Raw genomic sequence first — 121,896 nt, forward strand, 5'->3', positions numbered from 1 at the left:
GAGATGAATAATAGCTCTTCAATACCCTCCAAGTTCTTTAAGGTACTTAGCCAAGAATGAGCCAAGTCCTGAAAACTATCCCTTCAGAGAGCTTCCCTAAACTGTAAATTATCCCTGCAAATATACCCATTTCCCTCATTGCAAAGAGCCCGGAAGTGCTCACATTTGGAGAAATGACCAAGGCAAGAGAAAAGCTTGAACTACAGATCTAGAAGGAAACCTGATGAACTGGCTGACTCTAATTTGTTCTGCTTTCTCCAAGCTAGATCCCAGTCAGGCAACCAAAAAATGTCTGCGATGTTCTGTGTGCTATGTTTTGAGCTAATTATCATAATAGCTCTTATTTATTCAGAGTGTACTATGTCCCTGGGCTGGGCTGAGTATTTTATGGGAATAATACACAAATTAATCTTCAGAGCAATCTTATAAAATAGGTACCATTATCATCCCCATATTATGGATGAGAAATTGAAGGCAGGGTGCCTAAATGAGTTCCTTGTTGTCAGTGGAGAACCAGGATTAGAACCCAGAGCTATAGACTGCAGAGCATTTATTTATTTTTTATTTTATTATTTTATTACTTTTTTTTGCAGTACGTGGGCCTCTCACTGTTGTGGCCTCTCCCATTGCAGAGCACAGGCTCCGGACGCACAGGCTCAGCGGCCATGGCTCACGGGCCCAGCCGCTCCGCGGCACGTGGGATCCTCCCGGACCGGGGCACGAACCCGTGTCCCCTGCATCGGCAGGCGGACTCTCAACCACTGCGCCACCAGGGAAGCCCAGACTACAGAGCATTTAACTGTTGTCATATACTGCTGATCTTGGTTTTCATAGAGCTTTCAACATGTTGGAAGGATGGCTTAGAAGCCTGAAACTAACCATACAGGGAAGTGGGGCTCTAGTCTATTTGAAAAGTCTCTAGAAAGATTCTATCCTACTCTCTCTCCCTAACTGTGCTTTTTTCCTTGCCCAAACCCCTGGGGCCTTTGTGATTAAGCAAAATGATTCCAAAGCAATAAACTGTATGCCTCACCAAATTCCTGATTTATAGAGGAGACATGAATGAGATGCCATAATTTTATAAAGAGTGTTTGGAGAAGGAAGCAAGAATATGGCATTCATGCATTCAGTCATTCATTGGACATCATTTAAACATTATAGGGCAGTTACTCAGCCAAGTTGTTGTATTGGTACGCAGGATACGTAAGACAAACATGGATCCTATTCTCAATGTCTAAATGTTCTAATGATTATTGTCTTCTATCACACTTTCCCTGTTGTTGGCCAAATACCACCTCCCATTCATCACAGCCCGACACAGCCAGCCCTGCCCCTGGGTGACCCTCTGAACGCTACTTCCCTGATGGGTGTAGGAAAGTAGGGATCCCTGTGGATCTGGCCAATCAGTCAAGAAAGAACAGTCTCCCCTTCCCTGTTCTCCCCCACCCCTCTCAGTGAGTTGTAAAGAAATGGAGAAATAATGGACTGGGATTAGCTCCAGGGCCCCTTAATAAACTGCTCCTACACACCCCTCTTGCATTTTAAATGGAAAGAAAATGGGCGGGGTAGATCTCTTGCACAATTTCAAAATGGAACTGAGTTTAATTCTGTACAATAGATTCTTAGTTACATCATAAATAATGGTATGGGAACACAGAAATTTGAGCCAGAGAGACAAACTGTTCCTGAAAGTGAAAAATCCTGATGTGCAAACAAACATTAACAAATGAGCAGTTCAATCTCCAGATGCCGCGAGGCTAGATTTCCCTGAAGAGGAAGAAGTCCTGGAAAGAGAAGGCTTGGCCAGAGGCTCAGGCTGATGTGAGTCATCTGCGCAAAGTCTGGCACATAGTAGGTACGCTCTATATGTGGTTTGCAGCTGTCCTAGTTGATGACATATGATAGTTACACAGGGTACACAGTACTCCAGCATTCAGCACAGTGCCTGGCTTAGAGTAAGCATTCAGATTTTTATTTTTTTGGTAGATAAACAAGGTACATTGTGGGGACCCTTGCTCCATATAAATGGAGCAGTCCTATGTGATCATTTAAAAGGCACCACATGACCCTGCCTGGTAAACAAACAAACAAACAAAGCAAAGCAAAACTCTCCCACCAGCCACAGATGGTTCTGCTAAAGTTTACAAATGCATTGAACATTTACTGCATTTAGAGCACTATGTTATGGTGAGGACAACAGTGAGTATGGGATGGTACCTGCCTTCTAGAAGCTATATTTTAGTATGTGTATGTGTGTGTACTGAGGGAGAGAGGACAGATACAAATGCAATAACTATGATGAAAGAATACAGGGAATCATAGAGGAAGAAAATTCATATTCCTTTGAGAATCTAGAAAGGCTTCTTGAAAGAAAAGGGATTGAGCTGAGCTTGAAGGAGGGGGTGGGGTACATATTCCAAGAAAAAGGACTCTCTGAACAAAAGTAGAAATTTAGGGGAGTAGAGGGCATATTTAGGAAAGGGCCAGAAAATCCTGTAAGAGACCAGTGAGCTGTCTGAACTGTGAGGCTGTGGGTACCTCCGTGGCCTGGAAAGCAGAACAGGTTTTAAGAACTTCACAAGCCCTAAGTATGGAAATTTTATTACAATGCTCTCCAGGTGCTATGTGAAATTTTAAAAATACTAAATTACAAAATAAGGCTAAGGAAGCCCAACAAAGTTCTGACTGCCCATTTAGAATAGTTTAATCTTAAAAAAAAAAAAAAAACTCATGTCAAATTCTTAAAATAAAATTCCATTATTGTAATAAATGCATAGCATCAGTCACTTGTAAATAAACAGCAATGTTCTTGAATAGTAAAAAAAAATTTTTTAATTCCAGAATCTCTGATTTGGAGATTCTGGCATTAGACTAGGAGAAGCTCTGCTGCAGGAAACATGAACTCTGGAGACTCAGGGGATTTTAGCCCTCCTGCGTTTGGTTGAGGCAGCCCCCTTGGGCAACACTTCCAAATGGTGACTTCAGATTGAAGGCTCCTTGCAAACAGTGGCTCTGCCGTCCACTAGAGCCTCCTTGGAATACTCTACTGACCTTCTGCATTTGGCTGCCCAACTGGGCAGAGAGAGAGATTATGGCGCATTGCTTAGTTAGGGTGCAAATCACATCCACCCCCATTCCAAGAGCCAGAGCTAGTCTCACAGCCCCACTTATGCTCTCTCTGTAGAGAGACTGGAAAATGTAGAGAAGCACATGTGCATTCATTTCCTATGGCTGCTGTAAAAAAAATTACCACAAACCTAGTGGCTTAAAACAACACAAATTTATTATCTTACAGTTCCATAGGTTAGAAATCTGATATGGGTCTCACTGGGCTAAGGTCAAGGTGTCACCAGGCCTGCATTCCTTCCAGAGGCTCTAAGGGAGAATCTGTTTCCTTGCCTTTTCTAGCTTCTAAATGCTGCCCACGTTCCTTGGCTTGTGGCTGCCTCCTTCCATCTTGAAAGCCAACAACAGTGCATCTCTTATAAATGTTGACACCTAACTTAATATTATTTTAATTGTCAAAGGTTATGTTTTTGTAGTTGTATTATATCTTCATATTTTTACTTTTTTTCTTTTTCGCAATTCCAAAGTTAGACTACATGTGGTGCTTGGTTGAATTTTACTTGATGTAGTTCTCTAAATTTGCTTAAAATTTCACCAAAATATTTCCGCACATTTCAGCCTTAAAATGAAAAAGTTCCTAGTGCATAAGTTCAGACAGACACACCTAGGAAAAGTGAATCAAAGTTTGTCAAAAGAGGAGTGAACACCCTTCACATTTTTTGGTAAAGCAACAACCAAGTGTCCTTTAGACCTCAGCAGGGTTTTATTTTGTTGTTGAGACACACACAATGAAATTAGAGGCAGCAAACATCCAGGTGGAATAACTTGATGTAACTGACTAATCCATCACAAAGGACTCAGACTCCAAACATGGATCTGGCAAAATCTCCTGGCTGATTTTCAAGAGGAACTAACTGCTTAACAATCCTCAATACATAATTTAAGAAGAAAACAAAATATCTGCTTAAGCCAATAAGAAATGTAGACCAAACCCAGGTATTCTTTAATATGTCTCAATTTCAAGGTCAATATTAAGTCTGCAAAAGCAGTAAAGCTCCCCAGAATAGCAGCTCCTCACTACAATGCTCTGCATAGCTGCCCATGGCCAAAAGTAAATAAGAAGAACCTTTAAGTACTGAATGTGCTCTAGTTGGTAAATAAAATAAATTCTGTGTAGGTTTAATGTTTCTTTTTTTCCCCCAAAGCTTTTTTTGAATCAATGAAGTGATTTAAGGAAATACAGTATTTGTAGCAATTCACTTGTGACACCTCTGTCAGAAATGATTGTAATACACTGTGAACAAGAAACATTTGTCCATGGACTTTGAGGTCCCTTGCATGTGGGATGTTTCATTGTCCTATGAGCCCTCAATCAGTGGTGTGCTGGAGCCAGGTTGCACTGGCTCTTAAGAGTCATTGTGTGTGTTTTTTCTCCAACTCTGTGTTCAGTAATATCTCATTGTTAATTTGAAAGGGCCACAGTGAGAGTACTTATACCACAAAAAGTGGCAGATACTACAAATGAGGGCTTTATTTTTTGTTATTTATTTCTGAGAGCCAATTGTTAAGCATTTACCAGCACACAACTGGCTCACATTAATCCTAAAACTGTCTTCAGGATCTATCTGGGGCAATCATCATTCTAACATACTGTTGGATTCTATTATTTTAGTGAGACTTCAGGATCAAGAGCTATGATGTCCTATGGCTTTTAGTAGTTGATGGCAACAAAAAACCAATTAGATTCTTTCATGTTACTTAAGAGGGAGTGCTTTTGCACTATTCACAATAGCCAAGACATGGAAGCAACCTAAATATCCATCGACAGATGAATGGATAAAGACGATGTGCTACATATATACAATGGAATACTACTCAGCCATAAAAAGGAACAAAATAATTCCATTTGCAGCAACATGGATGCAACTAGAGATTATCATACTAAGTGAAGTAAGTCAGAAAGAGAAAGACAAATACCATATGATATCACTTATATGTGGAATCTAAAATATGACACAAATGAACCTATCTATGAAACAGAAACAGACTCAGGGACATAGATAACAGACTTGTGGTTGCCAAGGGAGAGGTGGTTGGGGGAGGGATGGAGTGGGAGGTTGGGATTAGCAGATGCAAACTATTATATATAGGATGGATAAACAACAAGGTCCTACTGTATAGCACTGGGAACTATATTCAATATCCTGTGATACACCATAATGGAAAAGAATATGAAAAAGAATGTATATATGTATAACTGAATCACTTTGCTGTACAGCAGAAATTAACACAACATTGTAAATCAACTGTACTTCAATTAAAAAATTAGAAATAAAAAAATTAAAAAGAGGAAGTGTTTTTATTGGTCATTGCCTGTTTTCTTTGCTAGAATATAAGGACAGGAACCTTCTTCCCTTTTGTTAATTGATGTATCCCAAGAACCTAACAACACATGATAAGTGCTCCATAAATATTTGCTGAGTGAATGAATATTTGTCTGAATCAAGGTCACTGTCTTCCTGGTAGGTGATTCCACCAGGTTTTCTCTGTCATTAGTATTGCAAATTTTCTGTGGGAAGAGAGTTAAACTCCTGTCAATAACTCCTTCTTCTGCATTCTCATAGCAATTTAGAAAATACTTATATGGGGCTTCCCTGGTGGTGCAGTGGTTGAGAGTCCGCCTGCCGATGCAGGGGACATGGGTTCGTGACCCGGTCCGGGAAGATCCCACATGCCGCGGAGCGGCTGGGCCCGTGAGCCATGGCCGCTGAGCCTGCGCGTCCGGAGCCTGTGCTCCGCAATGGGAGAGGCCATAACAGTGAGAGGCCCGCGTACTGCAAAAAAAAAAAAAAAAAAGAAAATACTTATATGGGTGGCAATTCTGTACATTATAATCATCTCTTTTATTATATACATGTGTGACTCTTCCATTATAATAGCAGCTCCAAAAATCCAAGTCAATGTTTCTGTTTTGCTTTAATGTTTATTTCCTTTTTAAAAGTAGTATTTCATTTATTTTTTATTATTTATTATCATGAATGTGTCACATGGAAAGTATTTGTCTTTGGCTATGTCCCTTAGCCCAGTGCAAGCCCATTTGCAACAGGTGTGATGGCCAAATCTACATTCTAGGTCTCATTTTCCCTTGTGTCCTAGGCCCTGGCAAGAGTTCAGACTCAATACATGCTTATGAAAGGAACAGTGCTGACTTTGCCTTTGAAAACTCTGGAGAGATTTCAGCAAAGCTCAAAGGAAGAGAAGCTGAATTTCTTCCTAAAATTTTGCATGGTCTCTGCTCCCCACACACATACAGTAGCTTATAATCTTGGTCTTTGCACTAGTCACCTGTCAAAGCAAATCTTTCTTAAAGGGGCTTAAGCAGGAGGCCAGCGCAAGACTTGACTTTGACAAGCTGCGTGTCTGAGTGAGGCTGACCATGTTCTTGGCTTTGGCTGTCCCGTCTTGTGACTCAGAAATAACCTGAAACCCTCTGATGTCACAAGCTTTGAGCAGTTCTGCTAAAGTGATTGACAAATCTTTTCCAGGACAGCCTGAGACACCCCGACACCGTTTAACTGGCACATTGGCAATGATGATCAAATTAAATAGCTTTCCTTAAGTTTCACTGTCACCAAGGCAGAAGTAATCCTGAAAACACGGGCCTTGAGAAAAATATGCTTGGAACATACTTTGGCTTCTTAATAGGGCATTATATTTCTAGCTTGCTAAAAGGCTTCAGGCTGCTGGCATAAACACAAGTGCCACTATATTGCAACCACTAAGAAATTAACAGAAAGCTACAACAAGGCCGGCACATCCTGAACTGATTTTCTGTGGAAACTCCCTAGGGGTCCAAGGTTGCATAAAACTCAACAGGGGGCTTCCCTGGTGGCGCAGTGGTTGAGAGACCACCTGCCGATACAGGGGACAAGGGTTCATGCCCTGGTCCGGGAAGATCCCACATGCCGCGGAGCAGCTGGGCCCGTGAGCCATGGCCGCTGAGCCTGTGCGTCCGGAGCCTGTGCTCCACAACGGGACAGGCCACGCCAGTGAGAGGCCTGCGTACCGCAAAAAAAAAAAAAAAAAAAAACTCAACAGGAGAGGACTGCCAACCCCATTTAAACCCTCTTTACCCAATATAGGATTCTGTAATGTTTGAGTTTGCCAGTTGTTGCTTGCAGAATTAATGTACCATTCAGATGCTTCATAGAAAGTAGTTTTCATTGGGGCAGCTCCTTCAGGGATAGTTGGAGGTCAGAGTGTTTTTCTAGAACCCTCTGTCTTGAGCGTTGGGGCCAAATGGCCAAAACACCAAGCAACATTTTTCCAGTCAATCAAGGTCAAAGCTTCAGGTGAAACATATATTTTTTGTGTGTATTATGTATGTATGTTTGTACTATGTATTATGGGATAGAGAATCTTTGTCCCAGAGGGCAAAGGGAAATTATGCTGCCTCCTAGTGGCGGAGAGGGTGGAAAATTGAGAGAAACAGCCATTTAGAACAGGCTGGAGTAATTGGAGAGGATCTCAGGCTCCAAATAAACGTACAAACTCTACCCCTCCCTGTCTTTGAAAATCTGACTCTATGCAATGCAAGGTATCCCTTTCTAAAAATCTATGCAGCCTCACTTGGTAGCCCATTCGAATCCACTGACCAACATATTTTGTACTCCTTCCTATGTGCTTGAACATGTATGTAGAATCATAGAGGAAATATTAGGCAGGACTTCTGCCCTCAGGAAATGTATGTATAATTCAGTAGGAGGGAGCAGCTTGTACCTTAGAGCAATTAGAATAAGCAAGTTTTCATCTGTGTGGCTCAGTTTATAGGTCAACAGTCTAATTTTCCTTTGGCCCCTCCGTCTACTTTCAAAGATTTTCATAATCTGGTTTCCCACTCATATTCCACCAAACCAAATTTCTTGCCACTTCTCTCTTATATTTTATGTTCCAGCCACTCTTGGAGCTGTCTTAAGGGTGGCTAGTCCCCTCAGGGAGCCAATCTATAAGGCTTTCTAACACATCACTAGAAATCTAGCAAGGTGTAGAGGATAGAATTGTCAGAACAACTCAAGGAGCAGACATTTTGTGAGGTCCTGTGATAAACTGCTAAGGAGAGGGAGTGATACCCCCCAGGGACCTGTGTAAGTAACAGTAGAAGATTTCTAAATTTCTGCACAATTTTGTTGAACTGAGTCAGAGGCCAAGGAATAGACTTGCTTGGGACAATTGAGATGAGGAATTGCATGTTGCCATCAAAGAGCCCTCCTAGTTTCCTTTAAAAAAATTTAAAGGAAACTGGTTAAAAGTGAGCTGAAACCTAAATGTCCATCGACAGATGAATGGATAAAGAAGATATGGTACATATTGTACAATGGAATATTACTCAGCCATTAAAAAGAATGAAATAATGCCATTTGCAGCAATGTGGATGGACCTGGAGGTTATCAGGCTAAGTGAAGTAAGTCAGAAAGAGAAAGACAAATATCATATGATATCACTTATATGCAGAATCTAAAAAATGAGCTTATTTACAAAACAGAAACAGACTCACAAACTTAGAGAATGAACTTATGGTTACCAGTGGGGAAGGGTTGAGGGGAGGGATAAATTGGGAGCTTGGGATTGACATGTATACACTGTTATATTTAAAATAGATAACCAAAAAGGACCTACCATAAAAAATAAAAAATAGAAATAAAAATAAAATAAAAGTGAGCTAAGAGGGTCTGGTTATGGGTTACTGAACTACCTGTAGTTCTCTGGATTTCCCATGCCATCTCATGCCTCTGTGCTTTAGACAGATTTGCCTGTAACCACCCCGTTGATAGTCTATACCAAGTTAATCTCAAAACTCAACAAAACCTATTGCCTCCTCCAGAAAATCATCCCTGACTCCATACTGTACTCTGTATTAGATGCCCAACCTTTGTCTTCCATAGCTGTCTATGCACATCTCTTATCACAGCACTGTGTTATAATAAGCTATTGCTGCATCTGACCCCCTCACTAGGCTGCAAGTTTCCTTATAGGTATGTATTGTGTCTCATTTTTTCTATATACACCCAGCATCTCTCCTAGCTCCTGGCTATTTCTGGTATTGGTGCCCTTTTATAAGACTAGGAAATAGAGAGATCACTAAGAATGCCTGAGTAGTTGGATTCACAGAAAAACACTTGGGTTAGATTTTGGTCAATAGGTAAGTACGATTTGAAAGCTCAGGGGATGTCCTTCCTGCCAGTAGAGTGATCCAGAGCATGAGTATGTGAAACAAACAGTAAAGGACACAAGCTCAACTGTGAGAAGCAAACGTTTTTTCCATATATCTAACGAAGATCTAACAAAGTCCATTTCCTTTTTCTCAGTCCTTCCCAGAAGGTCGGAGAAATAAAAATATGGTATAAATGTGCAATTGGAATTGTAAGCAGACAGAACCTTGGTTGCCATTCCAGCTATGAAATCAAGTCTTCTCAGGAGCTGTATGAATTCAGAGGACAAGATCCTTCTTAAGACATCCCCTTCCCCTGATTCCCCATGAAAGTCCCTAAACAGAGAGGTCTTGTTCATGTGGTATCACAGCTCAAAGTTGAAATAGCTAGAGGTTGACCAGAATAGCGGCTCCTTGACCTCTCACCCTTTCCCACCCATAGGCCTCAGCTTACTATTGGTGGTCTGTCTGTTCCTCAAGCCCTGGATTATTTTGCAGACAATGTAGGATTTACTTTATTTTATTTTTATTTTTACTTTTTATGCTATACAAAATACCATCAATTTTATTCCAGATTACATCATCTTAATGATAATAAAAAGCTTTTGTATGCACATACTGCCAATACATTTAAAAAGGCCCAAATTTTAACAAACAGAATAGACAAATCCATCAAATAGACAATCCATCTAGACAAACAGACAAATCCAGTCGAGAGATCAAAAATTACTTTGGCCAAAAAAAATCTTTAAAAAAAATCTGGCTCAACATTCTGCTTGCAGGTTTCTACATATACTGTATATGCAGTGAGTGTGTGTGTGCGTGTGTGTAGCTTTTTTTTAAGGGAATGGAGTAATGTCTAGCCCACTTTTCCATGGTTATGTAGGAACTACAATGTTCTTTGCTAGCAAAACAATAAGTGCAAGGTCTGCATTTCCACCAACTCGATGCAACGCCCCAAGAGTTTCCTGCAAAGTAAAGCCAGCACGGAGAATCTGGTCAATGTCTGCAGCAGGAAAAATTAATTGTGTAAGAAAAGAGGGACTTGATGATGGATGGCTGGTAGGTGATTCAAATTCTAGAAGTGGCCCTGCAGCTGCAGAACATTTTCTCTGGTCTCAGGCCTGTCTGTCACTGGATTCTGTGTGCCCTGACTTGAATCTTTAACCAATGTGATACTGGATGACAAGGACTCAGTTTGCTCAGAAGTCTGATTGAGCGCATCCTCCTCACTTGCTAAAAGTCTAGGTGAAATTTCTACACCTAAGGTGCAGTGTAGTTAATTAGACATTTTAGCTGAGGCTAGAGTGACAGAACTGCTCTCATTTATTGATTCCCTAGATTTGGGGACACCTTCCTTATCAGTTAACAGGCTATCACACGGACCCCTGAAGTTAATATTTTCTACATCTTCTACTCCAGCATCAGCTGAAGTGTCTGTTAATTCTTCTGTCTTCACTGATACAGATATGACCTGATGAAAGGAGACTTGTGAACACTGTTCACTCTGGGTAGCTGTAAGATGCTCATTTGGGGACCATCTTTCAGAAAGGTCCTTAATATCTGTTTGGCCCTTAGTTACTATCTCTGATTGACAGATAACTTCTTCAGATGTGTTTTCTCAAGCTGGTTTACTATTAATGACCAAAAGTTCATGAAGTTCCTTCAAGGCTGCTGTTATAGATGAGCAAGATTCCTCTGTTGACTCTGCAGAGGGCTGACAACTGCACAGAGACTTAAAGATGAGGGCAATTCCCATATTCTTTATTTGTTCCAGACATTTCAACATCACTTTCTAGAAGCTGTAAATCCTGAGTGGAAATGGAATTACTCAATATTTCAGGGGAAAGGTTACATTCTGATGTTTCTACTTCCATCAAGGGATTATCTAAGGTGAGATCAGATGCACCGATGTTCTTGACATTGGTATTTTGACTGCCTGCTGAAATAAGCACAGCAACTAGGGACTGTTCTACTGTATCTACTTCCACAAGTGTTTCTGAATTTGAGCAGCCAAAGCATCCTGAAGGTAGAATATTTTTCTCTGTACCTGGAAGGTCCCCATTCTGCTGTAAACTGTCTCCTTTCATTGTAGCTTCCAAATCAACTCTTCTTTGTTGTTTTTCTCCAAGAAGTTCAAGGTCCCCTCTGTTATAAAGATGTTCTTGGTTATGTGGAGCATTTTGTTGTTTAACCTCATACTGTTCATTCCTCGATTCTTCATGCTGCTGAAGGCCATTTACCTGAATCAGGTACTGATATTCTGGAGGCCAACCATTTTCACTGATAAGCCTCTGTGGTTCTTGCATCCTAGTAAGCTGTGACAAATAACCTAGCTTCCTGTCTTGTGTGGAGATGAGATTTGAGGCCCTGGGTGCTTCTTTCAGCAGATTTCTCTAGATTTCTGCAACAATGACTTCTTCAAGTGAATTCTGCAAAGGCGTAGCTGGACTCTGGTTTGCTGGAGCATTGTCTGTTGAGGAAGCACAATCAGAAAGATCCTGTAGAGGAAGATGCTCTTTCTTTTCAGAGCTTATCTGGAATTCAGCTGAAGACTTCAAAGCCTTCACAGCTTTAGGTTCAATGCTGTCTGGGTCACTGGGCTTGATGGGGTAGACTGAAGCAGAGACAGAGTGAGCGAGACTTGTAGGATTACCAAACTCAGGACTCTGTCCTGAAGGATGGGCTTGATGGTTAAATCCACCTGACGTTGGTAATGATGACATTCCCAGTAAGGCAGTTTCTTTACCTCCTTTCTCTCTTCTGGGGCCCACTCCAGCTGCAGTACACACACACGACATGCATCATGGCTTCTGACGCTCTGCATCCTCTACAGATTTCTGAAGGGCTTCTGCTAATTCTTGTTTCTGCAACCTCCTTTGGCCGTATTTCTTCTTGCCTGGCCACATATGCCAACTGGACACACTCTGGTAACTCCCTCTCTGGAAGAAAGGTGGTCTGTGAGCCTGTGGTGCTGATCACGAGTACATTTTTCTTGAGGTCAGTGGAACACTGATGTCATTTCAGCATGTCCAGTGCCAGAACCATGTCCATGGGCTCTTCCTCAAGTATAGAGAAGGAACACGCCAGAAAATTGCCTTCAATTTTTACCTGAATTAGAGGTACCCTTCCAGTAATCTTCTGGGTGTCCACCAATGGTCCACCAGCCTCATTATTTTGGGCTGGCCAAAAGGTTCGTTCGGTTTTTTCTGTAAGATGGCTCTAGTAGTACTTAGTTGTCTTTAACGTCATTCTAAACAATTTTGTTAGATTGTATGTGACAGCTGTCATATCAGCACACATTTTTAAAAAGACTTATCAAAATTGATGAATTTTTGTGTACCCAGTTCAATATTGAAGATTAATTTTTGGCATATTATGCTTGATTACTTCAAGAAAGGCAAAAACGCAACTGAAACGCAAAAAAAAATGATTTGTGCAGTGTATGGAGAAGGTGCTGTGACTGATAAATATGTCAAAAGTGGTTTGTGAAGTTTTGTGCTGGAAATTTCTCGCTGGAGTATGCTCCACAGTTGGGTAGACCAGTTGAAGTTGATAGCGATCAAATCAAGACATTAACTGAGAACAGTCAACATTATACCACGCAGGAGATAGCCGACATACTCAAAATATCCAAATCAAGCATTGAAAATCATTACACCAACTTGGTTATGTTAATCACTTTGATGTCTGGGTTCCACATAAGTTAAGTGAAAAAAATCTTCTTGACTGTATTTCCGCATGCAATTCTCTATTGAAACGTAATGAAAATGTTCTGTTTTTAAAACAAATTGTGACGGGCGATGAAAAGTGGATACTGTACAATAACGTGGAACAGAAGAAATCGTGGAGCAAGTGAAATGAACCACCACCAACCACATCAAAGGCCGGTCGTCTTCCAAAGAAGGTGATGTTGTGCATATGGTGGGACTGGAAGGGAGTCCTCTATTATGAGCTCCTTCTGGAAAACCAAACGATTAATTCCAAAAAGTACTGCTCTCAATTAGACCAACTGAAAGCAGCACTCGACGAAAAGCATCCAGAATTAGTCAACAGAAAATGCATAATCTTCCATGAGGATAACGCAAGACCACATGTTTCTTTGATGACCAGACAAAAACTGTTACAGCTTGGCTGGGAAGTTCCAATTCATCCGCCGTATTCACCAGACATTGCACCTTCAGATTTCCATTTATTTAGGTCTTTACAAAATTCTCTTAATGGAAAAAAATTCAATTCCCTGGAAGACTGTAAAAGGCACCCGGAACAATTCTTTGCTCAAAAAGATAAAAAGTTTTGGGAAGATGGAATTATGAAGTTGCCTGAAAAATGGCAAAAGGTAGTGGAACAAAAGGGTGAATACATTGTTCAATAAAGTCCTTGGTGAAAATGAAAAAATGTGTCTTTTAGTTTTACTTAAAAACCAAAGGCACTTTTTGTCCAATCCAATATTACACCTTTCTGCACAAACTTGGCTCATACTGGTCATCTGGGCACCTGAATCAACAAAGGCTTTCAAAGGATGCCGATTCACTTTGCAGTTAATATAAAGCACCACTACTCAGCAAAAACTTTCCAGACCCTCTTCCATAGCTATTGTCATGTTTTCCTCAATGTTCTGTTGCCTTATATCTTCTTCTATCTTTGCCTGAGCTCCAAGATCAAAAGGATCCGCAGAAAAGAGATGAATCCTTTCTTGCTCTCTCCAGGCTCGGTCCTGTTGCTGCTCCACCAGGATCCTAGAAGATTTCTCAAGATCTCCTCTGAGCAGAGCATCTGCCAGGGTGGATTGCATTCCTCCAGCAAGGACAGCTCATGGAGGAGTTGGCCAGCAAAAGGTATCAGAACAAGGCTGGATTGTCCAAGCCCTGATGAAGCTATTTTTCCAGGAGATGAGTGGGACTGCTGGGTTCCTGGTGGCTGGCACTTCCCAGAATTGTTTTTTTTGTTTGTTTGTCTTTTGTTTCTTTTTTTCTTATGAATGTTGATTTTTATTAGGAGGTGGGTTTTTTATACACATGAGTAAAATAGGCTATAAAAAGAAGTACCTCATTCTCAAGATTGCTTTGGCTATTCGGGGTCTTTTGTGTTTCCATACAAATAAACCCACACACATATGGTCACCTTATCTTTGATAAAGGAGGCAGGAATGTACAGTGGAGAAAGGACAGCCTCTTCAATAAGTGGTGCTGGGAGAACTGGACAGGTACATGTAAAAGTATGAGATTAGATCACTCCCTAACACCATACACAAAAATAAGCTCAAAATGGATTAAAGACCTAAATGTAAGGCCAGAAACTATCAAACTCTTAGAGGAAAACATAGGCAGAACACTCTATGACATAAATCACAGCAAGATCCTTTTTGACCCACCTCCTAGAGAAATGGAAATAAAAACAAAAATAAACAAATGGGACCTAATGAAACTTCAAAGCTTTTGCACAGCAAAGGAAACCATAAACAAGACCAAAAGACAACCCTCAGAATGGGAGAAAATATTTGCAAATGAAGCAACTGACAAAGGATTAATCTCCAAAATTCATAAGCAGCTCATGCAGCTCAATAACCATAAAACAAACAACACAATCCAAAAATGGGCAGAAGACCTAAACAGACATTTCTCCAAAGAAGATATAGAGTGCCAACAAACACATGAAAGAATGCTCAACATCACTAATCATTAGAGAAATGCAAATCAAAACTACAATGAGATATCATCTCACACCAGTCAGAATGGCCATCATCAAAAAATCTGGAAACAATAAATGCTGGAGAGGGTGTGGAGAAAAGGGAACACTCTTGCACTGCTGGTGGGGATGTGAATTGGTACAGCCACTATGGAGAACAGTATGGCGGTTCCTTAAAAAACTACAAATAGAACTACCATATGACCCAGCAATCCCACTACTGGGCATATGCCCTGAGAAAACCATAATTCAAAAAGAGTCATGTACCAAAATGTTCATTGCAGCTCTATTTACAATAGCCCGGAGATGGAAACAACCTAAGTGTCCATCATCGGATGAATGGATAAAGAAGATGTGGCACATATATACAATGGAATATTACTCAGCCATAAAAAGAAACGAAATTGAGCTATTTGTAATGAGGTGGATAGACCCAGAGTCTGTCATACAGAGTGAAGTAAGTCAGAAAGACAAATACCGTATGCTAACACATATATATGGAATTTAAGAAAAAAAAATGTCATGAAGAACCTAGGGGTAAGACAGGAATAAAGACACAGACCTACTAGAGAACGGACTTGAGGATATGGGGAGGGGGAAGGGTAAGCTGTGACAAAGCGAGAGAGAGGCATGGACATATATATATACACTACCAAATGTAAGGTAGATAGCTAGTGGGAAGCAGCCACATAGCACAGGGAGATCAGCTCAGTGCTTTGTAACTGCCTGGAGGGGTGGGATAGGGAGGGTGGGAGGGAGGAAGACACAAGAGGGAAGACATATGGGAACATATGTTTATGTATGACTGATTCACTTTGTTATAAAGCAGAAACTAACACCATTGTAAAGCAATTATACTCCAATAAAGATGTAAAAAAAAGAAGTACCTCAAAATAAAATGGCTCTTAGCATATCTCCCCTCTCCTTTCACACTTCTCACTTTGGGAAGTACTGCTGACTGAAAATATCCGATTATATTCCTTTGAAGAAAGTCTTTTGATAAACTACGCAAGTCTATTCGGGGTAAGTTTGGGAACTGCACGGAAAGTCAAGGGTCTGCATTCTCCTTTCGTTAAAATCCCAACGTGGCCATCTTTTAAGACTTAAGCAGCTAGTAATCCCTGGTGGTCTATGGGGGGCCTCTCACTGGAGACGATGTGGCCCTCGGCGGCTGGGATGCCGACTCGAGCTCGCACAGCGCGGAAGTTGCGCAGCTCCAAGTCAGCGTCGACCTGGAGGGGAAAGGTCACCTGGAGGGGAAAGGTCACCTGGAGGGGAAAGGTCACCTCGAGGAGGTCCATCCGCACACAGTACACGGTGAGCGGCACGGCCCGGACCCGACCCAGCTCGGCTCAGCGTGGCCTCGGCGCGGGGCGGCAGGGCGGCGCGGGGCCTGACTGGTGCTTCAAGCGGAGGGCGCCGGCCGCCCGCTCGCCCGCTCGCCCGCCCGCTCGCCCCTTCCCTCGCTCGCACACGCTCAGGTACGCCCTCCGTCCCGCCCTCCGTCCCGCCCTCAGCGGCAAGCGCGGTAGCCACCACCCGCCTGCGAAGGCCTCTCAGGGTTTACTTGAAAGAGTGCTGCTCGGGGCTGTTATCTATCTGGTTAACTAGATGAAGCGTGGAAAGACTCTATGCTAACACATATATATGGAATCTAAAAAAAAAAAAATTGTTCTGGAGAACCTAGGGGCAGGACAGGAATAAAGACGCAGACGCAGAGAATGGATTTGAGGACACAGGGAGGGGGAAGGGTAAGCTGGGACGAAGTGAGAGAGTGGCATGTACATATATACACTACCAAATGTAAAATAGTTAGCTAGTGGGAAGCAGCCACATAGCCCAGGGAGATCAGCTCAGTGCTTTGTGACCACCTAGAGGGGTGGGATAGGGAGGGTGGGAGGGAGACGCAAGAGGGAAGAGATATGGGGATATATGTATATGTATAGCAGATTCACTTTGTTATACAGCAGAAACTAGCACACCATTGTAAAGCAATTATACTCCAAATAAGATGTTAAAAAAAAAAGTATTGATTAATACTTCCTTTTCTACTTGTGACATTGTTATTCTGAAACAGAAAGAGAAACTAGAGTTTTCGGTTTCTGGAGACTGTAGAAGAGAGGGGAAGAAAAGGAGGGACACACCCCTACTTCTGAGAAAGAGTGAAACGATAAATTTGACATTGCCATGAGACTCTTTTCTGGAAAAACAACTTTTAGACCATGTTCTAAGACAGGAAGCATTATATCCATACTCTTAAACTGCTTCACCTGCCTCTTCAGTGCCGAGCAGATGAAGATCTGTTTAGAGAGCTGACCCTAAGCTCTACACAAATCTTAATAATCAAAAATGGATTAAATGGATCATAGTCCTAGATGTAAAAGCTAATACTATAAGACTTCTAGAAGAAAACATAGGTGAAAATTTTTGTGACCTTAGGTAAGGCCAAAACTTCTTAGATTTAACACACAAAAAATAAACCATAAAAGGGGAATTCTCTGGTGGTCCAGTGGTTAGGGCTCCACACTCTCACTTCTGAGGGCGAGGGCCTAGGGTTCGATCCCTGGTCAGGGAACTAAGACCCCACAAGCTGCGTGGCCAAAAAAATAAATAAATAAAACTTAAAAAAATATATTTTTAAAAAAGTCAACTGTTTAAAATAAATAAATAAATCATAAAAGGAAAAATTGATGAATTGGATTTCATCAAAATTAAACATTTTAATTTCATAAAAATTAATCATTTGCTCTTGGACAAAAATGTCAATTGCATTGATTAATTCATTTAAAATAGTTATTAAATGTCTATTATGTGCCAGCACCCTTCTAGGTGTTGAATTATGGCAATGAATTGGATTCCCTCTATTATACTGGACTGTCACAGGAAAATGAACATTTTAAAAATGTTTTCAACAAAGGAAAAACACAAAGCAGAGAAAGTTTATTAACACAAACATCCTTGCCATATGTTTTAGGTTTTTTGCTTAAGTACATGGAGAGGATGCAGTACCAGGAAATAATGGGAAAATACTGAGAAATAAGTATGTGTATTATCATTTGGTATTTGTTGAATCTTGTATCATTTGAGCAAGAATCCTGGGGATGTGGATGCAGGATAAAGAATATTAGAGCTTTGGAGGATGGTCTGAGGCCACATTTCACTCCATATTATTTATTGTACTGTGGGAGTTGAACATCAAGCAACCACAGATTAGATGATTAGTTCCTTCCATGAGCTGTGGGATCGCAGACTGTGATGAAAATACCTATCTTGTAGAGTTGTAAGGATTAATGCGGTAATAAATGTGCAGTGCACAGCTATACCTCAATAAATGGAAACTCACTGGATGATGATGATGATGGTAATAAAATCCAATCAGGTTCCAAAAGCTGACCAGGACTGAGAAGCTCACCTGTTATTTTTGAGAAATGTGCCTCTTCCACTAGGGTCTATGGGAGGAATGGGGCACGTCCTTTACTCTCCCCATCCTGTGCCCGTGACAGGTATCACTAACCAACCCACCACAGCACTGTTCAGTTAGCCTGGATCAGACTTCAAAGTTCTCTCCAGGCAGACAAATCTGATCTGTTTACAGTTAGCACTGGAGATAAATGTATCTACCGTTTCTGATTTAGGGTTTAGTAGACAACTGAAGAAAGACTATAAATTTATTTTTCCTACAAAGTTAAAGGCCCAAGTTAGGCCTAAGGAGGGATGACTAGAGGTTCTAGAAGGTGTTTGGTCACAATGTAGTACAAGTTTATTTCCTAAATAATCAGTCACTGGTTGATTTGTTTTTTAATTTAGTTAAACTATGTTTTTCTGTTTGTTCTAAATGTGGAAGTAAACGATTAATCATTTACCCATCTCTTGGGATTTCTTGAAAGTAGGTCTTTGACTTTTCAGAGCCTAGAGCCACATACCCGCTGTCCCACTTTATAATTAGAGAGGTTGATCCTTAGGTTAGGAGGCCCTTGGGCTCTATCTGACAGGAAATAGCTCCATGAGGCAGAAAGAAAGCCTGTCAGGTCAATGTTCTGGTGATCTGACTCAGCTAAGGCAACGATGCTCAAAAGAGCAGAACCTCCCTTATGGCATGGTTCTCAGCCTTGGCTACTATACAGAATCAACTGAGCAGTTTTTAAAAACCCTTATGACCAGGCATTGGCCCTGACCAACTATATCAGAGGCTCTGCAGATGCTGCCCTAGTGTCAGTATCTGAGTTAAAGCCAAGGTTGAGGACTATTTTCCTAAGGTGTTTGGAAATTTACAAGGAGTCTCTCTGGTGGCCCAATAATTGGGGCAGAGATATTACTGGCATTTCTCTTGGCAGCGATATGGGTTAGATGTCATAATGTCATAATGTCTTATAATGCCTAGAACAATTCCCTCCCAATAAAAACATTGTCCCACCCTTTGAATATCCTACCAGATATTGACACAGTTGAAAAATTTATATGATCTGGAACTTAACTCCACCTTACATATAAACACAAAGTATTATTTGCATGTTTTTAATTAATACACACTGAATTTTCCCAGAATATAATCAACATATAAATCAAGGTAAAATTGTACTTTATTTATTTAGAAATTTACTAGGAGTTTCTTATCTTGCCAGATAAACATATGACCAATATCAGTACTACTTGTGGTATTTGAATTGTCAGCATTTGTAGCTGTGGTTTCCATGGTGATTCTATACATAGGTGCCAGCATCTGATGATTTCATCATGCTTGAATGTTTACATATTGCAATGTATACTACTTTATTATAATATACACTCATTTAATGTCTCTTTATGACTAAATATTGATTTTCAAATATAGTGTGTTAGGTGGGTTATATAATCTGAATTTCATTTCAGGATAGTAAATGTGGTATTATAAAAGATTTCTTATAAAAAGGGGCCCTAGTGTTGAGATAGGGTTCAGAACTTCTGATCTAGGGATTCCCTTTGTGATCTATAATAAGGCACGTTCAGTTTGCCTCTCTGTTTATTGAGCATGGAAGTCCCAGCAAGCCCAGGACAGGGGTGTGTGTAACTTTGAGCAAGTTACTTAATGTCTCTAAGCTTCTGTTTCCTCATTCATGAAGACGGCATAATAATACTACTTACCTCATAGAGCTTTCAGGAGAATTAAATGAGATCAATCAGGGAAAGCAAAGTTCCTGGCATGTAGGAAGCACTGTGTTGACGATGACAATGATGATGGTGATGATGATAAATTAAGTAGTACAATTCAGAAAGAGACGAAAGACTCTTCAATCCCTTTTTCAGCCAAGCACACCACTTTGTTTCTTTTCTCAAGATTGAACACTGCCTAGAGCAGATATCCAGAACACTCAGTCTTGCATGGAAACACCTTGCTTCTTCTCTGCTTCTTCATTCTTGTGGTTGTTTTGAGTAGTAGCCATGGCTGGAAACTCAGGATCTTTTTTTTTAACACCTAAGGAACAGTTAGAGGTTTTATCATGTTGTCAGTGTTCTGGGAGCTCAGAAACTTTGCACCTGGAGATATGCTACTTTGACTGTATGCTTTTAGGGTCTTTCAAAGTGGAGCCAGGCAGCACCTTTTTCTGTTTGTTTGTTTTTTCCACTGTCTTTTCATCTTACTATTACCCTTTTATCTCATCCTTGCCTCCATGTAAGCTTGTGAGAGCTATGCCTCGTCTTTGGGAAAATCTAAACCAGATGTTCTGTGCTCTTATGAACAGAAGGACTAAAACACTTCTTTCAGGGCTCATCCATAAATCGTAAAAGCCAGAACCATAGCATTCCCTTCCCATTACCATCCAACCCTGACTTTACTCACCTGGAGTACTATATTTCCTAGTGAAGAGACTCTATTTCCCTCACTCAGTAAGGACACTGTCTTCTGTTGCTGTCAGAGTCCATCCAGTCTATGCCATATAAACTGTCAAGTTTTGTAACCATAACAAACCAGGGTCTTTGTCCAGGAGCAATCCTCTATGTAATCCAGTTTTTCACTGTGAGGACTTTAAGTATCACAGTACGAAGTGGTGGGGAGGGGTCCATAGCCAGCTGTGGATTTCCAGCTGAGGAAGCACTGAAAAGGTAACATATTCACCCCATATTTTGAGTAGGATGATACACAAACCATTCCAGGTAGAGGAAAATCCATCTAAAATGTTAAGGACCCTCCAAAATGAAGGTTCCACAATGAGTATCTAATACCATCTAGTAATACAATTTCTTCTTACTTAAGGAGAGTTATATTTATTGAGTACTTATTAATAGCTGGGAATAATATTCAGGCTTTTACAGTCATTGTCTTAACTAATTCTTGCAAAAGCACTTTGAGTTAGGAACCAAGACAATTCAGTTTACAGGTGAGAAAACTGGAATTCAGAGAGGTTAAGTTACTTGACTGAGTAAGTGGCAGAATCTAGACAACCCTAGTATGTCTAGCTCCAAGGTTCAGGAGATCAGTTGCCATGCTTTAGACTACATTGCCTTACCTAACATGCTGTACATGTTATAGTTTATACATGCTCCCTTGTATTTGCTCCTGGCCTATCCACTAGTCTTACTTAAAATCCTGGGTTCGGACTTCCCTGGTGGCTCAGTGGTTAAGAATCTGCCTGCCAATGCAGGAGACATGGGTTTGATCCCTGGTCCAGGAAGATCCCACATGCTGTGGAGCAACTAAGCCCATGTGCCACAACTACCGATCCTGCGCTCTAGAGCCCGTGAGCTGCAACTACTGAGCCCATGTGCCACAACTACTGAGCCCACATGCTGCAACTACTGAAGCCCATGCGGCTCTAGGGCCCATGCTCCACAACAAGAGAAGCCACCACAATGAAAAGCCTGTGCACCACAACAAAGAGTAGCCCCCACTCACTGCAACTAGAGAAAGCTTGCACGGAGCAACAAAGACCCAACGCAGCCAAAAAAAAAAAAAAAAAAAAAAAATCCTGGGTTTGACCAGAGCCCCCAGCTAACTAGACCAGCACTGCCCCATGGAAATAAAATGTGAGTCACAAATATGAGCCACATTTATAATTTTAATTTTTCCAATAGCCACATTTTAAAAGGTAAAAATAAATAGATGAAATTAATGTTAATATATTTTATGTAACCCAATACATCCAATTTACAATTTCAACATGTAATCGATACTAAAAAAATGTATGAAATAATTTACACTTTTTTTTTACTATACCTTTGCAATATGATGTGTATTTAAGCTTTCAGCATGTCTCAATTCAGACTACCCACAATTCAATTGCTCAATGGCCACATGTAGCTAGAAGCTACTGAGCTGGATGTCACCAGTCTAGACTCATAGATCCCAATCCTCTTAATAATCTTAGGGGCTCTTCTGGAGAATAGAAAGGAAAGAATTGGCAAAATGAAGAGCATGTTTCTAGTTAGTGCTTGATTTAATACAAGAAAAAAATAAAAGTAGTAAACTCTACAATTTCCATCTATAACTAGTGGTTGGCTTAGTTGCCTGAGAGCAGATGAGAAACTGAGTGATGGTTTACATGACACGCTCTTAGAGGGGTGCTGGACACAAGAAGGTCAGGAAGCTCCAGACCCCGTCCAAAGGGTTGGCCCATGAAGCCAGCTCACTGAGGGCATCCAATAGTGTGACCACCACCTCTCAGTGCTTCTCCTCACATTCACTCTCACACCTGCCCCTGCCTGAGAAGCAAGGTGCATGAGCCAGCCCTCAGGAGCATGGCACAGGCTCTATTCTCCTCACACTGATTCTGACATCTGGAGAGCAGAGGGAAACCTCAAACCTCCCCTGCCCCCAATCCCATGGAGAATCCTCTACCCTAGCGGTTCACAAACTTTTGCACACATCAGTGTCACATGGAGGGCTTGTGAAAACTCAGATTACTGGGCTTTAGCTCAAGCGTTTCTGATTCAGCAGGTCTGGTCTAGGGCCTGTGAATGTGCATTTCCAACAAGTTCCCAGGTGAGGCTGCTGCTACAGGTCAGGGAACCACACTTGGGGAGCCAGCGCTCAATCCTGAAGAATCAAGGGACTTCCCTAGTGGCGCAGTGGTTAAGAATCCGCCTGCCAATGCAGCGGGACACGGGTTCGATCCCTGGTCTGGGAAGATCCCACATGCCACGGAGCAACTAAGCCCGTGAGCCACAACTACTGAGCCTGTCCTCTAGAGCCCACGTGCCACAAGTACTGAGCCCACGTGCTGCAACTACTGAAGCCTGTGCACCTAGAGCCCGTGCTCTGCAACAAGAGAAGCCACCACAATGAGAAGCCTGTGCACTGCAATGAAGAGTAGCCCCTGCTCGCTGCAACTAGAGAAAGCCCGCGCACAGCAACCAAGACCCAGCACAGCCAAAAATAAATTAAATTTTAAAAAATTCCTAAAAATCAATATATAATTCAAGAGCAAGAACAAATCCAAAAGGCATAGGTCCCATTTTCACCCTTAATGAGACAAATATGATTTTTACATAATTGATGTGTTTGGCTATTTCTCCTGTCCCCCATTATTTCCTCTAGTCCAGTAAGGGATAAAGCGATCATAATGAGGAGAGAAAACACTGCAGGGAAGAAATTAAGGAGGCAGGAAGTTTGGAGGGAAATAAGGAGGAGGTCTGGGATAGATAACTGGGAGTTCAGGGTGGTAAAGAATCACATGAAACCTGTACTCAGGAGGAAAAAAGGCAGCAAAGCTGCCCCCAATTCCCCTCAGCTAGGACAGATGCACAGACTAGAGGCAAGTTTGCTGGGTCACAAAGCCATCTCAACAGAGATGATTTTCCTCTTTGCTTTTTAGGGGGGACACTGTCTGAAGCCTGTGTGACAGCAGGCAGTAGCTAACACATCAGGAGTCTGGGACACCCCTTGGTGCAGGTTTCTTCTAACCTTTTAGGGCACCTGGATTTTAAAAGGAGGGGCAGTGAGACTTGCTGAGTTGCAGGCAGCTGGGAATTTGGAATGCATCTCTGGAGATACATACTGACCCTGGCTCAGAACTTCCAAGAAAACTCACTGGGAGGGGAGGAAAAACAGTGCAATGACACGACGCCTGGTAGGGCCTGCCTTGGCCTTGCTGAATTGCCCAGAGATTGCATTCCAACTGCACTGCAGTGACCCAATGTTCCAGTAAACAAGGAGGGGATGGAATGGACAGACCTCAGATCAGGCTATGCTGGGGCTTTTAAAATAGAACACAGGGGGCCAGCTGGGTGTGGCCGGAATGGGGGGGGGTTGCCTTTGTGCACTTCCTGGATCAGGGCGGTACACGCACACCACCCACCAGACACACGCATACACATCCTCACTTCCAGTGGAACTTGGACAAATACCAAATCCTCAGACAGTCAAGTCTGCAAGGGTCAGAAACTGGTGAGCTCCTTTAGGACACTTCCAAGGAACCCTAGGACAAGAGAGTGTTCAAAGAGGCCACTGAGTCAGGCCAAGCCAAGCTGCTGACTAATGGTCTCCACTCCCTAAGCAATACTTCTGCCTTCCAGAAAGACAAACAGAGCTGCCACAGACAAGCACAGTCATTCAATCCATTTCCCCATTTGATTTCATAGTGTAAAACAACTGACGATCCTATGATCTCTTGGGCTTTTTCTCCCCTCTGCCTCATCCCACACTCTCTTATTTTCTCCACTTCATTTCACCAGCCAGCAAATGGGCTTAAGTAAAAAATCAGAGGTACTTAGTAAAAATATGAGGAAGAGTGCTTGGGCTTAGAGAGCAAGGTTCTGGAAGTTCCTTCTCTAAGTGTCCACCTGCCTGGGGATTTGTAGCCCAAATAGCATGTATAGTTTCCCCCTCCCATCACATAAATGTGTGAGTGATATTCTAGATTCCACGTGACTACTAGGTGACCAAAGAATTTATCGTTCACACTGGACATCTCTGAGAATTAAAGGGGTCACTATTGAAAATTCTGGGACAAAGCCCTTACCTGCATGACTGGTGGGTCCATTTCTTATCCTACATGGTCACCATTCTGCCCCATTTCACAGGTGACTTTCTTTTTTACTATGACTGATTTGTCCTTTCCCTTTTCTGGTTTTGACCTATTATTCCTTTATTCTCTTGGATAATAGTGATCTTCAGGCAATAATTAGATCTCTAGTTTGAAGTGGGGAAAAGGCAGGTTTTAAAAATTCCCCATGTGAAAAGCTGTATGACTCCTCCACTGAAGCTCTGAGTGGTGTCTTCCAGCAGTCTCAAGAAGCTGGTTTTTTATTCCAGAGACTTACTTCATTCTGAATTTTAGTGCCCAGTAAGTATTGTCAGCTTTCACTCACCAAATGGTCACGCCCCCATTTTTGGACAAGCAAAACAGCATGAAAAATGGTGATGACTGCTTGAGTACTCATGGCAGGAAAAAAGCCTTTCTCATACTGTTTCCTTCAGAGTAAGGATAACAGGCACTGCCTCCTTTCTGTTTCTCCAGTGTGCTTAAAGTACTGTGGGGATTATTTCTAATGTTTATAGCCACACTGTGAAGTTCTAGTCATCCTCATTTTATTGACTGGGGCTGTACATTGGAGCCAGAAAAGGGAAGTAGCCAAGTAGTATCCTAATCTAGGTTTACCTGGTCCCAAAGTCCGTGCCTGTGCTCCACCAGGCCATCCATGCACCGGCCTTTGTAAATCTGAATTGGCCTCCTTCTCCAGGGGCTGTGGGACTTTTATGCCCACAGATGGCAGCCTTCATACCACGCCCAGGCCCTCCCTCATAACTGGCCAGTCCTTCTCAGTCAGCTGACCAGCTTAGAATAACCCTTGATGGACCCTTGCTTATTCTTCAGAGACCCATTTTTCTTTCTTTTCCATTATAACTGTGATGATTTCATATTCCCGGAAGCTCTACTTATTGCATACCGAGACTCAGGCAGCCCCAGAAAAGTACTGGCCATGGTAAGGCTTGGGCTGGGGGTCTGACAGTTTTGGCTGAAGTTCAGAGAGGTCAGAAAATCTTGGACCCAGTAATAAGATGAGATTAAAAACAACAACAGTGAGATGAAAGTTTTAGTGACTTTGGGTCTAAGTGTCCTCTGGGAGCAAGACTCAGTACCAAGCAAAGCTCTCCCAGGCCAAGTGCCTGCCAGGGCAACATTCTGTGCATGGAAGCAAGGAACACATCTGCCTAGAGCTGGGAGCAAAGTGGCAGAGACTAGGACAGGGATTTAATTACCTGGATATCTGAACACCCTTCCTCATCCCAACTGAGTTACGTCTGATCATTCTGCCAGGTGTATACATTTCTGTATCACTAAATGACCATTTCTCACAATGCCTGCCCTCCTTATGTCCCCTGCCTCTCCCAAAACATAGCATAGTGGGCCCATGAGCATGGGCTTGGAAATCAGATACCCCTGGGTTTGCTTCTATTGGCCGTGTGATTTTGGGCATGTTTCTAACTTCTGTCATCCTCATCTATAAAATAGGGATGATATGTAGAATGTACTAGAAGGATTAAAATAAGTAAAGTTATAATTCACCTCATATAGGGTAGGCACTCAATAAATGGTTAGTGTTGATATTACTGCTGTTGCTGTGGCTTAAGTTTGGTATAAGTTCTTCCTCCAGAATCAGCTAGCCCGAGTGCAGTAGGAACGCAGAGCATGTAAGAGATAAAAGGACCCTAGCATCCATTTAGTCCAACTTCTTCATTTGGGAAGGAACCTGATGTTCAGAGGAGGTTAATTGGCTTGTCCAAGGTTATTTGCCTGAATAGTTCCAACCTTCAAATAAGGAAGTTGATTAGCTGAAGCAGTAGAAAAAGCTTTGGCTTTGGAGTCAGACATATGTGAATTTGTTTTCCACTCGCCAGCTTGGAGGTCTTAGACAGGTGACTTGACCTAATTCTGCCTCATTTCCTTATCTTTGGCATTGAGATAGTAGAGCCAGTCTCCCAGGATTGTGTAGAGGACTTAACGGGCTAGTATAGATCAGGTACCCAGTGGGCACGAATTGCTTGGTTCCCCTCACATCACTAGAACATCCCAGGGCTGGTTAGAACAGGACAGACCAGTAGAAGGAACTGAGTGCTAAATGGAGCTTAAAAACACAATGGGTTTTGCCTAAAAGTTGAAATTGGGACATTGAGAAATAACTTTTGCTTATTAATCTGCAAATTCCCACTTTACAGCGAAGTTTGACACATTAATCAGACAGGAATTCTTTCTGGTGAAGCTGACAGCAAAGATTAAGCTGATCTGTGGTCTGACCTAGGACTCTTAATGAGGGAGAATGAAGAGAGCTGGGGGCTGGAGTGGAGGAGAGTAGTCAGGGAAGATAATCCTGACAGTTTTAAACTGACCTTCTAGAATACCTTCCAAAGCAATTTTGAAAGCACCCTGGTTTCCAGACACAATTTATGTTTTGAACTGGTAACACAAAGTAGATGGTGGCTTTGAGATGGGTGGCCATTTTTCAGATGCAATGGTTTTGGAATAAGAAGCACAGGCAAATTTTGCAATGAAAAGTGAGTTCTGGTGTGGGTTTGTTCCAAGATGAATATGGAGAAGGACACAGACACTCCACAGCAGCTCAGCCCCTGAGTGATCTAATTACAGGTTTTGAAATGGACCTAGAGGTAGAATTTGGAAACCTAAAATGGAAAGGCAGAGGAGAAGCAATTTGTCAACTAGAAAATGACTGACTGTAAAAGTCCTCTGGGGAGAAGAGGGTTTGGAAGAATGCTGTGTAAGCCATTTCTAAATGCCCCAGGGGAATTACAATGCACTTTTCTAGGAATAATTAGGGTGAGGTTGATTGAGTCTGAGAGAGGACTATAGCACTGTGCCTGTAATTCACCCAGATGCTGGGTGACCTGTGGAATGGAGAGTAGTGATTAGTACCATTAGCAGAAGCAAAGTATATGGTCCTGTTTAACAAACAAACAAACAAACAAACACAGAAGAGAAGTTTGTTCTGAATTATAAACTTCTTAAATACTGGGCCTAAGTTTTTGTCACCTTGTAGTCCTAGTGCCTGCCTAGGGAATGCATTCAATAAATATTTAATTAATGAACTAATGGCCTGGCTGCCTTATAAGATAATGAGTCTCCCAGCATACAAGGTATTCAAGCAGTAATCCCTCAGCAGGAACTGTATAGATGGTTTCAGGATCTTTTGGAAGTAACTGATAATCATTAGGATTCTTAACAACCCTAAGATCCTGGGCCTCTAGCAGAGTACAGTAATTCTCTATGACAGTCAGATCTGATTCGAACATTGGGGTCCCAAGTAATGATCATAAAGATTTTCAGGGAACTCTGGAAAAAAATGGATGAACATAGGAAAATACAACAATCCAAAATCTATGGGATGCAGTGAAAGCAGTTCTAAGAGGGAAGTTTTTAGCAATACAAGCCTACCTCAAGAAATAAGAAAAATCTCAAATAAACAATCTAACCTTACACCTAAAGGAACTAGAGAAAGAAGAGCAAACAAAACCCAAAGTTAGTAGAAGGAAAGAAATCATAAAGATCAGAGCAGAAGTAAATGAAATAGAAACAAACAAAACAATAGCAAAGATCAATAAAACTAAAAGCTGGTTCTTTGAGAAGAGAAACAAAATTGATAAACCATTAGCCAGACTTATCAAGAAAAAGAGGGAGAGGACTCAAATCAATAAAATTAGAAATGAAAAAGGAGAAGTTACAACTGACACTGCAGAAATACAAAGGATCATGAGAGGTTACTACAAGCAGCTCTATGCCAATAAAATGGACAACCTGGAAGAAATGGACAAATTCTTAGAAAGGTACACCTTCCAAGACTGAACCAGGAATTTGAGTATTTTGAATATTCAGATGGCAAAAACCTGGCCAAGTGAAGCCAGAGGAGTCAGAGAGAAAGGGCCCAGGAACCAAACTGGTAAAGATGACAAAAGAGGAAGCAACTCCTTAGAAGACTCCTAAACGGTTCCCAAGAACTTGGAGTGTGAGTGTTGTTTTTTTGCTTCAGCAAATTAAGCTTCCTAAGACCTTGTACGCTGTGTTGCTAGATGCTATTAGGACTTTCAACCTCTGCCTCAACCACAAACTAAATAGTGCAATTCCAACCTTCATGGTAGCTCTGCCCCGTGTAGAGACTGCTTCTATTTCCTGGAGGTAGAACCCCCAGTGCCGATGGAATATCGGCAGCACCTCCCTTTTGTCCTTTCTAGGCGCCATGCACTCTCTTGCCATTTCAGCCAGGAGTGTGGGGCTTGATTATTTCTAGCATAAGGTCAGGCTTCTGCTTTTGTGGAAACCAAGGAAGTCCAACTGAGCTGCAAGAAATGGAGTTAACCCAATTTCCCTGGCATCTGGATCGCAGCTGAATTACAAAACATTCTCCAATCGCAGCAGCATCTTATCCAGGAGGAGGTAGGTAAGTTGAAGAAGGTCCCTTTGATCAGACTCAGAATGCCACTCATAATCTGCCTTTTGGGATACAAAGCTTTACTTTTTTGTACTTTGAATATATCCCACTAAAGATGTATAGCTAGAGTAACTGTGTTCCAAAGTTACATGAAATAATTCTTTGTGTGGTTTTATTATCAATTTCATTGGTAGTTAATGGTTTCTGATGATATTCAATTTTGGGGTTTGTTTTTCTACACTCTTTTTGATTGTATTTTATTCTTTTATTATATAAAACATTTGCAAGTTTCAAAGGCCAAAGCTTAAAAAGGTATGCTTCTAGTTGTCTTCTTGCCATCCCAACCCCTTCCATCTTGTAGCCACACATACCCTAAAGGAAATCACTTTCATTAGTTTCTGGTTTACCCATTGTGAATTTCTTTTTTGCAAAAATAAGTTTTTAAAAATTCATACATATATGCATAAATGATACTAGATTTCCCAGGGCTTCCTTAACAAACTACCACAAAACTGGGTAGCTTAAAATAACAGAAATGTATTGTCTCGTTTCTGGGGGTTAGAAGTCCAAAATCAAGGTGTTGGCAGAGCTGTGCTCCTTCTGAAACCTGTAGGAGAGGATCCTTGCCTTGTCTAGCTCCTGGAGTTTGCCTGCAATCCTTGGTGTTCCTTAGTTTGTAGATGCATCACTCCAATCTTTGCCTCTGATGTCACATGGTTATCTTTTCCATGTGTCTCTGCTTCCTCTTGTATAAGGACACAGCCATATTGGATTAAGGGCCCACCCTACTCCAGTATGACATCATTTAACCTAATTACATCTACAAGGACCCTATTGTCAACTAAGGTCACATTCAGAGGTATTGGGGATTAGGACAGATCTTTTTGAAAGACATAATTCAATTTATAACACTAGATATATTCTCTTTTTTAAAGTTTTCTGAACGTAATTTCTTTTTTTATTGAAGTGTAGTTCATGTACAATATTATATATGTTACAGGTGTACAGTATAGTGATTCACAATTTTTAAAGTTTATACTCCATTTATAGTTATTACAAAATATTGGCTGTATTCCCTGTGTTGTACAATATATCCTTGTAGTTTATTTTATACATAATAGTTTGTACTTCCTAAACCCCTACCCCTGTATTGCCCCTTCTCCCTTCCCTCCCCCCACTGGTAACCACTAGTTTTTTCTCTATATCTGTGAGTCTGTTTCTTTTTTGCTATATTCACTAGTTTGTTGTATTTTTTACATTCTACCTATAAGTGATACCATACAGTATTTGTCTTTCTATGTCTGATATTTCACTTAGCATAATACCCTCCAAGTCCATCCATGTTGCTGCAAATGGCAAAATTTCATTCTTTTTATTGCTGAGTAGTATTCCATTTTGTGTGTGTGTGTGTGTGTGTGTGTGTGTGTGTGTGTGTGTATCATATACATGTATACTTTTTTTTATCCATTCATCTGTTGTTGGACATTTAGGTTTCTTCCGTATCTTGGCAATTGTATATAATGCTGCTGTGAACATTGGGGTGCATATATCTTTTCAAATTAGTGTTTTCATTTTCTTCAGATATACACCCAGGAGTGGAATTGCTGGATTATATGGTAGTTCTATTTTTAGCTATTTGCGGAAACTCCATATTGTTTTCCTCAATGGAAATTAACAATATTAAGACTTCCGATTCATGGTCACAGAATAGCTTAACTTTAGGTGTGGGTTTTATGTTTTATTATGTTGAAGTTCTATCAATTTCTATGTTATTTGGAGTTTTCATCAGGAATGGGTGTTGAATTTTGTCAAAAGTCTTTTTAATAATCTACAGAGATGCTAAAATAATATTTAGCTTATAACAAATAGTATAATGAATTATATTAATGGATTTCGTAATATTGAACCATCCTTGCATTTATCCTATCATTTTTATATTTCTGAAAAAAACTCCACCTGATACATATGTATTGTTTTCTTAATGTGCTAAAAGATTCTGTTCACTAATACTTTATTTCAGGATTTTTGCATTAGTTCAGGTATAGGTATATAGAATTTGGACTTTTTTTCTCTACGCTGGCATTTAAGTAGCACTGAGAGTTCCTGGTCTTTTGGTTTTTTGTTTTCCTCCCTTGTTTTCTTTGGGTTTCACTAAGAACTTCTTAAATTAAGTCTTCATCTTACAGCTCTCTCAGTTGTACTCCACTATTATATTGGAGCCCTGTTAATGTTTTGGAGAGGATAAGTGTTCTATAATCTTATGATTAACAGGCCTGAGTCCCTGGGCTCTGCCCTTCAGAAATGTGTCTCATCGTTTTTTTTCTTTTCCTCAGACAGAAAGGGTAGAGAGTGCTGGAGCTTACCCTCTCTCCCAGTAAGATAAGGTTCTGGGAAAGTAGTTTCCCCTGGAGGGCAGAACTTTGGTTTGGAGAATATTTCAAAATGTTTTCTTTGAAATATTTCAAAATGTTTTCTTTCACTCTGGGCACATTTTTATTTATTTTTTATTATTATTTTTAATAAATTTATTTTATTTATTTATTTTTGGCTGTGTTGGTTCTTCGTTGTGGTAGGGGGGGCTTCTCACTGCAGTGGCTTCTCGTTGCAGAGCATGGGCTGTAAGTGTGCGGGCTTCAGTAGTTGTGGCTCGTGGGCTGTAGAGCGCAGGCTCAGTAGTTGTGGTGCACAGGCTTGGTTGCTCTGTGGCATGTGGGATCTTCCCAGACCAGGGCTCAAACCCGTGTCCCCTGCATTGGCAGTTGGATTCTTTTTTTTTTTTTTTTTTTGCGGTACGCGGACCTCTCACTATTGTGGCCTGGCCTCTCCCGTTGCGGAGAACAGGTTCTGGACGTGCAGTGTCAGCGGCCGTGGCTCACGGGCCGAACCGCTCCTCGGCATGTGGGATCTTCCCGGACCGGGGCAGGAACCCCTGTCCCCTGCATTGGCAGGCGGACTCTCAACCACTGCGCCACCAGGGAAGCCTGGCAGTTGGATTCTTAACCATTGCGCCACCAGGGAAGCCCTGGGCACATCTTTAAATGGTTATTTTTCCCTTCCCCCTGCTAGAAACCAAAGGATATTTTTCTTCAGTCTTCAATGTGAGAACCTGGAGGTATAAATCCCTCAAAAGTGTGGAATCCTCCCTAAGCCTGGGCCCCTAGGAATGTTTAACTCTCGAGCTAGTCTATGCTCAGCCCCCAGCAATTAGTCAAAATTACCATTAAATGTTTCTACCAGTTAATGGCTTGAATGACTTTGATCTTGGCTGTGATATCTGTACTTGCATGTCTCTCCAAATTACAGGGTGGATGTTTGCCCTATGACTTCAATTCTTTGATGGATCTAAGAAAATCCATTGATTTTTAGTTTGTACATTCAGCATTTTTCTTGTTGTAAAGAGGGGAGTAACAGCTCTTTACATGTTGGAGCTAAACTAGAAATAAAGTGTTGGTAAAAATTCTCCTGTGAAATAATCCGGGTCTTGTGCTTTTTTTGTAGGGTAATGTCTTGATCACTTTATTTCTTTCTCCTATGGAAATGTGTCTGCTTAAGGTTTCTCTCTTTATGCAGGTCAATTTGGGAAAGAGTATTTTCCTAAGAAATTATCTGTGTTATCCGGATTTCCAAATTTATTTACACAGACTTTTTCAAGTTAATGCCATTTTTAAAAACGTTTCCTGTTTAATTTTTTATAGTATGCTTTCTCATTTTTATTGGATCAGCTAATGGTTTACCTATTTCATTTACTTTTTTAAGAACCAGCATTATTAATTTATTAGTTTTACTTATTTTCTATTTTTGACTCATTAATTTTTGCTTTTATCTTTACTATTTTATTCCATCTGCTTTCTTTCAGCTAATGTTGTTGATTTTTTCTTGAGGTAAGCTTTATTTATATATGTTAGAATTAAATCTTATATGAATGTCCGTGTCCAAACCCACAGAATGTACAACATCAAGAATGAATCCTAATGTAACCGGTGGACTTTGGGTGATAATGATTTGTTCGTGTAGGTTCATCAATTGTACCAAATGTAGTACTCTGGGATGTTGATAATGCAAAAGGCTACACATGAGTGGGGACAGAGGTATATGGAAAATCTCTGTACCTTCCCCTTATTTTTGCTGTGAACCTAAAACTTCTCTAAAAAATTGTCTTTAAATATGAAAAAAAAGTGTGGGGAGGGACGTACGTTGTCAACATCTGGCATCTACTTTCTTTTAAACATCAAGTTTCTAAAATTAATTCATATTATTGTGTGGAGTGGAAGTTTTTATTTTTCATGCAGTATAGTAGTCCAAGGTATGACTACACTACAATATATTTATTCATTTTCCTGCCATAAGACATTTTGGCTATTACAGACAATACTGATATGAATGTTCTTGTAACATGGCCCCTGGTACGCAAGTGCGTAAGGGTTTCTGGGGCATATAGTTAGGAATGGATTGCTGAGTCATAAGGTGTGGGAAACTGTTCCCAAAGTGGTTGTATCAATTTAAACTGTCACCAGCAGTGTCTAAACTTTTCCTTTGTTCTACATTCCCATCAACACTTTACATTAACATATATCTTAATTTTTGCCAATCTAGTAGGTGTATATGGTATTTCATTGTTTTCTTAATTAGCATTTATTTATTTGCTAGTGTTGTTGAACATGTTGTCAGATGTTTATATGATATTTGCATTTTTTTAATGGAAATGCCTGTTCATGTCTGATGCCCATTTTTCTGTTGGGTTATATTTTTTATATTGCTTTATCTTATGTTCTCTGGATTCTAATATTTTGTCAATTAGATGAGTTACAAATATCTTCACTCAGATTATAACTTGTCTTTTCCTTTATGATGTTATTTGATAACAGGTTTTTTAAATTTTAAGGTAATTAAATTTAGAAATCCTTTCTTTTCTGGTTAGCAAGTTTTGTATTTTATTTAGGAAATGTTTCCTTCCACTGAGTTCACAAAGATTCTTCTATATTCTAAAAATTTTGCGATTCTCTCTTTCACATTAAAATTTTGTGTATCCATATTTAAGTATTTAATCTACTAAGAATTGATTTTTTGGTGTGTAGAGTGTGAGATAATGCTCCAACTTTGTTATTTTTCCATATGAATAGCTAATCATCCCAATTTGTTTACTGAATAATCCATCATCTCCCCTATGATAAGCCATGCCTATTCTCTCATAAATAAGGATTCTATATATTCGTTGCTGTTTTTTGGATTTCTATTTTATTACTTTGATCAATTTGTCTATTTTCATAAAGAAAAAACTGTTTTATCTATATACTCTAATTTATAATAAGTATTGATATCTCATAGTCCATCTACATTATAGTACTTTTCACAAATGTTTTGGCTATTCTCCCTCTACTTTTCCATATAGATTTTCAAACAGCCTACCAAGTGTCAAATAGATAAAAATCCTCTTGGTATTTTGACTTGAATTTCACTAATGCCCCAAATAATACTTACTGAAACAAGATAGATATTTGTTTCTTGGACAGTGTAAAAGGAATCTAAAGTAGGTAGCCTAGGGATAACTTTCTGTTCTAACATCCAAGCAAGTGACTTCCATCCTCAAGGTCAATTTAAAGTTCATGATGGCTATGACAACCCCAACCACCATGCCTATGGCTGCCCTCCCATAAGTCCCACAACACACTTCTGCTTACATGTCATTGGCCAGAACTCAGTAACATGGACTACTAGCTGCAAGGAAGACATAGAAATATAGTCCTTTGGCTCAGTAAACTGCTGCCTAGAACAAAATTACGTTTTTTCACTAAAGAAAAAGGGTGAGAATGGCAAATGCCAAGTCTAAATGATGAACTAGAATAGAACCATTTAAAAAGTTGATCTCAAAGAAGTTTCTTAGTGGGTAAAACAAAATAAAGCTTTAAGACCATCTCATGTTCTCCTAAGACCCAATAGGAAGAAGTCCTTGTCTAGGAGAGCCATTAAGGATTAGGGTTAGGGCTAAGTTAGGGTGAGGTTAGGTTCTTCTTTACTGAAGGCAGAGAAATGGGGTGACTTTGTTCTGAGAGCCTGCAGGGCACCAAGAAAACAGGAAAAAAACACTTTCCCTCTAATATTAATCAGAATACCAAACTCTATGTACAGTATTATTTACATAGTAATGTACGTATAAATACATTGCATACAAATACTGTGTGTATAAATACTATGTAGAGTATTGCTTATATAACATGTACAGTAGCATGTTTCAGTTATGTATAAACACACATCCAGTTTTAAAAAACTGGAAAAAATATTCAGTGTTAACAACGGTTATCAATGTTTACCTCTGGGTGGTAAGATTATGTTTAACTTTATTTTTACCATTTATGATTTTCCTTTTTTTCCTAATTTTTACTTCCAAACTTTAGTATTATTTTTATATTTTAAAGAATCTTATTTTAGAAGGAAAAAAAAAAAGTAAAGGAATGAAAACAGGAAAGAAGGTAGGTGGTGGATTTGAACTATAATTTGCCATTGAATCCTGAGTGTCATTTAGCAGATATTGACTGAACATCTGTATGTATCAAGGGCTGTTGTAAGTTTCCAGGATGTATAAATCTCTGTTCCATGGAGCTTATATTCCAGTAGGAAGGGGAGGCAGAGGGGGTATCAGGCAAGCACAGTAACTATAATAAATTTGTCAATTGTCTCATATATTAGGAGGTGATATGTACTGTGGAAAAAAATGGAGCTGTGTAAGGAAGATAGGGAATGTAACATAGAGGTAGCAGAGCAGCGCAGTCTGTGATTTTAAATAAGGTGGTCAGGGTAGGCCTTATTGAAACATAGGGCAGAGGGACATAGACAAAGGAGGTGAGGCAGTGAGTCTTGCAGATGTCTGGGAGATATCTGGTGCAAAGACCCCAGGGCAGAACCACACCCAGTGTATTTAAGAACCAGCAAGGAGGCCAGTGTGGCTGAAATGGAGTTGTGCAAGGAGATCCCAATAGGAAACTCTGGAGGTTTGTTGTTTTTTGACACGGGCACCTGAAACGTAAGAGAGCCTGCCAAGGGCCGCCAAGCCTGTTGACCACTGCCTGCTCCCACCAATCTTCATGGAAAGAAAATACAGCACAAAGACATTTGCTGGTGCATCTCAGATGGCTGCAAAATCATGAATAGGAAATGGGCATTTGAAGGGCAATGAAGATCATTTAAGCTCATATTTCAGTTGAAAGTAATAACCTTGGAAGAGAAAAGGAGATATTGGAAGGGAACTGCTAGCTTCATAAACGAGTTGAAAAACAGGTTTGATTTTCCTGGACCATGGCTTATAATAATAGAGCGATGGACTCTTGGCAAGAGACAGAACAGGAAGGGAGAGTTTGGCAGGTAGTTCATAAACTGAACAAGAGTGTTTTCCATTAACATTTGATGAGGAGGGAGAAAAAGATTCAGATAAAACTGAAGACTCAGGTGTTAAATGAAAAGAACAGTGGTGAAGATTCCCAGCTGATCTCAGGAGAAAACAAGAGGAGAAAGATGTGGCAGCAAAACATACGATCTCAGATATGAGCTAAGCATAGATAATAAAAGCGAATGTGATAATTCATATCAAACGGAAATCATGCTTTTAAAAGGAAGTATTTGGCTTTTTAAAAAGTGACTCTAGGCTAGAATATATTCCCTGCCATGTTAAGGCATGCATCATGTGATAACATCCACCACCCAAAAGAAGGACAACTAATTGAAGGGTGGAAAAATTGCAACATATAATAGAATTATTTACATTTAGGGACATTTGTAAAGCAGAAAAGACACTTTTAGTTGAGGATTAAAGAATAGAGAAATGGAATGATCAAACTGTGGAAGCATTTAAGGATGTGGAGGACATTTTGCAAATCAGATTAGAAAACTAACATAATAAGAGACAATAGCAATGGAGAAGGAAATCTATCTGAACACCGGGAAGACTTATACTCCAAAAGCAAGGATCTGGTAAATTCTTTCCTTCCTGAAGAAGGCAGAAGTAACATTTTGAGGACATGACACTCCAGATGCAATCCTAATGTACAAGGATAATACAAATAACAATAGCTTACATTTGTTGAGCCCTTAACATCATTTATTGGGTGTTCACTATGTGTCAAGCATTACTTCCTTTAATGTTCTCACAAGCTATGAAACTATCCCCATTTCACACATGAGGAAACTGAGCGTTAAAGAAGTTAATGAGTGCAAGGTTACTTAGCTAGCAATAAAGTACCTGAGAATCCAACCCAGATCTACCTGACTCCGAAGCCCATATTGTTAACCAGGCCTCTTAAGATTGGTGAAAAGTAACCATGCCATTTTAAAGACCATATAGTTAAGAAAGAGAAGTCTAGGAAGAATCAGCCTTGCACATTAAGGCTTAGGAAAGTGGGTATGATAAAATAAACAGAGAAGAGAGGATGATCCTGTGGCTAATGACTCCAGAAGACGGAACATGTCAAGGGACTTGGAAGGTTATTTAAAAATAACATTTTTATTAATACAGTCATAAGTCATTCAAGCTGCTGTTCATCTGTGCATGAACATGCCAAAAATAATACATGGAAGTTAACAATTTGGCTGCTCAGGGCACTCAGATGTTATAAACATGAGCACAAAAGATGGAACATAAGGCCTCCAAAGACCAATGTCAGAAGCAGCCGAGATTTCAAGAAGCTTAAGGACAGCAAAGATTTTTGTTTCAGTCGTGTTCAGAGCAGGAAGAACCAGAAAAAGTCTAGGCTAACTGCTTGAGGCAGATGGTGTAATATTACAAACAGGACTGAAAAGCTGGAAACCAACATGGGATCATTGAGAACAAGTCTCATCAAACTGTCATTTGCTTTATTAATGGGATTACCAAACAGGTAATGTACCGTAGCTTGATCTGAGCAAAATATCTTATCGAAGCTCTCATGGGTAATACTTTCATGGGCAAGATGGGGAAGCCTAAGATGACTTCCTAACTCACTGAGCAACTAAGCCCATACAGTATAAGTGGACTATGCCGGTCTGAAGGCCAAGCGTGCCTCGATGTTCTGTACTCTTAACACCTGAAGATGAAATTTGATCTAAGAGTGCACGTTATCACATTCACAGATAACCTGATGCCTGGTAGATGCCTGATTTGTTCAAAACAGACTCAAGTGGCAGAAATATCTGGCAGGCTGAGGCTAACAAGTTTGATGTATATCTACGTAAATAGCTTGGAACTAGTTAGTACAGGATGTGAGGGGTTTGACTTTACAGTATTTGCTTGGAAAGGACCTGGGAATATTAATTCACAGAACAAGAAATGGACAAGAACAGAACCTTCCAAAAGCCTGCAGTCTTTGGCTGTATTCATAAAAATATGATGTTGAAATTAAAGAAGAAAGTATTTTCACTGCATCTATAGTGCCCCATTCCCTATTTGGGGAAATATTTTTTAATTCAAAAAACCAAATTATAAAATGATCTTTAATGGATAAAAGGAATTGTTGATAGCAAAAGTCAACTCTGGGATCTTAGGATCAGAAAACATATTACAGAAAAAAATATAAATAATTAGCTTTGAAAAAAAGTAGGAATTCTAATACTGAAAAAGCTGAGTTCCTTGGAGACTCTATCACGTTGCCCTGGGTGTAGGCTCTGTTGTATTTATCACCATCTGAAATCATCCTGCTTCTTTATTGTCTATTTCCCCTTCATATTTTTCTTTTTTTTTGGCCTCACCATGTGGCATATGGAATCTTAGTTCCCTGACCAGGGATCAAACCCACATCCCCTGCATTGGAAGCATGGAGTCTTAACTGCTGGACTGCCAGGGAAATCCCAGTGGTTCACTATTTTATCTACAGCACCTAGAACAGTGCCTGACACATAGTAGACACCAAGGGAAAGAATGGGATTGACTCTACACAAGTCACAGACAGCCTCCCTTGGGTCCGGTGGATGGGGACAAACTGGTATCTGGGGCCTACCTTTCCCCAGCAGGGGATATGGGGAGGGGCAGTTCTTTAGAAGAGGCTCTGGGGATAAAACCCCTAAACATCTCACTATATGCAGAGGGACATGTAGCTTGAGCTGACAGTTTTTGCTGACCCCTCTGAGGCTTCAGGCATGTCTGGACATGTCCAGGGAAACGGTGGGACATGCTGGGTAGAAGTCAAATTTGCACAGAGTCTAAAGAGCCCTCTGGGAGAAACAAACAAACAAATAAACAATCTCAGGCTGTGCCCCCTTGGTGACTTTCAACCTGTCTGGGAGGGTCTGGTGATTTGGTGGGGTAGTCAGTTAAAAGTTTACTTTCTGATGAAGATGTGGTGAAACTGGATTCCTCCCACATTGCTAGTGGTGACAGACAATGGTCCCACAACTCTAGAAAACTATGTGGCAACTTCTTACAACACGAAACCTGCAACTACCCTACAACCTAGCAATGGCACTGCTGGGCATTTGTCCCAGAGAAATGAAATTTTATATTCACATAAAAACCTATAAAGAGCAGTTTTATTCATAATAATCAAAACCTGGAAACAACTCAGATGTCCTTCAGTAGGTGACTAGATAAACAAACTATGGCACATCTGCACCATGGAATACTGCTCAGCCATAAAAAGGAATGAACTATTGATAAAAGAACTTCAGTGAATCTCCAGATAATTAGGGACTTACACTGAGTTAAGAAAAGTCAATTCCAAAAAGGCAAATGCTGTATGATTCCATTTATATAATATTCTCAAAATGACAAAATTACAGGAATGGAGAACAGATTGCCAGAGATCAGGGATGAGGGAAGGAGGTGGGGTTGGCTATGCCAGAGTGATATGAGGGATTCTTGTGGTGGATGTGGAAATTTTCTGTGTCTGGCTGTGTTGATGTCAATTCTGACTGTGATATTGTACCATCGTTTTACAAGATGGGGGAAACGAAGTAGATGGTACACAGGATCTCTCCATATTATTTATTACAACTGCAAATGAATCTACAATCATCTCAGAATAAAAATTTAATTAAAACAATGTTTACTTGCAAGTTGGGAAGGTGAGATGGTAGGGAGGTGTGTAGGAGGGGAGTGAACAATCCAGATAAGTCTCCCAGGAAAGAACTCATCCTAGATAAACAAAGAACTTGGTGCTATGACCTTGACCTTCCAGAGGGTAAGATCCAATAGAGTAGGAATTGCGTCCACCTTATATGTCACTGGATCACTTGTGCCTACAACTACAAGCCTGACATATCAGAGGGCTTATGACCAGCGTTCCCATCTATCCAAATAAGAGCACTTAGGTATTGAAGAATGATGGGCTACCCAAATCTGCTTGAGTCTTTAGTTTTGAACAACAAAGGTTTAACTGAAAATGTACTTCACTCCATTTGGTTCCTAAGTTCAGACTGACTGATAGACAGCCCTGTTGTGGAGACACCCAGTAGAATCCAGTAGAGCTCTGTGGCTGTTAAATGCACCTGTCCCAAGGTCACCCCCGGATACATAAAAACTGACATAGCTGCTCAGTTAACCCCTGTATCACACTGCAGTCATAACAACACTGCTTTGGGAGTCTCTGACAAAGCATGATTCCACAAAGAGGGAGGTCCCCTACACTGCCACAGAGCACCAGATATCCTTGACAGCCTGAGGACTTGAAACGAGTACTAGCAGAAACCGGTGGGTCTGATGAAGTTGCAGGAAAGAGCACAGCTCCAGAGAGGCAATGACAGTGCTGGGGTGGGTCCTGATCAGTGGCCTAGGGTGCTGTGACCTTCGTGGGGTCCAGCCAGAACTGGAACAGTCACCGGCAGCAAAACTTCTGTGAGTGGTCTTCTTGCTGAACGCATGTGAGAAACCTCTTAGGGACTCCCAGAACTTAGGGACTCCCAGAACTAATCAAGGGGGAATTTGCAGGAGAGTAAACTGCTGCATACACAGGTAAGAGGCAGAAGCATGTAACTTGGACTATAGACTTTTTAAAAAATTGAAATAATCTTATATCATATTGGTCCTGATTTTCATGAGGGAGCTGGATTTGGGATCAGAAGACCTCAACCCCAAGCTTCAGATTTAATTTCTTAAACTGGTATCCTAATGTCTGCTCTGCCGCTTGATAAGGCTATTATTCTGAGAATTATATGAAATGATATATATGAGAAAGCTTATAACATTGTCAAGCACTGTATGCATGCAATATTTGGTATCATTATTTTAAGAGTGCTTTGTCACCTCCACTGTAACTTTCTGTCATCTCATCTTCTAGAAGCTGCATAATTTCTTAGCCCCCTTTTTGTGCCCCCTATAAAATACCATGGTATATCAGGTCCTTGTGACCTAAGACTATTTGAAGTGTGTGTCTGTGGTGGTCTTTGTCTGACATCATTTAAAAGTTGTTCTGGGACCAGAATCTCCTGCAGTTCCCTGCACCCCTACCCAGGGCTCTGCTGAAGGTGTGGTCGTGGGTGTTGGCTGAATGTGAAGGCAGAGGATCCAATTACCCAAAGGCTAGGAATTTGAAAATGTGTTCCAGGATTAGGCTTCTAATTGTCTAATTCATAACATTTTGCAAGACCCAAAGCCTGAAAATTAAGGGATGATAGTGAATCCTGGAAACGAGGGAGGCGAGAGCCAGGAAGTCAGACTCCCTGTGCCTGGCCCCCACCCACTCAGTGGAACCCACAGCTCTGGGAAAGATTTAGTTCCAAGGAAAAGTGGAAAATGCACTGATTCAGAGTCATGGATTGACTCAGCCACTTAAAGCTGTGTGACTCTGGCTTCAAAAGCTACTTTTTTGAAATAGGGATAATACCTGCTCTGCATATCTTGATCAATGGGAGGTTTTGTTTTTTTAATAAAAAAACCTGTTGTGAATTGTAAAGCATGCAAATGCAAAGATTTATATAGCCCCGGGTCCCCAGACTCCCAAAAAGAAAAGGTCAGCTATAACTGGCTACTGGGATGAACCTTCCACTTAGAGATAGAAACTCTCATCCGTCCTTCGGCTGAAAAAAGGTCTTGTTTGTTTCTGGATCAAGAGACCTTTCAGACACACATTGGAAGCCATAAGCTTTTGTTTTTTCACATAAGCTTCAAAACTGAGTGAAGGAAAATTATTACAACCCATGAAGATATAGATCATTTCATGGAATTAAAAGAAGCATCAAGGGCTTCCCTGGTGGCACAGTGGTTGAGAGTCCACCTGCTGATGCAGAGGACACGGGTTCGTGCCCCGGTCCGGGAAGATCCCACATGCCGCAGAGCGGCTGGGCCCGTGAGCCATGGCCGCTGAGCCTGCGCGTCCGGAGCCTGTGCTCCGCAACGGAAGAGGCCACAACAGTGAGAGGCCCGCGTACCGCAAAAAAAAAAAAAAAAAAAAAAAAGCAGCATCAATTAAAGACAAACCCCAGTGTTTCAGATGCTGGGAAGAGGATGAGAGTAGTGCAGTCCATGCAAGGCCAGGCATGTGAGTGAACCGTGGCAACCAGAAGCAGGGGCAGAAAAGAGCTGAGAATAGAATGCAAAGAATCCAGCTCTCCAGGTAGCCCGGCTTAGCTGCAGGCTGGGGTTTCTTCATTCATTTATTCATGTGTTCATTCTCCGAGGATCTGCAATATGCTTGATGTGAGAGGTACAGACCTCAATAAGGCAAGGTCTCTGAAATTGAGGCATTCCCAGCAAGAAGGTGTTGCTGCAGAGAAGTCTTGTGAGAAACAGGGAGAGAGCTGCCCAGAAGGTGAGTGTACACATCTGCCCCAGGCTGGCCGAACACTCTGCTTATGTGCTTCTCCAGCTGCCAGCTAGAATGTGTCCCACAAAGGAGTCTGAATGTCCCAGGGCCTGCAATGACTCACCTGGATGCAAGAGCAGACAGTTACCTTTGCAAGCAAGCAGATTTGGGGTTCTTAAGTCATTATTACTTGAGAAACAGGCCACTGGATCTTTGAGGCAGGGTCCCCCAACATATTAAGGAATCTAGAGGTCGTGACCCCTTGCCAAGGTGGAAAGCAGACACCATCGTGGACTTCTAAGGCCCAGGCAGAATTAGATATTTTCTCTTCTGGGCTCTCACAGCCCTGGGCCCACAGCTCTTTTCAGCATTTCTTACAGTGCATGGTAGCCATCCTGACTGCACCAAGAGCTCCACCAGAGAAGGTGCAGTAGGGTGCAGTGGTTAGGCATCTGATCTAGGTGGCAGAAAGATCTAGGTTCACACCCTGATTGGGTCCCTTAAAGACTGTGTGCTTTTGCTGGGACAGTGCAATTAGATGACATCTGTAAACGTTTGGACCTATAGTATAACCAATATTTGGTAGCTATTATTATTTTAATATTATTTAATATATACAAATACTATATTAATGTGCATAATATATAATGATATATTATATATTATTTATGACAAGATAATATTATAGTAATATATTAATATTAATAACACATACAAATAATAATAGTTGTATCCATCAGAATTCAGGGCATGAAATAGACATTGCTTTATTTGTATTAAATAGGATTTAATTTAATGATTGGAAATGGAGTTTATAAAGGAATAATGTGCTTGCAAAGTTAGTAGAAGGGTTGAAGGAGCCGATTCTAGGCCGGGGCTCCAGAAACAGCTTCTAAAACAACACAGAAATGACCAGTCAGGGGAGTTACCACCTCTGGGGCACCTCGGGAGCTGTGCTAGAATCCTGAAGCTACCTCTGCTACAGTCCCTGCCTCTCAATGCCCAAGAAGCTGGAAAATGGACTCCAGAGCACCACTGCAGAAAACCCTCACATTTCCACAACTTTGGTTGCCAGCAAAAACGGCTAAAAGAGGGTCAACCTAAATAAATCTCAGAGACAATAATCAAGCAAAAAGCTTGATTATTTAGGATCAAGGAATTGCAATTCGGGCACACAGATTTCGGTAACAACCCAGTGTCCCTAGTAGGGACACTGAGTAAAGTTCAGGGGCTTTTAAAGGCAAAGAAGGGCAGAAGATCTAAATAGACATTTCTCCAAAGAAGACATACAGGTGGCCAAAAGGCACATGAAAAGATGCTCAACATCGCTAATTATTAGTAATGCAAATCAAAACTACAGTGAGGTATCACCTCACTCCAGTGAGAATGGCCATCATCAAAAAGTCTACAAATAATAAATGCTGGAGAGGGTGTGGTGAAAAAGGAACCCTCCTACACTGTTGGTGGGAATATAAATTGGTATAGCCACTATGGAGAACAGTATGGAGAACAGAATAGAATAGAATAGAACAGAACAGCCAAGACATAGAAGCAATCTAAATGTCCATTGACAGATGAAAGGATAAAGAAGATGTGTGGGGTGTGTGTGTGTGTGTGTGTGTGTGTGTGTGTGTACACATATATATGCAATGGATTATTATTCAGCCATAAAAAAAGAATGAAATAATGCCATTTGCAGCAACATGGAATGACCTAGAGATTATCATACTAAGTGAAGTAAGCCAGACAAAGACAGATATCACATGATATTGCTTATATGTGGAATCTAAAAAAAAAAGATACAAATGAACTTATATATGAAACAGAACTAGAACAACAGACATAGAAAACAAACTTATGGTTACCAAAGGGGAAAGGGAGAGGGGTGATAAATTAGGAGTTTGGGATTAACATATACACATTAAAATAGATAACCAACAAGGGCCTTCTGTATAGCACCAGGAACTATACTCAGTATTTTATAATAATCTATAAGGGAAAAGAATGTAAAAAAGATATATATTTATATATGTATTTATATATATATATATATATATATAACAGAATCACTGTGTGTACACTTGAAACTAACACAATATTGTAAATCAACTATACTTCAATAAAAAAATTTTTTTAAAGAAACAAGTATTAGAAGCTGGATATTCATTCAAAGCAAAAAATAAATAAAAACAAAGGCAAAGTTGGGAGGTCTGTATTACAAAGTCTTAATTGGAGTTGGAGGTGGAAGCTAGTCTTGGCTAATCATGATTTCATGCTAAGGCTATCACTAGAGGAAGGTAGAAGTTTGTTACTATGACAGTTTTCAGGTGTTCTTATAGAGTCCTTGGAATTTTCGTGGTTTCAGTTCAAACCTTCATGGTTCCACCCAGTGAGGACATCCGTAAGGTTCACCTCCTTAATAACCTCCCAGCTCCATTTTAAGACCCCTTGACATAAGTGACTCCATTTTATTTCACATATCACAAAAGGGAGCAGATTATGCCTTGCACTTCTTATGCTGAGTGCGTCTACATGATGGAAGGCAGTTTGCATCTAGAACTCTGACTGCAAAGACATCCAGAAAACATGGTGCTTGGCTTCCCAACATCTCCCTCTACCTGGGAGGCTGGAATGAAGGTCTGTGAGCCAGTCCACACAAGAGCTAACGTGTGGACTATTGCATTCCAGGCACTCTTCTATGTACTTCATGCCAGGTTAACCTCACAGCCATCCAGTGAGGTATGTACTTATTTCACAAATAAGGCAGCAGAGCCTTAAGGAAGTTGCTTTGTCAAAGGTCACAGATTAAGAGGTGAGGATGGGAGGTAAACAGGTTCTATATTATTCTGGAGCCCTCGCTCTTAACTACCATATTATTCTATCCATCACTGTATCTTGCATGCCTAACCCAGCATGTGGCCACACCTACTCAATGAACATTAGAGGAATTAATTATCAGGGATTTAAACAGAGAATTAAACCTAGATACTGTGGCCTCAGTCGTCTTCACCTTCTGGGTCTGATCCAGGTCAGGAAGGCAGAAGGCCGACAATGATGAGAGAGACACAAAAGAGGTGCCCATGTGGTGGAGGGAGTTGGAGCTGTGTGTGCAAGTCCCACAGAGAACTGAAACCAGAATATAGGGGAAAAGCCATTTGGTGGATTTGAGTGCTTCTAGGATCAGAGGATGTCGAGATGGAAGGGCCTAATAACAATGACTGACTGATTCACCCAAGAGATTTTTATTTTTGCCTTTTTTTTTTCTTTTAATAGAGAATGAAAGTATGATCTTAGAGGAAAAACAGACCCCCAGGAATTCAAGCATCCTGGTGCCTGTGGTAATTGCTTCCTGAGGGTCCTGACTCTGCTGATAACTGCAGACTCCTGTCCTCTGCAGAAGCAGTTGGCATATCACACACCCAGGCACACGTCTGTGCAGGCTTATAAACACCTGCAGTAGGACATGCTTTCTCCACTCTGTCCGGACACAAACCGCAGTCCATGTGAGTACCAGGAAGTCTCTGTATCTGTATTCTGGCACAGATGCTGAGGTCTGAGAGAAGGGCCCAGGACCAAGACCTGTGGGACTGAAGTCCCCGTATAGGAGTGATCACACACACAGGCACAGAAACACAAACATACACACACGGAGGGACACAAACATACACACCACATATCACACACAGAAACATACGCACCACAAATATACACACAGATGTACACACAGATGTACAAAACACAGACATACATACCACACACACCTCCACACACAGGGATTCACCACATACACACACAGACACATACACACTACAAACCACACATACAAACACACAGAGACACACATACACACCACACCCATCACAAAACCCTCCACACACTTCACCACACACAAACACAGAGACGTTCAGATACATACACACACCATGTACACACACACAGACACAAACACATATGCCACAAACATATACACACAAATACACATACCATACCACACACACGAACATATACCACATATACATACCGAGACACACACACACACAGCAGACACATACTATCACATATAATACATACATCCCAAACATACACACCCACAAACATACACAGTGAACACTTAATACCACATACATATACACAGGCATAAATTTTCTTCTCAATAAGTGCCTCACTATGGTTTAGCCATATTACAGAAGGTTTAAGGTAATATTTATGTGGACTGTGAGTGTGGGAGGTATGTATACAAAACAGTACCAGAAATAAGAAAAACAGCAAAAAAGGTAAATACACAAAGATGAAATCCAGTGATATGCATGCATGATATTTATAGGAACAGGAAGGCAACGTAAGCAATGCAAATAATTGATGTTTATTTAGTAACCTTTGGATCATTTTCTGCAAATGGATTTAGTTGAACAGTAAAATTTTTCCAGTAACTACTCTTTAGCCTGATACATTCACTATGTGGCCCCTGACTTCTTTCCACGGGGCAGGGTCTGCTCCACCTCTAGCTCACCTCCTTCCATTCTGAATGTGCCTGTTGTTAGGGGGACAGCCGCACAGAGCCCCTGCAATGTGTGGTTGACGACAGAGCTTACCACCCACTCCCTCTTGTCCTTCCTAGCTCCCTCCCTGCCCCAGTGTTCTTGCCTCAGAGTACATACAGGGAAGTGCAAGGGTTTGGTGCTGACCGTAGTGAGACACCGTCTTCTCCCAGAGCTACAATTTTTCTCTGTGTGCCTAGGGGGCGCTCAGGCCCAGGAATTGAAAATGTCAGACGTTCCCTTTAGCATTTCTAAGACCCAGTAGGGAAGGGCTGGAAATCAAGTTAAGGGACAGCTGATGAGAATGATGGCTGAGGGTTGTGGAGGAGGAAAGGGTGAGCTAGTTGTAAATAAACCTCCAAGACCCATTGTCTCATTGAAGTTCAAATCTAAAAGGAATCTTACAGACCATCAGGTCTAATCCCTACATTTCTCCAATGCAGAATCCAAGGCCAGAAGAGTGAGTGGCATGTTCAAAGTTAAACCTAATTAGAAGCAACTCTGTAATAACAAATGTAGAATTCCTCTCTGTTGGAGCAAATGGTTACCATTTTTTATCTTCCTGTTCCACAGTATTGTTTCATTATTCAGTGTATGAGCCAAGATATTATTCTGGATATGAGATTTTATTAGAGAAGCTAATTGATTAAATATACTTTATTTAAGACTTTGCATTTTATTAGATGAATGTCGAAGAATATTGTATAAAATGCACAAATCAGCTGCTTAATGCAAACATGTCCTGCTTTAATAGAGTTCAAAATACAAAAATCCAAAAGTAAGGTATGATTGCTTCATTACAAAATATATAATTTAGTGGGGTTTTTATTTTTTTTGATAGAAGTTTCCACTACATATTTTGACACTGAAGCTTTCCAGGGAAAAAGGGATGTAACTCAAGAAAAATGATGATGAATTTTTGTGTAGTTTTGGCATTCTATCCTGATAATTCTCAACTGTGTGTTTTTATTACATTTAACAAAACAAGAAGAAATGGGGAAGATGTATGGATTAGCAATGGGAACCAGAGGTCTAATCCTACACTGGCCTCTAATCCCAAGGCCTTACATGAGTCTCTGAACCTTTGTGAGCTCCAGGTCCCCTTACAAAAGAACAGGCTGGGACCAGACAAGCTCTATGGGTTCTAATTAGGTTGCAAAGAAGAGTGGGAGTATGGTCAGAAGTAAGAGTTAGACCACCTGGAGCTGGTTTATCTCCAGCCTTAACTCTCTGAGCAAGTGACTTACCTTATCCAGACTGCAGTTCTCTTTAGAGTATAAAATGTGTGCTATCCACCATGGAGGTCTATTTGAATGTTAAATGAGAATATACACACGAAGGGCTTAGACATTACCTGCCACATCATGGATGCCCAGTAATTTTAGTTTTATCCCCACCTCCAACTTTGCCATTCTGTCATTTGATAACCATATTAATTTTACAAAGAATTCATGGCATCTATCTGCCTTAGGGTAACATCTTAGGGATGCAGTAGTGGAGGACTTGACCTTGTGCTTCCACAAAATGCCTTTTGCTATCAGTGTGGGAGAGACGGAAGCCAGATGGATGGAGGAGGCCCTGCACCCACTCCCCTGCCGCCACTGCAGCTTTTTGGAGCAGATATTTGCCCCACTGTGGTTTGGCTTTATTTGTTTTGCCTTCTCTTCATTGAGTTTTGCTCATTTGCTTTTTACAGATGACTATTTTTTTGAGATTCATTTTTTCACCTGACCATTTTTTCACCTTCATTCGTGCTATTATTTCCTGATTAGGTCATTTCCCCAAACTCCCCTCTCTTTCATCTGGCTAATCCTCCAGGGCTCAGCTTTCCTCATGGAAATTTTTTTGAACCATCGCCACCCTGTTATTTGCTTTCATAGCACCCTGTGCCTCTGCTTCCTAACACTTACCACAATTACAGTTACATAATTTGTGTCGTATTAGTCTGTCTCCCTTACCAGGCAAAAGCTCCAAGAAAGCAGCAATCTTTCCTATTTTATTCACTGATCTGCCCCCAACAATATAATGCTTAGCACACAGTAAACGGTTCTGTGAATATGTGTTGAGTGACTGGGTGGATAAATGAATGAAAAATGAACGAATGAATGAATCCCCAAAGCCATTTGTAATGACTAGCTTATTAGTACAGTTCTGTCCCTTTTCTCCTTCCATATTTCATCTTCACTCTTTGCAGGATTCTTCACAGCTTCTCCTGCACTCTTAAGAAAGGAATTGATTTACAGCTGCCACAAAAAAATTCAACCAGAAGTGCTGACAGATCAAGACTTTAGAGAAACTTTATCTTGCTCACAATGAGCCTCACACATCCACAATAATCCCCTGTGTCCTTTAGTTGGGCACTTAAATCTACTTTGGGGTATCCATGGGATTATCTAAAGAAGCAGAAGGGCTAAAGGATTTTATTGATGACAGATCCCATTTTAGATTCCACCTTGACAATTTTTCTAGCCCAACAATTCGCTTCTAAAGATTCTATACACTCCACCTTGGGCCCTGGTTTTGTCTCTGGGATTTTCTACTCTCATCAGGTCCCCAGGTAATCAAATGAGCAGGTGAGCAGGTAGGAGCTCCACAAAAGGAAGAAAGGCATGTAAGTCAAATCAATATTTTCTCCTAATGACAACAGCCCTTAGAGCTAAGAGAACACTTGAGTCTTGGAAAGTGATGTCGAAGAGGGAGCAGAAAGGGAAGACAGAACAATGGGAATGGCTCACACCACTCTTCTTATTTATGTCTTTATGTTTCTCTCCTTAATGGAATAGCAACACACAGGAGTAGTTTTCCTCTCCAGGTCCAGTCTCACTGAAGATTAGGTTGAACAACCGCAGGCAGCTATGGAGGAAACATTTTCAACAATAATTTTCTGGAGCACTGCTATGTTTGTGTCAGCCCTCAAGCTTCCTGACAATATAGCTTTGTTCTCATTTCCTCCCCGATACCTGATCCAGCAGAGTGCCCCGCTCTCAACCTCCCAGAGGTAAATTGTCATTATGAGGGAAACAATAGGCCAAGCTGCGCTGTGGAGGGTATATATTCAAGGATGTCATGTTTAATTTCCCTGCTTCCATGAATAGTCTTCAAGATGAATAGCTTCAAGATTCCTGGGATTTCGTTTCTTTTTTGTTTGTTTCTTTAAATAGCATACAGGGTCCCCCACTGCAGCCTAAATGGTGCCCATCTCAGGGATTCAGACCTGCCTGTGTGTGTGTCACAGAAAGGTTGGCAAGAGTCACTTTGGAACGGATTTATGTGGCAGGAGTGGGAATGGGTATCTCAGACATTAGCCAATCTCGCCCTTGGCCCCAGGGAAAGAGAAGCTACAAGCTGAAGCTACAACAGCCAGTTTTCAACATTGGAGGAGATATAAAAAGCAGGATTCTGATGCTAGGGTAACTGAAAGTGGAAAGGAAGAGCATTCTGTTTGCTTCTGTGCTGAGGCTGCGGTGTTTTAGACATACTGAGGACTGAGGTCTTCTGAGACTGTAACAGCTCCTTGGTCTACACAGCTTTGGGGACACGGGGTAAGGGCCGGGGGTGGGGGCGGGCAGACAGCAACACCTGCACAGGTATCAGTACTGTCATGGAGGGCACTGGCAGCTGTGGTGCTGAAGGGTCCTCAAGTGGCTTCTCAGGCATTGAACCTGAAGAGTCCATGGGAGAAGAGGAAGCGCACGGCAGATAGGATGTGGGAGCACATGAGCACGTATGCCTGAGCAGTCTGCTGCAAGAGGCCTTATTGACCGTGGAGGAGACAGACTCTTTGAGCCATCGTTTCATTATGCAGTGAGCCAGCGGGGCTTCAGGGTAGAATGAACTTTCACCAGGTTTCTGGTCAAGCTCCATCCCCCACCCAGTGCAGTCCATGATGTCCTGGGATCCAGTCATACACAAAGCGTTCTCTTGGGCCTGTCTATTTACATTCTTAGACTCCTGCCTAATCTCCCTAGAAGAAGAGTCAGTCTGAAGAATATCTACTTCTAGCGCCCAAAACTCTCATGAGAAAGTCTGCTCTAAAAGAAGGGCCAGACACTAATGGCTAGAACACACAGGGTGAGATGAAACCAACAACATGAAACTCAGTAGAGTTTGGGAAAGTCTCCAGAGATTAAAAAAAAAATCTCTGATAAAAGCATCATTGAGGGATTAAGGGTCAAGTGTTGTGATGAAGGCAGATGGGGTGTTATCTACCCAGTGGTCCCACAGCAAGTTGTAAGAGTTCTCACAACCACCCCATGTCTTTCTAAAGAGAGGGATTGTCAGCAGCAGGGCATAGTTATGTCACTGATCAAGTTCCACAAGGCTGGGATGACCTGATGGTCATGCGCCCATGGCCATTCACTGCTCTGAGCTAATCCAAGGAGACAGCTCATGGCTTGGGAGAGGTACAGACTTATGGATCTTTTACCTCTGACCTCCAGCCCTGATCCTGAACAACTGAGATCTTGTCCTCTATGCAGTTCTTTTGGTCAAAGATACCTTGAGCAGTAGCAGGCAGATAGAATGGCTTTCTGGAGGAAAAAGTCCCCAACAGTTAGAGAAAGAAATTTTCAACTGCCAGACTAAGGGATCCAAAAGATGTGGGAGAAGCCCCAGAACAAGGATAATGATACTTTTCTTCTCCTGTTTGGGGGAAAAAAAGTGAACCTCTGGATGGTTAACAAATCCCTCACATTTATTTAGTTTTCAATCCAGTTTTTTAAATTTGTCCCCACTCCTATTCCTCTATGAAGTCTTTTATCTTCCAATTTTTTAAATTAATTAATTAATTTTTATGGCTGCGCGGCGTGCGGGATCTTAGTTCCCCAACCAGGGGTGGAACCCGCACCCCCTGCAGTGGAAACCCAGAGTTCTAACCACTGGACCGCCAGGGAAGTCCTTTCATCTTCCAATTAAAATGGAATTGTAGCAGCCTGCTCTGAGCACTGGGGGTACTTATGTGTACTTTTATAATGCTTTACTATGTCTATCTTCTCCACCAAAGTGGAAGCTTCTGTGTTACTGTCTCAAAGAGTTTAGCCATTAGAAAAAGAGCAGTCAGTGGGTTGTAAGGACAAGTAATTCATGAAACTTTCCTGGGGATGAGTAGACAAGTCTTCCTCACTGTCCTGCCCCTTCCTTTCTACCCTCTGCCCTTTGGCCAATGTTGACACCCATCCTATGGTCCAGAGAGTGGTACTCACTGAGATTGTGCAGGAGGAGGGACTTTGCTGAACAAGAGATATGCATGACAAAGCCTCAAGTGAACTATCTAGAAAGAAGCATGCAGGGGAAGAAAACCCAATGAATACTACCAGGAAGTTGTTTGGCATTTCTCAGATTTGAAAGGGATGGGATAGCGTTTTAGAACTATAAGACTTTATAACCAGCCAGCTCTATGTTTCACTCTACGTGACTTAGCCTTTTTCCAGAGGCTGCCCTGTCTCCTTTAGTACATCTACTACTCGAGCGGGGACCAGCAGTTCATGTCCTTACCTATTTATTCAAGGTTAACAAATTGGTCTGTATCACTGTCATTAACACCATCTTCTCCATAACCACCACTGTCATCACCATCACCCACACGTGTCTAGTGCCTCATAGTTTACAAAGTGTCTTCATATTCACTCTCATTCCATGCTAATAACAACCCTCTAAGGACATTCTGCAGTTGGGATCATGAGTACTGAAGTCACTGGCTTTTCCTTAGGCCTTGAAGCGGGGATTTTCATGGTATAAGAGTGTAGACAGTGTAATAAAACGTACTGTTGTATAACGTGGGAAGGAAGGATCCTTTAGATAACTGTATCGTTGAGGCCATTTCGCTGGGGTCACCTATTTGGCACTTCTTCTGGTTTTTTGCTACAGAAATAATGATGCCAACCAAAATAAAAATAAGGCCGTTGGTCATGAAGATTATAATAAAAAGAGTAATTTCCCAAACAAGACTAAGACCCACTGGGTCAAGTTACATGTGGAGTGATAATAATGTAATAATAAAATAACAACTACCTTTCAAGTTATTAAAATAATCATTATTATCTCCATTTTACAGATGAAAAAGGATCTCAGGTAAATAGCTCGCTAAGTCGGTATCAAAAACAGACAAAGATCCAAGTCACCTAGCTCCTGGACTAACGCTCATCCCTCTACTGGGCTGCCAACATGTAGTTCTGCACTGGCGGGGTGGGCTTTCTCAAAAGCCCTCTGGGAGGGCTTTCTGAGGGCCCTCTGGGAGCCCTCTGGGAGACTTCTTTTTCTGATTGGCACATCCAGTAGGAATTTGCTTGCCCATTTACAGAACCCAAATCGAAGACATTGTAAAACAATAACCTTACTTTTTATTGTCTAATTATTAGCAAACAAATTGGTATTAATACATGAAATGTGGATTTAATATCATGGTGTGTTTCAAAAGGTTCACAGGATCTTTGTGGAATATAGAGGCTCATGAGTTGTCATTTTAAAATCGGCTTCGGTTTACTGGTTTCTGTAGATCTCTTTTCAATGGTTCTTTTAGGCCTCCCTCTCTCCACCCCACCCCCTGCCAAAGGTATATTCTTCTGTGGGGATAGAAATCACCTGGTGCTAGGTTAGGTCAAGGCCTTCTTTGGTGTTTACCTACCAGGCTGCCCCCTCCTCAGAGCAATTGCATCTCTGAGCCTCAGGGAATAGAGCCCACGTGTCTTTTAAAGGCACCACCCCACCAAGTATTTCTCATCTAAAGTAAAGGTTAAAGATAACAGTTTTACTTTATTTTAAATGTTATCACTATGTTCTCATCGTTATTCTTGCAGGTTGACAAGCCAGTTTAATTTTGTAAGAATGTGTGGCAACAAGGGCCTTCTCCTCTGGGTCCCTCGGTCCTTTTTGACTAGGTTTTCCTGGACTTGGGGGTATTTTGTGGTAGCTACAGAACCAGAAGTGGACAAGGGGCAAGGCTTCTGTAGGCCAGTCTTTCTTTCCACGATAAAAAATGGCAATTGTTGGTTAAATAAGTTTCTTGGAAAATCTCTGCCCAGTTTTTCATTCTCCTCTATCTGCTTGTGGACGAACTGCAATCTGAAATATTTAAGTTATATCACCAATCAAGTGTCTAATTGAAAAAAAATATCCTCCTTCCCCTGCCCAAAGCTTGACCAGGCTGCTATAAGTGCAAATTTAAGCATACTTCCTACATATCCCTAAGTATGTTTACATTAGATCTGTATTAGTCTTAGCTAATCCTGGTACAGAAAATCACACAACCCTGTTCAGGCTTCTGAGAAGTCTGTGCCAGGAGGGGCCCTAACCCAAAGCTGGGGATAGAGTTTCAGGAGCTATTTGTTTTTGACGTGTTCTCTATGTGTGCTATGTACTCTCTGCCATGCGGGACCAGCAACACCTTAAAAGGAGAGAGTGGGCCTCCTAAACCTCTGAGGGATCCTCTGAGTTTGAGGAGGGCCCCAAAGAGGAGCCAGGTCAGTCTTGGGACAAAGGGAGGCTCCCTCCAAAAGAATGGAGCTTATCTTTGGAAAATAACATTCCAACCTCTCTCTTATGAGGCTGGGTGAGACATCGGGGATCATTCCTGCTAGAATTATACTCCAGTACATTAGTCCATGTATATTCTAACCTCAGACCCCTTCTCTTGCCACAAAGTGAATGACCATGGGCACTGCTTAGAGCTCTGTTCATTGGGAGGACTTTCTCTTGCCCCTGCCTTTTTCAAGGCCAAGCCTGAGTGAGACTGTCCTGCAGCTGTCATCAACATTCAACCATTCAACTTTCACAGAAATACCAAGCCAATCCATTCATATGCAAGCTTGCGCTTTTTGATCCTCCTTCAGTTAGTTGTTAAGAATCACCCCGGGGCTTTCCTGGTGGCGCAGTGGCTGAGAGTCCGCCTGCAGATGCAGGGGACACGGGTTTGTGCCCCGGTCCGGGAAGATCCCACATGCCGCGGAGCAGCTGGGCCCGTGAGCCATGGCCGCTGAGCCTGCGCGTCCGGAGCCTGTGCTCCGCAACGGGAGAGGCCACAACAGTGAGAGGCCCACGTACCGAAAAAAAAAAAAAAAAAAAAAAATCACCCTTCACACCCCTGGGTGTGAGCTGAGGGAGAGGCGTGGATGCAACAGTGATGGGTGTGCGGTGCGGAGGAGCTCTGTTATGTAGCCTGCGTGTGCTCAATCCCAGATGAACCACTTCTCTTTTATGATGAATTATTCGGGGGCCCACTTGGCCTTATGACTCCATGGATATAACAGGATTCAGCTCAAGATGAATAGTCCTAGACTCATGGTCACTTGGTCTCACATGGTCAAGCATTTCTTCCAGGGCCCAGTACCACACCTGGAGTTGTTTTTTAGAAAGGCATATAATCATCTACTGCAAATTGCATGGCCTTGATCCATGTGACTCTCCTTCTAGGGCTTTCCACACATTCCAAATGGCACCTTTCCTTACCAAGGATGCCTCTAACACCACTGGGTCTGCTGGATCATATGGTCCAAGTGGCAGAAATGCTTGTATTGCTGCCTGGACCTGCCACTGGGCCTTTGTCTGCTCTGAGCCTCACTCAAATCTGGCATCCTTTCATGTCCTCCATTCCTAGGAGTGGAATATGCTGCCTCCGGAACCCCAAAAGGCCCCCTGGGTGTTGTGCTTCCTTTTTTATAGTAGGAGGTATGTGATGCAATAATTTATATTTTATTTTGAAAGGGATTTCCCAGCACACTCCTAACTACTAGACCTCCAAAAATTGTACAGAAGTGACAGGCACCTGAATCTACATAGGGTTTATTTTCTACTCTCTAAGTGCACGTGTGCTAGCCATCTGTTGCTCCTCCAGCCTGATTAACATAATATCATCAATATAATGGATCGATACTATAGAATGTCCAGACAGTAGAGCTGTCTTTGGACTTTGTTAGGACAGAAGTCAGGAGAGTTAACATAGCCCTGGAGCAACATGAAAACTGCTTCCGATCCTCTTTTTTAAATGGGATTAAAAAGAATGCATTTACCAAATCAATGACGATATACCATGAACCTGAGGCTATATTAGCCTGTTCTAGCAAAAATACCTAATCTGGAACAGCAGCTGTACTGTAATCAGGCTACTCCTTATTTGAGTTTGTAATAATCTGCAGTCATCCTCCAGGATTCATCTAGTTTTTGCAGTGGCCAGACTGCTGACTCACATGGAGATATTCTAGGAACCACTGCTCCTGAATCCTTTGGACACTTAAGGATGACACTTATCTCTGCCATCCCCCCTGGGATGCAATAGTGGTTTTTAAAATTTTATTTACTATCTCGGGAAGAGGCAGTTTCATATACTTCCACTTGGCCTTCTCCACTATAATAACTCTTACCCCATAAGCTAAGGACCCAATGTGGGAGTTGGACCAAGTATGTCAATCCTAATTTTACACTTAAGGGTTAAGGAAGTGACAACAGGTGGGTCTGCACACTCAGGGGGCCTACTCTAAGCAGAACTTTGGCTAGGACTGTATTGAATATCTGACCTCAGGTGCCCTCCAGAAGGGCCACAATTATACTGCAGGTCTCTGCATAGCAATGTCAATTCAGACCCTGTGCCCAGGACACAGTTACTCAAATAAATAGCTATAGATCCTTTTGGAAAAGGACTAGAGAAATACCCTGTTCACTTGTCATGGTGTTGCAGGGTCCTCCAGATTGTTGCCTGGAGACCCAGCCACCTCATCAGACAGTGTGTTCCAGGTCTGAAAACTGGATCCTATCTAGGGGCTGTGCATGGAGTGGTGACTTAGTATTGGGATGACCACCCTCCTCTCATACACAATCTGCCAATCACCCATGCTAGATTTTTTCTGCTAATACCGTCTGAGTAATATCCTTGTCAACTTCCCATCTCTTTTCTCCTAGGAACCCCATGTTCTGTTAACTGTTGCCATAACTCTCTGTGGATCAGGCCTCCTTGGCTGCCACTCTGACCTCATCAGTCTTTTTAATAATTACAAACTTTTAACTTTGGCAGTTAAATGCTGTCTCCTGACCTTTATTATTTCAATGTCCCATCAACCCTACTGCTATGAGCAAGCCAAGGTCTGTAACAGTTTCTGCTACCATCAGCCCCTGGCCTTCAGAGGAGGGCCACTGTTTAACTTTCCCCTAGCACATCCCAATGGCCTTGTGGAATGGTGTGTCCTTTGGGCATTCCTCTGGAATATAAGCATTCAGTGGATCATCCAGCCATACCTACTATACTCACTGTCACATGACCAGCCCCATAGCCTTTTTTTAAAAATATTTATTTATTTGTTTATATATTTTGGCTGTGCCAGGTCTTAGTTGGCACAGGGATGAGGGATCTTCACTGAGGCATGCAGGATCTTTTTTTTAGTTGCAGCATGTGGGCTTCTCAGTTGTGGCATGCATGCGGGATCTAGTTCCCTACCAGGGATTGAACCTGGGCCCCTTACATTGAGAGTGCGGAGCTAAACCCACTGGACCACCAGGGAAGTCCCCCCACCACCATAGCGTTTTGATCCCTTCCTCTACTATCTGCCACTACAATTCTAGCATTTCAGTTTCTCTCAATGTGTACCATCACTTTTTCTTTATGCTTCTAGGAGCCATCCGAGTAGCAAGTTCACACTATCTCCTGGGTTCCTTGCCAGGGTGTTCAGTCTTGTATCTCAGGAGGCTTCCCTCAATCCTATAAACCCTTCCCTATCTGTATGTTTCAGCTCCCTTGATCAAACACCCACAGAACTTAATTATACGTATGGTCCTTTGGCTTCTACCAGTATCTTCTGTTCAGTTTTTCCAATTCCTTTGAGGCATAGGCTATCTCCTTCCTCATCAGGCCTGGTACATTTCCAGCTGTGCTATCCTGTGACTCAAACCTAGAGGCCATGAGGGAGGTAGGGATGGGTCCTGTGGAGGGACGATCCACCATGTCCCCACATGCACTGTGCTAGGGTCTCAGGTTTTTCCAACCAGTGCCCTGAACTTGGCATAGCAGATCTGCCTCGGTTGGGCATTTAACTGTCTTTGAAGTTCAGGCACTCTTAAGTCATGGGCTTGGTCCTTGTCTTTCTCCATTCTTCCTCTGCAGGGCAACCAAAGAGGCCCTCTGGCTTCCACACCTGGCTTTCAACTGCCTGTGACTCTTTGTCCGATCTTCATCTTCATGCAGAGCACCAGTGGCACTTAGTAATAACCATCCGACAACATCATCCTTCCCTCCACACACTGCAAACACCTGGAGTATCTACACAGGTTAGTGCATCCCCTGCCACCAATACACCTTCCCAATTCACAGAAGTTAAAGTTTGAACAAGTGAATAACCACCTCATGCAGGGGGGCTGTCTGTGTTTCACTCACCACCAGTGACAAGTTTGCCAACCAGGCAGTGAAGGTCCAGCCAGTGAAATCTCATTTCACACCCTTGCCTTTTTGGCATCCATACTCAAAGGTTGGGTTCTTTGGACGTTGTTAAGATGGAGTTTAGGGTGCAGATATTTTGGGGGGTTCAACACCTGTGAGAGGATGGGAGGAAGAAGCAGAGCTGGGCGGAGGAAGCAGTCAACCTGCAACGTAGATCTGACAGAACCTGGGCTGACCTGGGCAGGGAGATCTGGGGTGAGCGTTGCCCACTGTGGTCATCGTGCAGGGGACTGAAGTGCTGGGCTTTTCTACCCCTCCTCACTCAGTCACCCCTGAGAAGGGCGTGCCTCAGGTGAGGTGGATCTTGGCCGCTGAGGCCACTCTGAAGGAGCTGACAGTGAGAGGCTGTCTGCTGGTCAGTCACGTGCCCCTTGGCTGTGTCCTTCCTTGGCTGGAGAGATGTGCTCCAACATCCACTGCTCCTCCTCACTGTAAAGTGGGGATGGTAGAGCTGGGCCAATTTACTCATGTGATCATAAGGACCAGATAAGGCAGGTGAAAGTATTACACAATGCCAACATTTTTATGGGAATATTGTTACTTTGGATGTTACTTAGAAATATATTGGCCATAGGTAGGGACTTGAAATTTTATTTGGACCTTTTTTTAAAAAATTTTATTTTATATTAGAGTATAGTTGATTAACAATGTTGTGTCAGTTTCAGGTGTACAGCAAAGTGATTCAGTTATACATATACATGTATCTATTCTTTTTCAAAATTTTTTCCCATTTAGGTTATTACAGAGTATTGAGCAGCTTCCCTGTGCTATACAGTAGGTCCTTGTTGGTTATGTATTTTAAACATAGCAGGGCGTACATGTCAATTCCAAACTCTCTCACTTATTCTGACCTTTTTATGATGATGGTGTTACTTATAAGAAGATTTTACCTTAAAACACCAAAAAAAGCAACTTTTAATTATAATCCTAGGGATATGGGGGGTGAGGGGATGAGATGAATTGGGAGGTTGGGATTGACATATATACACTAATATGTATAAAATAGATAACTAATAAGAACCTGCTGTATAGCACAGGGAACTCTCCTTCACTTTGCTGTACAGTAGAAACTAACACAACATTGTAAAACAACTATACTCCAATTTAAAAAAAATAAATAACCCTAGGGCTAATAGATGCTAATTAGAAAATATCTGGTCTGGGACTTCCCTGGTGACACAGTAGTCAAGAATCCACCTGGCCAGTGCAGGAGACATGTGTTCTATCCCTGATCTGGGAAGATCCCACATGCCGCGGAGCAACTAAGCCCGTGCGCCACAACTACTGAGCCTGCGCTCTAGAGCCTGCGAGCCACAACTACTGAAGCCCACACGCCTAGAGCCCGTGCTCCGCAACAAGAGAAGCCACAGCAAGGAGAAGGCTGCACACCACAACGAAGAGTAGACCCTGCTCGCCATAACTGGAGAAAGCCCGCCTGCAGTAGTGAAGACCTAACACAGACAAAAATAAATAAAATTCAAAAAGACAAAAGAAAATATCTGGTCAGCCTGGGAAAAAATCTACGTGGCCAAAGTTTCTTGTGTGTTTTTATGTTCTGGGTGGTGTTGATGGCGGTAGGGAGAGTTGCTACTTAGTATTTTCCCCAGGAGAGGTAGTGATAAAATCCCTGCATTCCCACCCCTGCCCAGCTGAAGTTGAGCAGCCCCTCTCATCTTAAATAAATTTTCCAGGCTTTGGAAAAAGGTCTTTTGAATACACCTTTAATTTTATTGACTGTGTTATACATCTGTTAAAGAAATGCTCACCTTTAGAACTTGATTGTAAATTTAAAAAGAGTGGTCAGAATAGCTCAATCACCAAGTCAGCTATGGGCAGTGGGGAGCTGGGAGGAGAGCATCCATTTAAAAAAACCATATCTGAACTTAGAAAGACATATTAAGTGTTTTGAGCTTACGTAGCATCAATTGCATTTTATAAATCAGTTATGTGATACCTTCCATCCAGATTAGGAGCAGAGTAGGAACCCTCTCACCCCGGCCACAACCAGGCTGGGGGGCCTTATCAACATGGCCAGATGATAATCTTCACCTGATCATAATGCTGGGACCCCAGTCCTGGTCTCCTGACTGGCAGGCCCTGTTCCAGGCTGTAATCCACCCAGCCTCTGACAATACCCAGCTCTGCTCTTCATGTTTTCAGCCTAGGGAGGAGTTCCTCTCCAGGCAAGAGAAGTAGCAGAGGGGGGTTTTAGCTAGGTTGGTGATGGTTGGTCCAGGGCCCATCTCTGATCCCTGGCCATATTTTGGCCTGCTTCTCTTTCTTCCTCCAAATTAGGTTGACCTGCCAACTTGCTTGAAGAAGTCATCCACTGGGTTCATTAGATGCTATCTCTAAGGAAGCCACTGTGCCTGGCCTGGTGGTTTTGGTGTATGTAAGACAGAGGCAAACCATCCTAGAATTTCCAGTGTCCCAAGGTGTGCACCAGAGGATCAGATGTGACCGAAAACAAGACAGGGTGTGGTAGTTGGGCATGTGCCTGGGTGGATTTGGATGGGTCAGAGCATTCAGCCTGGGGCCGGTCTTTCTGTGCTGGCTTTAACACAGTGCTTTCAGCAAACCCTGGTAGTGAAGCCTGGCCATTTCTAAGAATGGACCTTGCTGTATCAGGAGACAACACTTGCCAGAGATGTGGCAGAGAAAGCTTCTTTCTTTCTTTTCTTTCTTTCTTTTCTTTCTTTCTCTCTCTGTCTGTCTGTCTTGTTCTCGCTCGCTCTCTCTCTTTCTCCCTTTTTCTTAATAACAAGTGATGTAACTTTTAGAAGTCTGGGGCTTGAGGCCAGTGTCTTCATCCCAGAGCTCACAATTGTGTGTGATCAGTTAGCTAAATCATCCAGAAAAGCACAAGAGCCGTCACAGGGCCCCATCCCGAGTCTTCCACAGAAGTCAGCTCTGATCTATGACTCAGCCTGCTTGCCCTTCCTCTTGGAAGCAGCTCTCTTTTTCCTCAAGAAAACAGACCACTATGCCTCCCCTCTCACGTGACCGCCCCAGGACTCCATAGCAGCATCTTACCATGAGCCAGCACATTATAGTGCTTGCAGACAAAGCCTTGCTTTATGACTTTCACTGCTAGTTATAACTGCTGGGCTCCCTGGGTGCTTAGAACCGTTAGAATCAAAAGTATCTCAACATACAGCACCATGGCCGCAGGCTTGGCTGGAGTCTAACGGTCGTGCCCTGCGGTTATTTTGCCAGTTATGGGTGAACCTCAAACAGTTAAGAACTGCGACTCCGTTTCAGTTACCTCCCCAGTAACTCGGATGCTTCTCTTTACCTCATGAGTCTGCAGAAGAAGACGGGCAAGTGTTCAAGAACAGACTGTCTCATGAGATTTCCTGTACTTCCTGCTGCTGCTGCCCAGGCCACACATCCCCCAGAAAGTCTTTCTCATGATAGGTCAGCGCTTCTGCTGCCAGTTGTGGTAGAGGCCAGTTGTAAGGAGGGGCATGAAAAGGCAAAATAATGAGGAAGAAATGTACCCTCTACCTTTTTTCGGAGGGGGAGGGTACAGGGGAAGGAGGTGACGACTTGAAAAATTTACATGTAAGCTCATGTAAAGTTTGCAAGGAGGGCGTAGAGTGGGTTGGAAGAGGCCCAAGCCACTGTGGAATTAGCCACATGGGCGTGCAGCTCTCTCGATCAGACATCTTCGTGGTAGAGTATTGCAAGAACTAATACCCAGATTCTTTCCCTGCTTTCACCCAGCTCCTCCTTCATGAGCTCCTTGTACAGCTCATTGAGTACAATTATTCAAGAGGGAATCAGCAAGTTCAGGGCGACAGGGAACATTGACAGGATTGTGGTCATCACAGGCAGAAGGCCCCGATCACCTTGGAGGGAGAAGATGCTTGTAATGTCAGTGGTGTATCCCCATGCCCAGAACAGTGCCTGGCACCTAATCAGCGCTCAAGAAATATTTATGGAGGAAGTGAATGGAGGCAAATTTGACTCAGGTTAGCATTAGTTTTAGAGAAAGATAGTTATTTTAAAGCAAAACAGATATGCTACTTTATTGCCTGTAGAATGATCTCAGGCCTTTGTCTTTGTCCCCTATCCTGGAGAGAATCTGTAAGTGACTCTTCCCTGCCCCACCCCCCATCATACACCCACTCTGAGTGCTTACCTTTTTTTTTTAGATGATCGTTTAACAGGGAAGAACATGGTAGTTACCACAACGTGACGAGATCCCTGGCCTGCGTATCTTCTCAAAACCTCAAGTCTGGTTTAGCCAAGAGCTAGAGATGACCAGGGGACAGTGGTCAGCCTGGGATGGCTCTGCCACACCTGGAATCACCGCTGAGTGAAGGGCCTGTGGAGACCACAACACTCTGAGAAGTCCACAGCAATTCCAGGTAACTTTTGAGGGAAATTCCTGACATTCCCAGTTCTTTTTGTCCCTTTACTCCACAGAGTTCATGGAATTAATATACACTTTCTTGGAACTGACTGCTGTGGCCTCTTAGGTATCTGGGATCTGAAATACATTTCCTATTTTCATCGGGACCCATCTTATATCTCTTGAGGTGGCCTCAGGTAAAAATTCCTGGTGGCATCCCTCCCTCTCTTTCTTCTTTCCTTCTTAGAGAGGTGGCTAACAAATAGTAGTCCCTTCCAAACCCATAGCCTCACGCTAAAATCCAAGGAGCAGAAAGTCAAAGACAGGGGCGACAGCCTCTAAGTTCAGCTGGATAGATAAAAATCCATCCCGTTCTGAAGACTCCGTGAAGGAGATGTTGCTACCCCCTCCCTCCACCATTGTTTTTGTGTGTATGCACTGTCCGCCCATCTTCATCCAAAACAAGACAGGAAGTGACTCACCCACAACATATCATAAACCAGAACTAGCTACAATAAGAAGTATTAGAAAGAAAAAGGACACACAAGAGTTGGGCACGAGATGGTGCCGTGAATGAAGTTAATACGCAACTCAGGCTCCGAGGCACTCACCAAAGGTCACAAATCTGGCCCAAAGCTGTTGAACAGGAGATGAGAACAGGAAGTGGGTTAAGATATCCGTTCATGGGACCCAGAGATACACACGGCAGAGCAGCCCAGGTGTGTTTCTCAGCTCCGGCAACTTCCTCTTCACCTAGGAAGCCCAATGCCCAGGTCCTTCTGGGCCTTCAATCTCAGCAGCTCCCAACCCCCTGCTTCCTCACCACACGTCAGCCACCCCGGTCTCCTTTTTGTTCCTTGAACACACCAAGGTCATTCCTGACTCGAGAACTTTGCACCTGTTTTTCCTCTTTCCTCAGATCTTCACACATCTGACTTGTTCTCGTCATTTAGGCCTCAGCCTAAAGTCCCATCCTCGGAGAAATGATTTCTAACTGCCCGCTTGAAAGCGGCTCCTCTTCCCCTAAGCCCAATGTGAGATTGCTTCACCCTGCTTGTTTTTTTCTCATAGCCCCTAATCACTACATGAAAAATTTTAACTCACTTATTTGATAATATGTTTACTGTGTGTCTCTCCCATTACAGAAAATCATGAGCACAAGACCTGGCCTGTACCTCTTAGGACAGAGTCTGGCACTTAGGAGGAGCCTCAGTGAATATTGGTTGAATAATTGAGCTTATACTAAAACTAGGAAAAGCTTTTTCTGAAGGATCCTCATAAAAGGGACACTGAGCAATATGATGGGCATATCCTTAGCAACATCCTTACAGCAGTCACTGCAAGGAGTCTCCACAGACTCTTATTTAGTGTCAGGTCAGCTTGGGGCAGGGGACACGGGGAACTTACCATGAATAGTTTTATCTGCACTTGCGTCCAGTTCCCCTTTCTGTCTGACAGCATTCTTGCTTGCTGCAACCAAAGGCCATTATGCCATCCTCAATAGATTCAGATAAAAATTTGCCATACAAAAATTCCACTGCCTCAGAAAAAAAGAAAATCATTTTTATAGATGTGAAAAATTCCACTGGGCTTCCCTGGTGGCGCAGTTGTTGAGAGTCCGCATGCCGATGCAGGGGACACGGGTTCGTGCCCCGGGTCCGGGAGGATCCCACATGCTGCAGAGCGGCTGGGCCCATGAGCCATGGCCGCTGAGCCTGTGCATCTGGAGCCTGTGCTCTGCAACGGGAGAGGCCACAACAGTGAGAGGCCCCCGTACCACAAAAAAAAAAAAAAAAAATCCCACCAATTTGCATTATTTGGAAGGAAACTCTGTGAATTAATAAAAAGGTGGTATTTTGGAATATATTTGGTTTTGTTGCTGCTGGGTTTTTTTTGTTTGTTTGTTTGTTTTTTGCCACACCATGGCATGCAGGATCTTAGTTCCCCAACCATGATCGAGCCCATGCCCCCTGCAGTGGAAGCACGGAGTCTTAACCACTGGACCGCCAGGGAAGTCCCTGGAATATATTTGAAATAAATTATTTATTATGATTGAATAGACACATTGGCACAGTTGCTAATACAAAGGGCTAGACACCTTTACGAGCTCCATTTTACAGAAAGTTATAAAAAGCAAAGCTTGAATTTGCCACGAGCTGGCAACTATTTACACAGAATTTACGTTGTACTAGGTATCATAAATACCCTGGTGATGATTTAAAGTATACAGGAGGACGTGCATAGACTATATGCAAATACTACCCCGTGTTATGTAAGGGACTTGAGCATCCTTGGATATTGCTATGAGTGGGGTCCTGGAACCAATACTCTGCGGATAATGAGGGATGACTGTAATAGAGTTCAGTAATAATACCAGAGTTTAAATAACAAAATAAACTGGAAATTTTCATATAAGAATGTAACACAATCTTGGACTTCCCTGGTGACGCAGTGATTAAGAACCTGCCTGCCAGTGCAGGGGACACGGGTTTGAGCCCCGGTCTGGGAAGATCCCACATGCCGCAGAGCAACTAAGCCTGTGTACCACAACTACTGAGCCTGCGTGCTACAACTACTGAAGCTCGTGCACGCCTAGAGCCCGTGCTCTGCAACAAGAGAAGCCACTGCAATGAGAAGCCCGCGCACCTCAACGAAGAGTAGCCCCCGCTCGCCGCAACTAGAGAAAGCCCATGCACAACAACAAAGACCCAGTGCAGCCAAAAATAAATTAATTAATAAATTAATTAAAAGAATGTAATGCAGTCTTAAGGATTTTCTAGAGACTTAGTGGACAGTGTCTGGTAACTGCAACATGGCCATGGAAGGGTATGCTTTTGTAGATTTCCTGGACCTAGCAGATACAGCAAGTCTCGAGTATGCATGAAGTCAAAGATGAAAGCCCAAAGGGGACCATCTGGGAAATGTAAAGACAAGGATAACCAGTAGTAGCAACATGGCTGGACTGAGAATTATGCTATTCTAACACAGCATAGAAAATACAGACGTGATGAGGAATTATTTTCAGTTATCTGGAAATCTACTGTAAGCCTCATTCTTTTTCTTAAAACAGAACTTCTCTGAACTCTTGCACATGAGGAAGCAATAAAGGAACGCTATTCTAGACTTAATTTTGATCAACAAGTAAAAAGTCATCAGGATTGCAGAGATGAGGGAAAATTTAGGGGGAAATAACCATGAAGAGGCAAACAAGTAAATGGTGAGTTGCACATTCCCAACTTCTAGAGAGCAAATTAAAGTTCAGAGAAAAAAGAACACTGGTCCCATGTCAGAAATTGATTTAACAAAATGGACTGAACACATACAAAATTGACTGATAGTTACTAGGCACTCTATGGCTAGAATACAGCATTGGATAAAGCAAAGTTCCTGTCCTCATGGAACTTGCGGTATAGTCAGGGGAGAGAGGAATAAAATACAAATATATAAATAAGTATATAATTTAAAAGTAGTTTGAGCAAGCTCTTTGGAGAAATGGCTGATTCTAGAACTAGGGCAAGAAATATACAAAATAAGCTTGAAACATCTTATAGTGTCAGGAAGTAAGGAAGTGCTCAAAAACAAAAAACAAAAACCCCACACTAATGGGGGTATGTCAAAGGGACACAGAAGCAAACTGAAAGCATTCCCAATGGCCAGAACTGGAATAAATTGAGCAACAAAACAAAGCAGTACTGAATTATAACCCAAGGTGTAAAATGAATATCTCTGAGTTCACACTGACGTAAATAAATGATTCAACAAACAAATAAATGGAGAAGCGGTGACTCTTCCATGAAGAAGAATTCCAAATAATTTATGTAAATAATCCTTCCTCAAGGAGGTGGACCATAACTCCCACCCCATAAGTGTGGGCTCCACATCGTGTCTTCCTCCAAAGGCACAAGGCGGAATAGCAGAGTGTGCCCTCTCCAGCCGGCCTGCCCATGTCTCATCCTGGCTCTTCCACATAATAGCTGTGTGCCCTTGGGGAAGTCACTTAACTTCTCTGTATCAGAAATTCCTCATCTATACGATGTAGATCATACTAGAACCTGCCTCAGAGGGTTGTTGTGAGGATTAAATGAGTTAGTACATTTAAAGCACTAACAGGGCTTCCCTGGTGGTGCAGTGGTTGAGAGTCCGCCTGCCAATGCAGGGGACACGGGTTTGTGCCCTGGTCCGGGAAGATCCCACATGCCGCGGAGCGGCTGGGCCCGTGAGCCATGGCCGCTGAGCCTGCGCATCCAGAGCCTGTGCTCCGCGCAACGGGGGAGGCCACAGCAGTGAGAGGCCCGCGAACCGCAAAAAAAAAAAAAAAGCACTAACATTCTTGGCATACAATAAGTGATGTATATGTAAATAAGTATTTGGCCACTGGAGGTGTTGAGCAGAGTAGTGTTAATGGCTCAGTTTAGTTCTTTAAGGGATCTCTCTTGTGTTTTCTGTGGAGAATAGACTCTAGGGTGGCAAGTGTGGGACTGAGAGGTCAGTTAGGAGGCCACAGTGGTGGCCAGAGTGATGGCAGCTTAGACCAAGGTGGTCATAGTGCGTGTGAAAAGAAACAGCTTCAAGATAAATTTTTAAAGTAAAATTGATAGGATTTGCTAATGAATTGGATATAGGGTATAAGTGAAGGAGAGGAGCAACAATGTCTCCAAGAATTTTAGTTTGAGTAATTGAGTGAGTGGTGGTACCATTTTACTGATATAGGATGCTGAGAGAGGAGGGTTGGTTTTCTGTTTTGTTTTTGTTTTTGTTTTGTTTTTGTTGGTTGGTTGGTTGGTTTTTTGTCAGGGGAGGTATTAAGAAATGTTAAGAGAGGAAAGTGAAGTGAGAAGTTCTAAAAAATTCAACTCTGACAATATAAATTATTCCAATACAGGAGAAAGAGGACGGCATCTGAAGAAACTTATGTAGTTACAGTGTTTGTTATTTGATGAACTTAGATTTTTTAGGTCAAAAAAATAGCTAGAACAGCAAAGAACTATGCCCACACGTTGCACCAATATCAGTTTCCTGGTTTTGTTATTATAGTTAAGTAAGTAGGAACCATTGGGTGAAGCTGGAGGAATGGTACTTGGGATCTCTTTGTACTATCTTTGCAATTTCCTGAGAATCTATCATTATTTCAAAATAAAAATTTTAAAAATTACTCTTGTTTAAGAGAAAGAAATAACAGCAGATATTTTAGAGGTTTTAGTTGACTACAAGATATTATGAATCAATACTGTGATGTGGTTGACAAACTAATGTTGATGTGGCTAGGATTAATAGAAGTTAAAAAAATTCCAAAGACGGACTGTAGAAGTACCACTTTATTTTGTCCAGGTCAATCCACATGCGAAGTGGTAAATTCAATTCTTGGTGCCACACTCGCAGATTAACAGGCACGTTGAATGACAACTAGACACAATACCCAGAATAGGGCAGCCCTGTCATATAAGAAATAGCTGGAAGGAAGCTAAGATATTTACCCAAGAAAATTGCAGACTTCCATGAAAAAGTCTTCAAATACTTGACAGACTGTCATTTGATAATCAAATTTAGAAGAGCCTTTGACATCCCTTTAGCTAAAATAAACTTACACTTTCTCTTCACAAAATGCCAGAAGTATTTTTAAAGAACACTTAGAGAAACTGTTTTAGCTGTGTTAAAATTTCTGATTTTTTTGAAAACAACTGAAGCTGAATAAACCTGGAAGATCAAAATGTTCTCCCAACTGAATCTAAACTGTTATTTCATTTGGTTTGAAGCTGTTACTAATTTTAAGGAATCTCTACTTTATTACCACCACCTTCAACCATTTCTTCCTGCAACTGTCTCAAGAGCTATTAAGATATAAGACCTATGACTCAGAGGTCTGTCAGCTTTTCAGATGGAACCAAGAAGTTTTATATTAAATATTTGCTTTGACTAGCAGAGATGGGAGTACAGCACTTTTCCTATTTCTCCTGATCTATGGATGGAAAGGAAGATGGATTTAATACTGTAAAGTTAATATTGCTACCTCTTAATATTATTTTATATTATACACTGCAATGAAGTTTAGACAGAAATTTAAAAAGAAAGAAATCACTTGGCAGTTTGCTGTAATAAAAGGCTATAAAAAATATGATAATAAAACCCAATGAAAAGAATCTTACAGATACTGATCTTCATATCCTGATTATGATGGAGGCATTAATTGAGCAGTCTCACTATTGTGTGCCTATTCCGTGTGCTGATGAATTTTTCTAATTCTGAGCCAGCAGAGAGCATGAGATGAATATACTGCCTTGGTCAAAAAAAGTCAAACAAAAATGCTGAACATCACTATGAACCAGAAACAAAACAAAGAACATTATTCTTCCTTGGAACAAAATTAAACTCTTGTTGCACCTAGAATGGAGAGTATTTGTAGTTCTGGTTGGTGACTGTCTTAGACTCTTGTACCATTTGCATCATCACTGGGAAGAGGCAATGAGCAAAATAAATAAGTGAAGATATAACCTGTTAGATGAGATCAGTGTTATAGAGAAAAATAAACTAAGAAAGGAGGTTAGAAGATGCTGAGATAAAGACCTAAAAATGAGAGAGTAAGATAAGCAAAACTCAGAGAGAAGAGCAGTTCAGGAAAAGTCCTGGGACTGTGCCTGGTACATTCTGAAGCAGAGTTAACAGCATGAGAAGTCACAGAGAACCTCGCAGGCCACTGTAAGAATTTTGGCTTCTACTCTGAGTGAGAAGGGGATCTGTTGGGGGGTCTGAGTGGAAGCTTTTGGGGGGTCTGATCTAAACTACAATTTTATGGGAGGGCTCTGACTGCTGTGTTGAGAATAGACTGGATGGGCTGGGAAAGGAGGTCATAGGTGGAAGCAGAGCAGTCTGGAGGCTGTTATCATGATCTAGATAAGAACTAATGATGGCTTGGAGTGGGGTGACAGTGGTTGAAGTGGGGAGAAGTGATTGGGTTCTGGGTTCCATTTTGAAGGTCAGGTCAACAGGATTTGCCAACTGTTTTGTTGTGGGATGTGAGAGGAAGAGGAGAGTCAAGGAAGGATGAAGTTGCCATTAACTGAGAAGAGGAAGACTGTGGAAGAGCAAGTTTGGGAGATGGAGGACGTCAGAATCTCATTTGGGGGATGCTTGGCTGGGTATACTTTTAGATATCTGACTGGAGATAATAAGCAGGCAGTTGGATATATGAGGCTGGAAAACAGGGGATATGTTGGTGCTAGAGGTATAAATTGGGAATGGTCAGTATTTAGATGAGATGTATAATCAGTAGACTAGATGAAAACCCTGAGGGCAACTGTAGAGAGAAGGGAGACGAGGCCCACTGCCTGAGTTGTGGAGCATGGCAGCATTCAGCATCAGAGAATGAGAAGGAACAGGAGGAAGGGAGGAGGGAAACCTGGAGGATGTGGGTCATTCGTTGTCCTTGCTGCTCTCCCTCCAACTCTCATTCTCCTTCTTTGCTCTCCACCTCTCAGCCTCACCTCCCTCAGCCTCACTCTTAGGTAAACAAAGACATTTTCTGTCAAAGTGCATGAGCCAAAACAGATATTTCCCAGGTAAACACTATCCTTTTAATTGGGTGATTTTTTAAAAGGCACATAGATCGCTCTTAGGTACATTAGTTACAGCATGTGGATCAGCCAGAACATCAAGTTACCCAGCTCTGTGGGTTCCATGGACCCGCCTGCCAAGTGGTATGGAAGATATTCTCATTAGTGTTGCTGTTGGTATTGTTCAGGGAGGCTTTGGCCCTTGCCACACCCCTCCCTCCTTCCTTCTCCCACTCCACCCCCTGATCCAGAGGCCAATGAATGCTCACATCATTTCACTTTGGTCCAGCTGCCAGGCTGGGGAACAGATGTTGTATTGTTAACACCAAGTAAAAAACAAACAGCCCCATTCCTCTGTGTTCTCCCGCCTCCCCCTCCATCCCCATTTTAGTCCCCTGGTGAAAATGGGCAAACAATGTTGGGGAGAGGAGTGGATGGGGCTCCAGTGAGTAATGCCATCCTCCCCAGCCAAGGCTGAGCCTTGGCCGGAGGCGAGTGTTCTCCCAGGCCCTGTTTACAGCAAACACGAGTTCTATCAGCTGAGTGGCTGGCTCGTGGCTGGTGATGTGAAGATGCTCACACTGAGCAGGGCATTGAGAGAAAGAAGACAATGACCCTCTTCTGCATGTGGCCCCAGTAATGCATCTAATTGCATTTGATGAGCAAGAGCTATGACCACAAGACAATCCCAAGGGAAGAAGGAAATGATTTCTTGGCTGAGGTCTTTCTCTATGTTTGCTCATTTCTTCTTTAGAAACGTTTAAGAGATGGAGGGGGCTGGGATGTTCATTTCTTTTCTGGAGACCAGAGGTTTAGATTCTTCTGATTTTTTTTTTTTTTTTCACTTCTCATGCAGACCCTTTCCTCAGGTTCAGGGACATGGAGGGGTGCAGGGGGTGGAATAACCATGGACAATCCAGGGCCAAGGCTAGAAGTGAAGTAGCGCATGGAGTTGAGGAGGCCAAATGAGGGGAAGCAGGGTGTGCAGGGCCATGGCAAGTAGTTGGAACTTCCCTTGAAGGTACTAAGTGGCAATGAAAAGATTTTACACAGGAGAGTGACATACAGGAAGCAGATATTTCCTCTGTGAAGAAGATACATCGTCTGTGAAGGACAGATGGGAAGGAAGAGCCAGTTAAGAGGCTGCTGTAGCAAGCCGGGTACCAGACAGCAAAAGCCCCAACATTCCATTAGAGTTGGCTCAATTGTTGTTAATGAGACAAAATCAACAGGGCTTAGGAACAAATTGGGTGTGGAGAGGGGTTGGGTGAGCATGATCAGGGTTGTAGTAAGAACTTACGTACTGGTTCTCAGCCCTGAAAAATTTATGCCCAATCAGGCTCCTGTGTATACATCATTCAAAATAAAATAGGTGTATGGAATTCCAAAAATTTTCTGTTTTATTTTAGAATGGCTACTTTGATACTGTTTGAAAGCACTAAACTCTTCCCAAATAATTCTTTGGCATCCTGGTTTTGTTTTCTTGGTGTTTCACGCACGTGCCTTTTCATGCTTATTGGAAAAGCCAGGACTGGGAGGGAGTTGTGAAATTCATGTGTGAGCCACTAGGTGGATGGCATGCCTTTCACCAAGAACAGGGATGCAGGAAGAGGATATGCAGGCGTAGAGTAGAGATGAGCTCAGCCTTGGACGTGTGAGTTTGAAGTATCAACAGAGACAGACACTGCCAGAAGGCAGCTGATTAGATGAATCTGGAGCGGAGATGGTAGAACTGGGCGTCATCAGCACTCATGGTGGGGGAGAGTCATAGGAGAGGATAAGGTCATTTGGGGTGAATGTGGAGGGAGAAGGGAGAGGGCCTGGAATAAAACCTGCAGAAAACTGGCATTTTGGGAATTGGGCAGGAAAGGAGTCTGATGAGGAGTATCTAGAAGATGCAAGAAAATTCAGGAGGCAGTAGAGCCCCCAAAGTGTAAGGAACAAAGGAATTTTGAGAAGTAGAAAATAATCAACAGCATCAAATGCTATAGCCTGATTCAAGGCAGATTAGAGGATGAGAAGCACTGATTACCATCACCGCATGTAATATCAAAGAGGTCACTTATTATTGAGAGTGATTCCTAAGGAGTGTGGAAGGATACGAATGAAATGATAAAAAAAGAGGTAGTGAGTTTACACTATTAGTGGTAGCAATAGAAGAATGGAAAGATGAGGTTGAGAGAGGGTTTTATGTAAAGATGGCAGAGAACACATTAATACCTTATTTAAACCTGCCAGACAAATACATCAAGACTCACCAGATTCAGGGGGCAGGGTGGAGAGCTTTAATACATAAACGAGTTTTAGGGGAAGATTTTTCTTTGCACCACCTATAGGCTACAGAGAGTCAGCTGAGGCAAAAATTTTGCTTGGCTTCAACGTGGTATTCTGCAAAGTTGGACAGTCATTTGTCAGGCACCTATTATGCATGCTGGCTAATGCATGAGCTGCTGTGGGGAGACTCAGAAACAATGAGCTCAAGAAGCTCATCACCCCCTGAAGAGAGAAAAACTTATGTCAGAGGAAACAAACCTACAGCATGAAACACCCACTGTGTTTGTCCTACACTGTGTTTTTGTAAAATTGAACCATTATTTTAAAAGATCACACGAAAAGCTGGATATCTGGCTCCTCTTGAAAAACTGGAAGGTATATGACTTCTAACCTGCATTACTGCCAGGCAGCAATTGACTGGAGTGAAGGTGTGACTGCCCATTACTGAGAGCGCCCATTCTCCAGTTCACTCCGGTCCCCAGAATTCCCTATTAGCTGACTCATTGAGAAGACGTCATTTACATTACCTGCTAGCCCTTGGGAGTCATTTGTGCTCGTGACCGCTCCTGAGGACAATCTAAGTCATGAATTACAATCTAAGTCATGAATGCTAGAATGCATGAGGCTGATAGCTATGTTGCAGGTATTCAGGGAAAGGAGAAATCTGTAGAATTAAACAGTTAAGCAAAGCTTCTCAAACTTGGTCTCAACAAGTAGATAGGATAAGGATAGGTGGTTGGATGGATAAATAATTAGATAGATGAAAGAGAGGAAAGCATTTCCCTTGGGTACCAGGATGGACTTGATGCCTTTTCATGGCATGCCATGGCTGGAATTGAGGGAGTACAGATCTGGCACTTTTCCTTTAAAATACGAAAACTTGTTTTCAGAGCAGGGAGAAGAAATTTCAACATATATAAAGACAGTGGTATCTGTAATTTCTCCATCCCCATATGACTATCCTATTGTAGACAGCTTCCTAGTCAACAGCAGTGATCCTGTAGTGATATTGCAATAAGCTGCTCCCTTGAAAGTCAAACAGAAAGATCATATAACATTAGGATTTTATATCTATATAGTCTCACTCTTGCTTGCCACAGTTGCATCAATCCCAATTCCCTGGATAGTCATAATATCCAAGTAATCTTTCTTTTCATCTTTTCCAGCTGATTGTTTGTGCCCACCCCCCCAAAGAGGGTGCTTTTCAGGCTCAATGAGCTGCAGTTCCAACCTTGAATCTAGTTCCAAGATTTGGACAGCATTTGAAATGACCTCAAAGGGATAATAACTTATTAATCCCTTTGATGATTTCTAAAGTTCAAGAATGAAACAGTCACCCTAAATGAGAGGGAAAAGCACTGAACTTTTACCATACTAATTCATTGACCCCTGTTTCAATTCCACCCCTGTGGCCTTTGCACTGCATTTTCTGTCTTCCGAATATGACCAGCTCTGTGTGAAAAAGCCCACTTGTCACCTGATGACTGTAAAATGTAGCCTACCAGTTGACAGACCTCACTCTTAAATAAGAGCAGACAACCAGGAAACTTCAGATGCTTAAGGAAACCCTCCAACATGAAAGATGAAAATAATAACAAACAGTAATAAAGCAACTTCGAGGAAGCAGAGGCAATTCCAAAAACAGAAAACTACCGTGAGTACATGATTAGTATCTTCAGAGAGGTAAGGGAAAGTTTATATCCATGCAACAAGCAGAAGATGCAAAACAACAGCAAAAGGAACCATGAAAATAAGAAAAAGTGCTTGAGAACTAAAGATGCAATAAACTCAGTGGAAGATGTAAAAAATAAAATTGAAGGACTCTTCCAAAAGGTAAGAGAAAATGTGTACAGTGATGGATAAAAAGATCTTTTAAAAATAAGAGAATCCAGGGAGTTATTTTTCTCACTAGTGATAGTTCCAGAAAGAAAAAGAAAAGAAGAAATAAATAATAGAGAAGAAATTATCAAAGATATAATACAAGAAACTGAAGAATCCGAGGTCCCAGACTGAAAGGGCCCATCAAGTGCACAACATAATGAATTTAAAAGGACTCACACTAATGTATAAAATCATAGAATTTCAACATACTAGGGATAAACAAAAGCTTCTACAGAGAAAAGTAAGTTACAGACAAAGAAATGAGATATAAGAATAGTAGTAAACTTCTCAACATCAGCACTAGACTAAGCTAGTAGACAAAAAAATTTTTGAAGGAAAATTATTTTCAACTATTCCCAACTAAAAGTCTTAATTAAATGTGAGCATATAATAGACATTTTCATATACGCATGATTTCAAAACATTGCCGATGTACGCTTTCTCAGGAATTCTTAGTGAGTGTGCCCCACCAAAATGAAGATGTAAACTGAGAAGAAGGCATGGGATCCAGGAAATGGGAGATGCAACAGAAGAGAAAGGTAAAGGAAATCCTTGGGATGACTATGAAGGGAATTTCCATGTGGTCAGGTTCTCAGTGAGCCTGGAGAGCAAGCCCAAAGAGGAGTTGGAGGACAGAGCGTCCTGGAGGAAGAGCTACAGAAAAAAAATGAAGCTGGACACATAACAAGCTTCAAGACAAATGCAAAATTATCTCCATCCTCCACTGACACCTGGTTTGACCACATGGAAATGTATATAGAGTGGATGGTGACTGGTGTAGGGGAATTTAGCCATAGATACCAAGGTAATTGGTAGAAGAAGAGGAAGAGGAAGTGGAGGAGAAGGAGGAGGATGAGTACAAGGAGGAGGAGGAGGAGGAGAAGGGAGTAGGTTACCGTGAATTACCTGAAAAAGCAAAAGGTTGAAATCATAGTCCTTAGGCTTGGCATGCACAATCTATCAGTGATCATAATAATGTAAACCCTGAATATTGTTTTTAATTCTCTGTTGGACGAATAGGAATTGGAAGCATTAGAGAAAAAAAGAGGGTATGAGAAATCTAATACCTCATTCACAGTAAAAATTTAAAAATAATGTCAAATCATTAATCAAGTGACAGCAGGATGAGTATATTATTTAAAAATATGGGCTTTCCTGGTGGCGCAGTGGTTGAGAATCCACCTGCCGATGCAGGGGATGCGGGTTCGTGCCCCGGTCTGGGAAGATCCCACATGCCGTGGAGCGGCTGGGCCCGTGAGCCATGGCCGCTAAGCCTGCCCGTCCGGAGACTGCTCCGCAACGGGAGAGGCCACAACAGTGATAGGCCCGCGTACCGGGAAAAAAAAAAAAAAAAGGAAGTACATATCACAAGAAAGAGCTGGAAGATGAATGTAATTGCCTCTAGGGAGCAGGATGTGGGGGAAGGTGGTCAGGAGGCCACTGGGCTGCTGGGTTGATACATATCTTTAGCACATTTGACTTGTTCCAACTCAGGGCCTATGTCGCTTCGATTAAATTTTAAATTAATTTACTCTCCGAAATATATAGTAGCCCCCAGACAGTTTTAGAATAACTATGCACCTACCAAGGTGAATGCTGGAAAAATAACAACTCACTTAGATGCATCGTTTGTACATCTGGCATCTTATCAAGCAGTTACCAACCTGGAGTTACAGCTCCTTACCACAGTCACCCGTTCAGACAAACCCCCGCCCGGTATGCTCAGGCAACAGCTGCTTCTGCCAGTCCTCATTTCGGGAAGAGGGAAAGGGATGAGTTAGACAAAAATAGGTGTCTGTGTGGAAAGAGATATTTTTACCTTGATCTTTAAGCCAGCTACATGTACATCTACTATGATAGAAGCCTGAATGTTGAACAGTGTTGAAGCCAACAGCTAGTTCTCAGCCTCATTCAGAGAGATCTACACAAAGCTATAGAAAAACAGAATGAAATTTGCCAACTTGCTGAGATTTATAATATCCCCTTCCAGCAAAAACTATCAGCTAATTAGTCAGAAAAAAACCCATCCTATCCAGAGGTGATAGAATGCTTTACACTGAAAGGTAAGTGTTAGAAAGGACCTTAGAAATCATCCAGTTCAACTGTCCCTGGAGAACCAGAGAGGCAAAGAGATTGTCCAAAGCTACGCAGCTTACCCATATCAGAACTGGATCTAGAACCCTGGATGGGACTCCATACTGCCAACCTCAGAGTTTGAACTGTAGCCCTCAGATAGATAAATAGATATAGATTTTAGAACAAGATCAGGATCTGGACACAGTTGTAGTTCTAAGACTTGTGATCCTTCCACCACTCCAGACTGCCTCACAAAGCAACAACAGTAAAAGGGGAGATATAAAATCCAACAAGTCAGAGGCTTACCTCTCCCTGAGCTGCCAACCTTTAGGGTTTAGATGGTCCATGAATTCAACATTGACTTATTGAGCACCCACTATGTCCTGAGGGATTTCCAGATAGAGGTGTCTAGTGGACAGGTGGATGTTGGGGTCTGAGGTGAGAGATTTCAGAGTCATCGACAAGTTAGGTGGTGATCACTGTCACACTAAAGAATGAGATTGCCTCAGGAGAATGAATACACTGAAAAGAGAAGATGCCCAAGACAAGATCCTAAGGAACACCAGCCTTAGGACAGGAAGAGTAAAGGAGAAGACAAGCAGTGCCTGGAACCTATACCTGTCTCTGAGTAACCATCTTATGCGTCTTAAACTCATTGCTTGTTTTTCTCCTGAGTGTTAAACGTGTGTCATAAGTATCTTTAGCCAGTGCTTGAAGTTATAGAAGGAAGGAAGTGGGAGGATTTAAGGGTGAGCAAAGGCATTCAAACTTCTCCAGGTTCATCCTGGAGAAGTTGATGGAACAAGTTTTGGACTTCCTGTGGAAAAGTAAGCTGCTGCCTACTCTGCCCCCATCGTAGCACTGTTGCCACTAGCAAGGGCCCCAGGGAAACCTGGGGAGGACAGGTGTTTCCTGGAAGTGTCAGTGGAAGGCCATCTACCCTTCTGCCAAATGAACCTGGTCCAGATCAGAGCATGTGCTGCTCAGAGCCATGTGGTATAAAGGTTGGGTAAACATGCACTTGCTCTGTGATGAGGAGAACGGCCAAGGAGACTGGACATGACCAAAAAGGTTATCATATGCTTAAAGCAAAGGGAAAAAGGCAATGACATGCACCTTTCACCTAGTTAAGTGTATTTCTCAGGGAAATGTCATTTTAGAAAAACTAGAAATTCTAAGTAGGAAAGTGTTGAGTTGGCCTGGAAGGGGTTGTTGGTTGATTGTTAGTTTTTGATTGATCCAAGATCCAGTAGGTTTTATGAGCAAGGAGTTCCAGATCTCCTCCCCCATGTCCTAATTACACTAGGCCCTCCCTGGAGGCTCTCCCTGGCTGGGATTTCATACCCAAAGGGAGTAGAGAGAGCTGGAAAGCACTGTAGTGGAGAAGAAAGAGCCCAGGCTTTGGAGCTACGCAGCCTAAGGTTGAACCCTGACTTTAACAATTAATCAGTGTGACCTTGTGAGAGTTATGTAAACCCCATGAGTCTTGCTTTCTTCATCTTTAAAATGGGGAAGATGCTTACCTCAAAGGATCGGATGAGATAGTATTTACGAAAAGGTACCAGTGGGTACTCAACAAGTGCTCCCTCACCTCCTACTTCCTTCTGCTCATCTTCCCCTTGAAAGCCACCCTTGAGTGGGCAAGATAACACTTAATAATCTTGGCTTTCCTCCAACTCCTTGCAAATTAGACACATTGCCCAAGCTGACAATGATCTCAGCATTTTCTCTGTGGACCATTAGTAGGGATTCTACCATCACGTCACCAAGATATTGCACCCTGAGCATTGCATGCGTCAATCATTGGGTATGAGCTGACATGCTTTTGTAACTCTCAGCTGTTCACCCAGTTCTTTGAGAAAACATTGCATTTCTATCTGTCATTAGAGGTAGTGGAAGCTTGATGAGGTTCCTGGTCTTCTGTCATCTTTAAATCCTCGGGAAGGCTCAAGTGTGTCAGTTAAAGACAACCCCTCCCACCCCCCACCCCAACCTCGTCCCCCACATACTGTGATATATACTGGTCAGCATTGATGAGACTTCCCTCTTTTGCTGCTGTGATTCACCAGCCATGGGTACCATCTTTTCTGTTCTCTCTCCCTGGCATATAAGTGTTTCCTCATTTGTATTTCTTTCCCTGAAGTTCATGCCCTCAATCATCTCCAGCAACCTGGGTAAATTTAGCTCTTCTCAGGGACTTTTGCTGACTTGGTTCCATGACTGTTGAATGTTTGGCTGCTCCCCAGAAAGAGTTTGGGGCTGGCTCCCCTCACTTGGAGGTCTCATCTTGTTCTGGTGACTGCTGTGTCACTTGCGTAATTGGTTATTTGAGTCACCTCAGGCCAACCAGTTTGAGAACCAACAAGTTTGTGTTCTTGGAACCTGAAGTCCTTCATTCCCGCTTCTGACCCTCTGACCCCTTAGTACCCCTTCCTTGTTTTTATTCTTGCCCTGAACAGCCTGTGGCTACTGCTCTTATCTATCATGGTCACTTCCCATTAGGGCTAAGAAGGCAACTAATAAAGGCTTCTCGACTCTCTTCTCCAGGAGCAGGGCCTCAGGTCTCACTACCAGGATCCAGCAGAGTGAAGTGTACTTAACAGATGCTCATTTAATGTTTACTAATTTGACTTGTTCAAACTAAACATCAGAGAGGTTAAAGTCAGACTCCCTTGGTCAGCAACTAAATGAAAGAGAAATGCACGCAAAGGCCATTATGTTTTTAGACACCCTCATTTTCAAGGATCCAAAATAAGGCTCATGGGTCATGTTGAGGAGCTTTGTGTCGGACTTTGAAGGACGGGAAAGATTTGAATAGATACAGAGGAAAGGGAAGGACTTATTAGGAGAAAAGAACAGCACAATCATAGAAGACATAGACCAGAGGGGGAACTGGCACAAGATGCATGTATGTAATGTGACTTGGGGGTGTCTGTAAAGAGCTAGTCTTATTCCAGTGAAAATACATATAAGAGGAAGGAAAAAATGATAGCCACCTTTGCTGGGCCTTGAGAGCTTGGCTGTGACCTAATCAACCAACCAGCTACAGACTCCCCCTACCTCTCAATGTCCTTGTTCCTTATAGGAACAACTAGGTATGGCCTCTTTCCAGTCCCATATTCACCCACACCCCAGTTTAGCTGCTGTTGTTTCATGGAAAACCAAGTTAAAAAGTGTCTATAGAGCCAAAGTAATTTACTCCAGAGACCACTCATGTGCATGCCCCATAGTGAGGGGTGTCTAGCAGTGTCTGGGGCGGCAAACACTCATCTGAGGACTCTAGCACTTGGTGGTGATCAGGGCTACCAAAGGCTACAGCTTCAGGAGGCAGTGAGAGGAAGGAACAGCTGTGCCCTGCATAAAGAACCCACGCACTCCTGATTGGCCATTGTTCTGGCATGTGAGTGGGACCAGTGACCCAGATGTCACTGCTGCCATCCTGGCTGATCCACAAAGAAGTGAATCAGGTCTATTTTAGGAATCTGTTCAACTGGTCACATGGAGAAATTGCTATTAAAAAACAGCTATTTACCAGGAAAGCAAAGCTCCTGCAAAACAAAAGGTTAGTATACTCTCCCCAGTAACTCTTTAAACCAAAGCAAACACTGGTGCAGGCCAGGTTTGCTCTGTAGTTCTGCTGTCCACCCTTGGTCATCTGATTCCCAAGATTCCTGGTTGATCTCCTCCTCAGGAATAAGCTGAGAAAGGCAGCTGGGAATACCAAAGGATAGGGATTTCTAGAGGGTAAGAGGGTTAGGGTCACATAGCAGTTCTCTTGTTAAATGATTGGTTGATTTTTCCAGGAAAGTCAAGGGGCTTGACCAGGCAAAGCTCAAAAGAATCTGGAAGGTCTAAGACCCTTTATCATAAAAGTGTCCCCTCCACTTGTATTTGAGGATTCTGTATTAATGGATGGGAAGTACATCAAATATAGTCCATAGAGATATTGCTCTAACTAGAGGACCAAACCATGAAGGCAACACCAAGAGCATTAAGATCAACATTGAAGAGACGACAAATGCGCTGATTATGGTGCCCATGCAGTGGCTGGGACTTCCTACAAGCCATCACCACCGTATGACCTCAGCTTCTCGATGGGTATCCCTAAGCCTTCCTTTCCTCTCAGCTTCTAAGGTGTGCTACCACTCTGAGTCATGTCAAGTTAGGAAATCCTTATGTGACCTGTCCTACGAAACTTACAATCTTGCTTTGTGCACAGTGTGACACATATATCCAACAGAGAAAATAAGATAAGGCAATATATAAATACTAGAGAATAAGTGGCATAAAAAATACAAGTTGTGGCTGGGGACAGATCATTTGCATCTGGTGGGCAGATCAGATAGTGTGGCCTAGAACACACAATGAAAAAGACATTGTCTATAAAGGAAATTGAAGTCCCTAGCCTGACTTCCAGTGCTTTCCATAATCTGACCTCCACCCCCATCTCAGCCTTACCTCCCAGGGCTCCTCCTACAATCCAACCAGACTGCACCCTAAGTTCACCTTGCTCCACGGGTGGTTTTTTACCATGTAGCACAATTCTTCCTTTCCTCTGCTTCACCAAATGCTAACCGTGTTTGAGGTCTGGCTCACATTTCTTCTGCTCCTTGACACAATTCCAGCCACCCAATCCCCCAGCCCTCAGTGACCTCACACTGCCCTTTGTCCACCTGTACTTCACTCACAGTGTTCACTGTCTGGACGCTCATTCATTCATCAATCACAGACAGCTTAGGATGGCTCTCAGCTAGTTATCTCAGACTATTACCTAACTTTGACTCTTTGTATATCATCCCCCCAGCTGTATTATTCTCTCCTTGAGAGCTTGCATCTTGGATATCCTGCATCACCTAGCACAGGACCTAACACATAGTAGGTGGTCGATAATTTGTAAAATGAATGACAGTACAGACAACCTTTTGATGCACAACTACATTTTCTAATTTATTCCACCTGAGGGGGTAAACAAAGGGGCTACATTTAATGAAGATCTATCATGTGCACTTGTTTGGCATTTTCTGAACATCATATCATTTAAACTTCACATCAGTCTGAGAGGTAAGAATAACATCTTCAGTTTATACATTATGAAAATAAGGATCAAAGATGTGAGATAATTTGTTCAATGTCAGTCAGCGACAGTGACCTAGAGTCGAGAGGCAAACTCTGGTGTGCCTGACTTAGAATACCACACTCTTCCAATGGTCCTGCACTGCCTTCCATCTGAACATCCATGGGAAGGTTGCTGAGTTTCTTCCTGTGGGTCTCATGCCCTACCCATGACTTTTACTTCATCACTCTATGCATTCCCTCTCCCTTCAAGCTACCTCCCAAGAGTTGCTTCTCCTGGAACCCATTGCATGCTTTCATATTTCCATATAACTCCCTTAGCCTGGAAAATGTCCTTCCATCTTTTCTACCTGTGAAATCTTACTTATCCTTGAAGGTCCACCTGAAATGAATATCGTCTCCATGAAATTTTCTGTAATCCTGCATGAAAATTAAATTAAATGCCCTTACGTCTGAGTCCCCACAACCCACTGCCCCTTCCACAGTTCAGAACTCACTTTATTCTGCTTCAAATTCCAATCATTTGTTTACCTTCCTGCTTTTTCTCCTAGGCTGTAACGCAAGGGCAGGGAATGCATCCTCTTCATCTCTGTAACTCAAGCCTTACATGACAGCAGCCTGGTCTCCCAAGAGCCTTTGATGGTAAAGGCAGCTGATGGTGCGGAGCATGGATTCAGCAGCATCACACACACCTTCCGTGATTCTGCCCAGGTAATGAGCCATTGGATACCAATCAGAGCCAAGAATAAGAAGCTCTAAGCAGATTTCCCACATCTGTCCCCAACGCTCAACCTTGAGGGGTTTCACCTTGAGGCTATATAGTCCCCAGTGTTCAGTGATTCAAGAATGGTTCTACCTCCCTTCTTAATCTGGTCTAAGGTCTAACTTGTTACTAAGATCATTAATGCCACAGGGAGAGGCTGTCATAACAGCTTTTCCTGTGTTTTAAAGTGCTACAGAGGGATTTCCCTGGTGGTCCAGTGGTTAAGACTCCATTTTTCCACTGCAGGGGGCACGGGTTCGATGCCTAGTCAAGGAACTAAGATCGCACATGCTGTGAGGCAAAAATAAAATAAAATAAAGTGCTATGGAAAAGAAATGGCTGGATATATTCTTTTTAACCTCACCTTTAGCAATAAGGTGTGATCTCTAAGTTTGAAAAATGAACAAATGAATAAATAAATGGTGAACGTGCCAGACTCTGTTTAAATGAAGATATTTGACATTTCTTTGGTCTTCCTTATAGAGTTGCAGCCCCTCCCCATGGCTCTAGAACACATTCCATCTAAAGATGGAGATTGGGTTTCCTCCTGAAGAACAGGCAGCCATAAAAGGATGTCAGTTCAGGAGCCAACCCAGTGAATACGACCAGCATGGTATCTGGAGCCCAGAAATCTGTACACAGCCTCTGACTCCATATGACTCACCCAAACAACAAAGATCTCTAGACGCAATCACTAGGGCAGGGCTTAGGGAACACATAGCTTAGGGTGCGCTATCCCTTGAAGGCATAGCTTGAAAATTTTAATTCTATGTTCCTAGCTTCTAGCACAAAGCCTACACCATAATTAACACTTAATACATATTTGTAAACGGATTCTATCCTTGCTTTTTGTTCTCTCCTTTTATCTTCCAACTTCCTCTTTTTCCTCCTTTCCCATCTCCTTTCTGTCCATTAGGACTTGTTGAGGTCCTAATAACTGGAAATAATTAAGGTCTTAATCACCTTCCCCTTGTCCACCTTACCCTAACCTCCAGGCAATACATGAATGTTCTTTATGAAATATTAAATATTGGGTCCCCTTGTTTTTGGATACCTGAGCATGATAGTTGGCTTCTTGGTGATCAAGCCCTGCTCCTATTCCTTCACCTTTACTCTCATTTTTCCTCTCGCTTCTTTCCAACCTCCAGTGGTGTCGAAAGCTGCATAAACGAGCTGCTGACCCTCCAAGCTGAGAAACTTGGCCCTCAGAACCATTCCTTGGGAACTCTCACTTGCTGCTTGTGTCAGGTTTCTTGCAGATGGGTTCACAGTTGCCGTTGGCCATAATTCCCACCTATACCCCCATTCTCCTACCCTCTGCTCGCCCCACCAAATCCAAAATATTACCAAGAACTGTGCCCTAGGGGACTGGACACATAGGCTGTGCTGGTGGCCTTTAGGGATGTGCTGGCCACCATCTCCACAGAAAGGATGCTTCTGTTCTGGAGTGTGTGACAGAATTAAGGGCAGCCCAGGGAAGCAGGAAAATAAACCACGATGTGGAGAATGTCAGCACTCTCAGGAAAACAGATAAAACTCCCTGTCTGATCCATTTTTATTTGGGCAGAGTTCATGTTGAATCATTTTGCTTGCTTGAACATCAAAACATATACCCACATAGTTTTGAGCCCTGGTCCCAGCACAGTCCATCCCAGATGAAGTTCTCTGCTTAAGGAGTGGGGCCTTCAAGAGGGGGAATGAGCAGCTATAAACAATCCCTGTGTGCTTGCCTCCCACCCCCGGGCTTCCACCCCACCCCAAGCCTACAAATCCCATCTGGAGAGTCTGCCCCTCATAGTGAGGAGTATTTGATCCACCTGACTTCCTGATAAACTTTCAGACAGAAGTGTGTGTGTGTAGTGTTGAGTGGGGATGTTAATGTCGTCAATAATAATTCAAAATGAATTCCTGCATATGAACATTGTCTAGTCTTGGAAGGCAAATATCTCTTCATTAAATGTCAATCATTGCTTTAGAAGAATTTTTAATGGGGAAATACTCAAAAAAAAAAGCCAATAGGAAAAAAAAAAAGCAGGCTTTCAAATGGTAGTTACCATATATTATAGGTAGACATAGAGACAAAGATATTCATTGAGCAAAGAGTAGAAGGAAATACATCAAAATGCCTGGAGAAATTTTCCCAGCGTTGTGAATTATGGGTGATTTTGCTTCCTATTTGTCTTTATGTTTCTGTGCTGTCCGAGTTTTTTTACTATGAACAAATGTGACTCTAGTAATGGTGGATGGGATGAATTTTTAAATTTGTTTTTAATGTAGATCGCCTTGCCTTGACCTGATCCCATCAAGAAGCCTCACTGAAAGCTGAGTGACCTGAGTACAAAGGCTTCAGATCTTCCTACCTCACGGCCGGCCCAGCCCTCCTTCCTGTTGTCCAGCACAGCATCCGGCAAAGGCCATTACCCTTATTTAAGGGCAGATGGTGAGTTGAAAACCACACAACAGAGGTAGTTCAGGCACATAGGTCTGTAGGAACCAAGTTCAGACGTAAGCTAAGAGGTCACCAATGGCTCCACAGCTGTGCCCCTACCCCCAGCGCACGCCGAGAGCTTGCTCCCAAAAGATTCATTAGCAAAATGGGAAAGGGAGGAGATCAAGAGTAGGAGGGGAATGAGGCAAAGGAGCAAAGAAGGGGGTTTCTAATACAGAATTGAAACTGCCCTGTTCAGGGGCTGGCAGATTTCCAAGGACCTCCAAGGATGCAGAGAAGGCCTGGGAGAAAACCAGGGACAGGAGGCAAGGTTCACTTCAGCTCAGACACACTCCACCTCCTCCTCTGGCTCCAACCCCCTCTACTCATGGCCAGACGTCTTAAATTCCCCTTTTTTTTTTTTTTTCCCTTTTTTGCGGTACGCGGGCCTCTCACTGTTGTGGCCTCTCCCGTTGCAAACACAGGCTTCGGACGCGCAGGTTCAGAGGCCATGGCTCACGGGCCCAGCCACTCCGCAGCATGTAGGATCTTCCCGGACCGGGGCACGAACCCGTGTCCCCTGCATTGGCAGGCGGACTCTCAACCACTGCGCCACCAGGGAAGCCCCTTAAGTTCCCTTTTGTGTTCCTTTTATCTTCCTCACCCAAACTCTAGCTCCCACACCCACCCCCAACTTAATTCCATCACCCCCTGACAATCTGAGCTTGTTTCTCCAGGGCTTGCAGCTCCTGCTGTGAGGGTGACAGCCACACCCGGTTCTTGCAGAGGGAAGTAGCTTGTGAGGTCAGGGAGGAAGTGGGGGAGGTGGGGCTGGGTGGGGAGGAGGGAAAAAGCTTGGAGTAGACTTTTCAGAAGTGTAGAGAGGGCAGCTGAGGGCACCCAGCTCCCCACCACCCCCATTACACTGTTAGTGCGGCCCACCCTTGAGCTGCCCTCAGTATTGGGTTCCAAGTGGATGGGTGTCCAAGGAAGAGAAACTATGGAAGCAGAAGGCAGGAAAGTGCAGGCACTGCTGGGCGATGCCCACCTTTGCACTCACCTGGCAGGGCCCACTGGAAGCAGTGACAATAGGTTGACATCTGTTCTTTAGATACTAATGCCAAATAGATTGCTTGACAGTAGTTTAACATGCACGCCTAAGATGGTGTGTGTGGGTGTGCGTGTGTGTGTGGAGGGGGGGTTAGTGGAGGGTAGTGGGAAGCAATGAGGGGAGGGTCCCTGTGGAGACTGAGATGATTTGTGCATTCCTCCAAATTTCTGGGGGAAAGAACTAGATAATAAGTTCAGAAAAGTCATTAAGTCTTGGGGGATTCGGAGCCAATCTTCGCATGGTCATCTTTGTCCCCCATTTTTTCTTTTGGAAACCCGACCTCTTTTTGATAAAATATATCTGTGTTCTTGAAAAACATAAGCCTTCACATGGTTTCCACAGCACTGACACTTTGCCACAGGAGGCAGTCTGATGCAGTGGTCAGAACACATACCTCGGAACCAGACAGACCTTCAAAAGCCTGACTCTGACAGTTAATGGGCTGGGTGACCAGTTTGAGTCCCTGTAAAGTAGGGATGATCCTAGTTCCTTGCTCCTGGGATTTTTGTAAGAAATAAATGAGAGAGCATGTGAAGCGCAGAGCCCAGCTCTTGGTGAGGCTACTATGGTCCTATGATAGAGTCAGCACTCTCCATGTGGCTTTGGTCCCAATAAAGCTACTCCAGGTAGTGTAGTAGTGGACTAAGCACCAGAGCAGTAGTAGTAAACTGTGGCCTGTGGACCACATCCTGCCTGATGCCTACTTTTGTATGGCCTGAGAGCTAAGAATGGTTTTTCCATGTTTAAATGGTTGGGAAAAAAATCAAAAGAAGAAGACTATTTTACAACACATGAATGGTGTATGAAATTCACATTACAGTGTTCATGAGTAAAGTTTTTCGGGAACACAGTCACGATCATAGGCTTTTGCAAAGGACCCACAAAGCCTAAAATACAAAAAAGTTGGTCAGCCGTGCATTAGAAGATCAGTAGCCCAATTCCAGCCGTGCTTCCCACCTCCCAACTAAAGGTAATACCTTCCCCTCTGTCACCACAAAAATGCCCACCAGGGTACATACACACCATTTGGCTCATTCACCGTGTTGTTGTTAACACCAGCTGGCCTACATGCTGGAAAGTGTAAGACAGGACCTGGCAATAAAGCATTACTGTTATTTTCTGAGCAAGCATTGGGGGTGGTGCAATCCCAGTTACCCCTACTGAAAAGACTCAATGTGTTCTTTGTTCTCCTAGCCCTTGATCTTTCACTCTTATTACTATTTCTCATGCCTTCTGTGTCCATTAGCACTGGGTCAGCTGGGAAAATATGGGTTGGGCTTTGTCTATACCTTTAATCAGTTTACTGGAAAGAGGTCAGAAACAAAAACGGGAAGAAGCATTAAAACATATACATTGTTGAGTGCTTACTATAGGCCAGGCACTTGGGGATTATAGTGGTGAATAAGGAAAGATTCCTGAGAGAGGAAGAGAGAAACAGTAAGGCAAATAGTTATGAAACAATGCAATAGCTGCTATAATAGAGGCATGTAGAAAGTACCGAGGGAGCAAAGAAAATGATTTCATCTATTGGGATATTGAAGAGAAACATCAGGAAAAGTCACAGGGAGGTGACAGCTTTGAAGAGTGGAGAAGAGTTTGTTAGGTGTGAAGAAAGGGGAGAGTACAGGGGAACAGCAAGGGCAAAAGCAGGGGCAGGGCACCAAGGGCATGTTCAACAGAGGGGGTGACCCATGGGAAACACCAAGGGCATGTTCAACAGAGGGGGTGACCCATGGGAAATAAGCTGACACTAGAGTGTGGATGACCCTGTGTACCATAGTCGGGGGTAACACTTTATTCTAGATGGATAGCCTTCAGAGACTTCATAGACTTAAAAGAAGGGAGGGAGATCATTAGATGTGCTCTTTAAAAGTGATTATTGGTAGCAACAGGGAGGGATGCACTAGTATAGAGAGATCCTGGGTTAAGAACAAGTCATGAGTTGTTAATCAACTATACTCCAATATAAAATAAAAAGTTTAAAAACAAAACAAAACAAGTCATGATTGTTGGAGAAGTGTGGCAGGAAGAAAGATCTTGGATGTAGTGGTAACAGGAATTCATGACATATTGAGCTCTTAGGTGAGGTAGAGAAAGGAGTTGAAGAACAAATCCCGGGATTCTGGAGTGAATCCAGAATCTGCCCAAGACAGATATTAATGCTATTAACTGAAACAGAAAATGCTGGAGTTCTACTTGGGATGTGGGTGATCCTTGGGCATAGCTAACTTGTGGAAGATGGCACAATTTTAGTTTATCCAGGTGAAGAAATCCAGTAGGTGATCATTGACACTCTAAGTCGAGAGCCCGGAAGATGTAGGGGCTATAAATATACGTTTAAGAATCATCAGTCAGGACTTCCCTGGTGGCGCAGTGGTTAAGAACCCGCCTGCCAATACAGGGGACACGGGTTCGAGCCGTGGTCTGGGAAGATCCCACATGCCATGGAGCAACTAAGCCCGTGCACCACAACTACTGAGCCTCCACTCTAGAGCCTGCGAGCCACAGCTACTGCGCCCACGTGCCACAGCTACTGAAGCCTGCGCACCTAGAGCCCGTGCTCCACAACAAGTGAAGCCACCACAATGAGAAACCCTCGCACCGCATCGAAGAGTAGCCCCGCTCACCGCAGCTAGAGAAAGCCCATGTGCAGCAACGAAGACCCAACGCAGCCTGAAAGAAAGAAAGAATCATCAGTCAATGATGTTTGAAATCGAGGACATTATTCAGCAAATATGAAAGGGAAAAAAATTACAATTAGAACCCTGAAGATGTAGGAGCTAGAAATATAAATTTAAGAATCATCAGTCAATGATGTATGAAAGTAGAGGACATTATTCAGCAAATATGAAAGGAAAAAGAAAATTACAGTTAGAACCCTGGGGAGTACTAGCATTTAATGGGGTGCAAAGCTAGAGACACCAATCAGAGATGGGAAACTAAAAGGAGAACCTGGAATGAGGAGCATCACCAAAGCCATGGAGAAGAGAACTGTGAAAGTTTCTCCTGCACAGAAGAGGAAGGTCAACAGAATGAAAATGCAAAGAGCAAAAACTCCTCAAATAATGGGTTCCCATAGCCCCACTTGGAATCCTGTGAAACACTAAGTGTCACTACAGAGAGTTATAAAAATCAATCTGTCTGTTTCCAGAACTCAGTGCACAGGATTTGAAAAGCAGAGGTATTTTTCAGGACAGATTATTGGTTTTGCATAAGCACCAAAAAGAAGCTGCTGGGTTTGCAAAAAATGGTAGTCATTGATGAGCTGGACAGGAGCAGTTTCCATAGAGCAGTAGGAACAGAAAGCAAATTCCTGTGGGTGCAATTGTCCGTGGATCTGAAGAAGTAAGGACGAGGAGCATAGAGTGGACCTTCAAGAAGTGATATTTCTGTAACTCTTCTTTTTTTTCCTCTCAAAAAGCAATTGTCTGTCCTGGAAAATCCCTCTGCTTTCCAGTTTACTAACCCTGGGCACTGTGTTCTGGATATAGACCAAGTGACTTTTACAACTCTCCTAGGTGACATTTATCCTTTCACAGAATTCCAAGTGGGCCTTATGGAAACACTATTTGAGGGATTTTTGCTTTTACCTCAAAAGTATTTCTAGATAAAATCAATGAAAAGGATTAAAAAGTCTTGCTGTGTGTGAACCTACAAGGCTAGGTTCTTCTGTAAAGGGTTCTGCCACGAGTCCACGCAAGAAGTCAGCCCTCCTTTCTCTCCAGCTTATGGCATGGTATTGATACAAATAAAGAAGGAAAAGGGGGCCAGCTGTGTTCTTAAGCTTCACTTCTAACCCAAGGTTCCTTTTTCACTTTAGTCTGAGACCAACAGAGAGCAGAGAATAGAGGATGGTAAGAGACCAGGCCTCTGGAGAGCTGCTATCTAGTTCCAGCTGTACTTCTTATCCACAGAACCTACCAAAAGGACAGTGTTGTCCCTTTTCTAGTCTGATTTTCCTAAAATATAAATATTAAATTTATAAATATAAGTTTGATTAAAACCTGGAGTGGCTTCACCCTGTCCCAGGATTAAGTCCCACATTTTAAACAGGGCAAACAGGGCCCTCCACATCTAATGGCTCCCAGATAACTCCTCAAATTCTCCTTTCCAACCCACTGGGCTTTTTTTTCTTCCAAAGCATGCTGCTCTGTATTCTTGTAACTTTGGAATATGCTAACCCTCTGCCCAAACTACCTCCATTTTCCCACTTTATCTAGCAAGCTTAAACTCATCTCAGGTTATGTGTCAGGTGCCTCACAAAACTCTTTGCAATCCCTGAGGCTAGGTTGGACCTCCTAGATCAGACGATATGTCCCTTTCCTAGCACTTCCATGCCTATGCTTGCTTAAGGTCAGTCTCTCCTCCTAGAAGATTAGGCACCCATCAGGGCAGAGAACGGGTCTGACTTTTCTCTACTATGATCCTAGCACTAAGCACAAAAAAGTGAATGGTGTACTCTTTTGTTCATTTATTCATTCATTTATTCACTGAACATGTAAGTAGCAAATCACATAATACATGGAAAACTTTTTGAAAAGTATAATGCAAGAACCAAGTATTTGGGATGTTCTATGCAGAAAATTGCAAAGTCAATTTCAATTCAGTCAACACTTCTGAAAAAAACTCAAAATATTCTCCATAGTATAGCCTTTATAATCAAAGGACAATGCTATTATTGTTATACATACTTCAAACAAGTCTTTATATCTTCTTGCTTTTATAATCAAAGGCTAATATTATTACTATATGGGATCTCAGACAATTCATTATACCTTACTTCCAGAGGGATGTTAGATGTCCTCCAACTCTACTCCTTGTATTTTCTGGTGCTATATCAAATTTAAATATCCCAGCCCTCATAGAGTCCTGCCAGCAATATCCGAATGAATCCATCCGTAAATATTACGACTGAGTAATCTTTATTCTTCGACACACAAATGTAATCAAAGTAATATTCTTTCAACTTCTGTTGTCAATGAATGGTAAAAATCACAACTCAAATATTTTATTAAATAACATTTTTTCTTAACTTTTTAAGTTAATTAACTAATTAATTATTTTTGGCTGTGTTGGGTCTTCGTTGCTGCGCGCGGGCTTTCTCTCTAGTTGTGGCGAGTGGGGGCTACCCTTCTTTGCAGTGTGTGAACTTCTCATTGCGGTGGCTTCTCTTTGTTGTGGAGCACAGGCTCTAGGCATGCGGGCTTCAGTAGTTGTGGCTCACGGACTCAGTAGTTGTGGCTTGCAGGCTCTAGAACACAGGCTCAGTAGTTGTGGCGCACGGGCTTAGTTGCTCCGCAGCATGTGGGGTCTTCCCGGACCAGGGCACGAACCCATGTCCGCTGCATTGGCAGGCAGATTCTTAACCACTGCATCACCAGGGAAGTCCCTTAACTTTTTATATTGAAGTAAAATGCCCAAATCTCTGAGTGACACTGGATCAATTTTTACAAACATATACAACCTTAAAGCTGCCACACAGATCAAGCAAGAGCATATTATCTACGCCCAGAGGCCTCCCTCTGCCCCTTTCTAATCAACCCCTGCTCCCACCCCCACCAAAGATAACCAATATCCTGACTTCTTTCACCACAGATTAAGTTTTCTTGTTCTTGAACTTCATATAAATGCAATCATACAGTATGTCCTCTTTTATGTCTGGATATGTTTGCTCAGTATTATGTGGCTGAGAATTATATATGTTTTTGCATGCAATAATAGTTTGCTGGGGTTTTTTTTTCATTTCTGTATAATGTTCCATTGACTATATATGCTACATGCATTTGTCCATTCTACAGTACTATTGACAGACATGTGGATCGTTTCCAATATGAGGCTTTGATGAACAAAACTGCTGTGAGCACTTTTCGGTTTGGATGCACGTATGTCTGAGTTTCCATTGGGTCCAAACCTAGGTGTGAAATTGTTAAACCATAGGGTAAGCTTATGTTCAACTTCAGTAAAAGTTTTCCAGTGTGATTGTGCTAATTTACTGTGTAAGTTTACCCACCCACCAGTAGAGCATGAACGTTCCAGTTGCTCACATCCTCTCTAACACTTGGTATTGTACTTTTTCATTTTATATATATATATATATATATATATATATATATATATATATACACCATTCTGGTATAGATATACCTCTTTACAGTTTTCATTTGTATTTCCCTGGTGAATAATGATGTCAAGCATCTTTTCACGAGCTTGTTAGCCATCTGAACATTCTCTAATATAGCTTCTAGAAGAAGACATATAATATTGCCATGACCTTGGGGCAGTCAAAGACTTCTCAAACAGAACACAAAAAAAGACTATCCATAAAGGAAAAGAGTGATAATGTAGACTCCCTTAAAATTTAAATATTCTGTTCATAAAAGGACACCATTAAAAGAATGAAAAAGCAAGCCACTGAATGAGAAAAGATATTTGCAATCATAGCCAGAATTCTTAAAGAACTCTTGGAAATCAGTAAGAATGAAAACAGACAACTCAATGCAAAAGTGAGCAAAAGACTTGAATTAAGTCTTCATTGTTGTGAAATGTTACAAACATTAAAATATTTTTGACTGTACTTTTTTCTTTTGTGTAATTATGGTCCTTAATAAAGACCGTTCATTCAAGGCAATTTCATTATTTTATATCTTCTCATGATCTTTACATAAATAAAATCACAAATCAGAATTTAAACAATTCTTTTATGCTATAGTTTGTCCTATATTGGTTTTGAAAATTTGGTTATAATGATTACTTCATCTAGTGCAGCTCCCCACCCACCCTGAGTCCTTATCTGATGAATGAGCTCTCTATTTTTAGGACTTCCAAATGCTCAACAAAAACATGGAAAAGAATGATTGCCCCTCTGCCTTACAAGATCAGGTTCAGATAACGCTCTCCAAGCCTCCAGGCCCTTAGGGAAAGTGTACAACCTCATCTTTTTTCATCTCTCTTGGGACTGCCTCAGAAAGTTGGATTTCCCCCCCCAAGCTACCTACAAACTCCCCTTCTCCCCATACACCACCACTACCACCACATTCTTTGAAAATCTTCAAAGCGCCAGGAATGGACAGAGAAGGCAGTATAAGTAGGAAAGGATCTCTGCAGGGAAGGAGGTGGAACAGTGGGAAAGACTAGGGTAGGCGCCAAAGCTCTCTTATCTACAGAAATAACATCTCCCTGCAGTCCCTTGGGGGCTGGACCACAGCCCAGGGTTAAGAAATCTCTATAAGTAAATGCAAATATCCCCTCCCCCTTTTCTTCTCATCTTACTCAATTTTTAAAAAGAAAAAAATATATATTGAATTGAGAACCTGAAGTGGCAAAGCCAACATTGAAAACAGGAGAAGGATATAAAACCCAAATGTCTACTGAACACCTCCCAGATGCCAGGCAGTATACTAGATATTAAATAAATCATTGCCTTCAAGCCACTTAGAGTCTAGTATGGATGAGCAATTGTAACAGGTAGAATAACAGTGACATTTTTTTAGTGCTTACACTATACAAAGAATTTTAATATATGTTTTGATATATAATATATTTAACATAAAATACTATATTCTGATATATAATATATTTAACATATGTTGTAATACACTTATTTTAATAAACTTATTTATTTATTTATATTTTTGGCTGTCTTGGGTCTCTGTTGCTGTGCGTGGGCTTTCTCTAATTGCGGTGAGCGGGGGCTACTCTTCATTGCGGTGCATGGGCTTCTCATTGCAGTGGCTTATCTTGTTGTGGAGCACAGGCTCTAGGCACGTGGGCTCAGTAGTTGTGACTCGTGGGCTCTAGGGCGTAGACTCAGTAGTTGTGGCGCACAGGCTTAGTTGCTCCGTGGCATGTGGGATCTTCCCAGACCAGGGCTTGAACCCGTGTCCCCTGCATTGGCAGGCAGACTCTTAACCACTGTGCCACCAGGGAAGCCCCATGTAATACATTTTAATGTTTTAAATATCTTGAATCTTCAGAGCACATTTATGAGAAATGACATTTTCACCCCCTTTTATAGATGAGTAAATTGAGGAATCAAGAGTTTGAATAACCTGCATAAGGTCAAGTGGTTAGGAAGAAGCCAGACTAAGAGTTGAATCTAACACAATTAGAAGGCAATAGAAACAAGTGCATAGATAGTAAAGAATATATAAATTATGCTGGGGGCACCAAAGAGGGGCTTTTAGACCAGCCAGGGGAAGTCAGGGAAGGCTTCCTGGAGGAGGTGATATGTACACCATCCTGAAGGTTTGGTGTGGGATTAGGAAGTCAGGTAAGGGGAAAGCATTCCAGGCACAATTATAGCACCTGGGAAGATACAGAAGGGTGGGATAGCAGACCATGCAGTGTGACTGAGTCACAGGTGGAAGACAGAGCTAAAGGGGGTGGGCAGAACCCTCACCAGGAAGGGTTTGTGTATCAGCAAAGCCAATGAGAATCCAGAGGAGGATTTTAAGTAGGAATGGATGAGGTCAAATTTGGATGGTGTTGAAGATGATTGCTGAGGGTGGGAGAGTGGTGGTAAGGAAGCAGGTGAGGAGGGCATGGGAAGCCAAGGGAAAGAACTATTATAGAATTAAGAATATTTTGACTTTCTTCAGAACTGTACACCACCCAGAGGTGTGGACTTCCTAGAGCAAGCAAGACCCAGCCCACCACCAGCTGTGGCTAAGCCAGCTTCATCCTAGTTCCTGACCCTGCAAACAGGCACAGAAGCCATCTCCCATCCTTGCCTCAACCCACCATATCCTTCACCCTGCACTATGTTACAAGCTCCATGAGGTAAGGACATTTTAGCATCATGCACATGCAGCAAGATGTATGACCAAGGGCCTAGGCTTTGGAGTCAAAGAATCCTGGGTGTGAATTTCAGCTAAACCATACCAGATATGTAGCCTCTTGGCTTCCTTGCTGTAGTGTGTGAATAATAACATAGAGCCGATTAAGCACTAGTGGTCTTGTAGGTAAAGTCTGCTTTGTTAATTGTAGCCTTTATTGTTCTTATTATTATACAGATCCCTTATGATTTGGTCCCTACCTACTACTCCAAGTTCACCTCCTACCAAATATCCCTTTGCCATGTACTTTACATTCCCATCAATATCACACTGCTCATGTGTTATCAGATATGCTATTTGGTTTCACGTACTCATGCCTTTTACATACTATTCTCAATGCCTAAAAATACCATAACTCCCTTGCTTGTCATGCAAACTACATTTCCATTTGTCTTTCAAAACCCATCTCAGGCATCATCTCCTCAAGGAAGCACTTCCTCATATTCCATCTCCCAGTTAGTCCCTCTACTGTGCTTTCTCTGTGTCTGGCATCTTTTTTTTTTTTTTTTTTTTTTAATTTTTTGGCCACATCAAGTGGCATGCAGGATCTTAGTTCCCCAACAAGGAATTGAACCCATGCCCCTTGCAGTGGAAGCTCGGAGTCTTAACAACCAGACCGCCAGGGAAGTCCCTGTGTCTTGCATCTTAAATGTGTTTCTATTTTTTCACTTCCCTCTGATGATGTCTTACAGTATACTTCTCTGATTGTTTACCTGTCTCCAAGTGCCCAGTCCCTTGTGGGCAGGGGTTGTATCTTATTTATCTCTGTACCCTTTAGCACAGGGCCCAGTGTCTAGGATCTAGTAAGGAAGGGATCAATCTATTGAATGAATGATATGACAGGGAGCATAAGTCTAAACAGACACAGGTTTTTGGTAGTGTCAGTCCTCATATAAGGATAACAGGAGAATAACTGGCTTAGGGGTTAAGTTCATCCAATGAAGGTCTAGCAGGCAGTTTATCACATGTGACTAAAAGTGTGGTGAGCGATAAGGGCCTGATGCAGTTTTGAGAGCCCAATCCATGTCTTTATGGTAGATGAAGCTGTTATTTTGGTTATTGATGCCCAGGAACTATGAATAGAGTGAGAAAAGGGGAAAGCCAAGGACTCCTGAGGACTCCTTTTCATTTCAAAAGTCAGCCAAAGGAGGTGAAAGAGATTAAAAGATGAGCAGCTTTAAATGAAGGAGGAGAACCAATGAAAAGGAAAAAACCAGAGGAAGACAGAATTTCAAGAGATGTCAATACTCCACAGGTGGGGGCTTCCCTGGTGTCACAGTGGTTAAGAATTTTCCTACCAATGCAGGGGACATGGGTTCAAGCCCTGGTCCGCGGAGCAACTAAGCGCATGCACCACAACTACTGAGCCTGCGCTCTAGAGCCTGCGAGCCACAGCTACTGAGCCCGTGTGCCACAACTACTGAAGCCCATGCGCCTAGAGCTCTTGCTCCGCAACAAGAGAAACCACCACAATGAGAAGCCCGTGCACCGCAACAAAGAGTAGCCCCTGCTCACCACAACTAGAGAAAGCCCGAGCACAACAACGAAGACCCAACGCAGCCAAAAATAAATATAAATAAATAAATTTATATTAAAAAAATACTCCACAGATGCAAGTGGATATGGTTTTGGCAAAATGGAGGTCATTGGGAAATTTAGTGGAAACAACTTCAGCAAATAGCAGAGGAATGGAGTGGTTGGGATTGCAGATTACTAGGGAGAAGGGATAAAAGGAGGAAGTAGAAGATCCACCTGCCTGCTCATTCAGTTGAAGCACTTTCTTACCGACTTAAGGATTTTAAGGCAATATTTGTGGTTTCTCAAAGGACAGTCAACAACTCTAGAAGTCCAACTCATAGTGCTAGCAAAGGCCTAACACACTGTAGGCACTCAGTATTTGTGGAATGAATGAATTAATGAGTGGAACTGAAAGAAATTAAGGGCAAAGTCTTACTCCAACTCCACTTGGCCTGGGGGCTCTTTCAGCTTTTTTTGTTCCCAGAACAAGGCAGTTCCTAGCTCTGTCTCATTCCTTCCCATCCTCTCCCACCCGTTACCCTGTCAGGGTAGGGCGTCTGGCTTCAAAATGTTTTTAAATTTCCATACTTTGGTAAATTTTGTTGCATTGAATTATGACCCAGACTCCCCAGGATTAATCAGATAAACCCACCTAATCAGTTAACTATGAGTTTTTACTTCTCCCTAACTTGAAGTTTTAATCCCCTTTTGTCTCCAGAAGCCCTTAAAAGGAAAGCTGGAAAAAAATCAGTAGGGCTTTTCCTATCCCCACAGTTATTTCCCTTCCCCCACTCCACTTTGACTCTCCAAACTCTGCAACTCCTCCCACAATACAAGCAGGAAGATGTGCTTTTGAGGCGGGCTGATGAATGAGGAGACTTCTCTGCCAGCCCCTTTGCTTACATGTTAGGGGAGAGCTGCACCAGGACTGGCTGAGACCAGGTTCAGTGAGTGACCTTCTGCCTTGTTAACTTGTTTTATTGCTTGTGTCAAGATGATCCTGGGAAAATTGCTTGTGTCACCTCCTAGGCCTAAGGGAAGATCTCTGGCTGCTGAAACTGCTCACCCCATCCAGCCACCATCCCAGGTTACCCTTTTGTTCCCTAATCCCAGTTTGCCTTCCTTGGCTTGCTGCTAGGAGCTAAATGGCTCAGGGGATTTCTTCCGTTGATGGTGTTGTTGTTGGTTTTGAGCTTTGTTTTGTCTTTCTCCTAATTTGGAACAGATGGAAGGAGGAAATGAGAAACATTTGACTGCTCTTTGGTAAATTTCAAAGAGAGAGTGGAAGCAAATAACCATTCAGTAAACAAGTATTTAATGCACATTGAGGAGCGTTTTGGTGATCCAGATTAGTCCTGGCCAATAGAAGTATAATGTGAGTCATGAATGCTATTAAAATGTTTTAGTAGACACATTATAAAGTTAAAAAAAAAGATAAAAAATAGCAATGTTAATTTTTATAACAGGGACTTCCCTGGTGGAGCAGTGGTTAAGACTCCACGCTCCCAATGCAGGGGGCCCGGGTTCGATCCCTGGTCAGGGAACTAGATACCACATGCATGCCACAACTAAGAGTTCACATGCCACAACTAAGGAGCCCTCGAGCCACAACTAAAAAGGGGCCCTTGAGCTGCAACTAAGGAGCCCGCCTGCTGCAACTAAGACCCGGTGCAACCAAATAAATAAATATTAAAAAAAATGTTTAAAAAAATTTTTAAATATAATTTATTTAAACTGGTATTTCCAGAATATTATCATTTCAACATGTAATCAGTATAAACTTATCAATATGATATTTTCATACTAAATCTTCAAATTCTGACGTGTATTTTATACTTTAAGCACATCTCAATTCAGACTAGCCACATCTCAAGTTCCCAGTAGCCACACGTGGGTCTAGTGGTTACCATACCAGACAACACAGATCTAGATAGAAATCTCTCTTGCCGTCATACAAGTGGGAAAGTTAGAAAATAAATATGTAAAGAGATTAATAAAGAAGATGATTTTAGATTATGAGAAATGCTAGAAGTGAAATAATGGTGATGAGATAGCCACTGAGGGGTAGGGATGGGGAGTATTGCTACTTTAGATGAAGTCATCGTGGGCCTCTCACAGGAAGCATTGCAGTGGGTACCTGCAAGGTAAAAATGGACCAGCCAGGTGAAGAAGTGAGCAGAGCATGCCAGGCAGAGAGCGCTGTCAGAGCAAAGGCCCCTAGGCGTCAAATGCTTGGCAGGTAATGTTTTCGGTGTGGCTAGAGGGCAGTGTCAGTGGGGGAGAGTGGAGTGAGAGAACTTTGAAGAGGTGAGCAAACCCCAGAGCACATGGGGCTTGTAGGCCTTGGAGGAGAGCTGGATGTAATTCTAGCTGAGATGGGATTTAAGCAGGGAAGTAATATGATCTAATTTGCACTTATAAATGATTTCTCTATCATCTGCATGGAGAATTAATTAGAAATTAGCAAGAGAGATGCACAAAAACTAGTTGGAGGAGGTAATCTGGTTGACTAGATGAGAGATGGCAGAAGCTTGGCGAGGGTGATGGCAGTGAAGGTAAACAGATAGAAGGGACTTCAGGACAAGCTTTGAAGGTGGGACTGCCAGACTTGCTAATAGACTGGTTATGAGGGGTGAGAAGGAGAGAAAAATCAAGAATGTCACCTATGACTTTGTCTTGAGCACATGGCTTCCTTCCCCCTCTCATCCCTAGCCCTGGCCTCTGTTAACCCACATCCCCAGAATTTCCCATCTCCCTAAGACTTTAGCCAGAAAACTAGCTTTCCTGGGCTTTGAACAGGAATTTGTCTCCAGAATTTCAAGCCAGCATATGCATCACTCCTCTCTGTTGGCTTGTGCTCATGCACTCCTGAAATCTTTAAGGAATTCCTGAGCTCCCATGCCAGGACTACATTCCTTCCTCTTTTTTTTTTTTTTTTTTTCTGGCCGTGCCTCAGGGCTTGCAGGATCTTAGTTCCTCGAGCAGGGATGGAACCCCGGGCTCCCCCAGGCAGTGAAAGATCGGCGTCCTAACCATTGGACCACCAGGGAATTCCCAGGACTACATTCCTGAGTGGAGTGTGTCTATGCACTGTGGCCAGTGAAGTGCAGAGAAGACGGCCCCATTCAAATCACTCAGTATTGAGCAGGTGAACCAGCCTAAACTGGCACGTGAATTTGTCCTAACGATTGGAAAAAGGGTAGAAATTTCTTCTAGGTGTGAGTGTCAGCCAACAATGCATTCAAAATAAGGGGTCAGAGGGAATTCCCTGGCGGTCCAGTGGTTAGGACTCGGCGCTTTCACTGCCAGGGGTCTGGGTTCAATGCCTGGTCTGGGAACTAAGATTCCTCAAGCCGAGCACTGTGGCCAAAAGAAAGAAAACAAACAAACAAAAAGGGTCAGAAAGGCAAGCCTATGTGCACGGCACTGAAGAGCAGCTGTAATAACAAAAGGTGCTGGTCTTGTTTAAGACATAAATAAGATCCTAAGGAATGAATTTCCTAACAGCACTTCCTTATTTACTCCAAGCAAATGTTAAGCCTTAGTACACCTGATATGGAATTCACAGAAGCATTTAAATCATGTCATGGCTTGAAAACTAAGGGAGGGTTTGGCTGCGTATATGCGGGTCAAGGAAATGAGGGGTGTTTACAGAAAGCTGGGTTAATAGGCACAACCTAAAAAAGAGGGAGAACTGGATGGTGGCAAATGCCTGAGCCCTACCCTTGTTCCCTGACGCCTGGGACGAGGCTGGTGGGAGGCATGCCACATAGCAGCTACACCAAAATCGAACTAATGGCATTTTTGCTGCCCAGAAATAAGTACCCCCAACAGATAGCATTTCCCAGGAGAACTGAATAGGAGGCATAATGGGCCTGCGTTTAAATCCTGGAATTGACTGAGTCACAATAGCAATGAAAAAAGAGTCCCTGTTCAGTTTATCTTTCAGGCTCTCTCCCCGGCCCCTCAACACACACACACACACACACACACACACACACACACACACACACACACACACACACACCCCTAGTCCAGGAACCAATGCTGCACGGACTTACAAGATGGGAGGACACTGTGCCTAATTATTTCAGTCTGTGCCATGACACTTTCTCAGCAATGGGCATAAATCCTGGGCCTGGCTATCCAGAAATAACCAATAGCTTCCTGGGATGGAAGTCTGACTTTCTCTCCAGTTCAGGCACATTTCCTTTTCTGACTCGTTTTTGTTTGTTTGTTTTTTTAATATTTATTTATTTATTTGGCTGCATTGGTTTTTTTAAAAAATTAATTTATTTACTTTATTTATTTTTATTTTTGGCTGCGTTGGGTCTTCGTTGCTGTGCGCGGGCTTTCTCTGGTTGCGGCGAGCAGGGACTACTCTTTGTTGCGGTGCACAGGCTTCTCATTGCAGTGGCTTCTCTTGTTGCGGAGCACGGGCTCTAGGCACGCGGGCTTCAGTAGTTGTGGCATGCAGGCTCTAGAGCGCAGGCTCAGTAGTTTTGGCGCACAGGCTTAGTTGCTTCGCGGCATGTGGGATCTTCCCAGGCCAGGGCTCGAACCCATGTCCCCTGCATAGGCAGGCGGACTCTTAACCACTGTGCCACCAGGGAAGCCCTGCATTGGGTCTTAGTTGCGGCACACAGGATCTCCATTGCGGCATGCGGGCGTCTCTCTAGTTGCGGCACGCAGGCTCTAGAGCGCACAGGCTTAGTTGCCCCGTGGAATGTGGGATCTTAGTTCCCCGACCAGGGATGGAACCCAAGTCCCCTGCGTTGGAAGGTGGATTCTTAAGCACTGGACCACCAGGGAAGTCCCTCCTTTTCTGACTCTTTCCCATGCTTTTGCTGGGGGATTGAGGAGGATGATATTGTCTAAGGGAGACCCCCCCAAAGCTAACTCATTTCTAAGGCTAATAATACCATGACCTGAAGTCCATCCTCAGAGAGACTCTCAGGAAAAGGGAATGTCACGTCCCCACCAGATCCAAGATATGAACGGATGGGAGGGAGACATGGAGTAGAGGATGGCGGTATGAAGAAAGGAACAGAGAAGCCATCAACGAGTTCAAACCAATTCAGACTCCCTTTGGACCACCGATAGCACTTTAGGTACTGACCTGGTAACCTTAATTGTACATCATCATTAACCTTTCATTTACACCCTCCAGATGATATCCATAACCTTCCCCAACTTCTTTTTTTTTTTTAATTTCCTATACTTGTGTTTTCAAAGTGTAATGACCATGCACTCCAGTTTCATTGACAGAGTCTGTTTTTCTTTTAATCAGAATTGGCCTTTCAGTTGGCGGTGTGACACTTTCCCTAGAATTAGTAAGGACTGAACATTCTAATCCACTGACCCCCCCCCAACAGCATTCTGATAATATTGTGTGCACATGCATGTGTAATCTGAGCCAGGCCCTTGGATCTAATCTAGTGCCTGGAGAACAGGGACCCAGAAATCAGGTGTCCTAGAGTCGGATTGCCGCTTTGCCATTGAGTTGTAACACTTTCAGCAGGTCACTCCTTTCTACTACCAACCCCCAAAGCTGAATTTAGGAAAACACCAATTCAAAAATAGCAACAATTCTATGAGTTTGTTCAGGATTGGAAATGAGGGCAGGGGGGTTAACTCACTTGTATATATATATTTTTTTCTTTTTGGCTGTACCACATGGCATGAGGAACTTCCCAAACCAGGGATCAAACCTGTGCCCCCCTGCAGTGGCAGGGCAGAGTCTTAACCACTGGACCACCAGGGAAGTCCAACTCACTTGCATTTTTAAACAATAGAGGTGCACACGTGAAAATCCACTCAGTGGTGCACAAAAACCTGATCTGAGATAAAATTGTGAACAATATCCTCATTATGAGAATCCACAAAGTTTAAAAATTCACCAAAGCTTCTTGGTGATTTGCCTTTCTGGGGCTTTCAGATCATTTAGTCTTGCACAAGCAGCAGTTGTAATCAGCAGGGAGATTCTGCAAGGGGAAAGTACGTGGCTGATCCTAGCCAAACAGACTTGTCTTTCATTCCTAGAGACCTGGAATTATCCTGCCTGCCTGAGAGGCAGGGAGGAATGAAGGGTTAATCTAATCAGCCTGGCTGCACAAAGCAACCCTGTTAACATGGAGAAGAGTCAGGAGACTTAGGGACTTAACTACATACCTTCAAATTACAACTGAGAAGTCAAACTGAGTCTGCTTCCAGTGGGATTTGGCTTTCTCATTTGAGGAAACCTCTATATTTGAGTCCAGAGAGAAAGACAAAGTCTAGTTAGACCGGTAGTTCTGAACCTGTTCAGGTGTTATTTCATGTTATTATTTACTTATTATTTATCATTTGCCTCCCTCACTAGAATGTAAGTGCTATGAGAGTAGGGATCACATCTATTATATTTCTATTATATTCTCTGGGCCTAGTAGAGTACCTCACACACAGTAGGCACTTGAAAAATATTTGCTGAATGAAAGATTAATGAATGCATTACTTAGCTTTTTTTGAGGTCCTGGGCCCCTTTTTTTAAATTGGATGAAATTTATAACTCCTCTCTCCATTAAAAAAATTATATGTATAATTGAATCGTCCCATGCAAAGACTCTAGTTTCCAAAGGATATTCCTGCATCACCCATAACACCTGATATCCCTCAAAAGCACATAAACAAAAGCTCTTTTTTCACTGCATTCTCCACAGAAGCAATTCTGAAGAGGACCAAGATTGGGACTAGGGTCTCCTGACTCCTGGGCTAAGATGTCTGAAAGTGGCCCTTGGATGGCCAAAGGATTCTGGGTCACCTTTGGACACAGACCAAGTAAAAAGAGACCCTCGGTGAAAGGGAACAAAATAATCCTAAGTTTGTGACTCAGAAAACTTGAGTTGAAACACAGGTCTTGCCCCTTACTAGCTGTAGTATCATAGCCGTAACAGATCTCTCTGGGCCTTGTTTTCTCATGTGAATTAAGAGGTGTGGCCTAGGCCCAACATCCCATAATATAATAACTTGTGAACCAGGCCAGTGAGGCAGCTGGCAGAGTTGCTATGTAGTTCAAACATCTGTCTCATGGCAGAGCTCCCTCACTCTGGGGAGAGCACAGTCTTTGCTGAAGCAGGAGAGATTCTATGTAAGACACAGGGAAGAACTCTAAACTACAGAAAGATTGTGAGACACTGAGTCAGGCATCTGGGTGATGGTGGAATCTGCCTCTGAAGGAGCATCAGGATGATGGCTGACACAGCTCTCTGATGATCTACTCCCAGAACCGCCTGGAAAGGAGTCATCAAGTCAGAATGTCTCCAAAATCTACCCAACCTTTTGATTCTTAGAGAAACCCTAGGCTTACCTTTGCCACAAATAAGATCTTAAGTGCAAAGTTCCTGACAATTTTTTCTAATTTTTTGGAACAGAATATTGGTTCTCTTGAGGTGTTTTTCTTCTGGTCAGTTCTTAAAACAAAGAAGCCTGGTAGAAAGTAACATGGGTTGAGGCCCTACCTGACAGTCCTTTCCATTTTCTATCTTGTTTAATCCTAGAGCAACCCTGCAAGGCATGTTTTTCCATACCAATTTTATAGATAAGAAAACTGAGACTCAGAGAAAGAAAGTAACTTGCTGTTACATAGCGAGGAAATAGAATTTAAATCCACGTCTGTCTGGCTTGGAAATAGTTTCTACAACACCTGGCTGCCAGTGGGCAGGAGCTAAGTGCTGGTTGGGCAACAGAGGGGTTTCCAGGCCTCAGGTAGTGTTGCATACAAAGCACACTTTCCTCCTTCTCACTGAGGACCAGTGTGCACTCTGTATCTGGAGTCTTCTCTGTTTAACCTTCTCCTGAGTTACTATCTCTGAGTCTCCTCCTGAAAACAATGGACTTTCAGACCCCAGCACATAGTTGGAATGCAAAAATCTGAGAAAACAAAAACAAAAAAGAAAAAGAAGAGACAGTGAATTTGTGAAAAGATGCTCAAACTCATTAGAAATCAGGGAAATAAATGCAAATTGAAATCACAGTGAGAGGGCACTTCTCACCCACTACAAAGGCAAAGGTTTAAAAGACTGATGATACCCCATGTGCAGTGAGGATACTGAACAAAGGGAACTAATGTATACCAATGGAAGAATAATATTTGTACCATCATGTTGGAAAACAATTAACCTTATCTTGCAATGCTAAACGTGCCTATAACCTTTGACTCAGCAATTGTTAACTAGAACATGTTACATATATTCTTCTGTATGTATCAACCATTTAATAATAAGAATATTTTAAAATAAATAAATTAATCTATGATATACATAAACAATGAGGGACTATGGGACTGAGAGGTTCACAGAAGCCTTGGATGAAGAGGTTCCCAGTAGAGAGGGGTCAGCCATGGAACAGAGCAACATAAAGTGTCCTATAGAGAGACTAACCTCACCAACCTGGTCTCATTCATTATGAATATGGATGCCAGATAAGACACAGGATGCCCAGTAAATTTGAATTTCAGATAAACAAAGAATAGTTTTTTAGTGTGAAGCCTATTCCATGTAATATTTGGGATGTACTTATACTAAAAATATTTAAGCTACAAAATTAATTATCTATCAGAAATTCAGGGCTTCCCTGGTGGCCCAGTGGTTAAGAATCCACCTGCCAACACAGGGGAGTTGGGTTTGTGCCCTGGTCCGGGAAGATCCCACATGCTGCGGAGCAACTAAGGCCCTGTGCCACAACTACTGAGGCTGCGTGCTGCAACTACTGAAGCCTGAGTGCCTAGAGCCCGTGCTCCACAACAAGAGAAGCCACCACAATGAGAAGCCCGCACACTGCAACAAAGAGTAGCCCCACTCACCACAACTAGAGAAAGCCTGTGTGCAGCAACGAAGACCCAACACAGCCAAAAATAAATAAATAAATAAAACAAATAGAAAAAAAAATTAAAAAAAAAGAAAATGAAAAACACTTGGCATTCTATATTTTTATTTGCTAAATCTAGCAACCCTAATAATGAACCTCTTATTACTTGTAAGGGAAAGGTCTTTTGACCCATAAATCAAAACCAATTTTTCAGCATATAAAGAGAACCTTTTCATAATGGTAGGACTTCCTTGCCAATGGGGAATAGAATAGGACTGTTAAGAGTTTGAAGTGTGAATCAGGCATAATTGGGTCTGAGCCCTAGCTCGGCCACTTGCTAACTGTGATCTAGAGTAAGTTATTTACTCTTTCTATGTGTTGGTCTCTTGATCTGTATAATGAAGTGCCTGCCTCATTAGGGCTGGTGTGAGTATTAAATGAGGTAGGATGCATTGCACGTGCTCAGCAGGGTGTCAGACACAACATTATGCGCCCTCGATAATATGAATCACTCTTATCCATGCACTGCGTCCCTTTAAAACTAAACACTAGGGACTTCCCTGGTGGCGCAGTGGTTAAGAATCCGCCTACCAATGCAGAGGACACGGGTTTGAGCCCTGGTCCAGGAAGATCCCACATGCCACGGAGCAGCAAAGCCCATGCGCCACAACTACTGAGCCCGCGTGCTGCAACTACTGAAGCCCGTGTGCCTAGAGCCCGTGCTCTGCAACAAGTGAAGCCACTGCAATGAGAAGCCCGCACACCACAACGAAGAGTAGCCCCTGCTCGCCGCAACCAGAGAAAGCCCGCACGCAGCAACAAAGACCCAACACAACCAAAAAATAAATAAATATTTTAAAATATAATAATAAATAAATAAACACTAGAACAGATTGATAGCATCTTGGTGGCCAAGACATCATTCTCATTTCTGGGATATTTAGGACAAAATCAGAGGCAGGAGCTCCCCCCTACCCACCCACCCCCTCCTTCCACCAACTGACTCATTGTCTGAGAGCTGGAAGGAAGAAGAAAGGACTAGATGACCTACAAAGTCCTCCCAGCCCTAGCATTTAGTGGTGTCTATGTCCTGAGCAATCTTAGGTTCCTGATGGCCACCCTTCTTTGCAGCTGTAACTGAGGAATATGTCAAGTTGTGTTCTGCCTGGTATGAGTCAGTCCCAACATGGGGATTCACTTTGAGGCTCTAAACCACATATTCATACCCCTACTCTGGGAAATGCACTTTCCCAGGCTTTTTAATTCTTGTTCATACGTTGTTATTACTTTAGATCCAGAGAAAACAACATGCATGATTAGATGAGGACTTGGCTGAGAGTTTAGAGACACAAACTTCAACACCCTCTATCATCTGCAAAACTCTCAGTAGTTGCGGTCCGCAGGCCTAGCTGCCCCGCGGCATGTGGGATCTTAGTTCCCCAACCAGGGATTGAACCCACATCCCCTGCATTGGAAGGCGGATTCTTAACCACTGGACCGCCAGGGAAGTCCCCGTCATTGCATATTAACTTTAAGAATGTGGTTAACAAATAATTGATACTTGATAATATTCCCAATGATAAAAAAGTCCACATTTATCCCACTGTCACAAGAATAAGGAATAAACTATCTAGAACAAACACTGCCATGCTCTTCATCAGTGGTTCCATAGCATCGAATGACATGAAACTATGAGGCCCAGCATTTAAACTCAGCCATCACCTCATGAGGGATGGAGTTACACAGGGGCTTCAAATGATGTCGGAGTCCTGGTGGGTTTTCCTGTGCCTGGGGTATTCCACACCTTGCTCCGTGTCCCTCTTTCTCCATCGTAGAGCCCTCAAACATTGTAATTTTGGCAAACTTATTTTGGCAGAGTGCTCAGAAATGCATCAAGGCATGTTTTCAATACCTTTAGGTTTTAGGATAAGCAGCCTTTATTTGCAGGCGGTCATCTCATCCCTATCTCAGCCCACCCTGTGCACCCACGGATATGACCAAGCTGACCAAGTCCTCAGCATGATCCAGAGGATGCTCCAGCTCAAAGTTTCCCAAAAGTGTCACGTCATGCATGCCACGCTTCAGAGAGAGCCGCAGCAGAACCCGTGACATTGCCTAACAAACTCCATTCGCCCTTTTAGCCTGGAGCAGTAGAAAGGGGCAGTGTTGTGATGAAGAGTCCTGTGCAGGAGCTCAGCATTTGGCCTCCATCTTCTTTGACAGGATGGGTCAGGACAATGCCTGAGGTCCCTCCTTATTTTGACATTCTAGGCGTCCGCTGTGTCATGGAAGAGGAAGCTCTCCCCTTACTCCCAGATGCAGATTCTGATGGTTTTCTATTGTTACCTCTCTCAAATGAGCAATATTTTGTTATGCTTTCCTCTTTCATTGAGAGAAAGGAAAGAAGGAAGGAAGGAGAGAGGGAAGGGAGGAAGGAAGGAGGGAAAGAAGGGAGGGAAAGAGAGAAGGAGGGAGAGAGGGGAGAGAGAGAAGGAGGGAGAGAGGGAAGAGAGAGAAAAGCTCTTGGAAACAAAATAAAAAATCACACTACAGAGCCATGCTTTTTAGTGTTGGTTGGTTGCTGGGGGTAGGAGGTGCAGTGCTCCCCTGCAATTCAGGGGCTGGGTAAGTGGCATTACATCCTATAAGCCATGACTCTTTGACCCCACTTGCTTATCACATCCCACTTGTTTATTCAAAGTGAAATGTGGAACCCAGACAACTCGCCAGGTGGTGTCAGAGGTCTCCAACAGGTTAGGAGACAAGGCACCCCATTCTTCCCCACTCCTGCCCCCAAAAGATTTGGGCCTATCAGCCTCTGCTTCCTAATCTAAAAACACCATTTCCTAGCGGGGTTTCACTAGGATGACTAATGGAAACATCACCCATGAGCCCCAGATGGGTGCTTTGTTACAAGAATATAATAAGACACTGAGAAGTATTTGATTTAAGAAAAGGCAGAACAATCCTTCCAAACACAGGAACATTTTAGTGTCCTTCCTCTTCCCACCAACAGTCAGAAGTGGAAAGCAGATTTTGCTGAGGGGTTTGGGGAAGGGTTTTCTCCTCGTTTCCATCACCACAGTTAAATAAACCGTCCCCAAACTGCAGTGACTACAGCAATGTTAATCATTACCGGAAAATGAAGACAAAATCACTTAGCCACGGGATCTAAGCAACCAGGGGTGCAACATTCAAATCCACTTAGTTCAAAAGGATTTCCAGAGGAAAATTCCACTTGCTGTTCCCTAGGCCAGCACTTTCCTGGCTGCCTATCACTTATGCCCAGAGCTTCCTCCTCCTCCACCCACCCGAACTGCCCCATTAAAAAGCAGCCCCGGGCTTCCCTGGTGGCGCAGTGGTTGAGAGTCCGCCTGCCAATGCAGGGGACACGGGTTCGTGCCCCAGTCCAGGAGGATCCCACATGCCGCGGAGCAGCTGGGCCCATGAGCCATGGCTGCTGAGCCTGCCCGTCCGGAGCCTGTGCTCCGCAACGGGAGGGGCCACAACAGTGAGAGGCCCGCGAACCACAAAACAAACAAACAAACAAAAAGCAGCCCCTGTGCCCCACCCAGGCAGCAATTAATGTCATACCTTGGGGCAGCTTCACATCTGGAAAGAAAGAGAACTGAAGTGGTCATTCTGGATACTTCCTCTCCTGCCTATCTAGGGATTGAGGCAGGAGGCAGCCTTGTGTGTGTGTGTGTGTGTGTGTGTGTGTGTGTGTGTGTGTGTGTGTGTGTGTATGTGTGTGTGTGTGTGTATCAGATTGGTCTTGTATGCCTACATGAAGTTGCCATCACAAACAAAACAAAATTCCTCTCTCTGAAGAAAGAAGGCATTCAAAAGCAGTGCTTCTCTAAGTATGTGCCACAAAACATGTGTTATAAGCAAAAATGCTCTTTGGTCCTGTTTCCCAAGACTGAGTTTAACAATCTTAAGTTGATTTCTTGACCACAAGACTTCTCAGACATGTCCTGTGGATCTCTGAGAAGGGGATATGGCTTTCAGAATCCTCTCATTTCATCTGACTATGGAAGGCTTTTGTCATGGTGTGACTCTATGGAACAAATATTCTTCAGAATACACTTTGGGAAAAGCTGACTTTGGATGAAGATGGGAATTCCCCCTTTTTCCACTTTTTAACCTTTGGGTTAGATCTGGAGGCAGAACTCATTTCGAGCACAAATCACCACTGCAAGTCACGAATATGATGGGTGTACAGTTTGGGAGCCTACACACCATTATTTAGCCCTGCTTGTTCTGGCAGCTGAGGAAGGAAAGATCTGTTTATCCACCGTGGCTTCCTCATTGGAAAAGCAGCCTTTTGTCTCCAAAGTCCAGGACCTCTGAGTAGAAAGATACCCAACCATTGTCCTGGAGCCCCTTACCTTTTCCACGGTACCTCTGAGGTCAACTTGTCTTGATTTCTCCTCTCCCTCAACATGAACTCCCCCCTCCCAGGCTCCTCCTGTGACTGGTCAACAGATACATTTTAATGGGGTACAGATGGGGGGTGCGCAGTGTCTCTCAAACTATGGTCCCTGGACCAGCAGCATTTGGAAACTTGTTGGAAACCCCTCAGCTCATTCAGATGTTCAGAATCAGATACCTTGGGAGTGAAGGTCAAACAATCTTGTGTTAAAAAGCCTTTCCATGGATTCCCTTACATGCTGAAGCTTGAGAACCCCTGTCTTGAGGAATCCTCCTTTACATTTTCGTTCACTCATTCTACAAATATTTGCTGTAGGCCTTGGCTAGAGTAGTGTTCAAGACAGACAAGGTCCTTAACTAGAAGGAAAGGACATTAATGGGAGAAGCAGCAATAAACAAATAACCAGATAATTAAACACTGCTGTGAGCGTGAGGAAGGAAATAGGCTCGTAGGCAAATAAATGAGGGGGGTGAATTAGGTCAGCAAGGGCTTTTGTAAGTTGGTAACATCTAAGCTGAGATCTGCAGCACGGGGATAAGCCATCCTTTTAAGGAACCAGAAGAAGAACTATTCAGACAGCAGGGGCAGCAGTGTCAAACCACCAAGGAAAGAAAGAGCGCAGGGTTTCAGAGGACAAGAAAGAAGACAGAGAGGTAGAAATATAGTAGGGGCTTGGCACGGTCGGCTGCAGTCAGATTGCAGTTAGCTTTTACTCCGACAGCAGTGGGAGCTCATGAAGGGAGTCATGTAGGCTGGTTTCTGTTCTGGGTGCATTGCAAGAAGCAAGGATGTGTTCAGCTATTGGTTTTGCTCCTGGGTCTGACCCTTAAAACAGACCAAAAGCCCAAAACATAGTATCTAATTTCAGATGGGTTTCTTCTAGGAACAAACTACTTTCCTTAGTTCTTGCTATGGTGGGCCAAGGGTAAACAACCTCTTTTAAGACTCACTGAGCCAAACAGGCAATTTGATCATGAGGACAGTAAATCACTAGGGGGAAAGCCTACATGCTGTGTTTCAAAGCCACAAGAGGAAATTCAGATGGTACCCCATCCCCTTCACCTCTGCCTCTTAAACACACATTTTTCAGCACATGGCACCCAGCCTGCCTTTGAACTTATATCTTACAAATTTTTCTTTCAGGTAGAGTCCTGGGCTCTTCCTGCACTCTTCTAGTTGCCAGTTACAAACCCTTCTCCCTGCCATATAAGTCAGGTGCACACCTGCACTGTTCTCTGGGTGTGAGCATATGAGAATGCTTCCTAGAGCTGGGAGACCCTTAACATAAAAGAGACTCAGAAGTCCTAGATGTTGTGTGATACCAGAACCAAGCCACTTACACTCCCAGAATTTTTGCAAAATGGCCTGCAGTGTATGAGTTCATTCATTCATTTGTCCAATTTTTGTTAAATGACTCTTATGTTCCATGGACTTTGATAGTCACTGGGAGACAAAACTAATAAGGCACATCCACACCACACAGGAGCTACATTTCTGTTGGGAGACACACAGTGACACTTGCTGGAGCTGGCTCATGCAGACAAATGCTATACAAATGCTGGTGGTTACATTCTCAGGAATTTTAAGAGCCAGTTGTTAAACACAGCCATTATTTTTAAAATTATATAAACTTACCATTAAGTAAATTATATTACAAACAAAAGTAGTACTCATCACTTCCTAATTACTTATAGCTTCATTTTGGTCTTTTACTATTTACTACATTTCACTGTTATCTATGCTCCTGTGATGACTTACCTGTACTGTGTCTATGTGGTACAAGTATGTATAATGCTATGCTCCCACGCATCTCTTTCCAGCTCTTCATTCAACATCACCCTAAAACCCTGAATTTTCCATGGTGGGAGAATTTACACCATGGAAATTGGCAAACACTACAAATCAGTGCTTCATTTCTTGTTTGGCTGGCTGTCAGACCTGAGCGATGGAGAAAATGTTAAGAATGCAGATAACTCAAAGTGTCTCATGTCTATAGCTACTACATTGTAAATGGTGCAGAAAATTGAGGAAATATTCTTCCAGTACTCAAAAGTTATCATCCATTTCAGCAAAGTCATCAGCAAACGAACAAATGAAGTCCTAATGTCTTTATTATTTTACTTTTTCTTATTAATTAATGTAAGGCTGGCTATGCATTCAAGATTCTGCAGACAATAAAAAACATTCTGTGAGAATCAATTTGGCTACATAGAATTCACATAAGGAGACTGAATATTTTATTATTATTTATAGATTATGTGTTATATACCCTTTATATCAGTAAAATTTGTAATAAATTTATATGCAGGTAGATAGATGATAGATGGATAGATAGATAGATAGGTAGATAGATAGAAAGATAGCCATGGAAATCCAGTTAGTAACCAGCTACCAGCACACGACTGGCTCAGACATTGCAAACATTTGTGCCAACATGATGTGACAAGAGCTTTGACAGTGTATGTGCAAGGGAAAGATATGTCAGGATAGAGAGGTGGGCAATAACTTTACGTGGAGCCTTTGGGGAAGGCATCATAGAGGATGCCTTTAAGTTTTATCTTGAGGAAAGAATGAGAAGTTCTTAAATAAAATAAGGAAGGGAATTCCAGGGAAAGAAACCCCAAAGATTCTAGAACATAAAGTTTTGCCCAAATTTGATAACCTGTTCCGTTTGTTCTGTTATTGATCTTTATTTATTTTTAAAGAATCTATTTTATTTATTTATTTTGGTTGCATTGGGTCTTCGTTGCTGTATGCGGGCTTTCTCTAGCTGTGGAGAGCAGGGGCTACTCTTCTCTGTGGTGCGCGGGCTTCTCATTGTGGTGGTTTCTCTTGTTGCGGAGCATAGGCTCTAGGCACACGGGCCTCAGTAGTTGTGGCATGCGGGCTCAACAGTTGTGGCTCGCAGGCTCTAGAGTGCAGGCTCAGTCGTTGTGGTACACGGGCTTAGTTTCTCTGAGGGACATGGGATCTTCCCAGATCAGGGATCAAACCCGTGTTCCCTGCATTGGCAGGTGGATTCTTAACCACTTCACCACCAGGGAAGTCCTGTTATTGATCTTTAAATCAGGGGAATCATAGTGTAAATTCTTCTGTGACTTGGCTTTTTTCAATCAATACTATACTACTGAATTTCATTTATATTGATGCACGACTGTAGTTCATTTATTTTCACGGCTATATGGTTTGCCATTGTATGTGCTTAATGGTTTCTTTATTCTACCATTGATGTACGTTTGGGCTGCTTGTTTCGGGTTTTTGCCATATAAAACAGTGCTGCTGTGAGCATTCTTATATGTTTCTTGTATACGTGCAAAAATGGAGTAACTCCCTAGAAGTGGGAATGCTGAGTCATAAAACATGAAGGCACATTTGCAACTTTGCTTGAGGATGTCTACTCTTCTTCCAAAGTGGTTGACCATCCTCAGTCAACTAGTTTTTATCATACTAACATCCTTGCTGACACTTGCTATTGTCAGACTTTTTACTTTTTGTCCACCTGGTGGTTCTAAAATGGTTTTCCATTATCAGTTTAATTTACTCTTTCTTTGCTTCTAATGAGGTTTGTTATTTAGTAAATTTTCCTAATGGCCCAGCTGTTCTGGCCCTGGTGTTTTAAGGGGAAGAAAGGGAAATCAGTTACTCCATCCTTTCTCATTACAATAGAAATTGCATGACTCACTTTGTTGTGCCCAGTTGATGCGTTTGCCTGTCACTGGGTATCAAAAATATCTTGAAGTCCTGGGGCTTCGCTGGTGGATCAGTGGCTAAGAATCCTCCTGCCAATGCAGGGGACACGGGTTCAAGCCTTGGTCTGGGAAGATCCCAGATGCTGCGGAGTAACAAAGCCCGTGTGCCACAAGTACTGAGCCTGTGCTCTAGAGGCCGTGAACCACAACTACTGAATGCCTATAGCCCGTGCTCTGCAACAAGGGAAACCACTGCAATGAGAAGCCCGTGCACTGCAACGAAGAGTAGCCCCCGCTCGCCACAACTAAAGGAAGCCCGCGCACAGCAACGAAGAACCACCGCAGACAAAAAATAAAATAAATAAATTTTAAAAACCTTGAAGTCTTAACCTGATTTATTTTTTAATATTTATTTATTTATTATTGATTTATTTACCTGGTTGTGCCAGGTCTTAGTTGCAGCACGCAGGATCTTTAGTTGTGGCATGCAGGGTCTAGTTCCCTGACCAGCAATTGAACCTTGGACCCTTGCACTGGGAGTGCAGAGACTTATTCACTGGACCACCGGGGAAGTCCCCTGAACTTGGTTTTTAATCACACAATGCTGATCCTATGGGAGTCTATTTAAATCAAGTATTGGGGGAATTAGGGAATTTCATTAGATATGGTAGGTTTATTTCACTGAGCTTTTAGACATTCTCTCTTTCGCAAGGGAGAGAGAAGTGGGTGGTGTCATTAATTCATTTAGCATTTTCAGTATGGATCAGGCCCTGGGAATAATTAAGAATTATTATTCTTACTTCCCTACTTTTCTGGAACTTGCATTCTGGCAGCACAAACATAATTAACAGCCCACCCCCAACTGCCCTTCCCATCTCTCTGAGTCTCTGGGCACTTCATCCATTCAGCCAACATTAGCACACACTCTTGAGCCCTGCACTCTGTGAAGCATCGGTGCCACCTGAGAGGAGGCATTGTCACCTTTGCTGCCTGCATAAACCCTGTCAGGCAGCCTGGCTTCAAGGCTCCCTGAGGAACCATTAGTCCTTTAAGGGAGGAGTGAACTGAATTATGTCTTTAAACAGCCACGTTTCCTCAGCTGCAGTTTACCTGCAGTCAGAATCGCTCTTCAGTGCCTGTTAAAAACGAACATTCCTGCACTGCTACTCAATGAGCTACTGATTTAGCAGGTCCAAGGAGCTATGCTTCTATAACCTCTTAGAGAATTCTGATGCCCGCTGAAATTTGAAAACCACTGTCCCCCTAAAGTCACACAGCTAGAGAATGTTAGCACCAAAGGAACATAAAACTGCAGAGCAGCTTCCACGCTTAGCAGGTGGAGACCCTGGTGTTCTGGCACTCTGTCCAGCATCCCTGACTCCGAGGGGACGTGCCCAGAAAGGATGTGAAGCAGCAGCCCTGCTGTGCCACTGTGCTGAGGCTGGCTCACTCGGTCAGCTGGGGAACTTTTCTGCCGGGGTGCCCTGAGGGAGATGCACCACATGACTGCTCCACATGCCCCTGGATATTTGTCCACAGAGAGAAGACACACGCGGAAACATTCCAGCCCCAAATGGCCCCTCTGGGTGGTAAATGGCATCAGTTTACAATCGCAGCATGCTTGGAGCCACATGCTTAGGATCTAGCTGGACAGCAAACTAATAAACAAAATGGACAGCAGGCAACACGGACCCAAACATGGACAGGCTGGGAGAAGGGGCCTCCCACAGGCCTGAGTTCCTGCTTGGAGGAGGGGAGAGTCCCTGTCTCTCAGAAGGTGCTCCATAAATGCCAGGTGAATGTTGCAAGCACGGTGACAGAGAACTGAAGCATTTGGGGACACGAGTCTGTGGGAGGAGAAGGGTCTGCCTACATAGACTGGATCATCACGTCCTCAAAGAGAGCAGAACTCAGTCCACCCTTCTTTTTACCACACTCTGGGACTTAAATTGTCCTCACACTGCTTTCCAGACACTGGCCAGTGGTGCCAACTCCAGGCTGTGATCAAGGAATGTGCAGCAAAGCCACAGAGGATGAAGGCGATTTAACTCCTATTAAACTTGATATCTGCATTGCACTATACAGTTTGTAGAGCATGTTTACTTTTGTTAGCTCAGAGCTCTGCCTGAAAGGCTCTTCCCTGGTGGCAGGGCTGGCCCCTTCTCAGTTTGCAGGTGGAGGAGTCTTTTAAATAAATGTCACCTCCTCCCAGTGGCTGTCTATTTCATCATTCTATTTATCTCCCTCAGAGCATTTGTCACAATCAGTAATTGTCTTATTTACCTATTTCCTTCGTGCCTCCTCACTCTGGAATGCAGGCTCCAGGAGGGCAGCAATCATAGCTATCTTGTTTAGCACCATATCCCAACACTAGAAGAGCCGGCACACAATTTTTATTAATGAACGAGTAACAGTTCTAAGGCGGGTGTCGCTCAGATGAATCCCTGGGGCACAGAGAGAAAAAGTGTGCTGCCTATAACCCTGAACACCTGATTAGTGGCAAAACCTGTACTAGAATCTGGGGTCTCTGGCTCCTAGTCCAACAGTTAGCAGGATGCCAGCACCTGTCCCTGTCCTAGAAAGGAAAGAAAACTCAATTATATGCCTGCAGGAAAGGGAAATGAGGAAGAACCAGACCCAAGACCAAAATCAGCCAAAGTCTGTCCTCTCTATGACCAGTGTTCCCAGTGGGTTTCCTCCTTTGTGCTTGGGACCTGGGGCATAGGAGAGATAGAGTCTGGGTCCAGGCGAACTGCACCCAAGGGGCCTCCTCCTGCACCAACATTGCTGCCTGCCTGAGCCTTGATAGAACTCAGAGGTGAGGGCCCAAGTCAGTGGGACTGTCTTAGCTCAGGCTGAAACAAATTAATTTTCTCACAGTTCTGGAGGCTAGAAGTTCAAGATCAGGGTGCCAGCAGGGTGGGTTTCTGATGAGGACCCTCTTCCTGGCTCTCAGATGGCCAGCTTCTTGCTGTGTCCTCACATGGCAGAGAAAGAGAGGGACTCTCAACCTTCATGACCTCATCTAAACTAATCACCTCCCAAAGGCCCACCTCTTAACACCTCTTAACATTGGGGGGTTAGGGCTTCACCATGCAAATTTTGGAGGGACACAAACATTCAGTTCTTAACAAGGACCCAGAAAGTGGCAGCCTCAGGGCAGAGGGGAACCAAATGTGCAGCTTCTGTGACCCTCAACCAAACGTGAGTGGGGAGGAAACAGGAAGTGGGCAGGGAGCTGGAGAACTCCACCCATGGGTTAGTGTGCTACAGCCCTCAGGTGGTTCCCATGGGTTTCCTGGGCTCAGCAGACACACTGGGAAGGAAGGCTGAAGGGCTGGACCCCAACAGCAGGCCTGTTTTCCACTGCAGCTTGCTAGCATGCTGCCCCAGGCTGGGAAACAGCGGGGCACCACCCCGTGCTGAGTCACCCAGTTCAGGGACCAGGAAACTTACATAACGAGTCGGATTCTGAGTGTTTGGACATCAGGCTCAAGCTCCAGGGTCAGGGAAGAAAGAGGCAAGGCGCAGGGCAGTGGAGGGCACGGGAGGTGGTAGTCCTGGGGACCCTGAGTCTATCTGTGCCAGGAAGTCGCTGGGGACCCAGGATATCGTGAGAGGGTACATGCCATGTCAGGATTGCTAGGGATTACAGACACAGATTAAAGAGAACAACAGGAACAAGGACCTCTAGCTTTAAATCAGTCCGCACGATTTCCTTGAAGCCTGTTCTCCAGGGCTGGGGAATGTTAAGCCAGGCCAAAAAGAACACAGGTGGCAAATGAGAAACTTCATAAAAATGTGAACTCCTGAACTGTCTAAGATATGTCTTCAGGATATTGTTAGCGCCATAGACAGCAGTGCAGTGACACAGGACGATGTTTGTTGGGCAGGGAAACAGCCTGTGGGCTAGAAAAATGTGGGTGGGTGGCTGTTTGAACTTCACTGCGAAAGCAAAGCTCCTTTCAGTCAGGCCCCTTTATAGATGAAAATAGAAGACTGGCTAGGGTAGGAGACATTCCTGAGAACCGGTAGAAAGGACATATTTTCCTTTGTAAGAATACTTTTTCCACCCCAGCCCTTCAATCGCTTTTGCTGATGCCATTCCTATTCTCTTCTTTCTTATTTGTTAATGGTTATATTAAATTTACGGTGTCAGAGCATATAGCTATTACATTCACTATGCCTTACGCCTTTTAACTCTCATTTAATCTAATTCTACAAGTAACTGTATATTTAATACTCACCAACAGTCCTTATATCAATTATTCCTAAGTCATTGTGGTTGTCTGAAGCACATTTTTTAGAAAATTCTTTAGGAAGGGCTCATGGGAACAATATTCCTTGAGCTCTTGCATGTTGATAGATTTGTCAGGGCCTTTCTATTTTAAGGTAAATTTTGCTGGATTTAATACCCTCAGTTCATATTTCCCTTCCTTGAGTACCTTAAAAGTGGTACTCCACTTGCTTCTGGCATAATACATTGCTGTGAAAAAGTCTGATGATAAACAAATTTTCTTTCCCTTATAAGTAACATGCTCATTTCACTTTCTTCACAATCTAAAAATTTTACTAAGATATGTTTATTCTCCAGCACATTATATGCTCTTCCAATATGTAGTTTTAAATCTTTTTTTCTTTTTCTTTTTTTTTTTGCAATTTAGGCAAATTTTCTTAAGTTATAGTGTTTAGTATGTAGTTTCCTTGCTTTGGTTTTCTTCTTCAGGACTCCCATTACCTTTATTTTGTATCTTTTTACCAATCTGAAATATTTGTCACATTCTCTCAAATCCTTATCTTCTTCGTTACTTCTTTTTTTTAGTATATAAATTTATTTATTTATTTATCTTTGGCTGCTTTGGGTCTCCATTGCCGCACGCGGGCTTTCTCTAGTTGCGGCGAGTGGGGGCAACTCCTTGTTGCGGTGCGCAGGCTTCTCATTGCGGTGGCTTTTCTTGTTGCAGAGCACAGGCTCTAGGTACATGGGCTTCAGTAGTTGTGGCTCACGGGCTCAGCAGTTGTGGCTCTTGGGCTCTAGAGTGCAGGCTCAGTAGTTGTGGTGCACGGGCTTAGTTGCTCGGAGGCATGTGGGATCTTCCCAGACCAGGGCACGAACCCGTGTCCCCTGCATTGGCATGCAGATTCTTAACCACTGCGCCACAGGGAAGCCCCATTACTTTTTGATATTTAAAAGTGTTCTGCCTTTTTACCTTCTATTTCTGTTAAGGTTTTTTTTTTTAATTTGCTTTCGTGGTCTTTCTATTATGATATTTATTTCAATTTTTTTTCTTTTCACTTCTGATTAGTTCTTGAGTTTTGTCACATCATTTCTGAGCTTATGTAATTTTGATTTCCGTTTCTCTAATTCAAATGTAAGACATTTTATTAGCATCTTTTATTTCATTTTGAAAAAATATATACTACTGCTTTGATTTTTTGCTTTTTGAGCACGCTTTCTGGCATGATTTCATGATCCATATTCTGTTTTTCTTATAACCGTTTTGTATGGACTTAAATTTGATACTTTTCTGTTGCTCATTTTGATGTGAGTTAAATTTTCTAGAATTGTTAGAAGGAGCCTTGGTTCAGATAGCTTCTCTAATTTCGAAGAACCTCCTCCTCTGTTGTTTTGGGCAATATTGAAAACCAAACAAACCAAAACAAAATGAGCCATGGTGGCTTTTTTTCTGAGATTTCCTGGTTCCGTTTTGCTCTACCACTTGGCTTCTCTTTCTGCATCTCTGTTGTCCTATTTTGTTGTATTTTGAATCCACTTCCAGCAGTTTCTCCTCAAACAGGACTGTGTCCAGGGAGGGAGCCTGGAATGGGCAGTTTCAAAAGTTCAAAGGGACTGGTGTGCTCCAGCCCTGACCTTAACCCAGGCCCTGAAGTCCCCCACCAGCAGAATGCTGTTCTCAGACTGGCCTCCTGTGTCTTCCAGTGAATAACTGTTGGCTATTTTGTGATTCTCCTGTCCTCAGGTCCATCAAATCCCTTCCTTTCCTCTGCAGAGAAGCTGATACTATGCAGGTCTTGTGGCTTTTGGTGATTTGTTCTGTCCATTTCTTTTCTGGGGAGTTGTGAAAACACCTTGTCACCTAGTTTTTCATTTTTTTTTAATTGGAGTATAGTTGCTTTACAGTGTTGTGTTAGTTTCTGCTGTACAATGAAGTGAATCAGCTATATGCATATGTATATCCCCTCCCTCTTGGGCCTCCCTCCCACCCCACCTCCACCCCCCAATCCCACCCATCTAGGTCATCAGAGAGCACCAAGCTGAGTGTCATCTAGTTTTGAGCTAAATGATGTCCAAGGGTTCTTAGTTTTCATTCTAGTTTCTCTGTCTGTTTTTATGTGGAGATTCAGAAACATCCAAAAAGTATGCCACCACTGCTGCTGCCATCTTACCAGAATGATCCTTTTGAATCATGTCGGATCATGCCACTTCTCAAAAATCCTGAAATGACTTCCCATTTCACTTAAAGTGAAAGCCAAGGTCTTTACAATGGCTTACAAGACCCTGTAAGGTCAGTGCCTCCCCCCATACTCCTCACTTCTTTGAACCCTTCTTCTATTCTTCCCCTCTTAGCTGTTTCCCCTCCAGCTACGCTGGTTTCCTTGCTGTTCATTGAACAGTCCAGACATCTTCCATCTTTGCACCTTTGCTCTAGAAGTTAACTCTACTTTGATCACTCTTCCCTCAGATATAACCTAAGTTAACCACTTCCTTCAAGTCTTTGAAGGAGGACTTTCTCAATGACATCTAATCTGACCACCCTGGCTAATAGTGCAACCTCCCCACTGGCACTCCTGGTCTCCTTTGCTCTGCTCTTTCTTTTTTCTATAGCATTTAACATCTTCTAACATTAAACATTTTACTTATTTATGATACTTATTATTTACTATCTATATTCCCCTTGCTAGAATATAAAATCCATGAAAGCAGGAATGTTAAGTCTGATCTTTTCTCTTACGCCTGTCAAGTTCCCAGAACAATGTCTGACAAGTATAGTTGCTTAATAAATGCACAAATGAATAAATAAATGAAGCAGCCAAGGGTGTGGCTTGCTCTGAGCCAGCCACTAGAGAGCTGCTTCGGTGTGTGCTGGGTCACCACCTCCATCACCCTTCTGCCCTGGCCCCTCTGGATGCCATGGTCCACAAGCTTATTGTCTGAATGAGTATCAGGAACAGCCAGGCAGAGCATCATGAATTCTCAGAAGGCAAGTAGTGTCAGAAACATTCTTTCTAGGACTTGTGAGTTCAGCCCAAGCCAGAAATAGCATCGCAGCGCCCCATGTGCCTTCCAGCATTTCAGCACATCTGGTCCTCATCCCACTGGAAGAGCAGAGGAGCCTGGAGGGCTGAAAACAGAGACACAGCCGCAGGCCTTGAGAAGGAGCTCAAAGGTAGGGAAGATGAGAATTCATGACAATCTCCCGGCCCCCGGGTGCCAGCCCAGGCCCGCTGTGTTTTGTTCGAAGCCCAGTAAGCAGAGTCACTTGTGTCCTTGTCTCTTTGGATGGAATTCGTGACCATTATTTACGTGGTGTTCTCAGCTTACTCTCAGGGAACAGATGTCATGTGGCCTATCTTGTAGCTGTTCCAGCAAAACTAATGAAGTCAGGACCGACCAAGCAAGCATGGGACTCAACAGTCTTCCCTTCTAAGCAAAACTAGTAGGTCTCAGGCAAGCAAGGCCTCCCTCTCTCCTCCCCTCAGGACAAGGAAGCCTAAGGTGGAGGCCATTTTACCAGGAAAAGTCTCTCCTAAACTCTAATTTGTCTTGGAAAATGCTCCCTGAGCTTGGATGCCCGAGGGATCGTTGTCCAATCAGGAAACTGCAAGCCTATTTGTCAGGGCCAAGAAAACAGGTAAAAGGCCAAAACTGAGGTCGTTTCCAGCCCTAAGCTTAGGATCTCAGCTCTTTCCTTCACTTCCTATTTATTCAGTTCCTATTTGTACAGAAACTGCAAACACAGCAACCAAGATGAACTCTCATACTCTCTCCACATTGTCATGGGTGGGATCATGTCAGAGTCTCCCCAGACCCTTCTCTGTCCTATCTCCAGGGCAGTACAAAACGCACGTTTTTGAA

The 121,896-nt window shown here is 42.7% G+C and overlaps 2 long non-coding RNA genes and 2 pseudogenes across 2 annotated transcripts; 1 reads left to right on the forward strand and 3 right to left on the reverse strand.

Annotated features, from left to right (window-relative positions):
• Window positions 1-9,829: 9,829 nt before the first annotated feature.
• LOC137219769 (regulatory solute carrier protein family 1 member 1-like) lies at window positions 9,830-12,036 on the reverse strand (annotated as a pseudogene).
• A 42-nt stretch (window positions 12,037-12,078) lies between these two features.
• LOC137209376 (protein DDI1 homolog 2-like) lies at window positions 12,079-24,918 on the reverse strand (annotated as a pseudogene).
• A 21,389-nt stretch (window positions 24,919-46,307) lies between these two features.
• Window positions 46,308-95,250, forward strand: LOC137219772 (uncharacterized). The gene is made up of 6 exons (XR_010941237.1): window positions 46,308-46,517; window positions 58,636-58,799; window positions 63,126-63,341; window positions 82,728-82,887; window positions 85,217-85,379; window positions 95,076-95,250. It is a non-coding gene; the product is annotated as an uncharacterized lncRNA (long non-coding RNA).
• Window positions 87,342-109,604, reverse strand: LOC137219771 (uncharacterized). The gene is made up of 4 exons (XR_010941236.1): window positions 109,269-109,604; window positions 89,106-89,151; window positions 87,502-87,570; window positions 87,342-87,365 (listed from the first exon to the last, which is right to left on the reverse strand). It is a non-coding gene; the product is annotated as an uncharacterized lncRNA (long non-coding RNA).
• Between the last annotated feature and the right edge of the window lie 12,292 nt (window positions 109,605-121,896).

The sequence above is a fragment of the Pseudorca crassidens genome, chromosome 2, assembly GCF_039906515.1.
Source record: "Pseudorca crassidens isolate mPseCra1 chromosome 2, mPseCra1.hap1, whole genome shotgun sequence".
Lineage (NCBI taxonomy): Eukaryota > Metazoa > Chordata > Mammalia > Artiodactyla > Delphinidae > Pseudorca > Pseudorca crassidens.